General features: G+C 44.0%; 1 protein-coding gene across 1 annotated transcript; it reads left to right on the top strand.

The window, feature by feature from the left end:
- The first annotated feature begins 39689 nt into the window (after positions 1-39689).
- LOC136572951 (alcohol dehydrogenase 1-like) lies at positions 39690-117046 on the top strand. The gene is made up of 9 exons (XM_066573996.1): positions 39690-39832; positions 50604-50705; positions 63035-63176; positions 66937-67024; positions 82228-82447; positions 82888-83148; positions 98282-98417; positions 98527-98665; positions 116764-117046. The coding sequence occupies exons 1-9, from the start codon at positions 39815-39817 to the stop codon at positions 116786-116788; spliced, it is 1131 nt and encodes a 376-aa protein (XP_066430093.1). The 5' UTR covers positions 39690-39814; the 3' UTR covers positions 116789-117046.
- Positions 117047-144179: the final 27133 nt, after the last annotated feature.

Below are 144179 nucleotides of genomic sequence, written 5' to 3'. Positions count from 1 at the left end.
CAACAAAACTGTAATATATGAATCTTCATGTATTACAAGTAAGTTGTTAGAATATGTTAGAAAAACATAAAGTCTATGGGTTGATGAATGTGAGTCAATCTTCTCATAGGTCACTTCACAGAGGCAGAAGGGTCCCAAACACAATTATTGTAGCTTACTGGTAAGGCCTGTGAAGGCTATGAGCATAAAACTAATATATATATTTCATCCTGTCTCCTATGAACATCTGTAATATACGCTTCCGGAGGCTATGGGCCTAAATTATATATATATATATATATATATATATATATATATATATATATATATATATAATTTAGGCCCATAGCCTAAATATATATGTATATATATATATATTTTATTCTGTCTCCTATGAACATCTTTGATGTACGCTTGTACATTCATGTGTTGTCTGCACAGCAAGATTACATTGTTACAGGAATTAGAAATAGAGAATAGTACTTAGCAAACGTATATATAACTTACATTCTTCTTTATCTTCTGTTACACTGTTCAAAGGTCAGTGTGCAATAGTGTCCAGTAAAGACAAAGCCTTAATGTTTAACTGCTATCTATGTAAAAGCATATGATTGACTAAAATGTACACATATTGACAATAGACCATTCTCCTTTAAAATACTATATAAAGAAAGATGTTTTGTAATAAACGTAGATTGCTTTAAGACACGGTCATGATGTCTGTGTCCATTGCTTTCTCACGGCGGCCGCCATAACCACCTCTGATTTGGAGCCTCACAGCATATTGACGGAACATTGAATTTCCCTAACATTAATTGGCGCCCAACGTGGGGCTTGAAGAAACAAGAGGACCAGCTGCACCTCGAACCCCCCGGACACAGATGGGATAAGGAGCCACTCGGAACCATGGATTGACAAAACTGCGCAGTAAGGTAGGGCTTTATCTTGCCACAATCTATCCGTGCTTCTTGGATGCTCCTTTCCTGTCCGAGGGGTAAGAAGTACATGCCTCTTATAAATCTTCAAGCTTTTTAATAATCCGTATGGTGGGCTGAATATGCTGTGCGGGTGTTTAACTGTTATTGTTTTTATTTGTTAATTTGCGTGGTCAGTTTAAGGAATATGAAACCCTCTTGCCGATCTCTGGAAGGCATGGTATAAGTTGTACCAGGGAAGCCTAAAGTTTTCAAGGGATAAAATCCCTGATGGGAACCTCTTATAGGTATAAGAGAAGTAGTAGAGACGGGGGGAAATAAGCAGGGTGGGGAGGTACCAACACTTACAGACAAGTGAGGAAGTACTGACACTTAAAAGTAGTAACTGACATGCAAATGTTTTTGTCTTTATGTGTGCCTGTTTATGCATGAATGAATGATTGAGATGAGCTGACCTGATTGATGGAACCTGACCTCCGGGGTGCAAATATAAATCTCTGTGTCCCGTGTTAACAGGAAACCAATCAGTGATGCTGAAAGGAGTCCCTAACAAGGCCACGATTCTGGACAGGGCCCCCTGCAGTTCCGTTTGTATATTTCAAAGGTCAGGGGATTGTTTTATGTGTGTGAACGAATAAAATAATAAGCCTCTTGGTGTACATAAGCCACCAGCCATGAGCAATACTGCTGGTAGAGAGGATAAGGAATGGAAGACTGCACGGAGAATAGTGAAACAAAGAGAAGGCAGGGATGCAGTAAGTAAAGGATATGAAGGGACAGGAGTATTAGACCACCAGCATTGGGATAGGTTTGCAGAAAGTCATGCTGGATGGGTTAAAGATAATGGATTACGGGAAATGTTAAATAGTTGGAAAAAGGCAAGTAAAGATATAGAAAAAGGTTTAACAGTGATAATAGTTGCTAACTGAAGTATTGAATATAAGTATGTGGGTGGAAATGGGCATAAGTTGTATTGTGTTTGTCATTGGATAACCTATAATGGACAAATCATGTAAAAACCGCGGTACATAAGAGTTTTTCTTATATATGTGCTTTGTTCACTGTTGGCAGTCCTATGTATAGTAAATACAATCCCAGTTTCTTCTTCACATGATAAACTTATCAGTCCGTATATGAATGAATAAAACCCCAGTGAGTGTGAATTTGCAGTTTTGTAAGGTGGGGCACGTACATTACACTCTAGGTTAAGTCCAAATAGACACAGGAGCCCAGGCTATTTGCACATAATAGAAGATGGTTATAGGCAGTGGAACCTGTTATACAGTTCTGCTATTTGTCTGGAGAAGTTTCTGTTTTCTATAGGAGATAAGTTAAATTCCAAAGGGTGGGGTACTGTGCTGTAGAGGGCCCACTTGTCTCTGCAAAGAAATGTGAATTAAGAATTGGTTATATTTGGCTGCACAGGAAGGGCTCGTATGTTGTATAATATATACTGTTCAACGGCTGAAAATGACATAAGAAAAAAATTTACAGCACAGGTATATTATGCTCCCCCATTGCCGGGTCAGTTCCCTCTTCCACCTCCACCCCCTCCTTCATCTCAATTCCAACCGTCTCCTCCTCCCCACCCTATGCCAAGCCATCCCCTCCATGGTCAAACATTGGACTGGAGGGATGGACCTGCTGGCATTGTGGACAACAAAACCCGGATTGGAGAGAGAGCTGCCCTGCTTGCAGAGCTCCTTGGCACAAACCGATTATGCCTATGCTCACTAGATCCAAGGCTAGTGAGGGGAAGCTTGAGGAGGAGGACAAGGAGGTGACGCAGGGAGCAGAGTGTGGTACAGGAGCAGATGTAAAACAGGGAAAGGCAGAAGGAGCCAATATGATGCAACATCACAAAAAGTAAAATATAGATCATGGACGCCACAAGAGCATATGTCGCTCAAACAGCAGTTACCAGACCCCATGACCAGACCTATGCCTTTCTTTAGACATCAGCTGATCTGGGTCCTCTAATTATGTTGAAAACAGGGGAGGCAGTGGGAACGATAATCTTAAATTATGTGAAAGACTATTGTGGCACAGATTGGGATAAAATAAAACATAGAGAATTAAGAAGTGGTAAGATATTTTTTAATTGGTCTAGAACATTGGGCAAAAGAAAAATTGAGAGAATCTTCCTTGTCTTTTTCTAATATCACAGAAAGAGAAAGCAGAAAGTGTAGAACAATTCTATGCCCGCCTTCAACAGCATTGGTCAGATCTGGGGTATAGGCATAGAAAAAAAATGGGCGAACATGTACATAGTATGGCCTTTGTAAAAGGTTTATGGGAACCCCTAAAGTCTAAACTCATAGACAATAAGCCAGAGTGGAGACAGTTTGAATCTCCGACCCTTTTACCGACAGCAAAGGGCATTGAGTTAAACTTAAAGATATGATAAAAAGGATGCTTGGACAGTCCTGCCACAAGGTGCGCAGAATTCTCCAAACATGTACACCCCGGCACTCCAGTCTGTCTTGCAGGCCTGGACTCTGCCTGATGGGACTGTGCTGTTGCAATATGTTGATGACCTTCTGCTTTGTGCTGAGGATCTGAAAACATGTTAATCTGCATCCATTTCTCTTCTAAAATTTTTTAGCAGAAAATGGCTGCAAGGCTTCAAAGGAAAAATTACAGCTTTGTAAACAAAAGGTTGTGTTTCTAGGCCATTGCCTAGCTCAAAGGACCGAATATCCCACAGAAGAATGCAAAACTGTAGTTCAAGCCATTTCTGTACCTTCTTCTGCTGCCAAACTCCACACCTTTTTGGGACTTGTCTCATACTGCCGTCATTGGTCGGTCATGCAACGGCAGTATTGACGCAAAAACATGAAGGACGTCCACGGCCACTTGGGTATTACTCAATGAGAATGGATTGGTGGCCCGAGGAGCCCCCTCCTGTGTCTGTGCGGTGGCAGCAGTACAAGTAATGGTTGACAAGTCTTCTGAGTTGGTCCTGATCTACCCCCTAGTGGTTTTCACACCACATGACATCCAGAGTATATTCACTAGAGATGAGTGAACCTACTTGGCCACGCCCCTTTTTCGCCCGAGCGACGCGATTTTCGAGTACTTCCGTACTCGGGCGAAAAGATTCAGGGGGCGCCGTGGGTGAGTGGGGGGTTGCAGCGGGGAGTGGAGGGGAGAGGGAGAGAGAGAGGGCTCCCCCCTGTTCCCCGCTGCTACCCCCGCTCCGCCACGCCTCCCCTGCCTCCCGGCGCCCCCCGAATCGTTTCACCCGAGTACGGAAGTACTCGAAAATCGCGGTGCTCGATCAAGTAATTACTCAAAATGAGTATATTCGCTCATCTCTAATATTCACTCAAATACAAACTACACATCTGTCTCTAGCTTGTCAAATAAGGTTGCAATGTGCCTTGCTCATGCCCCCCCTAATATTTCTTTTCAATGTGGCACTACCTTGAACCCGGCTACTCTTCTTCCAATCGAGTATCCTGGTTCATATGGGGGAGGGGGAGACATAGGTGATCTAGATATTACAGATCAGCTATTTTAAAAAAATTTTTGCAAATAAGATCGGGATCTATTTGAAATAGAATATCAGCATGATTGTCTAGCATTGATGCAACAAGAAAATTCTGGTTTTAAAAACAGTTACTGGAACCCCTTGTTAACAGTGCATATTCTGAGCTTTTTGCAGATGGTACCAGGGTGAGAATTGGAGACTCCACACCGGATATGCAGTGGTCACACAGCAAGATGTCCTAAAAGCAGAATCTCTGTCTCCACATGTCTCAGCACAAGAAGCGGAACTGAAGGGCGTGGCCTAGCCTGAGGAGAAAGCAGTCGCACATCTAAAGAGCTCCTGCAACCGAGGACGGATACTCGGCTCTAAACCGTTCTCTGAGCCTCTATTGCACTGCTGAACATCAGCATTAGCTGCTCCACAGGCCAGGGAACAAGAAGAAAGGTTTGGGGCCACTTCGGACAACCTTTAAGAGCGGGGCCTACCTGCAGAGGTGAAGCCGGAACCTCGAGTCGGAGGCCGAGACGGACCGGAAGTTCCGTGCCTTCACTTCTCCCATGGGGAATCCGTTCGCACTGCCGCCGGATCGGGCACCGGAGCCCCACCAATTTAAGGTCGGTTGGGAGAAGGAGTGTGGTGCGCCGAACGGAGGAAACAGGACAGCGGAGCAGCGGCCCGGCCCCCCCCGCCCCCCCCCCCCTCTCCTCCCGAGGGTGAGAGAGCGGGAAGAATATACACAGGCAGGCTGCAACAGCAATCCTGAGACTGACACACAGAGTGTAGCCTAACGCCGGGGAGACAAATCAGGACACAGCAGACAGCCTGAGGCGCTCGGGCACACAGCAACCCTTGGTGCAACAAAGAGCGCCCCCTCCCCCCCCCCCCCGCTGTTCATCGAACACATACCAGCTACACAGCAGAGGAATCTGCCTTCTCTCCCCCCGCCACTGATACTTGGACTGAATAAATATCTGCACAGTGAGAGGTTTTAGCCGGGGGAGACAGATCCTGGTGGGAGATCTTGGGCTACGGACTGCATCACTGCAATCTGCAGTTACTTAAAGACATAGTGCAACCTGAAGAAGCCAAAATACCCAGCTAGTAAAGCTCTGGAGGTCTGCACACCTCTTAATTGAGGTATCTTCCCCCTCCCACGACCCTCCATTCTCTCACCACTAACAGAGAGAGGAGAAAGAGTACATAAACTGACCAGAAATTAACAAGCGCAGGCACAGCCTGAATTTTTCCAGGTACTCCGAAGGGAGCACTGATCAACTCCATTCTCAGACACCTTGGACCAATCTCTTCAACCCGCGTCCCCCCTACCTGCCATATAAAGAAAGCCTTCCACCAAATAATCCGCATCTATATCAAACAACACAGGCTCAGCCTGAATTTTTTCGCGCATCAAGCTCCGTGCTAGAACTTTGCCATTTCAGCTGGACCGACCAGAATTGCGCACACCACCCTTCTTCAGCGCCTAGTCCTCCCACTGTCCCCGCTGAGGGAACCGTGCCGTGCTGCCTGCCTTCTTCCCGGTAGAAGATCAAGGTAGAAAAAACCAAATATACAACCTTGACTACCTGCCATACCGGACTAAATAATCTTTCTGTAGGGGCACACGCATAAAATGGCCCCCTGAATGGGCGGACTGAGCATCGGGCCCCGTCACACAAATAATCCTGCAACCTACCCCAGTACGTAATGGGGAAAAACAGTAGAGATAGGAGCAGTGACTCAATCGGCACCCCGAGACCATCTAAAGGACAGTCCGACATGCAAAAGTTCTTCAGAGAAAAAGTCTCAAGATCTCCCCATCCTACGAGCAAAAAGTCACTGAATTTAACCACATCGACCTCAGCCGACTTAGAGAGAGAGGATGTTGCGTCCTCGGAGGGAGAGGAAGGCGAGCAACTCTCGAGAAGTTTTATGAGGGATCTGCTCACTAACTCTCTAAGGCCAATCAGAGCAGATCTTCTGGAGATCAAAGAGGACATTAAATCCATGGGGAAAAGGGTCGAAACCTTAGAATCCTCCTCATCAAACCTTATCAAGCACTCAACAGAATTGGCCCAGCTGGTCCAAGAGCATCATCACCAACTGAACCGCACTTTGATTCTTCAGGAAGACATCGAGAACCGCAACAGGCAGAACAATATTAGAATCAAAGGGCTTCCAGAGTCGTGGGCGATGGAAGCGCTACCTAGAATTGCCTTAGAACTGTTTACTTTACTTTTGGGCCAAGAGAGAGCCTCAAGCATTCTAATAGAACGTATCCACAGATCACTGAGACCTCCACCCTCAGGAACAGACCCTCCCAGGGACGTAATCTGTAAGCTCCTGGCTTACCCGGATACACAAGCAGTGCTAGAAGCCTCCAGAATCAAAAGAGAGCTGCAATACAATGGAACCTCTATTCAATTTTACCAAGACCTTGCACCGACGACCTTGACTAAACGTCGTTTAATGAGACCTCTGCTAGAAGCTCTCCTAGCGAAAAATATTAAATACTCTTGGCTCTTCCCCTTCGGGCTGGGCATTAACATGAAAGGTCGCAGACTAAACATCAGAACACCAGAGGACCTCCAGAATTGTTGGCAATTTTTAGAAATGGAGCCGATTGAAGTCCCATCATGGCTACCTCTACTAGATCTGCCTACACTCCCCTTGGTGCCCTCGGTCACGACTGAGCGGCAGCCAGGATGCACCAAGTCGCCCAGAGAGAAGAGAAAGAAAAGTTGAGAAAGCACCGCAGATGAGGACACTTTAGAAGAAACAAGGCGGATTGCCCAGACGGAATAAACATCAAGAACTCTCAAGTGACATCTGACCAAAATAATTAACCTGTCGCACTGACTAACCTCTCCTTTCTGACTTTTGCTCATGTTTTCTTTCTGCCCTTGGTTTACTCTACTCTTATGTTTGAGTTCAAATATGCAAGTGATGGGGCCCGCTTTCTCGGGCTACCCATAGTTCAAAAAGTCCTATATCAACAAAAACCAGATCCGAGATCTCCCACCTAGGTGGAGGACCCCGGTGATCCCGTCTACAAGGTCTTCCCGTTACCTGGTAGGTGACGGGGTGATATCGCCGGTGATCAGCTGGTGATCCAGTTGAATCCCGCTGGTCCGGTGACTATTACTCTCCTCCTAATACCCATCCCCTCTGTGACCTTTCCTTCCCACCCCTTTCAATATCCGGGCCTTCCCCCCTTCCCCCTCTAATTTCTAGACGCACCTGCCCTGGAGGCGGCCGGTGGTTGGATTCCGGTGACTCCCGGTGCACTAACGTACAACTGTTCCACGGAGCTGAGTAGAAAGTTGCTGTTTCATTCTCTCTCTCATTTGTCCAGATTTACAGGTCCGGCTCCTGACAAGTAATTCCGGGAATAACATGGCCTTGATCTGCCTCACGTCGTTCAACGCCCGGGGCCTCAACTCACCTCGCAAAAGGCACAGTGTTGCACACCTTCTCAAGAAGTGTAAGACCAAAATTTTATTACTTCAAGAAACACACTTCAAAAAGAATAGACAGTTTCCCCTGTCAGGGCTGGGGTTCCAACAATACTACCACAACACACACCCCACTACAGCTGCTAAGGGGGTCACCATAGCGATCCACAAGTCAATCCTCTTTAAACTTGAAACAGAATTTCAGGACGGAAAGGGAAGAGTCCTCTTTCTAAGAGGCTCAATTAATAACATAAAATTGACAATCGCTAACCTTTATACTCCGAACTCGGACCAAGTCCCTTGGCTCATTAAACAGCTCGAAATTTTAAAACAATTCGCAATAGGGCACATTCTATTAGGAGGGGACCTGAATGTCACACTATGTCCCTTGATGGATTCCTCAACGGGGCGCTCCCAGACCTCACAGATAAAAATAAATCGCTTACTACGTTCCATTAAGGAACAGGGGATCCTGGATGCATGGCGCTCCCTCCACCCCTCCACTAAAGACTACTCCCACTTCTCCCAGGTACATCACTCATTTCAAAGACTCGACTATTTCCTCATTTCTGCAAATCTACTCACCCACCTAAGTAGAGCGAGTATTGACCCAATCACCGTCTCGGATCATGCCCCCATTCATATTGATATCAATCTACCGCAATTCGCTCCTGGTGAATGGCGATGGCGGCTAAACGACTCCCTCTTAGACTCCCCAGAGGAGAAAGCTAAAATAAGCGAGCTATTAGAAGAATATTTTAAATTTAACTCTGAGGGGAGTATAGAACTACCAATAGTCTGGGAGGCACACAAGGCCTTTGTCAGAGGCCTCTTAATAGCACTGGGTGCAAGGATGAAAAAACAGCATCAAAAAGAAGTAGACAGCTTGTTAACCCAAATAACGAAGCTGGAGCAGGTAACAAAACACTCTCAGTCCAAAAAGAACCTAGACGAACTTACGGCCCTTAGGCATCGACTGAAGTGCCATCTAGCAGACAAGTTTAATAAAGAACATATGCATCTAAAACAGACCTTCTACTGTATGCCCCTGGCAATCGGGGTAGTAAGCTCATGACCCATCTCCTAAAAAAGACCAAGAAAAGAAATGCGATTCTCACTATAAAAACGCAGTCCGGCTCTCTGGCTTCCGCCACTGTAGACATAGCGAAGGAGTTCCAACTCTTTTACTCAAAACTTTACAACCTAAAGGAGGGGAAATACCCAATCCCCCAGCAAGACGCAACCAGTAGAATAGACGCCTTCCTGAGTTCACTTAAACTGCCGGAGCTGAGCGAAACAGATGCGCTCTCTTTACTGTCTACAATCACAGAAAAAGAAGTGGAAGAGGTACTTAACTCCTTCCCACAGGGCAAAAGTCCAGGTCCGGACGGTGTAACAATTGCCTACTACAAGGCATTCAAATCACAATTAGTCCCTAAGCTCACTCATACGCTAAATGCACTCCTTAAGGGAGCGGATCTTCCCAGGCAAGCCCAAGAAGCCCACATAACCCTCATCCTGAAGGAAGGTAAAGACCCGACGCAGTGTAGTAGCTATAGACCGATTTCACTAATTAATCTGGACACAAAGATTTGGGCCAAGCTATTAGCTAAAACCCACATTGATTAATTCGGAGCAGGCAGGGATTGTTCGTTGTAGAGAGGGAAGAGGTAATTGCCTGCAACTACTTCACGCTATTAAATACACTCATTCCAGCAAAATCCCTGTAGCCTTCGTAAGCACTGATACGGAGAAGGCTTTTGACAGGGTAGACTGGGCGTTTATGGAGAGAACCCTGCTGCGCTTTAACCTCCCACGGCCTTTTATTTCGGCAATATTTACCTTATACTCAAATCCCCATGCCAGACTCAAAATAAATGAAGTGCTGTCATCAACTTTTGAGATTAAGAACGGGACACGCCACGGATGCCTCTTGTCCCCCATACTATTTATTCTCTCACTAGAACCCCTGTTACAATGGGTCAGACAGGACCCGGTCATGGAGGGCCTGAAGATCTTTTCACATACCTTATCGGCCGCAGCATTTGCGGACGACATTATGTTTGTAATCACTAAGCCAGAAAAGAGCCTGCCCAGACTGGTTTCTATCTTAAGCGATTTTGGCAAGTTGTCAAATTTTAAAATCAATTTCACCAAGTCCACAATACTCAATATATCAATCCCAGAAAAGAAATGTGGCCCCTTGAGAGCGAAATCCACTTTCGCCTGGTCCGAGACGGTGACAGACTACTTAGGAATAAAACTCTCAAAAAGAACTGAAGATCTGTACGCACATAACTTCCACCCACTAATAGCCCAAATTAAAGCTATACTACACACGTATGACTTACCAATAGAGATGAGCGAACGCACTTGTCCGAGCTTGATACTCGTTCGAGTATTAGCGTGTTCGAGATGCTCGTTACTCGTGACGAGTACCACGCGATGTTTGAGTTACTTTCACTTTCATCTCTGAGACGTTAGCGCGCTTTTCTGGCCAATAGAAAGACAGGGAAGGCATTACAACTCCCCCCTGCGACGTTCAAGCCCTATACCACCCCCCTGCAGTGAGTGGCTGGCGAGATCAGGTGTCACCCGAGTATAAAAATCGGACCCTCCCGCGGCTCGCCACAGATGCATTCTGACATAGTTCAGGGAAAGTGCTGTTGGTGCCGCAGCTGCTATAGGGAGAGTGTTAGGAGTATTTTTGGCTTCAAGAACCCCAACGGTCCTTCTTAGGGCCACATCTAACCGTGTGCAGTACTGTGGAGGCTGCTTTTTGCAGTGTTGCACATTTTTTTTTTTTATATCGGCCGTGCAGAGCATTGCGCCCTACAGTAATTATTCATACTCCAGGGCCAGAAGTGGTGGGTAGGCAGGGACAGAAGACATATATTGTGAGGCAGGGACAGAAGACATATATTGTGAGGCAGGGACAGAAGACATATTTATTGAATATAGGCAGTGGGCCTTAGCAAAAACATTTGGGGAAAAAAATCTATTTGGGCTGCCTGAGACTGTCCTCAGTGTACTGGGTCTGTGCTGGGTGTAGTTGTCCTCCTAATTCTTACGCAGCCAGCTAAGTGTTACAGCAGGCTTGCGCAAAATTATTTCCTGGCTCTGTGTTGGCTGTTAAATCACCGCTGTATTCCACTCCACAGTGCAACAGTCTGCAGTTATTTGACATACTCCAGGGCCAGAAGTGGTGACGCAGAGAGAGAAGACATATACAGTGTATATAGGCAGTGGGCCTTCCGAAAACATTTGGGGAAATAAATCTATTTGGGCTGCCTGTGACTGTCCTCAGTGTACTGGGTCTGTGCGGGGTGTAGTTGTCCTCCTAATTCATACGCAGCCAGCTAAGTGTTACAGCAGGCTTGCGCAAAATTATTTCCTGACTCTGTGTTGGCTGTTAAATCACCGCTGTATTCCACTCCACAGTGCAACAGTCTGCAGTTATTTGACATACTCCAGGGCCAGTAGTGGTGACGCAGAGAGAGAAGACATATACAGTGTATATAGGCAGTGGGCCTTTCCAAAAACATTTGGGGAAAAAAATCTATTTGGGCTGCCTGTGACTGTCCTCAGTGTACTGGGTCTGTGCTGGGTGTAGTTGTCCTCCTAATTCATACGCAGCCAGCTAAGTGTTACAGCAGGCTTGCGCAAAATTATTTCCTGGCTCTGTGTTGGCTGTTAAATCACCGCTGTATTCCACTCCACAGTGCAACAGTCTGCAGTTATTTGACATACTCCAGGGCCAGTAGTGGTGACGCAGAGAGAGAAGACATATACAGTGTATATAGGCAGTGGGCCTTTCCAAAAACATTTGGGGAAAAAAATCTATTTGGGCTGCCTGTGACTGTCCTCAGTGTACTGGGTCTGCGCTGGGTGTAGTTGTCCTCCTAATTCATACGTAGCCAGCTAAGTGTTACAGCAGGCTTGCGCAAAATCATTTCCTGGCTCTGTGTTGGCTGTTAAATCACCGCTGTATTCCAGTCCACAGTGCAACAGTCTGCAGTTATTTGACATACTCCTAGGCCAGTAGTGGTGACGCAGAGAGAGAAGACATATACAGTGTATATAGGCAGTGGGCCTTTCCAAAAACATTTGGGGAAAAAAATCTATTTGGGCTGCCTGTGACTGTCCTCAGTGTACTGGGTCTGCGCTGGGTGTAGTTGTCCTCCTAATTCATACGTAGCCAGCTAAGTGTTACAGCAGGCTTGCGCAAAATTATTTCCTGGCTCTGTGTTGGCTGTTAAATCACCGCTGTATTCCAGTCCACAGTGCAACAGTCTGCAGTTATTTGACATACTCCAGGGTCAGTATTGGTGACGCAGAGAGAGAAGACATATACAGTGTATATAGGCAGTGGCCCTTCCGAAAACATTTGGGGAAAAAAATCTATTTGGGCTGCCTGTGACTGTCCTCAGTGTACTGCGTCTGCGCTGGGTGTAGTTGTCCTCCTAATTCATACACAGCCAGCTAAGTGTTACAGCAGGCTTGCGCAAAATTATTTCCTGGCTCTGTGTTGGCTGTTAAATCACCGCTGTATTCCAGTCCACAGTGCAACAGTCTGCAGTTATTTGACATACTCCAGGGCCAGAAGTGGTGACGCAGAGAGAGAAGACATATACAGTGTATATAGGCAGTGGGCCTTTCCAAAAATATTTGGGGAAAAAAATCTATTTGGGCTGCCTGTGACTGTCCTCAGTGTACTGGGTCTGTGCTGGGTGTAGTTGTTCTCCTAATTCATACGCAGCCAGCTAAGTGTTACAGCAGGCTTGCGCAAAATTATTTCCTGGCTCTGTGTTGGCTGTTAAATCACCGCTGTATTCCAGTCCACAGTGCAACAGTCTGCAGTTATTTGACATACTCCAGGGCCAGTAGTGGTGACGCAGAGAGAGAAGACATATACAGTGTATATAGGCAGTGGGCCTTTCCAAAAACATTTGGGGAAAAAAATCTATTTGGGCTGCCTGTGACTGTCCTCAGTGTACTGGGTCTGCGCTGGGTGTAGTTGTCCTCCTAATTCATACGTAGCCAGCTAAGTGTTACAGCAGGCTTGCGCAAAATTATTTCCTGGCTCTGTGTTGGCTGTTAAATCACCGCTGTATTCCAGTCCACAGTGCAACAGTCTGCAGTTATTTGACATACTCCTAGGCCAGTAGTGGTGACGCAGAGAGAGAAGACATATACAGTGTATATAGGCAGTGGGCCTTTCCAAAAACATTTGGGGAAAAAAATCTATTTGGGCTGCCTGTGACTGTCCTCAGTGTACTGGGTCTGCGCTGGGTGTAGTTGTCCTCCTAATTCATACGTAGCCAGCTAAGTGTTACAGCAGGCTTGCACAAAATTATTTCCTGGCTCTGTGTTGGCTGTTAAATCACTGCTGTATTCCAGTCCACAGTGCAACAGTCTGCAGTTATTTGACATACTCCAGGGCCAGTAGTGGTGACGCAGAGAGAGAAGACATATACAGTGTATATAGGCAGTGGGCCTTCCGAAAACATTTGGGGAAAAAAATCTATTTGGGCTGCCTGTGACTGTCCTCAGTGTACTGGGTCTGCGCTGGGTGTAGTTGTCCTCCTAATTCATACACAGCCAGCTAAGTGTTACAGCAGGCTTGCGCAAAATTATTTCCTGACTCTGTGTTGGCTGTTAAATCACCGCTGTATTCCACTCCACAGTGCAACAGTCTGCAGTTATTGGACAAACTCCAGGGCCAGTAGTGGTGACGCAGAGAGAGAAGACATATACAGTGTATATAGGCAGTGGGCCTTTCCAAAAACATTTGGGGAAAAAAATCTATTTGGGCTGCCTGTGACTGTCCTCAGTGTACTGGGTCTGTGCTGGGTGTAGTTGTCCTCCTAATTCATACGCAGCCAGCTAAGTGTTACAGCAGGCTTGCGCAAAATTATTTCCTGGCTCTGTGTTGGCTGTTAAATCACCGCTGTATTCCAGTCCACAGTGCAACAGTCTGCAGTTATTTGACATACTCCAGGGCCAGAAGTGGTGACGCAGAGGGAGAAGACATATACAGTGTATATAGGCAGTGGGCCTTTCCAAAAATATTTGGGGAAAAAAATCTATTTGGGCTGCCTGTGACTGTCCTCAGTGTACTGGGTCTGTGCTGGGTGTAGTTGTTCTCCTAATTCATACGCAGCCAGCTAAGTGTTACAGCAGGCTTGCGCAAAATTATTTCCTGGCTCTGTGTTGGCTGTTAAATCACCGCTGTATTCCAGTCCACAGTGCAACAGTCTGCAGTTATTTGACATACTCCAGGGCCAGTAGTGGTGACGCAGAGAGAGAAGACATATACAGTGTATATAGGCAGTGGGCCTTTCCAAAAACATTTGGGGAAAAAAATCTATTTGGGCTGCCTGTGACTGTCCTCAGTGTACTGGGTCTGTGCTGGGTGTAGTTGTCCTCCTAATTCATACGCAGCCAGCTAAGTGTTACAGCAGGCTTGCGCAAAATTATTTCCTGGCTCTGTGTTGGCCGTTAAATCACCGCTGTATTCCAGTCCACAGTGCAACAGTCTGCAGTTATTTGACATACTCCAGGGCCAGTAGTGGTGACGCAGAGAGAGAAGACATATACAGTGTATATAGGCAGTGGGCCTTCCGAAAACATTTGGGGAAATAAATCTATTTGGGCTGCCTGTGACTGTCCTCAGTGTACTGGGTCTGTGCTGGGTGTAGTTGTCCTCCTAATTCATACGCAGCCAGCTAAGTGTTGCAGCAGGCTTGCGCAAAATTATTTCCTGACTCTGTGTTGGCTGTTAAATCACCGCTGTATTCCAGTCCACAGTGCAACAGTCTGCAGTTATTTGACATACTCCAGGGCCAGTAGTGGTGACGCAGAGAGAGAAGACATATACAGTGTATATAGGCAGTGGGCCTTTCCAAAAACATTTGGGGAAAAAAATCTATTTGGGCTGCCTGTGACTGTCCTCAGTGTACTGGGTCTGTGCTGGGTGTAGTTGTCCTCCTAATTCATACGCAGCCAGCTAAGTGTTACAGCAGGCTTGCGCAAAATTATTTCCTGGCTCTGTGTTGGCTGTTAAATCACCGCTGTATTCCACTCCACAGTGCAACAGTCTGCAGTTATTTGACATACTCCAGGGCCAGAAGTGGTGACGCAGAGAGAGAAGACATATACAGTGTATATAGGCAGTGGGCCTTTCCAAAAATATTTGGGGAAAAAAATCTATTTGGGCTGCCTGTGACTGTCCTCAGTGTACTGGGTCTGTGCTGGGTGTAGTTGTTCTCCTAATTCATACGCAGCCAGCTAAGTGTTACAGCAGGCTTGTGCAAAATTATTTCCTGGCTCTGTGTTGGCTGTTAAATCACCGCTGTATTCAAGTCCACAGTGCAACAGTCTGCAGTTATTTGACATACTCCAGGGCCAGTAGTGGTGACGCAGAGAGAGAAGACATATACAGTGTATATAGGCAGTGGGCCTTTCCAAAAACATTTGGGGAAAAAAATCTATTTGGGCTGCCTGTGACTGTCCTCAGTGTACTGGGTCTGTGCTGGGTGTAGTTGTCCTCCTAATTCATACGCAGCCAGCTAAGTGTTACAGCAGGCTTGCGCAAAATTATTTCCTGGCTCTGTGTTGGCCGTTAAATCACCGCTGTATTCCAGTCCACAGTGCAACAGTCTGTAGTTATTTGACATACTCCAGGGCCAGTAGTGGTGACGCAGAGAGAGAAGACATATACAGTGTATATAGGCAGTGGGCCTTCCGAAAACATTTGGGGAAATAAATCTATTTGGGCTGCCTGTGAATGTCCTCAGTGTACTGGGTCTGTGCTGGGTGTAGTTGTCCTCCTAATTCATACGCAGCCAGCTAAGTGTTGCAGCAGGCTTGCGCAAAATTATTTCCTGACTCTGTGTTGGCTGTTAAATCACCGCTGTATTCCAGTCCACAGTGCAACAGTCTGCAGTTATTTGACATACTCCAGGGCCAGTAGTGGTGACGCAGAGAGAGAAGACATATACAGTGTATATAGGCAGTGGGCCATTCCAAAAACGTTTGGGGAAAAAAATCTATTTGGGCTGCCTGTGACTGTCCTCAGTGTACTGGGTCTGTGCTGGGTGTAGTTGTCCTCCTAATTCATACGCAGCCAGCTAAGTGTTACAGCAGGCTTGCGCAAAATTATTTCCTGGCTCTGTGTTGGCTGTTAAATCACCGCTGTATTCCACTCCACAGTGCAACAGTCTGCAGTTATTTGACATACTCCAGGGCCAGAAGTGGTGACGCAGAGAGAGAAGACATATACAGTGTATATAGGCAGTGGGCCTTTCCAAAAATATTTGGGGAAAAAAATCTATTTGGGCTGCCTGTGACTGTCCTCAGTGTACTGGGTCTGTGCTGGGTGTAGTTGTTCTCCTAATTCATACGCAGCCAGCTAAGTGTTACAGCAGGCTTGCGCAAAATTATTTCCTGGCTCTGTGTTGGCTGTTAAATCACCGCTGTATTCCAGTCCACAGTGCAACAGTCTGCAGTTATTTGACATACTCCAGGGCCAGTAGTGGTGACGCAGAGAGAGAAGACATATACAGTGTATATAGGCAGTGGGCCTTTCCAAAAACATTTGGGGAAAAAAATCTATTTGGGCTGCCTGTGACTGTCCTCAGTGTACTGGGTCTGCGCTGGGTGTAGTTGTCCTCCTAATTCATACGTAGCCAGCTAAGTGTTACAGCAGGCTTGCGCAAAATTATTTCCTGGCTCTGTGTTGGCTGTTAAATCACCGCTGTATTCCAGTCCACAGTGCAACAGTCTGCAGTTATTTGACATACTCCTGGGCCAGTAGTGGTGACGCAGAGAGAGAAGACATATACAGTGTATATAGGCAGTGGGCCTTTCCAAAAACATTTGGGGAAAAAAATCTATTTGGGCTGCCTGTGACTGTCCTCAGTGTACTGGGTCTGCGCTGGGTGTAGTTGTCCTCCTAATTCATACGTAGCCAGCTAAGTGTTACAGCAGGCTTGCGCAAAATTATTTCCTGGCTCTGTGTTGGCTGTTAAATCACCGCTGTATTCCAGTCCACAGTGCAACAGTCTGCAGTTATTTGACATACTCCAGGGTCAGTATTGGTGACGCAGAGAGAGAAGACATATACAGTGTATATAGGCAGTGGGCCTTCCGAAAACATTTGGGGAAAAAAATCTATTTGGGCTGCCTGTGACTGTCCTCAGTGTACTGGGTCTGCGCTGGGTGTAGTTGTCCTCCTAATTCATACACAGCCAGCTAAGTGTTACAGCAGGCTTGCGCAAAATTATTTCCTGGCTCTGTGTTGGCTGTTAAATCACCGCTGTATTCCAGTCCACAGTGCAACAGTCTGCAGTTATTTGACATACTCCAGGGCCAGAAGTGGTGACGCAGAGAGAGAAGACATATACAGTGTATATAGGCAGTGGGCCTTTCCAAAAATATTTGGGGAAAAAAATCTATTTGGGCTGCCTGTGACTGTCCTCAGTGTACTGGGTCTGTGCTGGGTGTAGTTGTTCTCCTAATTCATACGCAGCCAGCTAAGTGTTACAGCAGGCTTGCGCAAAATTATTTCCTGGCTCTGTGTTGGCTGTTAAATCACCGCTGTATTCCAGTCCACAGTGCAACAGTCTGCAGTTATTTGACATACTCCAGGGCCAGTAGTGGTGACGCAGAGAGAGAAGACATATACAGTGTATATAGGCAGTGGGCCTTTCCAAAAACATTTGGGGAAAAAAATCTATTTGGGCTGCCTGTGACTGTCCTCAGTGTACTGGGTCTGCGCTGGGTGTAGTTGTCCTCCTAATTCATACGTAGCCAGCTAAGTGTTACAGCAGGCTTGCGCAAAATTATTTCCTGGCTCTGTGTTGGCTGTTAAATCACCGCTGTATTCCAGTCCACAGTGCAACAGTCTGCAGTTATTTGACATACTCCTAGGCCAGTAGTGGTGACGCAGAGAGAGAAGACATATACAGTGTATATAGGCAGTGGGCCTTTCCAAAAACATTTGGGGAAAAAAATCTATTTGGGCTGCCTGTGACTGTCCTCAGTGTACTGGGTCTGCGCTGGGTGTAGTTGTCCTCCTAATTCATACGTAGCCAGCTAAGTGTTACAGCAGGCTTGCGCAAAATTATTTCCTGGCTCTGTGTTGGCTGTTAAATCACCGCTGTATTCCAGTCCACAGTGCAACAGTCTGCAGTTATTTGACATACTCCAGGGCCAGTAGTGGTGACGCAGAGAGAGAAGACATATACAGTGTATATAGGCAGTGGGCCTTCCGAAAACATTTGGGGAAAAAAATCTATTTGGGCTGCCTGTGACTGTCCTCAGTGTACTGGGTCTGCGCTGGGTGTAGTTGTCCTCCTAATTCATACACAGCCAGCTAAGTGTTACAGCAGGCTTGCGCAAAATTATTTCCTGACTCTGTGTTGGCTGTTAAATCACCGCTGTATTCCACTCCACAGTGCAACAGTCTGCAGTTATTGGACAAACTCCAGGGCCAGTAGTGGTGACGCAGAGAGAGAAGACATATACAGTGTATATAGGCAGTGGGCCTTTCCAAAAACATTTGGGGAAAAAAATCTATTTGGGCTGCCTGTGACTGTCCTCAGTGTACTGGGTCTGTGCTGGGTGTAGTTGTCCTCCTAATTCATACGCAGCCAGCTAAGTGTTACAGCAGGCTTGCGCAAAATTATTTCCTGGCTCTGTGTTGGCTGTTAAATCACCGCTGTATTCCAGTCCACAGTGCAACAGTCTGCAGTTATTTGACATACTCCAGGGCCAGAAGTGGTGACGCAGAGGGAGAAGACATATACAGTGTATATAGGCAGTGGGCCTTTCCAAAAATATTTGGGGAAAAAAATCTATTTGGGCTGCCTGTGACTGTCCTCAGTGTACTGGGTCTGTGCTGGGTGTAGTTGTTCTCCTAATTCATACGCAGCCAGCTAAGTGTTACAGCAGGCTTGCGCAAAATTATTTCCTGGCTCTGTGTTGGCTGTTAAATCACCGCTGTATTCCAGTCCACAGTGCAACAGTCTGCAGTTATTTGACATACTCCAGGGCCAGTAGTGGTGACGCAGAGAGAGAAGACATATACAGTGTATATAGGCAGTGGGCCTTTCCAAAAACATTTGGGGAAAAAAATCTATTTGGGCTGCCTGTGACTGTCCTCAGTGTACTGGGTCTGTGCTGGGTGTAGTTGTCCTCCTAATTCATACGCAGCCAGCTAAGTGTTACAGCAGGCTTGCGCAAAATTATTTCCTGGCTCTGTGTTGGCCGTTAAATCACCGCTGTATTCCAGTCCACAGTGCAACAGTCTGCAGTTATTTGACATACTCCAGGGCCAGTAGTGGTGACGCAGAGAGAGAAGACATATACAGTGTATATAGGCAGTGGGCCTTCCGAAAACATTTGGGGAAATAAATCTATTTGGGCTGCCTGTGACTGTCCTCAGTGTACTGGGTCTGTGCTGGGTGTAGTTGTCCTCCTAATTCATACGCAGCCAGCTAAGTGTTGCAGCAGGCTTGCGCAAAATTATTTCCTGACTCTGTGTTGGCTGTTAAATCACCGCTGTATTCCAGTCCACAGTGCAACAGTCTGCAGTTATTTGACATACTCCAGGGCCAGTAGTGGTGACGCAGAGAGAGAAGACATATACAGTGTATATAGGCAGTGGGCCTTTCCAAAAACATTTGGGGAAAAAAATCTATTTGGGCTGCCTGTGACTGTCCTCAGTGTACTGGGTCTGTGCTGGGTGTAGTTGTCCTCCTAATTCATACGCAGCCAGCTAAGTGTTACAGCAGGCTTGCGCAAAATTATTTCCTGGCTCTGTGTTGGCTGTTAAATCACCGCTGTATTCCACTCCACAGTGCAACAGTCTGCAGTTATTTGACATACTCCAGGGCCAGAAGTGGTGACGCAGAGAGAGAAGACATATACAGTGTATATAGGCAGTGGGCCTTTCCAAAAATATTTGGGGAAAAAAATCTATTTGGGCTGCCTGTGACTGTCCTCAGTGTACTGGGTCTGTGCTGGGTGTAGTTGTTCTCCTAATTCATACGCAGCCAGCTAAGTGTTACAGCAGGCTTGTGCAAAATTATTTCCTGGCTCTGTGTTGGCTGTTAAATCACCGCTGTATTCAAGTCCACAGTGCAACAGTCTGCAGTTATTTGACATACTCCAGGGCCAGTAGTGGTGACGCAGAGAGAGAAGACATATACAGTGTATATAGGCAGTGGGCCTTTCCAAAAACATTTGGGGAAAAAAATCTATTTGGGCTGCCTGTGACTGTCCTCAGTGTACTGGGTCTGTGCTGGGTGTAGTTGTCCTCCTAATTCATACGCAGCCAGCTAAGTGTTACAGCAGGCTTGCGCAAAATTATTTCCTGGCTCTGTGTTGGCTGTTAAATCACCGCTGTATTCCAGTCCACAGTGCAACAGTCTGCAGTTATTTGACATACTCCAGGGCCAGTAGTGGTGACGCAGAGAGAGAAGACATATACAGTGTATATAGGCAGTGGGCCTTCCGAAAACATTTGGGGAAATAAATCTATTTGGGCTGCCTGTGAATGTCCTCAGTGTACTGGGTCTGTGCTGGGTGTAGTTGTCCTCCTAATTCATACGCAGCCAGCTAAGTGTTGCAGCAGGCTTGCGCAAAATTATTTCCTGACTCTGTGTTGGCTGTTAAATCACCGCTGTATTCCAGTCCACAGTGCAACAGTCTGCAGTTATTTGACATACTCCAGGGCCAGTAGTGGTGACGCAGAGAGAGAAGACATATACAGTGTATATAGGCAGTGGGCCATTCCAAAAACGTTTGGGGAAAAAAATCTATTTGGGCTGCCTGTGACTGTCCTCAGTGTACTGGGTCTGTGCTGGGTGTAGTTGTCCTCCTAATTCATACGCAGCCAGCTACGTGTTACAGCAGGCTTGCGCAAAATTATTTCCTGGCTCTGTGTTGGCTGTTAAATCACCGCTGTATTCCAGTCCACAGTGCAACAGTCTGCAGTTATTTGACATACTCCAGAGCCAGAAGTGGTGACGCAGAGAGAGAAGACATATACAGTGTATATAGGCAGTGGGCCTTTCCAAAAATATTTGGGGAAAAAAATCTATTTGGGCTGCCTGTGACTGTCCTCAGTGTACTGGGTCTGTGCTGGGTGTAGTTGTTCTCCTAATTCATACGCAGCCAGCTAAGTGTTACAGCAGGCTTGCGCAAAATTATTTCCTGGCTCTGTGTTGGCCGTTAAATCACCGCTGTATTCCAGTCCACAGTGCAACAGTCTGCAGTTATTTGACATACTCCAGGGCCAGTAGTGGTGACGCAGAGAGAGAAGACATATACAGTGTATATAGGCAGTGGGCCTTTCCAAAAACATTTGGGGAAAAAAATCTATTTGGGCTGCCTGTGACTGTCCTCAGTGTACTGGGTCTGTGCTGGGTGTAGTTGTCCTCCTAATTCATACGCAGCCAGCTAAGTGTTACAGCAGGCTTGCGCAAAATTATTTCCTGGCTCTGTGTTGGCTGTTAAATCGCCGCTGTATTCCTGTCCACAGTGCAACAGTCTGCAGTTATTTGACATACTCCAAGGCCAGTAGTGGTAACGCAGAGAGAGAAGACATATACAGTGTATATAGGCAGTGTGCCTTTCCAAAAACATTTGGGGAAAAAAATCTATTTGGGCTGCCTGTGACTGTCCTCAGTGTACTGGGTCTGTGCTGGGTGTAGTAGTCCTCCTAATTCATACACAGCCAGCTAAGTGTTACAGCAGGCTTGCGCAAAATTATTTCCTGGCTCTGTGTTGGCCGTTAAATCACCGCTGTATTCCAGTCCACAGTGCAACAGTCTGCAGTTATTTTACATACTCCAGGGCCAGTAGTGGTGACGCAGAGAGAGAAGACATATACAGTGTATATAGGCAGTGGGCCTTCCGAAAACATTTGGGGAAATAAATCTATTTGGGCTGCCTGTGACTGTCCTCAGTGTACTGGGTCTGTGCTGGGTGTAGTTGTCCTCCTAATTCATACGCAGCCAGCTAAGTGTTACAGTAGGCTTTCACAAAATTATTTCCTGGCTCTGTGTTGGCTGTTAAATCACCGCTGTATTCCAGTCCACAGTGCAACAGTCTGCAGTTATTTGACATACTCCAGGGCCAGTAGTGGTGACGCAGAGAGAGAAGACATATACAGTGTATATAGGCAGTGGGCCTTTCCAAACACATTTGGGGAAAAAAAATCTGTTTGGGCTGCCTGTGACTGTCCTCAGTGTACTGGGTCTGTGCTGGGTGTAGTTGTCCTCCTAATTCATACGCAGCCAGCTAAGTGTTACAGCAGGCTTGCACAAAATTATTTCCTGGCTCTGTGTTGGCTGTTAAATCACCGCTGTATTCCAGTCCACAGTGCAACAGTCTGCAGTTATTTGACATACTCCAGGGCCAGAAGTGGTGACGCAGAGAGAGAAGACATATACAGTGTATATAGGCAGTGGGCCTTTCCAAAAATATTTGGGGAAAAAAATCTATTTGGGCTGCCTATGACTGTCCTCAGTGTACTGGGTCTGTGCTGGGTGTAGTTGTTCTCCTAATTCATACGCAGCCAGCTAAGTGTTACAGCAGGCTTGCGCAAAATTATTTCCTGGCTCTGTGTTGGCTGTTAAATCACCGCTGTATTCCAGTCCACAGTGCAACAGTCTGCAGTTATTTTACATATTCCAGGGCCAGTAGTGGTGACGCAGAGAGAGAAGACATATACAGTGTATATAGGCAGTGGGCCTTTCCAAAAACATTTGGGGAAAAAAATCTATTTGGGCTGCCTGTGACTGTCCTCAGTGTACTGGGTCTGTGCTGGGTGTAGTTGTCCTCCTAATTCATACGCAGCCAGCTAAGTGTTACAGCAGGCTTGCGCAAAATTATTTCCTGGCTCTGTGTTGGCCGTTAAATCACCGCTGTATTCCAGTCCACAGTGCAACAGTCTGCAGTTATTTTACATACTCCAGGGCCAGTAGTGGTGACGCAGAGAGAGAAGACATATACAGTGTATATAGGCAGTGGGCCTTTCCAAAAACATTTGGGGAAAAAAATCTATTTGGGCTGCCTGTGACTGTCCTCAGTGTACTGGGTCTGTGCTGGGTGTAGTTGTCCTCCTAATTCATACGCAGCCAGCTAAGTGTTACAGCAGGCTTGCGCAAAATTATTTCCTGGCTCTGTGTTGGCCGTTAAATCACCGCTGTATTCCAGTCCACAGTGCAACAGTCTGCAGTTATTTGACATACTCCAGGGCCAGTAGTGGTGACGCAGAGAAAGAAGACATATACAGTGTATATAGGCAGTGGGCCTTTCCAAAAACATTTGGGGAAAAAAATCTATTTGGGCTGCCTGTGACTGTCCTCAGTGTACTGGGTCTGTGCTGGGTGTAGTTGTCCTCCTAATTCATACGCAGCCAGCTAAGTGTTACAGCAGGCTTGCACAAAATTATTTCCTGGCGTTCCGTAAGCGAAGTCAGCCTCCAACCACAGGCCAATAAGCGGCACATTTAATTACAGCGTTCTGTTTGTGCACTACTGGTAATACACCATGCTGAGGGGTAGGGGTAGGCCTATAGGACGTGGACGCGTTCGAGGACGCGGAGGCCCAAGTCAGGGTGTGGGCACAGGCCGAGCCAGTGCGGTGGCCAGGGGTAGAGGCAGGGCCAGACCGAATAATCCACCAACTGTTTCCCAAAGTGCCCCCTCGCACCATGCCACCCTGCAGAGGTCAAGGTGCTCAAAGGTCTGGCAGTTTTTCACAGAGACGCCTGACGACCGACGAACAGTGGTGTGCAACCTTTGTCGCGCCAAGATCAGCTGGGGAGCCACCAGCATGCGCAGGCATATGATGGCCAAGCACCCCACAAGGTGGGACGAAGGCCGTTCACCGCCTCCGGTTTGCACCACTGCCTCTCCCCCTGTGCCCCAACCTGCCACTGAGATCCAACCCCCCTCTGAGGACACAGGCACTACCGTCTCCTGGCCTGCACCCACACCCTAACCTCCGCTGTCCTCGGCCCCATCCAGCAATGTCTCTCAGCGCAACACCTGACGGCACCTTGGGTGAATTTAGTGGAGGCTGGGACAGAGTCAGAGCCTGGGACCGCTCACGTCCTACCCACCCCCCGAATTGCGTGCCCCAGCTCGGTGGTGGTATCTGCGGCGGTGTATGCTTCCTCCACTAAACCACCCTCCTCCTACGCAACCTCTGTTTCGCAATCAAGATGTGTCAGCAACAGCAGCACGTTGCCAGCAGTCGGTGTCGCGCGGCGTGGCAGCACAGCAGTGGCCAAGCGTCAGCAGGTCGTGCTGAAACTACTCAGCTTAGGAGAAAAGAGGCACACGGCCCACGAACTGCTGCAGGGTCTGACAGAGCAGACCGACCGCTGGCTTGCGCCGCTGAGCCTCTGACCGGGCATGGTCGTGTGTGACAATGGCCGTAACCTGGTGGCGGCTCTGCAGCTCGGCAGCCTTACGCACGTGCCATGCCTGGCCTTTGTCTTTAATTTGGTGGTTCAGCGCTTTCTGAAAAGCTACCCACACTTGTCATACCTGCTCGGAAAGGTGCGCCGGGTCAGCGCACATTTCCGCAAGTCCAAGTCGGACGCTGCCACCCTGCGCACCCTGCAACATCGGTTTAATCTGCCAGTGCACCGACTGCTGTGCGACGTGCCCACATAGTGGAACTCTACGCTCCACATGTTGGCCAGGCTCTATGAGCAGCGTAGAGCTATTGTGGAATACCAACTCCAACATGGACGGCGTAGTGGGAGTCAGCCTCCTCAATTCTTTACAGAAGAGTGGGCCTGGTTGGCAGACATCTGCCAGGTCCTTGGAAACTTTGAGGAGTCTACCCAGATGCTGAGCGGGGATGCTGCAATCATTAGCTCACCATTCCTCTGCTATGCCTTTTGAGAAGTTCCCTGCAAAGCATAAAGGCAGATGCTTTGCACTCGGAAACGGAGGCGGGGGAAGACAGTATGTCGCTGGATAGTCAGAGCACCCTCATGTCTATATCTCAGCGCGTTGAGGAGGAGGAGGAGGGGGAAGAGACAGCTTGGCCCACTGCTGAGGGTACACATGCTGCTTGCCTGTCATCCTTTCAGCGTGTATGGCCAGAGGAGGAGGAGGAGGAGTAGGAGGATTCTGAAAGTGATCTTCCTAGTGAGGACAGCCATGTGTTGCGTACAGGTACCCTGGCACACATGGCTGACTTCATGTTAGGATGCCTTTCTCGTGACCCTCGCGTTACACGCATTCTGGCCACTACGGATTACTGGGTGTACACACTGCTCGACCCACGGTATAAGGAGAACCTTTCCACTCTCATTCCCGAAGAGGAAAGGGGTTCCAGAATGATGCTATACCACAGGGCGCTGGTGGACAAACTGATGGTAAACTTCCCATCCGACAGCGCTAGTGGCAGAAGGCGCAGTTCCGAGGGCCAGGTAGCAGGGGAGGCGCAGAGATCAGGCAGCATGTACAGCGCAGGCAGGGGACCATTATCCAAGGCCTTTGCCACCTTTCTGGCTCCCCAGCAAGACTGTGTCACCGCTCCCCAGTCAAGGCTGAGTTGGCGGGAGCACTGTAAAAGGATGGTGAGGGAGTACGTAGCCGATCGCACGACCGTCCTCGGTGACGCCTCTGCCCCCTACAACTACTGGGTGTCGAAGCTGGACACATGGCCTGAACTCGCGCTGTATGCCCTGGAGGTGCTTGCTTGTCCTGCGGCTAGCGTCTTGTCAGAGAGGGTGTTTAGTGCGGCTGGGGGAATCATCACGGATAAGCGTACCCACCTGTTAACCGACAGTGCCGACAGGCTTACACTCATGAAGATGAACAAAGCCTGGATTTCCCCAGACTTCTCTTCTTCACCAGCGGACAGCAGCGATACCTAAGCAATACGTAGGCTGCACCCGCAGATGGAAGCATCGTTCTCTATCACCATCAAAAGCGGGGACCTTTTTGCTCCATCAATCTGTGTATAATATTCCTCCTCCTCCTCCTGCTCCTCCTCCTGAAACCTCACATAATCACGCCGAACGGGCAATTTTTCTTAGGCCCACAAGGCTCAGTCATATAATTTTTGTAAACAATTTTTATACGTTTCAATGCTCATTAAAGCGTTGAAACTTGCACCTGAACCAATTTTTATTTTAACTGGGCTGCCTCCAGGCCTAGTTACCAATTAAGCCACATTAACCAAAGCGATTAATGGGTTTCACCTGCCCTCTTGGTTGGGCATGGGCAATTTTTCTGACGTACATTAGTACTGTTGGTACACCAATTTTTTGGGGCCCTCGCCTACAGTGTAATCCAATTAATTTTTAGCCCACCTGCATTACAGCTGACGTTACATCAGCTGTGTTGGGCACTGCAATGGGATATATTTATGTACCGCCGGTGGGTTCCTGGGAGCCACCCATGCCGTGGGTCCACACGGAGTTGTAACTGCATGTGTCCACTTCTAAAGAACCCCAGTCTGACTGGGGCATGCAGTGTGGGCCGAAGCCCACCTGCATTTAATCGGACGTTACCTCAGCTGTAATGGGCACTGCAATGGGATACATTAATGTACAGCTGGTGGGTTCCAGGGAGCCACCCATGCTGTGGGTGCACACGGAATTCCCATTGCGGAGTTGTACCTGCCTGTGACTATTTATAAAAAAACGCGGTCTGACTGGGGCATGCAGACACCTTGACAGAATGAATAGTGTGTGGCACATAGGTTTCCCATTGCTATGCCCACGTGTGCAGCTCCTGATGGCGGTGGCACAGGATTATATTTCTCATTTTGTCTAAGAAATAGGAGGGAAAAAGCAAAAAGCATTTCTTTCCTTGCTCTCATGCAATGTATGTTTGAAAATTATAATGAAAATCCAAATAAAACTTGATTTAAAAAAAAAAAAAAGAAGCGGAACTGAAGGCCCTCACTGAGGCGTGTAGAGTGGCAGAAGGTAAGACGGCTAACATTTACACTGATTCCCAGTATGGCATAGCTCATGATTACGGCCCAATATGGAAGGCCAGACAATTTTTAACTTCTGTAGGACAACCCATTAAGAATGGTGTAGCAGTACAGAACCTCATGAAAGCCCTACTCCTACCAGACAAAGTAGCAATCCTAAAGGTGAAAGCTCATACTAAAGCCGACACTGCAGAAGCAAAAGGCAACTCGCTAGCAGACTTCACAGCAAAGGCAGCGGCCCTCAAGCCGTGGAAGAAAGATAAAAAGAGGATACTGACCGCACAAGTCAGAGACTATAATTTGGACATTGATAAAAATTTGGACATTGATGTACTAAAGACATTACAGTCACAAGCCAGCAAAGAAGAAAGAGATACATGGACTAATATAGGAGCAGCAGAACAGGATGGTGTATGGTGAACAGTCAGCAGAACTTGCCTACCACAGTCCCTGTACCCCATCATGGCCCAGCTGATCCATGGAAAGACTCACCTATCGAAGGCAGCTATGCTACTGACGCTTGAGAGAGAAAGGGTGGCCCCTGGGTTCTCTGTAGCTGCTACATCATTTGTTCAGTCTTGCATAATCTGTGCCATAGGCAACAGGGCAGATGTAAATTGACCACAAAAGCACTTGCCTAGGCCACTCTACCCGTTTAAGAGATTGCAAATTGACGACATTCAGCTCCCACGTGTTGGGAAGTATGAATATGTGCTTGTTGTTGTTGATGTCTCTTCAGGTTGGAGGCCTACCCTGTTATCAAGGTAAATGAGCAGGTAACTGCAAAAAAGCTCAGGAATGATGATCAAGAATGTATGGCTGAATTAGATCATCAATATGATTATTATACAGTAATGAAGTCACTAGAATGTAAAAGGAACATAACAGGTGCCGGTGGCATTAATTTCACCATAGGCTTGAGAGATAAATATACAGTACTATGTATAAATGCTACCAGCATAACAAATCGTACAGTCAGGGGACACTATCTAACCGTGTTAGATATGAGATCGAAAGTACGCGATGAGAATATGGTACGAATACCACATACCTGTATGAATGTGTCTGCAAAGAGCCAGAAAACCATTGCACATTTTAATATTTCTTTTCCGGCAATGAAACCCTGCACCAGAGTAAAACGAGAATGGTATGATACCCTATTAGGGGGAATTGGTACAGGTGTAGGGGTATTGAACTCTATAGATTTAGAGGTGATGAAGAATAAAATGGCTGGGGTAGGAAGAGATGTGTCTAATCTGGTCAACATTCAGGCACAATGGATGCCTTCCTTGTTCCTCCCCAACATCTTGCATTAGGATATGATAAGGATGTATTAACGCTTTTTAATGTGAGTTTTGCGGTTCAAAATGATTTGTTTGTAAATATGAGTAAATTCATAAACTATACACGATGTAGCCTGCAATATGTATATATGATTTACAAGAAGGATAAAGCATAGTCAGATTTGATGACAAATAATGAAATATTGTGGAGAAATATTCTCAAGAATGTAATTCCAGTAGCATCTTGGATATGGCCCAGTGCTGATAGTGTAGAATGCTCTGATGAGTATTGCACTGGAGAAATAACTTTTTATGAGGTAAAGGACACAAGCCATGTTTGCAGTATGACCTGTAGTATTCGGACCGCCTCTATATGCTTTCCAATATTGGTTGACCAAGTTCACAGGTACGATGATTGATAGTGAAAATAAAACCCATGACATAAAAAACTGTAAAAAAACACTGGATGGCCTAGTATGCGGACGGAGTACAGCTGCATATGAGCCATGTTTCCTGCAGCTTTCAGTCAGCATATGTGATTGGACGGTGCTACCTGCTTCTTTCCATATGCTGATAGAGGTTGGCCTCCAATATATATGCTTTGTTACCAACCAAACTAACACCACCAGTATGTATAATCTCACCACTCCATTTTCTGGATGTTTACAAAACATATCGGTGATACATTGGTTTACAGACACTTACACCTTTTTGCCAGATGCTGAAGCTGCATTAAAGTACAACTGGCACCCAGATGCTATCCCTATGTCAAATCTGACTGTATCCTTGGATAGAATTGTAAGACTAATGAAAAATACTGAACACCTTCAAAAGCATTTGGATGTTACTAACCTCTCCCTTATGGAATTAGAAAAACAACTGTATGAGTAGGAGATAAGTTGGTCAGCAGGGGTACTAAGATCCAGGTAGACACAGAGTATCACTAGTATGATATGATATTTATACTGGATAGTCACCAACTGCAGGAAAGATGCTGGATTTTATGTTTCACCCATTACTAATACTGTTTCTTTTGTTCATTCTTTTGAGTGTTTGCAATTTCTGGACATTCGGTGGAATACGAAGACAAGCAAATTATCAGGAATCGCTCCCTCTACGATATAGTTGAAACAGTCATACATAAAAGAGCAACAACAGTGGGGATCCGGCAAAGAAGACAATAAAGAAAGACCGGAAGGGGTGGCTTAGAACCCTTGATAGTATCACTACAAAGGCTCTTTTCAAGATGGACTGTTTCAAATGGGGGATTGTGAAGGCTATGAGCATAAAACTTATATATATATTTTATTCCGTCTCCTATGAACATCTTTGATGTACGCTTGTACATTCATGTGTTGTCTGCACAGCAAGATTACATTGTTACAGGAATTAGAAATAGAGAATAGTACTTAGCAAACCTATATATAACTTACATTCTTCTTTATCTTCTGTTACACTGTTCAAAGGTCAGTGTGCAATAGTGTCCAGTAAAGACAAAGCCTTAATGTTTAACTATCTATATAAAAGCATATGATTGACTAAAATGTACACATATTGACAACAGACCATTCTCCTTTAAAATACTATATAAAGAAAGATGTTTGGTAATAAAGGTAGATTGCTTTAAGACACGGTCATGATGTCTGTGTCCATTGCTTTCTCACGGCGGCCGCCATAACCACCTCTGATTTGGAGCCTCACAGCATATTGACGGAACATTGAATTTCCCTAACAGGCCTATAAATTGAAATTCTAAAAATTAACTTTTATTAAATGTGTATTAAAAGCTATGAACAGACAGACAAACATATATTTTACTAGTAAAATGAATAGACACGTCTACTGTCTGGTAGCAGTGCCGGATCAGTGACGTTTATAATGAAACATTTTGTCTATATTACTTTATGGACAGGATTGCAGCCCACAAAGTAAAGGCTATCCGTGACCAACAGGTCATAGATTATAGTAAATCGTAGTCAACCAGATTTGTGTGGATCTATTGTAAACCGTTCTATAGCAGAATGCACAATGTTGTTGCATAGCATAGAATAAGCCCTCACAATTGCCCAACGTGTTTCGCCCACTGGGTGGGCTCCTCAGGGGCTAGGATTAACTCCAGATGTCTTATATTAGGAGGAGGTTGATGTACTGGCAATCTTCTCATAGGCCCTTCATAAATTACTAAAGTCTGTGAAAATTGAAGGGGTTTTCTGGGCAAAAACCATTGAAGACCATCCTTGGGATAGCTCAACAATAATTATTCACCAAGGACCCAATGCCTGGATCCCTGGCGGAGAGCTTATCGCCTGGTCCACTGTGAGTGCAGCAGACTCGATGTGTACGGCGATGGGAGAGGAAGTGCCCTAGCTGGCTTCCCTCCCATGCAAATCAATTTTAGCTAAAGCTGGCTATCATACTTCGGGAATGTCTGCCTTCGACACCGGGCACTGCAGGGGACGTGTAATAGGCGCTCCTGCTCCCATTGATTTTAATGGGAGTGACGCCAACTAGGGCACTTCCTCTGCCGTCCCCTATGATGCACATCTGTCCTTTCGCACTGACAGCTTGCAGGGTTAGCAGCTCATCACCAGATCCAGAGCGGCGGGTCCCTGGTGATTAACTATTGATGACCTAATGCTCTGCTTATATCATTGCAGAATGTCTCAGTGCTCTATGAATGATGTGTAATGAATCCAAATAAATGCAATTTAATAAGAAAGGGAACATTTTTTTAATGCTAGTTAGCTAAAAAAAAAAAAACTACAATATTCAGAACCACTGGTTAAGATTAAAAGCTCATTCCAATTTAAGTGTACAGACCTATTATGTTACATGTTAGTTAGAGATGAGCGAACGTACTCGTCCGAGCTTGATATTCGTGCGAATATTAGGGTGTTCGGGATGCTCGTTACTCGTAACGAGTACCACGCGGTGTTCCGGTTACTTTCAGTATCCTCTCTGAGACGTTAGCGTGCTTTTCTGGCCAATTGAAAGACAGGGAAGGCATTACAACTTCCCCCTGTGACGTTCAAGCCCTATACCACCCCCCTGCTGTGAGTGGCTGGGGTGATCAGATGTCACCCGAGTATAAAAATCGGCCCCTCCCGCGGCTCGGCTCAGATGCCTTGTGAGTTAGCTGAGGGACAGTGGTATCATGCTGGAGCTGCTGTAGGGAGAGCGTTAGGAGTTAGTGTAGGCTTCAAGAACCCCAACGGTCCTTCTGAGGGCCACATCTAATAGTGTGCAGTACTGTGTTAGCACTGTATTTTTTTTTTTTTTCAAAATTGGATCTGCAGAGCATTGCGCCCTGCAATAGGGACAGAAGTGGTGGTTAGGCAGGGAGAGTGTTAGCAGTGAGTGTAGGCTTCAAGAACCCCAACGGTCCTTTCTAGGGCCACATCTATCCATGTGCAGTACTGTCCAGGCTGCTGTTAGCAGTGTTGCATATTTTTTTTCTCAAAACCGGCTGTGCAGACCATTGCACCCGGCATTAATACTACAGGGATAGAATTGTGTAGGCAGGGCCAGAAGACATACATTATTTATTGAATAGACGCAGTGTGGCTTTTCCTTTGAAAAACAAGGGAAAAAATTCTATTTCGCCTGCCTCTGACAGTCCTCAGGGCTCTGGGTACGTGTGTGCTGCGTGCAGAACGTTAAAAAAAATCAGACGCAGCCAGCTACGTTTTACTGCAGGCTTGCGCCAATTTTTTTCCTGCATGGGAAATCCCTGATCTGCTGTAGCGAATAACTTTGCATCACTGCAGTTCTCTGACACATTTGCAGGGCCACAACACAGTTATTAAACTTAGTAGTATTCATTGAATACACGCAGTGTGGCTTGTCCTTTGAAAAACAAGGGAAAAAATTCTATTTCGCCTGCCTCTGACAGTCCTCAGGGCTCTGGGTACGTGTGTGCTGCGTGCAGAACGTTAAAAAAAATCAGACGCAGCCAGCTACGTTTTACTGCAGGCTTGTGCCAATTTTTTTCCTGCATGGGAAATCCCTGATCTGCTGTAGTGAATAACTTTGCATCACTGCAGTTCTGTGACACATTTGCAGGGCCACAACACAGTTATTAAACTTAGTAGTATTCATTGAATACACGCAGTGTGGCTTGTCCTTTGAAAAACAAGGGAAAAAATTCTATTTTGGCTGCAGGCTTGCGCCAATTTCTTTCCTGCATGGGAAATCCCTGATCTGCTGTAGCGAATAACTTTGCATCACTGCAGTTCTGTGACACATTTGCAGGGCCACAACACAGTTATTAAACTTAGTAGTATTCATTGAATACACGTAGTGTGGCTTGTCCTTTGAAAAACAAGGGAAAAAATTCTATTTCGCCTGCCTCTGACAGTCCTCAGGGCTCTGGGTACGTGTGTGCTGCGTGCAGAACGTTAAAAAAAATCAGACGCAGCCAGCTACGTTTTACTGCAGGCTTACGCCAATTTTTTTCCTGCATGGGAAATCCCTGATCTGCTGTAGCGAATAACTTTGCATCACTGCAGTTCTCTGACACATTTGCAGGGCCACAACACAGTTATTAAACTAAGTAGTATTCATTGTATACACGCAGTGTGGCTTGTCCTTTGAAAAACAAGGGAAAAAATTCTATTTTGGCTGCAGGCTTGCGCCAATTTCTTTCCTGCATGGGAAATCCCTGATCTGCTGTAGCGAATAACTTTGCATCACTGCAGTTCTGTGACACATTTGCAGGGCCACAACACAGTTATTAAACTTAGTAGTATTCATTGAATACACGCAGTGTGGCTTGTCCTTTGAAAAACAAGGGAAAAAATTCTATTTTGGCTGCAGGCTTGCGCCAATTTCTTTCCTGGCTTGGAAATCACTGGTAATACAGCATGCTGAGGGGTAGGGGTAGGCCTAGAGGACGTGGACGCGGCCGAGGACGCGGAGGCCCAAGTGAGGGTGTGGGCACAGGCCGAGCTCCTGATCCAGGTGTGTCGCAGCCGACTGCTGCGCGATTAGGAGAGAGGCACGTTTCTGGCGTCCCCACATTCATCGCCCAATTAATGGGTCCACGCGGGAGACCTTTATTAGAAAATGAGCAGTGTGAGCAGGTCCTGTCGTGGATGGCAGAAAGTGCTTCGAGCAAGTTATCATCCACCCAGAGTTCTGCGCCGTCCAGTGCTGCAAATCCGAATCCTCTGTCTGCTGCTCCTCCTTCCTCCCAGCCTCCTCACTCCACTACAATGACACATGCTCAGGAGCGGGAAGACTCCCAGGAACTGTTCTCGGGCCCCTACTCAGATTGGGCAGCAGTGGTTCCTCTCCCACCAGAGGAGTTTATCGTCACTGATGCACAACCATTGGAAAGTTCCCGGGGTCCGGGGGATGAGGCTGGGGACTTCCGGCAACTGTCTCAAGACCTTTCAGTGGGTGAGGAGGACGATGACGATGAGACACAGTTGTCTTGCAGTGAGGTAGTAGTAAGGGCAGTAAGTCCGAGGGAGGAGCGCACAGAGGATTCGGAGGAAGAGCAGCAGGACGATGAGGTGACTGACCCCACCTGGTGTGCAATGCCTACTCAGGACAGGTCATCAGAGGGGCAGGCAAGGGCAGCAGCAGGGCAGGTTGCAAGAGGCAGTGCGGTGTCCAGGGGTGGAGGCAGGGCCAGACCGAATAATCCACCAACTGTTTCCCAAAGCGCACCCTCGCGCTATGCCACCCTGCAGAGGCCGAGGTGCTCTAAGGTCTGGCAGTTTTTCACAGAGACGCCTGACGACCGACGAACAGTGGTGTGCAACCTTTGTCGCGCCAAGATCAGCCGGGGAGCCACCACCAACAGCCTCACCACCACCAGCATGCGCAGACATATGATGGCCAAGCACCCCACAAGGTGGGACGAAGGCCGTTCACCGCCTCCGGTTTGCACCGCTGCCTCTCCCCCTGTGCCCCAACCTGCCACTGAGATCCAACCCCCCTCTCAGGACACAGGCACTACCGTCTCCTGGCCTGCACCCACACCCTCACCTCCGCTGTCCTCGGCCCCATCCACCAATATCTCGCACCGCACAGTCCAGCCGTCGCTAGCGCAAGTGTTGGAGCGCAAGCGCAAGTACGCCGCCACGCACCCGCACGCTCAATCGTTAACCGTCCACATAGCCAAATTTATCAGCCTTGAGATGCTGCCGTATAGGGTTGTGGAAACGGAGGCTTTCAAAGCTATGATGGCGGCGGCGGCCCCGCGCTACTCAGTTCCCAGTCGCCACTACTTTTCCCGATGTGCCGTCCCAGCCCTGCACGACCACGTCTCCCGCAACATTGTACGCGCCCTCACCAATGCGGTTAGTGGCAAGGTCCACTTAACTACGGACACGTGGACAAGCACAGGCGGGCAGGGCCACTACATCTCCCTGACGGCACATTGGGTGAATTTAGTGGAGGCTGGGACAGAGTCAGAGCCTGGGACCGCTCACGTCCTACCCACCCCCAGAATTGCGGGCCCCAGCTCGGTGGTGGTATGTTCGGCGGTGTATGCTTCCTCCACTAAAGCACCCTCCTCCTCCTCCTCAACATCTGTCTCGCAATCTAGATGTGTCAGCAGCAGCAGGATGTCACCAGCAGTCGGTGTCGCGCGGCGTGGCAGCACAGCGGTGGGCAAGCGTCAGCAGGCCGTGCTGAAACTACTCAGCTTAGGAGATAGGAGGCCCACGAACTGCTGCAGGGTCTGACAGAGCAGACCGACCGTTGGCTTGCGCCGCTGAGCCTCCAACCGGGCATGGTCGTGTGTGACAACGGCCGTAACCTGGTGGCGGCTCTGCCGCTCGGCTGCCTGGCCCACATCTTTAATTTGGTGGTTCAGCGCTTTCTGAAAAGCTACCCACGCTTGTCAGACCTGCTCGGAAAGGTGCGCCGACTCTGCGCACATTTCCGCAAGTCCCACACGGACGCTGCCACCCTGCGCACCCTGCAACATCGGTTTAATCTGCCAGTGCACCGACTGCTGTGCGACGTGCCCACACGGTGGAACTCTACGCTCCACATGTTGGCTAGGCTCTATGAGCAGCGTAGAGCTATAGTGGAATACCAACTCCAACATGGGCGGCGCAGTGGGAGTCAGCCTCCTCAATTCTTTTCAGAAGAGTGGGCCTGGTTGGCAGACATCTGCCAGGTCCTTCGAAACTTTGAGCAGTCTACCCAGGTGGTGAGCGGCGATGCTGCAATCATTAGCGTCACCATTCCTCTGCTATGCATCTTGAGAAGTTCCCTGCAAACCATAAAGGCAGCCGCTTTGCGCTCGGAAACAGAGCCGGGGGAAGACAGTATGTCGCTGGATAGTCAGAGCACCCTCCTGTCTATATCTCAGCGCGTTGAGGAGGAGGAGGAGGAGGAGCATGAGGAGGATGAGGAGGAGGGGGAAGAGACAGCTTGGCCCACTGCTGACGGTACCCATGCTGCTTGCCTGTCATCCTTTCAGCGTGTATGGCCGGAGGAGGAGGAGGATCCTGAAAGTGATCTTCCTAGTGCGGACAGCCATGTGTTGCGTACAGGTACCCTGGCACACATGGCTGACTTCATGTTAGGATGCCTTTCTCGTGACCCTCGTGTTACACGCATTCTGGCCACTACGGATTACTGGGTGTACACACTGCTCGACCCACGCTATAAGGAGAACCTTCCCACTCTCATTCCCGAAGAGGAAAGGGGTTCGAGAGTGTTGCTATACCACAGGACCCTGGCGGACAAGCTGATGGTAAAATTCCCATCCGACAGCGCTAGTGGCAGAAGGCGCAGTTCCGAGGGCCAGGTAGCAGGGGAGGTGCGGAGATCGAGCAGCATGTACAGCCCAGGCAGTGCAACAGTCTTTAAGAGCCTGGACAGCTTTATGGCTTTATGGCTCCCCAGCAAGACTGTGTCACCGTTCCCCAGTCAAGGCTGAGTCGGCGGGAGCACTGTAAAAGGATGGTGAGGGAGTACGTAGCCGATCGCACGACCGTCCTCCGTGACGCCTCTGCCACCTACAATTACTGGGTGTCGAAGCTGGACACGTGGCCTGAACTAGCGCTGTATGCCCTGGAGGTGCTTGCTTGTCCTGCGGCTAGCGTCTTGTCGGAAAGGGTGTTTAGTGCGGCTGGGGGAATCATCACAGATAAGCGTACCCGCCTGTCAACCGACAGTGCCGACAGGCTAACACTCATCAAGATGAACAAAGCCTGGATTTCCCCAGACTTCTCTTCTCCACCAGCGGACAGCAGCAATACGTAAGCAATACGTAGGCTGCACCCGCGGATGGAAGCTACGTTCTCTCTCACCATCCAAAACGGGGACATTTCTGCTTCATCAATCTGTGTCTAATATTCCTCCTCCTCCTCCTGCTCCTCCTCCTGAAACCTCACGTAATCACGCTGAACGGGCAATTTTTCTTAGGGCCACAAGGCTCACTCATCTAATTTTTGTAAACAATTTTTATATGTTTCAATGCTCTTAAAAGCGTTGAAACTTTAACTTGAACCAATTTTTAGTTAAACTGGGCTGCCTCCAGGCCTAGTTACCACTTAAGCCACATTAACCAAAGCGATTAATGGGTTTCACCTGCCATCTTGGTTGGGCATGGCCAATTTTTACTGAGGTACATTAGTACTGTTGGTACACCAATGTTTTGGGGCCCTCACCTACAGTGTAATCATAGCAATTTGTATGTTCTTCGCCTGCACTCATGGTACAGAAGTGTGAGTGGGGTTGGCCTACACTTTAGCTACATAAATGTAACTTGGGCCTTGGCTATACTGCAGCTACTGAAATGGAACTAAGACTGCGCTCCCACTATACTGCTGCTTCGGAATTGTTCCTGGGGCCTGTGTAGGCTGCTACAATGACTTAAATGGAACTAAGACTATGCTCCTCCTATACTGCTGCTTCGGAATTGTTCCTGGGGCCTGTGTAGGCTGCTACTATTACTGAAATGGAACGACGACTGCGCTCCCACTATACTGCTGCTTCGGAATTGTTACTGGGGCCTGTGTAGGCTGCTACTATTACTGAAATGGAACTAAGACTGTGCTCCCCCTATAATGCTGCTAGTGATATGTTAGTGGGGCCTGTCGCTAATGCTACGGCTGAAATGTTACTAATTCTGGGCTCTGCCTATACCACTGCTAATGGTATGTCTCTGGGGTGTGGAAACAGAGGCTTCCCAAAGACATGATGGCGGTGAGGCCATTTCCCACCAACGCTGTTACTGTTAAGGTGCATATAACCACGGACACGTGGAGAGGACACGTAGTGCCTCCAAAACATCCCCCGCCACGGCCCACTTAATCCTGGCCACATTCCGAAAACCAACAAAATAAAACCGCGCTACTAGGTCCGCAGTCACCACCACATTACCACCAACGCGGTTACTGTTAAGGTACATATTACCAGTCTGACTGGGGCATGCAGTGTTGGCCGGAGCCCACCTGCATTAAGCATGACATTACTACCTCAGCTGTGTTGGGCAATGCAATGGGATATTTCTATGTACCGCCGGTGGCTTCCTGGCACCCACCCATGCTGTGGGTCCACAGGGAATTATAAATGCATCTGTTTCCACTTGTAAAGAACCCCAGTGTGACTGGGGCATGCAGTGTGGGCCGAAGCCCACCTGCATTAAGCACGATATTACTACCTCAGCTGTGTTGGGCAATGCAATGGGATATTTTTGTGTATCGCCGGTGGGTTCCAGGGAGCCACCCATGCTGTAGGTGCACACGGAGTTTAACCTACATGTGTCCACTTGTAAAGAACCCCAGTCTGACTGGGGCATGCAGTGTGGGCCGAAGCCCACCTGCATTAAGCACGACATTACTACCTCAGCTGTGTTGGGCAATGCAATGGGATATTTCTATGTACCGCCGGTGGCTTCCTGGCACCCACCCATGCTGTGGGTCCACAGGGAATTATAAATGCATCTGTTTCCACTTGCAAAGAACCCCAGACTGACTGGGGCATGCAGTGTGGGCCGAAGCCCACCTGCATTAAGCACGACATTACTACCTCAGCTGTGTTGGGCAATGCAATGGGATATTTTTGTGTATCGCCGGTGGGTTCCAGGGAGCCACCCATGCTGTAGGTGCACACGGAGTTTAACCTACATGTGTCCACTTGTAAAGAACCCCAGTCTGACTGGGGCATGCAGTGTGGGCCGAAGCCCACCTGCATTAAGCACGACATTACTACCTCAGCTGTGTTGGGCAATGCAATGGGATATTTCTATGTACCGCCGGTGGCTTCCTGGCACCCACCCATGCTGTGGGTCCACAGGGAATTATAAATGCATCTGTTTCCACTTGTAAAGAACCCCAGTCTGACTGGGGCATGCAGTGTGGGCCGAAGCCCACCTGCATTAAGCACGACATTACTACCTCAGCTGTGTTGGGCAATGCAATGGGATATTTTTGTGTATCACCGGTGGGTTCCAGGGAGCCACCCATGCTGTCGGTCGACAGGGACTTCACAATAGGGAGTTGTACCTGTCTGTGTCTATGAATTAAAAAGCCCAGTCTGACTGGGGCATGCAGAGACACCTTGACAGAATGAATAGTGTGTGGCACATAGGTTCCCCATTGCTATGCCCACGTGTGCAGCTCCTGATGGCGGTGGCACAGGATTCTATTTCTCATTGCTTCTGTACAGCATTGTGGGCTATCGCCCTGCCCCTTTTAAAGAGGGTCACTGCCTAGCCGTGCCAACCCTCTGCAGTGTGTGCCTGCGGTTCCTCCTCATGGCAGACGCACTTCTAAATAGACATGAGGGTGGTGTGGCATGAGGGCAGCTGAAGGCTGCGCAGGGACACTTTGGTGTGCGCTGTGGGGGGGAGGGGGAGCGGTTGGGCAGCATGTAACCCAGGAGAAGTGGCAGTGGAGTGTCATGCAGGCAGTGATTGTGCTTTGTTGGAGGTAGTGTGGTGCTTAGCAAAGGTATGCCATGCTAATGAGGGCTTTTCAGAAGTAAAAGTTTTTGGGAGGGGGGGGGCCCACTCTTGCCGCTATTGTGGCTTAATAGTGGGACCTGTGAACTTGAGATGCAGCCCAACATGTAGCCCCTCGCCTGCCCTATCCATTGCTGTGTCGTTCCCATCACTTTCTTGAATTGCCCAGATTTTCACACAAGGAAACCTTAGCGAGCATCGGCGAAATACAAAAATGCTCGGGTCGCCCATTGACTTCAATGGGGTTTGTTACTCGAAACGAACCCTCGAGCATCGCGAAAAGTTCGTCCCGAGTAACGAGCACCCGAGCATTTTGGTGCTCGCTCATCTCTAATGTTAGTCCGTGTGGAATTCATGTTATCACACTGTTTCCATTATGGAACATTCAGTTTTACTGTAGCTATCACACAGACAAGCTAAGTGTGTGGGCAAAGCTTCCACCATTTGCAATCCTCAAATCACACTATGTTGAATAACTTTGCTAAAATTTACAGAACAAAGGAAAATAATAGAGGACTATCAAATATTATGTGGACTTGTACGGCTGGCACACCTGGTGAGAATCATCTTCCGGAACGCTGAGGAGGTTTGTGTATGTCCTGCCAAGAAAGGGCTCTTTAATGGGTGTAGTCAGCTTTTGGTACAATCCTCTATATAAACTGCAGCTGGTTCAATTTCAGAGCAGAAAAATTTTGTCCAGCAGATAACTCCTGAAAACTTCTTTCTGCATCTCAGGACCCTCTATCTCAGCAGAGATGTCGACTGTGGGGAAGGTGAGCTCTCTTGTGTTTGAATGAAAATAGCATAATATGCAGAACATTTAGCTTGGATAGAATATAGCAATGATTGAAAGATCTATGCTGAGTTTATAGCATGGAGAACATGAGGAGCTATTCTTTATATTTACCCATAATTGTATATTTAGTTCCTAAGGATATTGATTAATTATATACATATATTATTACTGTAATATATGTAAAAGCCATTACTTTATGGCTTTTACATATATTACAGTTTTCCACAAACAAATCTGCAAGAAAGCACCCAATGAGCAATACACAATTCACCCACAGAGACCTAAGGAACACACGATTTCCATGTTCATTTCCTTAATTCACAAATATCATTAAAAAGTCGGTTCTTTGAAAATGCAGTCAAAATGTAGGTCAACAGAGGTCATTTTAAAATGATGTAATAGGCAGTTTTAATGAGAATATGTATCAACTGTTCTATCTATAACCATGTTATAAAGTAATAAGTTGCATTATTCCAATAGACTTTACAAATACAACACCTTGGAGCTTAAAGCCAGGCTGAAATCGTCACTTCGCAAATAGAAATGTGTAGAATTGCATGGCTCATATTTGTGAACTGCGGTTGTATTGTTGGCATGTTTATTGAAACTTTGAGAAGACCACTCAACATCAGAGTTTTTGTTTTACACGTTTAATTCCCTTAAAGGGGTTGTCCCGCGGCAGCAAGTGGGTCTATACACTTCTGTATGGCCATATTAATGCACTTTGTAATGTACATTGTGCATTAATTATGAGCCATACAGAAGTTATAAAAAGTTTTTTACTTACCTGCTCCGTTGCTAGCGTCCTCGTCTCCATGGTGCCGACTAATTTTCGCCCTCCGATGGCCAAATTAGCCGCGCTTGCGCAGTCCGGGTCTTCTGCTGTCTTCAATGGAGCCGCTCGTGCAGAATGCAGGCTCCGTGTAGCTCCGCCCCGTCACGTGCCGATTCCAGCCAATCAGGAGGCTGGAATCGGCAATGGACCGCACAGAAGAGCTGCGGTCCACGGAGGAAGAGGATTCCGGTGGCCATCTTCACAGGTAAGTAGAGAAGTCACCGGAGCGCGGGGATTAAGGTAAGCGCTCCGGTAAGCTTTCTGTACGTCCCTGCATCGGGGTTGTCTCGCGCCGAACGGGGGGGGGGGGTTGAAAAAAAAACAAACCCGTTTCGGCGCGGGACAACCCCTTTAAGTCCTTGCATAATAGACGTTTCCTTTGAGAGGACCACCTTTCTAAAAGACCATTTTAACTTTAACTGCAATTTTGGGGGTCATTGTAAAGAAGTTAACATTACCGACTAATTACATACAAGGGAACATAAAAAACAACATGGGGTGGCTTTATTGCATGTAATTACAGATGTGTATTTCTGATTATATTAGCCAGTAATAACTAGAAGGCATTAGTATTGTTTCTATATCTTTTACATGACACCGCATGTGCATTGTGATTTATTACTTTGAATGCTAGAATCCACCCACTTAGCAAGTCGTCGCACTAGTAGAGGATAACCCGTATTTACCTCAGTACAGCCAAATGTCTTTATTCCTGCGTACAGTTTGTCATCTTTATTCCATTAATTGATGTTGACATTAAATAACATATATTTATAGATCGCCCACTGAAGCCAGAATCACAAACATCTACCCTACAAACACTTTTGGCTTCATCCATAATAAATTTGATTCATGTTTTCTTTTTTTGTAGCTACAAGATAATAACATTGTTTGTAAATCTTAGTATTTCTCCATTTTGCATTTTTTTGCAGAATTTTACCATATGGAGTTGCAAAATGCATTTTGATCGTTAGCAACAGGAGTTTTTTTGTGTTTGTTTGCTTAGTTTTTTCTCCGTGGCCAATTTCAGAGCCATTTAATAGAGCATTTCCATCAAAAACCTAATGCTGTGTTTATGCTGAACGATTATTGTTTAGAGCCAAACTGAAGGATAATCGTACAGTTTAAACCTCGCAATAGTGAAGGGGAATCGTGAGGTTCTTGTTCGTCGTTCAGTTACAGTCGGCATAAAAATCAGCGCCAGCTCATGCAGTTTAAGTATGGATCGTTAAGTCTACACAGGCTGTCCAAGCGCAGATGAGCTGGTAATGACATCACCAGCTCGGGATTGACATCACCAGCTCGGGGAAACTAGAGATTCTCAGCCCATGTAAAAGCAGCATAAGCTCTAGAAGGTTTTATAGTAATCATTATGTGTTGGTCAGGAGCAATAATAATCTTTATTTATACAGCGCCAACGTATTTCACAGCACTTTACAAATCGGTAGATATTTTCAGATTAGGACTTTAACATTCGCCAAAGATATATGTTTCAGTATAAAAAATATTAAAAAGTATTACTTGATGTACCCAATCAATAAAATTTGTTTAATGCAGTTCAAAAGTGCATGCCGTTGACTATGTTTGACCACTCTTATGCATGTGAACATTTTTTGTCAGGTACAAAAGTGCACCCTTTTATGTCCCACAAAAAAAGTATGAAAACGTATCTGCATTACAGTCAATGGGGAAAATATGGAAATGTATATCTGTATGTTTCCGTATGTGTAACAAATACATTTTTTGTTATCCAATGACTTAAAAGGAAAAAAATCCTTTAATTACAAAACTTTATTAAGAAAAAAATAGTTTATAGTGAAAACCATATACGTTTTTAAATGTGGATTTGAATGTATAGAATCATATGACTGTTTAACTACATTTCTAAAAATGTATAGTTATGCTAAAAATGTATAACTTGTATATGTTTTTTTCACGTATGTTTAACATAAAGTACATGAAAATCCTAATAAGAACAGCCCCTCCGACATGTAAGACTGGGGGGGGGGAGGAGGGCGTGGTCTAGACACAGAAGAGTGAAGACGCATTAGAAAAAGCTCTCCTGCTGCCGACACAAGCCAGCGTTGTAAAGACATCTGTAGCTAAAGTGAAGAGCTTACCGGACTTCAGGGTACCTCCTGCACTCGCCGGAGAGGAAAAGAGGAACATTGCAGAGCCGTTTGAGATGCTGAGAGGGACATTGTAGCCTGAGACCGGTTAGGTCGCTGAGGCGGGAACGCCATCTTGGTTCTAGCAGCTGTGGCCGAGAGCAGCGTGCAGGGAGACAGCGACACTATAGAAACATACTGCAAACTTCCCCACAGGGCTTCTCAGTGCTCATAACTCAATAGAAGCTGACTCTCCCTGTCAGGAGAGTTCAGCAAAAGAAAACACACTGGCCTGAACGTACGGAGCGCTGATAACAGAGAGAACAGCGCTATATCTCTCGGATCTGACAGCAGCATACTCTGTGTCTGTGATTCTCCCTACATCGGAGCTCACAGCCCTCACCAGGGACATAAGAAACCAGCTCTCTCAGCGTGCTGAGATTTACAACACATCTCAGATTACAAATAACACAGGGACACTATAACCTAGCCTTACAAAAGGCTTTAATAAAAATCAAAGAGAGCTGGGACTTATCTCACATCACTGAACATACCTGGTGTAGTCCCTCTTCTTGGAAAGCGACTGACCCCCCCCCCCCCTCCCCACCAACCAACCTATATCTACTTTCTACTACCTAAAATCATATCCTAAAACAAAAGAAAGGAAAGGAGGGAGGAAGAGCATAAAGAAAAATAGGAGGAGAGAGAAAAAGAGGAGAAAAAAAAAGTAAAAATTTAAAACAAAGAAGCCCAAAATCCCAAACACAAGTTTCTTTTCTGAAGCAACCAGTCCCCGGGAGCTGATATGCCCTGATCCATAACCACATACTGTGCCCTACGCAGCTGCGACTTGATAACAGAAACAGTAAAAATGGTCAAAACTGGTAAAGAAAAAATTGGCCACGCTTCTGGTCAGCAATCTGCTTCCAAAAATTAGATGGATTTGCAGCGATACTTAAAAAAGAGGAGTGCCCAGTCACCTGCAGGAATCTCTAAAAAGACTCTAACATACTCAAATGAAGGTGACAACCCCACAGAATCTGATTTAGAAAGTGACAATGAGATCGACCTGGGCACCTCTCAGAAAGTCAACATATCCAAAGAATTTTTAAAAAATGCCTTGGCACAAGCCATTCAACCAGTCCTCTCAGAACTTAGCGTTATCAAAACTGAAATTTTACACATTGGCAACAGAGTTGAGGAGCTTGAAAACTCGTACTCAGATGACATCACTAAAACAAACGACCTCACAGATCATATTACAAAGCAGAGAGACCAAATAGATAGAGCTCTGGTGTTGATTGAAGATCAGGAAAACAGGAGTCGGGGACGCAATATTAGGATAAAAGGCCTCCCTGAGTCCCACTCACCAGATGAACTCAGAAACATAGCATCCACCATATTCACAGAACTCTTGGGTGAAGAGAGAGTGCACGCAATTACGATTGAAAGAATACATAGAGCAGTGCACCCAAAGCCAAAGTCAAGTGAACCACCGCGCGACATAATCTGCGGCCTCCTGTCCTTCAACAACACTCATGCAGTCTTATCTGCCTCGAGAGAAAAGGAACAAATAACTTACCAAGAATCACCAATCCAGCTTTTCCAAGACTTGGCCCCTTCCACTCTAGCCAAAAGAAGACAAATGCGACCCCTGCTGGAAGCTCTAAGAGCTAAAAATTTACAATATGCGTGGATGTTTCCCTTTGGTCTCCTGATTCACAAAGACAAGCGCATCATCATAAACACTCCTGCTGACCTCCTCATGCCAAAATCAAGGTGAATGACTCACCACCATTTTCTATTACTAATGGAACTCGACAAGGCTGCTCATTATCCCCAACACTCTTTATCCTCTCATTAGAAATATTACTTCAATTAGTACGCCAGAACAGCGAAATTCAGGGAATCCACCTTAACCAACTCTCTCTAAAATCTGTAGCCTTTGCGGATGACATACTGTTCATCTTAACCAACCCAGAACAAGCTCTCCCAAGCCTAAAAAACACCTTGGAAACCTTTGGATATTTTTCCAATTTCAAAGTGAATACAGCAAAATCAACTATATTGAATGTAACGCTACCTTCGGAAATGATTAAAAAACTCCAAAGGACCTCCAATTTCCCTTGGTCAGAGACATGCATAGAATATTTGGGGGTTAAAATAACTAAAAATCTTGGACACCTCTTTGAAAGTAACTTTGTTCCACTCCTTAAAGACATTACTTTAGCATTGAAAACATATGACCTACCAGTGCTCTCTAGGTTCGGTCGCAGAAACCTTATACAAACATATTTGGTGCCCAAGATTTTATATAAAACTAGCTGATATACCCGGCTTCTCCCGAGTTAATTTGGTACTGGTGTTTATCTGGTGTTCACATGGAAAATCTTCTGAAGTCGTGGTTACTTTAGAGATACCGGAAAAACATATGTTCACCATTTTGCATGGTTCTCTGCGTTACCCAGGAAACACCACGGGGAGGTAACCATGCGACGTTTCCATTATAAAAAATGACATCAGGAAGTGAGAGAATTAGATTCCATACGTAAAATTTGGACACTAATTCTTTTGCACTTAGAATTGAATAATCGAGTTGGGACCCATTAAGTTTTCCTATTTATGACATAATCAATGTCCGTGCCAAATTTCAAGTTTCTGTGACATCAGGAAGTGAGAGAATTAGATTTCGTATGTAAAATGTGGACGCTAACTGTTTTGCGCTTAGAATTGAACAATCGAGGTGGGACCCATTAAGTTTTCCTATTTATGACATAATCAATGCCCGTTCCAAATTTCACGTTTCTATGACACCGGAAAGTGAGAAAATTACATTCCGTACGTAAAATTTGGACGCTAATTCTTTTGCGCATAGAATTAAATAATCAAGCTGAGACCCGTTAGCTTCTCCTATTTACGACATAACCAATGCTCCTGCCAAATTTCCCATTTCTATGACACCGGAAAGTGAGAAAATTACATTCCGTACATAAAATTTGGACACTAATTCTTTTGCGCATAGAATTAAATAATCAAGCTGAGACCCATTAGCTTTTCCTATTTATGACATAATCAATGCTCGTGCCAAATTTCACGTTTCTATGACACCGGAAAGTGAGAAAATTACATTTTGTACGTAAAATTTCGACGCTAATTCTTTTGTGCATAGAATTGAATAATCGAGTTGGGACCCATTAGCTTTTCCTATTTATGATATAATCAATGCTCGTGCCAAATTTCGAGTTTCTATGACACCGGGAAGTGAGAGAATTAGATTCCGTACGTAAAATTTGGACGCTAATTCTTTTGCGCATAGAATTGAATAATCGAGTTGGGACCCATTAGCTTTTCCTATTTATGACATATTCAATGCCCGTGCCAAATTTTAAGTTTCTATGTGAGAAAATTAGATTCCATACGTAAAATTTGGACGCTAATTCTTTTGCGCATAGAATTAAATAATCGAGTTGGGACCCATTAGCTTTTCCTATTTATGACATAATCAATGCTCGTGCCAAATTTCACGTTTCTATGACACCGGAAAGTGAGAAAATTACATTCCGTACGTAAAATTTCGACGCTAATTCTTTTGTGCATAGAATTGAATAATCGAGTTGGGACCCATTAGCTTTTCCTATTTATGATATAATCAATGCTCGTGCCAAATTTCGAGTTTCTATGACACCGGGAAGTGAGAGAATTAGATTCCGTACGTAAAATTTGGACGCTAATTCTTTTGCGCATAGAATTGAATAATCGAGTTGGGACCCATTAGCTTTTCCTATTTATGACATATTCAATGCCCGTGCCAAATTTTAAGTTTCTATGTGAGAAAATTAGATTCCATACGTAAAATTTGGACGCTAATTCTTTTGCGCATAGAATTAAATAATCGAGTTGGGACCCATTAACTTTTCCTATTTATGACATAATCAATGCTCCTGCCAAATTTTGAGTTTCTATGACACCGAGAAGTGAGAGAATTAGATTCCGTACGTAAAATTTGGACGCTAATTCTTTTGCGCATAGAATTAAATAATCAAGGTGAGACCCATTAACTTTTCCTATTTATGACATAATCAATGCCCGTGCCAAATTTTAAGTTTCTATGACATTGGGAAGTGAGAGATTTAGGTTATGTACGTTAAATTTCGACGCTAATTCTTTTGCGCTAGAATTGAATAATCGAGTTGGGACCCAATTACTTTTCCTATTTTGGAGATAATCTATGCTTGTGCCAAAATTCATGTTTCTACGACATCGGGAAGTTGGAGAACTTTTGGCGAGTCTGTCAGTGAGTCAGTGAGTCAGTCAGTCAGTGAATGAGTGAGTGAGTGAGTGAGTGAGTGAGTGAGTGAGTCAGTGAGGGCTTTCGTCTTTATATATATAGATGCAAATGTTACCAATATTCCTTCCAGACTCTTTCTTTAAACAGATTAGGATAATGTTCTCAAGATTCATATGGAAGCATAGGAGACCCCGCCTCGCGCACAACCTCCTAGTACAGAGAAGAGAGCATGGAGGGATCAACCTACCTGATATTTCCCATTATTACAAATCAATCCAACTAACCAAATGGCTAGAATTAACTTTCCCATCGAAAAACAAAATAGTGAGGAGTCTGGCACAAGCTTCTTACGGAAAACATTTCCTGAGGGATATGTGGCTACCTCTGCAAAAACTCTTCAGGAAAGCCTCCTTTGACCCCCTCTTGAAAGGAGTGTGCATGACCTGGGACGCCCTCCGTGCTGAGTTAGCTCCCCATCCATCCCCCGCTGCCCCCTTAAATCTAATCCCGAATCTCCTAGGGTTAAAATTTGACACGCACACAGAAAAAATGTGGACATATCTTGAAAATCTATCTATTGCAGACCTTTGGCAGACACGCTTATCTAATAACAAACAATACATGGAGAATCTTATCTCGCAAATCGCAATTCCGCCCCTCAACTCCTTCTCCTATTTACACCTAGACAAAACCCTGGAAAAATTCAATCAAACATACCCATCCTCTCGCCCATACTCAGAGCTTGAGCGCATCATGCTAACATCTAACAGTTCCAGTAGAAAACTATCTCTGATTAAAAAGAAGTTTATCACGTCCCAAACGATAGTAAAACCAGCCTTTATCCTCTCATGGGAGAAGGAACTAAATATAAAACTATCCGAAGAGGAGCTGAGGAGTGTTTTGAGCAGTTCACATGGACACTCAAAATGTGTCAGGCTACAGGAAAACCATTATAAATTGCTGACAAGATGGTATAAGTCTCCAGAGTGGCTTTTTGCCTACAATTTAGCTGACTCAAACCTCTGTTGGCGCTGTGGTAACCAGGTGGGCTCCCTATTGCATATTTGGTGGTCCTGCTCAGCAATAAGACCCTTCTGGGACCAGGTAGAACTAAAGATACAAGAAGTTTCAGATAGCAATTTTAGGCTATCACCAGAACAGGTAATTTTAGCTATGCCTTCCTCTAGTTATAAACCCTCCAAGTCCAACCTAATCACTCACCTCATAATGGCTGCCAAAGCATTGATCCCTACAAAATGGCTACAACTCGATCCTCCGACAGCCAGCCAGTGGCTAGCTAAGGTAAATGAACTCTGTAGATTCGAAGAACTAACAAGCTGGGCCTCCAGATCACATCACAAATTTTCATCAATATGGAAACCGTGGCAGACTAAATCATGCCCTAGAATTTGAGGTGTAATGTGACTCCCAGGCCGACCCCAAGATTTTCATGAAAGAATCAGTACTTGGAAACTTTGCGGTTAGGACAGACACCTTTTTATGTGTGTCGCTCCTTCCTTCCTTCAAGAAAAGAGAATTTCTGCCTAACCCTCCCTACTCCCACCACCCTCACCACCCATCCCTATACCCCAATTTCCTATCCCCCCCCCTCCCACAATCCTTTCCTCTCCCCTATCCCCTACCATAACATTATAAAAGCTTGGTATTATGCTGTTTAACATATTAGTTAAAATAACCAAAAATAAACAACATTGTTACGTGCTTTTTGGGAAATGTACATGCTCTGTAACCAAGTTTTCTGCCTCTCCTAATGCTTTCCTCATGTATGTTATATTTCCTTATAATTTTAATAAAAAAAGTATTAACAAAAAAAAAAAAGACATGTAAGACTGCGGGAAATGTCAACACACTTAGCAGAAATCTTTTCCACATCTAATGGGAGTATATAAATACACAACACGCATACAACAGACCTTCCGCAGTGTGAATTCCAGCCTACTATGACTGGCAGGCATGGGTGAGAGAGACAGGTGGGGCAGGAAAGTTTGTACTTTGTTATGAATATCTTTGGCAGGCACAGTGCTGCTGCTTGAAGTCATTCGTGGATACGCCAACATATCTGGTGGTAATCGTCTTGCATAATGAAAACTAGGTGTGCATAAAGCTGCATATACAGTAGATTGGTCTGCGGGTCTTCGGTTCTACTTTGATAATACTCACCTGATCTCCCTATTACATATGGCAGATTGCTGTGGTGCATAAACAGGCTGCCGTAATGCTATCCGACATCTCAATAATCCCAACCAATCCATACTAAAAGGCTTTTCAAAGGCTTGCCTAATGCCCTGCCCCATTAGTAAAATCCAAGTCTAAGGGCTCCTTATCACAGGATTATGCACAATGCATATTGTAGATCTGCACACGTATTCGTGCATCTTAGTGTGCGTTTTGTGCACGCATGGCATGGTTTTTTTGCACACAGGACACTACCACACCCCGATTTAAAAGACTATTTAGCCCCTACTGAGGTCCAGAGGCGTTCTTCTTTTCACAGAATTGCATAGCGTGTTGCCCATTTGAGTGTACATTTGCACACCTCCCGCCATAGACTTCTATAGGCACCTGTGGTGCGCAAATGCACACAAGAATAGAACATGCTGTGTTTTCTTTCTGCAAAATCCATGCGCAAAAAAGTGAAGTAGGAGCAAACCAATTGATATCAATGGGTGTTATTCTTTGTGCATTGCACACGCAAATATGTCCATGTGTGTGAAGTCACCCTAAAAGGTTTGTAGTTACACAGTTGTATGGTTAAAAAAGGACATATTATAATCCTACAGTTCTTAGTTAAGTATTTGACTGTAAAATGTGTCCCATAATGTACAGCAACGGGCACTACGTGTTAGTACGCAGCTGGTTAGTAGACAGTAGGCTGTGTTATATAGACAAGCTGTAGAAGGTGTTAATCAGGACGGCACACAGTAAATTATTTACAGGCTCGTACCTACAATAAAAAGTCATATAAATGTCACTGACAGATGACTATGCTAACAAATAAAATGTAGATATGAAACTCTTCTCCCTTTAGCAGAGCGCCACCTACATGTTATTTAACATCAAGCTTGATGCAGTAACTCCAATCCTAGAGAGACCATAAAAATAGGGAACTTTTGCCTTTGTTGTAATAAAAAATAGATACATCTGTAACGTTTTAGAAGCTGAATTATCACTAGAAAATATATTGTGATCATATTTATCAACAATTTATAGTGACCTGTATCTTTAATAATAGTTGTTAATGTGTTCCTGCAGCTATTCTTCATTATAGACATCAAGTTTATTACACATTTTCATGTGTTGCCAAACATTCAGTTTTTCCAGAAAAAGACATAAAAATAGGACATCAGCTCTGCCACATAGTTTAATGCTCAGCTATCAATGTACTGCATAATCAATCAATAGCTAGTATTGATATGTTTTTCATTTTTTTAAACTGTATCTTTATTTATAATAATTTAAAGTGATTACAATAATTTGATTCTATGCTTTGTTCTAGGTCATAAAATGCAAGGCTGCGGTGACTTATGGTTTTAAAAAGCCATTTGTTATGGAAGAAATTGAAGTCGCCCCACCCAAGGCTCGGGAAGTTCGGGTCAAGGTAGACTGATTTCTATTTTCCATTTCCATTTGGTTCCAATTCAATGGTTTTATAATAAGACGGAATACTTTTTATTCACTTTTTACTGAAATGGATGTTGTGCTTTTAAAACATTAGAAGGGAACATATTTAGCAGCTGCAAAAGTAAATAATACTTTGATGTTTAGGGCTTATTCCAACGTGCGTATATCAGCCGGGTTTTCACGCCCAGCCGGTATACGCTGTCCCTTTCTGCAGGGCGAGGAGGTGGGATGGGACGGGAGCAGTGCACTGAGCTCCTGCCCCCTCTCCGCCCCTCGTCACTGTTTGCAATGGGAGGGGCGGAACGGGGGCACTGCTCCCAGCCCATCCCCCTGCAGAGAGGGACACCGTATATGGTCAGGTGTGAAAACCCGGCCGATATGTACGCACTTCTGAATAGGCCCTTATAAAAAAGAGATAAAACGTGATCGTAATTAGAGATGAGCGAACGTACTCGTCCGAGCTTGATACTCGTTCGAGTATTAGCGTGTTCGAGATGCTCGTTACTCGTGACGAGTACCACGCGATGTTCGAGTTACTTTCACTTTCATCTCTGAGACGTTAGCGCGCTTTTCTGGCCAATAGAAAGACAGGGAAGGCATTACAACTTCCCCCTGCGACGTTCAAGCCCTATACCACCCCCCTGCAGTGAGTGGCAGGCGAGATCAGGTGTCACCCGAGTATAAAAATCGGCCCCTCCCGCGGCTCGCCACAGATGCATTCTGACATAGTTCAGGGAAAGTGCTGTCTTGCTGGAGTTGCTATAGGGAGAGTGTTAGGAGTTATTTTAGGCTTCAAGAACCCCAACGGTCCTTCTTAGGGCTACATCTAACCGTGTGCAGTAGTGTGGAGGCTGCTTTTTGCAGTGTTGCACATTTTTTTTTTTTGGATATCGGCCGTGCAGAGCATTGCGCCCTGCAGTAATTATACATACTCCAGGGCCAGTAGTGGTGGTGAGGCAGGGACAGAAGACATATATTTATTGAATATAGGCAGTGGGCCTTTCCAAAATCATTTGGGAAAAAAAATCTATTTGGGCTGCCTGTGACTGTCCTCAGTGTACTGGGTCTGTGCTGGGTGTAGTTGTCCTCCTAATTCATACGCAGTCAGCTAAGTGTTACAGCAGGCTTGCGCAAAATTATTTCCTGGCTCTGCTGTGCGTTCCGTAAGCGAAGTCAGCCTCCAACCACAGGCCAATAAGCGGCACATTTAATTACAGCGTTCTGTTTCTGCACTACTGGTAATACACCATGCTGAGGGGTAGGGGTAGGCCTAGAGGACGTGGACGAGGACGCGGAGGCCCAAGTCAGGGTGTGGGCACAGGCCGAGCTCCTGATCCAGGTGTATCGCAGCCGACTGCTGCGGGATTAGGAGAGAGGCACGTTTCTGGCGTCCCCACATTCATCTCACAATTAATGGGTCCACGCGGTAGACCTTTATTAGAAAATGAGCAGTGTGAGCAGGTCCTGTCGTGGATGGCAGAAAGTGCATCCAGCAATCTATCGAACACCCAGAGTTCTGCGCCGTCCACTGCTGCAACTCTGAATCCTCTGGCTGCTGCTCCTCCTTCCTCCCAGCCTCCTCACTCCATTACAATGACACATTCTGAGGAGCAGGCAGACCCCCAGGAACTGTTCTCGGGTCCCTGCCCAGAATGGGCAGCAAGGGTTCCGAATCCTCTCCCACTGGAGGAGTTTGTCGTGACCGATGCCCAACCTTTTGAAAGTTCCCGGGGTCCGGGGGATGAGGCTGGGGACCTCCGGCAACTGTCTCAAGACCTTTCAGTGGGTGAGGAGGACGATGACGATGAGACACAGTTGTCTATCAGTGAGGTAGTAGTAAGGGCAGTAAGTCCGAGGGAGGAGCACACAGAGGATTCGGAGGAAGAGCAGCAGGACGATGAGGTGACTGACCCCACCTGGTTTGCTACGCCTACTGAGGACAGGTCTTCAGAGGGGGAGGCAAGGGCAGCAGCAGGGCAGGTTGCAAGAGGCAGTGCGGTATCCAGGGGTAGAGGCAGGGCCAGACCGAATAATCCACCAACTGGTTCCCAAAGCGCCCCCTCGCGCCATGCCACCCTGCAGAGGCCGAGGTGCTCAAAGGTCTGGCAGTTTTTCACTGAGAGTGCAGACGACCGACGAACAGTGGTGTGCAACCTTTGTCGCGCCAAGATCAGCCGGGGAGCCACCACCACCAGCCTCACCACCACCAGCATGCGCAGACATATGATGGCCAAGCACCCCACAAGGTGGGACGAAGGCCGTTCACCGCCTCCAGATTGCACCACTGCCTCTCCCCCTGTGCCCCAACCTGCCACTGAGATCCAATCCCCCTCTCAGGACACAGGCACTACCGTCTCCTGGCCTTCACCCACACCCTCACCTCCGCTGTCCTCGGCCCCATCCACCAATGTCTGTCAGCGCACCGTCCAGCCGTCGCTAGCGCAAGTGTTGGAGCGCAAGCGCAAGTACGCCGCCACGCACCCGCACGCTCAAGCGTTAACCGTCCACATAGCCAAATTTATCAGCCTGGAGATGCTGCCGTATAGGGTTGTGGAAACGGAGGCTTTCAAAAGTATGATGGTGGCGGCGGCCCCGCGCTACTCAGTTCCTAGTCGCCGCTACTTTTCCCGATGTGCCATCCCAGCCCTGCACGACCACGTCTCCCGCAACATTGTACGCGCCCTCACCAACGCAGTTACTGCCAAGGTCCACTTAACAACAGACACGTGGACAAGCACAGGCGGGCAGGGCCACTATATCTCCCTGACGGCACATTGGGTGAATTTAGTGGAGGCTGGGACAGAGTCAGAGCCTGGGACCGCTCACGTCCTACCCACCCCCAGAATTGCGAGCCCCAGCTCGGTGGTGGTATGTTCGGCGGTGTATGCTTCCTCCACTAAACCACCCTCCTCCTCCTCCTCTGCAACCTCTGTCTCGCAATCAAGATGTGTCAGCAGCAGCACGTCGCCAGCAGTCGGTGTCGCGCGGCGTGGCAGCACAGCGGTGGGCAAGCGTAAGCAGGCCGTGCTGAAACTACTCAGCTTAGGAGATAAGAGGCACACGGCCCACGAACTGCTGCAGGGTCTGACAGAGCAGACCGACCGCTGGCTTGCGCCGCTGAGCCTCCAACCGGGCATGGTCGTGTGTGACAACGGCCGTAACCTGGTGGCGGCTCTGCAGCTCAGCAGCTTCACGCACGTGCCATGCCTGGCCCACGTCTTTAATTTGGTGGTTCAGCGCTTTCTGAAAAGCTACCCATGCTTGTCAGACCTGCTCGGAAAGGTGCGCCGGCTCTGCGCACATTTCTGCAAGTCCCACACGGATGCTGCCACCCTGCGCGCCCTGCAACATCGGTTTCATCTGCCAGTGCACCGACTGCTGTGCGACGTGCCCACACGGTGGAACTCTACGCTCCACATGTTGGCCAGGCTCTATGAGCAGTGTAGAGCTATAGTGGAATACCAACTCCAACATGGGCGGCGCAGTGGGAGTCAGCCTCCTCAATTCTTCACAGAAGAGTGGGCCTGGTTGGCAGACATCTGCCAAGTCCTTGGAAACTTTGAGGAGTCTACCCAGATAGTGAGCGGCGATGCTGCAATCCTTACCGTCACCATTCCTCTGCTATGCCTCTTGAGAAGTTCCCTGCAAAGCATAAAGGCAGACGCTTTGCGCTCGGAAAGAGAGCCGGGGGAAGACAGTATGTCGCTGGATAGTCAGAGCACCCTCCTGTCTATATCTCAGCGCGTTGAGGAGGAGGAGGATGAGCATGAGGAGGATGAGGAGGAGGGGGAAGAGACAGCTTGGCCCACTGCTGGGGGTACCCATGCTGCTTGCCTGTCATCCTTTCAGCGTGTATGGCCTGAGGTAAGGGAGGAGGATCCTGAAAGTGATCTTCCTAGTGAGCACAGCCATGTGTTGCATACAGGTACCCTGGCACACATGGCTGACTTCATGTTAGGATGCCTTTCTCGTGACCCTCGCGTTACACGCATTCTGGCCACTACGGATTACTGGGTGTACACACTGCTCGACCCACGGTATAAGGAGAACCTTTCCACTCTCATTCCCGAAGAGGAAAGGGGTTCGAGAGTGATGCTATACCACAGGACCCTGGAGGACAAACTGATGGTAAAATTCCCATTCGACAGCGCTAGTGGCCAAAGGCGCAGTTCCGAGGGCCAGGTAGCAGGGGAGGCGCAGAGATCAGGCAGCATGTACAGCACAGGCAGGGGAACACTCTCTAAGGCCTTTGACAGCTTTCTGGCTCCCCAGCAAGACAGTGTCACCGCTCCTCAGTCAAGGCTAAGTCGGTGGGAACACTGTAAAAGGATGGTGAGGGAGTACGTAGCCGATCGCACGACCGTCCTCGGTGACGCCTCTGCCCCCTACAACTACTGGGTGTCGAAGCTGGACACGTGGCCTGAACTCGCGCTGTATGCCCTGGAGGTGCTTGCTTGTCCTGCGGCTAGCGTCTTGTCAGAGAGGGTGTTTAGTGCGGCTGGGGGAATCATCACAGATAAGCGTACCCGCCTGTCAACCGACAGTGCCGACAGGCTTACACTCATCAAGATGAACAAAGCCTGCATTTCCCCAGACTTCTCTTCTCCACCAGCGGACAGCAGCGATACCTAAACAATATGTAGGCTGCACCCGCGGATGGAAGCATTGTTCTCTATCACCATCAAAAACGTGGACCTTTTAGCTTCATCAATCTGTGTATAATATTCATCCTCCTCCTCCTGCTCCTCCTCCTGAAACCTGACGTAATCACGCCGAACGGGCAATTTTTCTTAGGCCCACAAGGCTCAGTCATATAATTTTTGTAAACAATTTTTATACGTTTCAATGCTCATTAAAGCGTTGAAACTTTCACCTGAACCAATTTTTATTTTAACTGGGCTGCCTCCAGGCCTAGTTACCAATTAAGCCACATTAACCAAAGTGATTAATGGGTTTCACCTGCCCTCTTGGTTGGGCATGGGCAATTTTTCTGAGGTACATTAGTACTGTTGGTACACCAATTTTTTGGGGCCCTCGCCTACAGTGTAATCCAATTAATTTTTTGCCCACCTGCATAAAAGCTGACGTTACATCACCTGTGTTGGGCACTGCAATGGGATATATTTATGTACCGCCGGTGGGTTCCAGGGAGCCACCCATGCCGTGGGTCCACACGGAGTTGTAACTACATGTGTCCACTTCTAAAGAGCCCCAGTCTGACTGGGGCATGCAGTGTGGGCCGAAGCCCACTTGCATTAAACATGACATTACCTCAGCTGTGATGGGCAATGCAATGGGATATATTTATGTACCGCTGGTGGCTTCCTGGCACCCACCCATGCTGTCGGTCCACACGGAGTTGTAACTACATGTGTCCACTTCTAAAGAACCCCAGTCTGACTGGGGCATGCAGTGTGGGCCGAAGCCCACCTGCATTTAATTGGACGTTACCTCAGCTGTAATGGGCACTGCAATGGGATACATTAATGTACAGCCGGTGGGTTCCAGGGAGCCACCCATGCTGTGGGTGCACACAGAATTCCCATTGCGGAGTTGTACCTGCCTGTGACTATTTATAAAAAAACGCGGTCTGACTGGGGCATGCAGACACCTTGACAGAATGAATAGTGTGTGGCACATAGGTTCCCCATTGCTATGCCCACATGTGCAGCTCCTGATGGTGGTGGCACAGGATTATATTTCTCATTGCTTCTGTACAGCATTGTGGGCTATCGCCCCGCCCCTTTTAAAGAGGGTCGCTACCTAGCCGTGCCAACCCTCTGCAGTGTTTGCCTGCGGTTCCTCCTCATGGCAGAAAATGGAATGTCAGAAAAAAAAATCCGCGCTCAAAACGGAGTAAATGGAGTAAACTAAGGACTGGTTCACACGTGGGTAATGATTAGGTATAACACTTACTTGAAAGTAGGGGGGTATGATGTATAGATGCCCCCTCCTCAGAGTGTCCTCCACAAAGTCTAAAGCTATACTCCAAGGTGCATAGTGTTAATCCAGAAGTTGTAGTCAAACAAAACTTTTAATAAGACAACGCGTTTCGGTGCAAAACAAGGCACCTTTCTCAAGCGATACAAGCCATTCTCAAGAAAGGTGCCTTGTTTTGCACCGAAACGCGTTGCCTTATTAAAAGTTTTGTTTGACTACAACTTCTGGATTAACACTATGCACCTTGGAGCATAGCGTTAGACTTTGTGGAGGACACTCTGAGGAGTGGGCATCTGTACATCATACCCCCCTCCTTTCAAGTAAGTGTTATACCTAATCATTACTCACGTGTGAACCTGTCCTTAGTTTACTCTGCTTTGAGCGCGGATTTTTTTTTCTGACATTCCATTTTCTGTTATATCTGGGGGAGTTCTGGTCTCAGACCCCCCCAGTTTGCATCTGCAGCTCTCCTTTGATTCAGAGGATTGGAGTACTGGGGAGAAGACGCATCGTGTGTGCATCCGCATATTCCAGCAAGTGTGGATTGGATCTACCTGTGGCGCTCTCTACTATTTTTGATCCTCATGGCAGACGCACTTATAAATAGACATGAGTGTGGCGTGGCATGAAGGCAGCTGAAGGCTGCGCAGGGACAATTTGGTGTGCGCTGTGGACACTGGGTCGTGCAGGGGGCGGGGGGGTTGGGCAGCATGTAACCCAGGAGAAGTGGCAGCGGAGTGTCATGCAGGCAGTGATTGTGCTTTGTTGGAGGTAGTGTGGTGCTTAGCTAAGGTATGCATTGCTAATGAGGGCTTTTCAGAAGTAAAAGTTGTTGGGAGGGGGGAGGCCCACTCTTGCCGCTATTGTGGCTTAATAGTGGGACCTGGAAACTTGAGATGCAGCCCAACATGTAGCCCCTCGCCTGCCCTATCCGTTGCTGTGTCGTTCCCATCACTTTCTTGAATTGCCCAGATTTTCACAAATGGAAACCTTAGCGAGCATCGGCGATATACAAAAATGCTCAAGTCGCCCATTGACTTCAATGGGGTTCGTTACTCGAAACGAACCCTCGAGCATCGCGATAATTTCGTCCCGAGTAACGAGCACCCGAGCATTTTGGTGCTCGCTCATCTCTAATCGTAATGTAATATTACCCCTCTATTAATCCCTTCTAAGAGTTCACGATTTAATTTGGAGATGCACTTTTTAAAAGGGAAAACTATGAGGTTGAGAAGATGGCAAATAGAATATTAAATGGGATGGGAGGTTTATTTTATAATGAGAGGCTGAAAAAGACTGACTTGTTCAATTTGGAAAACAGATGCCTTAGAGATGATCTTAATTATACGTGTAACTATACAATGTATATTAGAGAGACCCATCTAGTGGCGCGTTGAACCTCCTTTGTCCTTTCTAAACCAATTCATCATGGCTTTGGTCCATAAATATCAGAGCACCCAGAGAGTACCAAGAAAACATTTCCCACACTAGTAATCTACTTCCACCAGCCTAAACCGTTGACACTTGACAGGATGAGTTTATTAATTCACGCTGGTTGCTCCAAATTCTGACCATCCCATCAGCATGCTGCAACAGGAAACTGGATTCATCTGACAATGCTATTCCACCTCTCAGGGATCCAAATTTTTCACTTTTTTTGTGCCCTGGAGCTTTGCCTTTCTGCTACTCTTAGACCTCAATGACACTGGACTTGCCCATCTGCGCTACGGGAAGACAAGCTGTACATTTGCACACGTTAGCTGGCACACCAGTGTTGTATTTGGCTGCCATCACATGTTTGTCAGAATGGTTCTTGGCATGGTCCTCTGACTGCTTTCATCGATGAGCTGTTTATAGGATCACCTTTCACTGGGTATTTTTCTTGATCAAATTCTCTGTATACTCTTGACTCTGTTGCATGAGAAAACCCAGAAGGTTGGCAGTAGAGATGAGCGAATATACTCGTTTTGAGTAATTACTCGATCGAGCACCGCGATTTTCGAGTACTTCCATACTCGGGTGTAAAGATTCGGGGGGCGCCGGGGGGCGGGGGGAGGCGTGGCGGAGCGGGGAGTAGCAGCGGGAAACAGGGGGGAGCCCTCTCTCTCCCCCCCCCCCACTCCCCGCTGCAACCCCCCACTCACCAACGGCGCCCCCCGAATCTTTTCGCACGAGTACGGAAGTACTCGAAAATCGCGTCGCTCGGGCGAAAAAGGGGCGTGGCTGAGTAGGTTCGCTCATCTCTAGTTGGCAGTTTTTCCAATACGGCCTAGGCTAGTCTAGAAAAACGATGACCTTCCCCTATTCAAAGTCGCCCAGATCACTCAATTTTCACATTCCAATGAATTCGCACTGAAACTGATCCACTAAACCACACTTCATTTTATACTGCACTGTGGGGTCACGGGTCATTTTCCCGTAAACGGAAGCGCTAATCATGAAAGGGCTGGTGTCTCTAATAATGGGACCATTCACTATAGGACTACAAATAACTGCCACATGATTTATTCTTCCCAAGGACTTTACAAAAGACCAGGGAGCATTCATTACATGTGGAGAAAAAACAAGTTTTGCATCTTTAAAACTCTAATATCACAGCATGCTACGTCATTAACGTAGAGCGCCTATGCTGCTTGTGTTACCCAACAGTCATTATCTATTAAGGACTACGTAAATAAACAGATCTAGTATGCTAAACATTAGTATGGAGCATGCTGGTTCTGTATATAGGAAAGGGTTCTTTACAGTTAAGGGTCATTTACATGGGGCAATTTCTTCTCAAAATTTGTTTAAATGAATGAAATTGAGCGATAAATGCCCATATAAATGCAGCATAAAAATCATTGCTGGATTGTGGGATTCTCGCTAAGTGTAAATACTTCCCGTTCAGCACTTCACATAGAGAGGGAAGCGCTGAGCGAGAAGTTTGCGATGCAGCGGTAAAGTCTGCCTGTCTAAACGCTCTGCAGAGTGCTGATGAGCTTATCAGTGACGTCAGCGCTCAGTAAGGGGGGGCGTACAGCACACGTACCACTATTCTGGCCATCCAAACAATGCAAACCTTGCTAGAACCCTGATGAATCCCAGTATAAGTCAATAGTGTTAGTCCGTCATTATTTCCATCTGGCCCACAGCCCGGGCTTCTCTTACAAATAGAAGCCATATGGCAATTGTGAACAAGGTTTCTCTGTAGTGATAATCAGTACCTTTGAATTGTGTCTTTTCTGTGCAGATGTTTCCTTATAAAACAAATGTTTCTTTTTTTTCCGTTTGACGTGCTTTTTGCAGTATCACTGCACAGACAGCCATATTCTGGCAGTGCACAAGCTCAGCAGGAAGTCAGTACACAGAGTTAGAAGGAACTACTGAACATCACTAAAACTTAAAGCGATTGTCTGAGTTGTAATATATCAGTACAATCCCTTCTACCTGCAGTAACATAAGAAATAGTCATATACTCACTGCTCCAGCTCCTGCTGCTTCCGGCGATCAATGGCTGAGCTCTGTTATTGGCGGAAGTCCTGAAAACTGGGTGGGACTACAGCTGTAAACAGACCAGAGCGAGTGATGGAGCACTGACTCAGGACACAACGGGGGGCGGGAGAGGTGAATATATGATTAGTTCTAATGTCTCTGCATGCAGAAGGGATTGCACTGAAATATTGCAACTCAGACAACTCCTCTAAGTAGTTGATACGTTCTCTTTGACATATAGCAAAAGTAGTTAAAGCAACCCTCTGGTTTCAAGACAAAATTCTGTCCTGAAATAGGAGGAGGCGTATAATATTTGCAGTTGTTCTTCTCTGCTGCCCCTCCTATCAGCCAGTTTTGGGATGTGTTTTCGGCTGTTAACGGTGGCTTCAGCAATTTTCTAACTACCTAATGCACACTGTGCACTGCTCTGTGATTGGTCAGCACTGATCACATGCACAGCTCTGGTCAACCAGAGAGTAGGCATAGTCTAACATTACCAATGTACTCTGTGGATTAGGTCATCTGAAGTGTGCGCCAGCCATATTGGATGAACAAAAACAGGACAAGGAACCAGTGAATTAGAGGGATGGAAGAGAAGAACAACTGCAATATATCCTCTAACCTCTTTGGTTTTAGGACAGAATTTTGCCGTAAAAGCGGAGGGTTGAGTTAAATTCACAGTTTTTATATTCTTTGTAAACTTATTCAAAAGTTTACTTAGCTTATGATAAAAATTAAATAGTGTTAAATATAATGGCTGAATTTGATGTTTAGAATTGGTCAAATGTAGCTTCTTTCTCCTAACAACAGCACCACCGCTGTCCGCAGTTGTAGGTTTTATTGCAGATCATCTCCATGCACTTCAGGAAGGTTGAGTTACAATATCAGATCAGACGGGTGTGGCTTTGTATCTTGAAAAAATAGCCATACTGTATTTTTCTAATCCTGTGCAATCCCTTTAAAGATTTTAACAGAAAGACTGGAATTAAAAACATTTTCCTTGCTGAACAGATTTTAAATAGATACTAAAGACATGATATTATGCTGGAATGCAGTCCAGTTTTTAATGTAGTGTTAAGACCATGTGAGACCATGGTCACACATAGTGGATGGTATCAGAAGTTTAGTGTGGACGCTGTTGAATCTGGAAGCATTTCACCTACAATGCCTGTGAGTGGGGTATTTTATGCCCATTCACAGGCTCTACGAAAACTCTGTCTAGAGTAATGAAAGCACCACAGATCCTAAAGTTCACAGTATGTTTATAATTGGCCCAATTTCATGCTTAAGAGCTACAGATTAACCACAATGATGGACTTTGTGTGTATAATTCTCATCAAAGTGCAGCTGTATAGCTCTTAGCCTGGTGCCAACTGCCGGTCATACAGGGGACTTTTCATGCGGACGTAAATACACCACATAATGCAGCCAAATCTGCAACTGCAGATTTTGATGCAGAGCTGCAGACAGGTTTTAAGCCATTTTGAACTCCACATCAAAATCCTCAAGTAGCCTGTAGACTTTGGTGCTGAATTTACTGTGGTTTGCGGCGCATCGCGTGTGAAATGTCTCTGGCATTCAGCTTGGTCATACTTTTCAGCATTATACGAGGTGTATTCAAAAGTATCTTTGTTCTTTATTCATAAAAAATATTTGTATTTACAGAATTCTACACTAATCTCGCTCAAAGTAGTCCCCTTGGGCGGCCACAAATTTCTCCTAATGCTTCGGCCACTGACGGAAGAAGTGCTAAAACGCCTCTTCTGACTTTGACATTGCTGCAAACCTGCCTTGATTTTTTTTGGCCTTGGGGACGTTGGGTCATACCGATAAACCCAGGACTCATCGCCAGTGATCACTGTGTTGAGGAATTTGGGATCACTGTTCACAGTCTGCAGCGTGTCCTGTGCGATCTCCAAACAAAGTTGCTTCTGCTCAATCGTTAGCAGCTTTGGCATGAACTTCGCTGAGATTCTCCTGAAGCCCAAATCCTCAGTCAAAATGGAATAAACTGATCCAATGCTGATGCTCGCCTCATCTGCAAGTTCTCTGATTATGATTCGATGATCCTGCATCATCAGGGTCCTCACTTGGTCAATGACGTTCTCACTTCTGGATGTTGAGGGCCTACCAGAAGAAGCTTCACTCTCCACTGATATGCGCCTATCTTTGAGGCGGTTATACCACTCCTTTAGCCTGAAGAAGAACCCGAGAGGTTCGCAAGCTCACTATTACATCATGTATTTTTGTTAGCCATTAAAAGGTATCATATCTAAAAGATTACATGGTTTCTCTTGCTGGGAACAATCACATTTTACTCCTTTATCTGTGTGGTGCCCATTGCTTCATCCCCGAAGGCCTTTTAAATCTTATGGATCATTTCCACTTGGGAATCACCAAGCTTTACACAAAATGTAATGCGGTAGCGTCATTCAAGTTTTTCTGTCATATAGTCAAAAAAGAAAACCAGACGGCGTTTACTTACACTTCCTCACTCATTGGCTGTCTGCCTGCGACTGGCAGCTTCTGTAGGCAGGAAAAAATCCAAGCATGTGCATTAGGGTCGCCTAAATATGTGCACCAAACCACGCCTTCCAGCTTCATTTGTTTACACACAAAAAATTAAGGTGGGATACTTTTTGAACACACCTCGTATGTATATACATACATACATGCATATAGAAATCTAGAAATCTTTATTTGTAAATACTATTGTGCACAAATAACATTTGAGATGTTTTATATATATATATATATATATTCTCAAATGTTATTTGTGCACAATAGTATTTACAAATAAAGATTTCTAGTAGATCGGGGCGCTTTTCACACTGCCTATGCCACTGGTAGACTAAGAAAAATGTCATGCAACTCAAATTATTTCTTTCACAGGTTTGTGCAAGTGGAATTTGCCACACTGATGACCATGCCCTGTCAGGTGGAATGGCTTCTTTAAATTTTCCCGTTATATTGGGCCACGAAGGAGCTGGAATAGTTGAGAGCGTTGGGGAAGGTGTATTCAAAGTTCAGCCAGGTAATTAAAAACAATTATAGTAAACTCTACATTATAAAGGATTTCTGTAAGGGAGGTTAAACATGAAACAATTTTTGGTAAAACATTACGGCAGTTTTTGAGGTGGTTTTGTGATCTAAAGTCAGAAGTGGATCCAGCAGGAAGGAGAAGTATAAGTCTTTCCTTATATTTCCAATTCTTTATAACCCCCTCCCACCCTGCAGGGTAACAATATGTTGTGGCTCACTAAATCATACTACTACAGTGCCATAATGGTGCCTGTACCATTATTTACAGATGACAGCTGTATTGTACAACTGGCATCCCACATGAAAGGCTGGGATTGCTGACTGGACATCTAAGGGAACTTTCACACACAACGAAATATTCTGCAACAACTTTATGGAATATACCCTCTTGTGGAATATTCAGCATCAAAATCTGCACTGCTGGCCTGTAGATTTTGATGCAAAATTGGAAATAGCAGAATTCTGCATCAAAATCCGCATTCAGACATGCAAGTTTTGGTGTGGAATTCCAGGATGGCGTATTCCACAACGTTGTTGCAGAATGTTCCGTCCCGTGTGAAAATAAAGGAGATAGAATAATACCTCCACAGTGCCACCTATTGGAAGGCAGCATTCCTTCAATCCAATGTTAGACTCTTTACACAAGCCTTGTAACAATGACTGGGAAATAAAAGCAAAGCCAGACTCCATGTAAAGACAACTGTTTCAGCATATTTGTCCTTCATTAGTGTAAAGTAGGAGTCTGACTTTGCTAGTGAGAGGCCTGGAATGGGGGTCGGAAATGCTATCTTTTCTCCTAAGGTCCCATGTGAAAGCACCCTAAAGGGTTAATAGAGGAAGGTAGTTCCTTCTGTTAGCCTACTTGCAGTCTATAATGCGATTATGAAGGGTTGATGCGTTGCCGCAGCAACCCAAGGCCTGACAGTGGCCACTAAGCCTGCCACCACTGCAAATATATAAAAATGCAGCTAATGCAATATAGAGGTATTTCAGTGTATTATCTGAGCTATCTTAGAAGTGTATGTTTAAGTCCCATACAGTAAAAAAAAAAAATTTGCACTGAACGACAAAATGTTTTCATATCATTTATACTGCATTGTGAACACTGTAATAAAGGCAGAATTGTCGTGCTTTTCTAACCTGTCCCCCTAAAAAAGACTACCACAAAAACTGCAGTATTTCTCAAAAAATTTGCTGTGTGTGCAGCATCCCATAGGGTGACCCCGGACACAGGGCATGTGTTGAGGATCGGGGAGGGTAGGATGCTGACTGGTCACAGCAGCACCTACCATGCTCCCTCCCAGAGGGATGCAGGTAGCCTTGGCCAGGGCAGCCTAATAAGTGGTAGAACAGGGATAGTAGTTTTTACGGGTGACACAATCATTCAGATACACACCGGAATGACCTTCAGCAGACAATAAATGAGCCACAGACAGATATAACGTACCTCAGGTCCCTGGGAATGGTCAGGGCCTGGAACAACTTTACTTAAACAGACTTCAGCAGTACAAGTAGGCAATCTTCCAAGTGCAGGCATGTAGACAGACTTGATTAAGAGTACCTCCACACAGTGATCCCAGGCTTCAGGACACCCATGTGTGAACAATTGAAGACATGTACCTCCCCCCAGCGGTCCCAGACTTTCAGAATGCTAAGGCATTAACAATTGAAGAAGAGTACCTCCACCCGGCAGTCCCAGACTTCAGGTCGCTCAAGTGTGAACAATTGATAAAAGTACCTCTGCACTGGGCCTTGGGGAAAACTCTACTTACTTCTCTCTCACGCTCTCTCTCCAATTGGGGCTCACTCATCTCTCATTCTAGATCAGGCAATCCTGGGAACCTCTCCTCCTCTTCCATTTTTTACTACACGAGGGTTAAAGGTACCTCCCTGTAGCTGGCCCTCTTCATTAGGAACGCAGAAGTCATGGACTTTTTTTCCCGCTCTCAGACACTCTTATTTATACACTCACTCATACCACGTGACTGAACATAAACTGATACATTCACAGGCAATCTGCAGGCTTTGCAAACACTTAAAGGGGTTGTCCGGCCATAAACATTAGGTCTCATTACTTCTGTTTGCCCAATACAATGCACTTTGTAATATACATTGTGCATTGTAAATTAGGCAAACAGAAGTTATTCACTTACCTTTTGGAGTGCCCCCCCCCTGTGTTGCTCCTCGGTTGCCATTGGTTCCGACAAGTCTCTTGTCCTCTTCTTGTCGGGCCAGCTCCAGGTGTTCTCTGCACGGGGACGCGCTTCTTCTACTCCGCGCATGCGCAGTAGATCTTCTTCTGCCGGCTGCTTCAGGAAGCTCTGGTCTGCCTGCAGGGGACGCGCGGCCGCGGGATCTTCAGCTGACAGGTAAGGGGAGTGAAGGAGGGGGAGTGGAGTGGAGTGCCGGTCTCTCACGGGGGAGGGGTGCTGCGAGCTGTCAGTAGTCAGGGGTGGGGGTGGGGAGGTGTAGGGGTGACAGACCTGTCAGTCAGTAGTCCCGGGATGGGGGTGAGGGGGAAGGTGGGGGAGCTGCTGGTCGGACCTGTCAGCCAGTGGGGGGGGAGGAGGATGCTGCTGGTCGGAGCTGTCAGCCAGTGGGGGGGGGGAGGAGGATGCTGCTGGTCGGAGCTGTCAGCTGTTGGCTTGCGGGGCGGGGGGGGGGGGGCTCTGCTGGTCGGAGCTGTCAGCTGGTGGCTTGCGGGGGAGGGGTGACACTGGAGGGGAACACTGTGGGGTGCATGTGTAGAGGGGGCTGTGTGTGTGTCAGTCATGTTTGGTGCTACTTTCACTTTCAATAGCTGAGGATCGCGATTCTCTGCTATTGAAAGTGCTGCTACAGATCACGATCCTGCTAGACCTGTGACAGCTGTTAGCAGGAGATTCCTTCGTCTCCTCAGCATGTCCCCTCATTACTGGACACTGTGACAGGGCTGTCCCAGTATCCAGTGATGAGGGGACATGCCAGGGAGATGAAGGAATCTCCTGTTACAGTTGTCACAGCTCTAGCAGGAGATCGCACTGCTCTCCCGGCCCTCTCATTGCTCTGAATGGGACCGGACGGCTGCCGGCTCTATTCAAAGCAGTGAAGCGTGCATTTGCATTATGATGCCGGTCCTCCAGTCATGTGACCGGTGTCATCGGGAGCGCGCACGCTGAGGAGAGAGAGGCAGCAGTGCATCATGGGAACTACCCAGCGGCGCCATCTTTGAAGAATTCTTCAGGCAAACTTTATAAAGGGAAGAAAAGGAATGAAAAGGTAAGCAGAATATCGATTTTTATGGGAAAGGCTGTTGTGTGTGATGCTTCTACTCCACAGGGCATTAATGGGGGGGAAAAAAATCAGTTTGGGCGGCGGACAACCCCTTTAACCCATCACATGCTGCAGCTGTGCAATACACATAACAGAATGACTAGACAGATTTGCACAGTGCACTAACATAAGACATGACATGTATGACATTATGGAGGGGGTCTGAAAAGTATGTACTGGGCCACTACATGTGAAGCTCCCATAATCTGTCTTTCTCAACATACAAACTGTAATAATTTACATTCATATAAACCATTTATAATCTCCCTGTATCCCTGCCATTGTTTTAGTGATCTCTGCAGCATATGAGGGGCTCGTGGTAGCCGACATTCATTTCCATGATAAAGGGAGATTGTCAACTTAGTAGAACTCATGAGTTAGCATCATTGTTGTTATACTACTAATTATCGCCATTGAATCTTTCCCCCTCTTTTTTTTAGGCGATCATGTTGTCCTGCTGTGCAGTCCAATGTGCATGCAGTGTAAAGCCTGCCTGCATCCAGAAAGCAACTTCTGTGAAAAAAATGAGTATGTTATTTGTTTCCCCTCTATAGTGAATGTCACTTATATTTTCTAGTATTTTACAGATAATGAAATTTATTTTATTTTTCTAATCTGTTTTTATTATATTTTTCTAGATTTTTTTTCTTCTATTTTCTACATGATAATGAGGTCGGCCATCTTGCCTAAGCATTAAGAGATGCTTTACAGCAGGACTCATGGTCCATAGACTCAATAGACAGGAACTGGCCCATTGACTTCTATGGGAGACTATTGTAGACATGTTCTATGACTTGTGCAGAGTTCATTGTTCGGAAGGGGAAATAGATTCGCTGTGATCATCACCTATAGTGAATGGCGGATCCTGTGTTACCTATAAACAGGTGTCATGTTTCATTGTAATCCTGCTTATTATGAAAATAAGAAGACTCCTGGAAAGTTCTTTCTACAGAATAGGAAGTGTTATTAAACTATTAATAGGCTTAGTGGCCAGTTTGAAAAATGCACCATTGTACAATTTATTTAAATGTCGGTTGTGACATAGAAAAGAAAAACACCAACAATTCTTTAAAAAAATATTTGATTTATACAATGGGTCATTTTCTAAAGACGCATTCCCTTTAAATTGCACATTATCCAATATGTTACTACAGGGATAATCTTGTGAAATGCTTTTATAGTTTAATCTAGCCCATAATTATAAACACTTTTTTGTATTTTGTTTGGTGAAGTTTTTGACTTTGAAAATATCATAATTGGATTTCTTGTAAATATATACAAACTAGCTGATATACCCGGCTTTGCCCGAGTTAATTTGGTACTGGTGTTTATCTGGTGTTCACACGGAAAATCTTATGAAGTCATGGTTACTTTAGAGATACTGAGGAAAAACATATGTTCACGATTTTGCATAGTTCTCTGCGTTACCCATGAAACCCCACGTGGAGGCAACCATGCGACGTTTCCTTTATATAAAAAGACATCAGGAAGTGAGAGAATTAGATTACGTACATAAAATTTGGACACTAATTCTTTTGCGCTTAGAATTGAATAATCGAGTTGGGACCCATTAACTTTTCATACTTAGGACACAATCAATGCTTGTGCCAAATTTCATGTTTCTATGACATTGTGAAGTGAGAGATTTAGATTATGTACGTAAAATTTGGACGCTAATTCTTTTGCGCATAGAATTGAATAATGGAGTTGGGACCCATTAGCTTTTCCTATTTATGACATATTCAATGCTCGTGCCAAATTTCCCCTTTCTATGACACTGGAAAGTGAGAAAATTAGATTCCGTACGTAAAATTTGGACGCTAATTCTTTTGCGCATAGAATTGAATAATGGAGTTGGGACCCATTAGCTTTTCCTATTTATGACATAATCAATGCTCGTGCCAAATTTCCTGTTTCTATGACACCGGAAAGTGAGAAAATTACATTTCGCACGTAAAATTTGGACGCTAATTCTTTTGCGTATAGAATTGAATAATCGAGTTGGGACCCATAAGCTTTTCCTATTTATGACATAATCAATGCTCGTGCCAAATTTTCTGTTTCTATGACACCGGAAAGTGAGAAAAATACATTCCGTACGTAAAATTTCGACGCCAATTCTTTTGCGCTAGAATTGAATAATCGAGTTAGGACCTAAGAACTTTTCCTCTTTATGACATAATCAATACTCGTGCCAGATTTCACGTTTCTATGATACCGGAAAGTGAGAAAATTAGATTCCGTACGTAAAATTTGGACGCTAATTCTTTTGCGCATAGAATTGAATAATCGAGTTGGGACCCATTAACTTTTCATATTTATGACACAATCAATGCGCGTGCCAAAATTTCATGTTTCTATCACATTGGGTAGTGAGAGATTTAGATTATGTACGTAAAATTTGGACGCTAATTCTTTTGCGCACAGAATTAAAAAATGGAGTTGGGACCCATTAGCTTTTCCTATTTCTGACATAATCAATGCTCGTGCCAAATTTCCTGTTTCTATGGTACCGGAAAGTGAGGAAATTACATTCCGCACGTAAAATTTGGACGCTAATTCTTTTGCGCTAGAATTGAATAATCGAGTTGGGACCCATTAGCTTTTCCTATTTTTGACATAATCAATACTCGTGCCAAATTTCACGTTTCTATGACACCGGAAAGTGAGAAAATTAGATTCCGTACATAAAATTTGGACGCTAATTCTTTTGCGCATAGAATTGAATAATGGAGTTGGGACCCATTAGCTTTTCCTATTTAGGACATAATCAATGCTCGTGCTAAATTTCCTGTTTCTATGACACCGGAAAGTGAAGAAATTACATTCCGTACGTAAAATTTGGACGCTAATTCTTTTGCGCATAAAATTGAATAATCGAGTTGGTACCCATTAGCTATTCCTATTTATGACATAATCAATGCTCGTGCCAAATTTCCTGTTTCTATGACACCGGAAAGTGAGAAAATTACATTTCGCACGTAAAATTTGGACGCTAATTCTTTTGCGTATAGAATTGAATAATCGAGTTGGGACCCATAAGCTTTTCCTATTTATGACATAATCAATGCTCGTGCCAAATTTTCTGTTTCTATGACACCGGAAAGTGAGAAAAATACATTCCGTACGTAAAATTTCGACGCCAATTCTTTTGCGCTAGAATTGAATAATCGAGTTAGGACCTAAGAACTTTTCCTCTTTATGACATAATCAATACTCGTGCCAGATTTCACGTTTCTATGATACCGGAAAGTGAGAAAATTAGATTCCGTACGTAAAATTTGGACGCTAATTCTTTTGCGCATAGAATTGAATAATCGAGTTGGGACCCATTAACTTTTCATATTTATGACACAATCAATGCGCGTGCCAAAATTTCATGTTTCTATCACATTGGGTAGTGAGAGATTTAGATTATGTACGTAAAATTTGGACGCTAATTCTTTTGCGCACAGAATTAAAAAATGGAGTTGGGACCCATTAGCTTTTCCTATTTCTGACATAATCAATGCTCGTGCCAAATTTCCTGTTTCTATGGTACCGGAAAGTGAGGAAATTACATTCCGCACGTAAAATTTGGACGCTAATTCTTTTGCGCTAGAATTGAATAATCGAGTTGGGACCCATTAGCTTTTCCTATTTTTGACATAATCAATACTCGTGCCAAATTTCACGTTTCTATGACACCGGAAAGTGAGAAAATTAGATTCCGTACATAAAATTTGGACGCTAATTCTTTTGCGCATAGAATTGAATAATGGAGTTGGGACCCATTAGCTTTTCCTATTTAGGACATAATCAATGCTCGTGCTAAATTTCCTGTTTCTATGACACCGGAAAGTGAAGAAATTACATTCCGTACGTAAAATTTGGACGCTAATTCTTTTGCGCATAAAATTGAATAATCGAGTTGGTACCCATTAGCTATTCCTATTTATGACATAATCAATGCTCGTGCCAAATTTCATGTTTCTATGACACCGGAAAGTGAAAAAATTACATTCCGCACGTAAAAATTTGGACACCAATTCTTTTGCGCTAGAATTGAATAATCGAGATGGGAATTATAAACTTTTCCTATTTATAACATAATCAATGCTCGTGCGAAATTTCACATTTCTATGACATCGGAAAGTGAAAAAATTACATTCCGTACGTAAAATTTCGACGCTAATTCTTTTGCGCATAGAATTGAATAATCGAGTTAGGACCCATTAGCTTTTCCTATTTATGACATAATCAATGCTCGTGCCAAATTTCGCGTTTCTATGACACCTGAAAGTGAGAAAATTACATTCCGAACGTAAAATTTGGATGCTAATTCTTTTGTGCATAGAATTGAATAATGGAGTTGGGACCCATTAGCTTTTCCTATTTATGACATAATCAATGCTCGTGCCAAATTTCCTGTTTCTATGACACCGGAAAGTAAAGAAATTACATTCCGCATGTAAAATTTGGACGCTAATTCTTTTGCGCATAGAATTGAATAATCGAGTTGGGAACCACTAACTTTTCCTATGTATGACATAATCAATGCTCGTGCCAAATTTCGCGTTTCTATGACACCGAAAAGTGAAAAAAATTACATTCCGCACGTAAAATTTAGACGCTAATTCTTTTGCGCATAAAATTGAATAATCGAGTTGGGACCCATTAGCTTTTGCTATTCTTAACATAATCAATGCTCGTGCCAAATTTCCCGTTTCTATGACACCGGAAAGTGAGAAAATTACATTCCGCACGTAAAATTTGGACGCTAATTCATTTGCGCATAGAATTGAATAATCGAGTTGGGACCCATTAGCTTTTCCTATTTATGACATAATCAATGTTCGTGCCAAATTTCCCGTTTCTATGACACCGGAAAGTGAAGAAATTACATTCCGCACGTAAAATTTGGATGCTAATTCTTTTGCGCATAAAATTGAATAATGGAGTTGGAACCCATTAGCTTTTCCTATTTATGACATAATCAATGCTTGTGCCAAATTTCCTGTTTCTATGACACCGGAAAGTGAAGAAATTACATTCCGCACATAAAATTTGGACGCCAATTCTTTTGCGCATAGAATTGAATAATCGAGTTGGGACTTACAAACTTTTCCTATTTATGACATAATCAATGCTCGTGCCAAATTTCACGTTTCTATGACACCGGAAAGTGAAAAAATTACATTCCGTACGTAAAATGTCGACGCTAATTCTTTTGCGCATAGAATTGAATAATTGAGTTGGGACCCATTAACTTTTCCTATTTATGACATAATCAATGCTCGTGCCAAATTTCACGTTTCTATGACACCAGAAAGTGAGAAAATTACATTCCGCACGTAAAATTTGGACGCTAATTCTTTTGCGCATAGAATTGAATAATGGAGTTGGAACCCATAAGCTTTTCCTATTTATGACATATTCAATGCTCGTGCCAAATTTCCTGTTTCTATGACACCGGAAAGTAAAGAAATTACATTCCGCATGTAAAATTTGGACGCTAATTCTTTTGCGCATAGAATTGAATAATCGAGTTGGGACTTACAAACTTTTCCTATTTATGAAATAATCAATGCTCGTGCCAAATTTCACGTTTCTATGACACCGGAAAGTGAAAAAATTACATTCCGTACGTAAAATGTCGACGCTAATTCTTTTGCGCATAGAATTGAATAATCGAGTTGGGAACCACTAACTTTTCCTATGTATGACATAATCAATGCTCGTGCCAAATTTCGCGTTTCTATGACACCGGAAAGTGAAAAAAATTACATTCCGCACGTAAAATTTAGACGCTAATTCTTTTGTGCATAAAATTGAATAATCGAGTTGGGACCCATTAGCTTTTGCTATTCTTAACATAATCAATGCTCGTGCCAAATTTCCCGTTTCTATGACACCGGAAAGTGAGAAAATTACATTCCGCACGTAAAATTTGGACGCTAATTCATTTGCGCATAGAATTGAATAATCGAGTTGGGACCCATTAGCTTTTCCTATTTATGACATAATCAATGTTCGTGCCAAATTTCCCGTTTCTATGACACCGGAATGTGAAGAAATTACATTCCGCACGTAAAATTTGGACGCTAATTCTTTTGCGCATAAAATTGAATAATGGAGTTGGAACCCATTAGCTTTTCCTATTTATGACATAATCAATGCTTGTGCCAAATTTCCTGTTTCTATGACACCGGAAAGTGAAGAAATTACATTCCGCACGTAAAATTTGGACGCCAATTCTTTTGCGCATAGAATTGAATAATCGAGTTGGGACTTACAAACGTTTCCTATTTATGACATAATCAATGCTCGTGCCAAATTTCACGTTTCTATGACACCGGAAAGTGAAAAAATTACATTCCGTACGTAAAATGTCGACGCTAATTCTTTTGCGCATAGAATTGAATAATTGAGTTGGGACCCATTAACTTTTCCTATTTATGACATAATCAATGCTCGTGCCAAATTTCACGTTTCTATGACACCAGAAAGTGAGAAAATTACATTCCGCACGTAAAATTTGGACGCTAATTCTTTTGCGCATAGAATTGAATAATGGAGTTGGGACCCATTAGCTTTTCCTATTTATGACATATTCAATGCTCGTGCCAAATTTCCTGTTTCTATGACACCGGAAAGTAAAGAAATTACATTCCGCATGTAAAATTTGGACGCTAATTCTTTTGCGCATAGAATTGAATAATCGAGTTGGGACTTACAAACTTTTCCTATTTATGACATAATCAATGCTCGTGCCAAATTTCACGTTTCTATGACACCGGAAAGTGAAAAAATTACATTCCGTACGTAAAATGTCGACGCTAATTCTTTTGCGCATAGAATTGAATAATTGAGTTGGGACCCATTAACTTTTCCTATTTATGACATAATCAATGCTCGTGCCAAATTTCACGTTTCTATGACACCAGAAAGTGAGAAAATTACATTCCGCACGTAAAATTTGGACGCTAATTCTTTTGCGCATAGAATTGAATAATGGAGTTGGAACCCATAAGCTTTTCCTATTTATGACATATTCAATGCTCGTGCCAAATTTCCTGTTTCTATGACACCGGAAAGTAAAGAAATTACATTCCGCATGTAAAATTTGGACGCTAATTCTTTTGCGCATAGAATTGAATAATCGAGTTGGGACTTACAAACTTTTCCTATTTATGAAATAATCAATGCTCGTGCCAAATTTCACGTTTCTATGACACCGGAAAGTGAAAAAATTACATTCCGTACGTAAAATGTCGACGCTAATTCTTTTGCGCATAGAATTGAATAATCGAGTTGGGAACCACTAACTTTTCCTATGTATGACATAATCAATGCTCGTGCCAAATTTCGCGTTTCTATGACACCGGAAAGTGAAAAAAATTACATTCCGCACGTAAAATTTAGACGCTAATTCTTTTGTGCATAAAATTGAATAATCGAGTTGGGACCCATTAGCTTTTGCTATTCTTAACATAATCAATGCTCGTGCCAAATTTCCCGTTTCTATGACACCGGAAAGTGAGAAAATTACATTCCGCACGTAAAATTTGGACGCTAATTCATTTGCGCATAGAATTGAATAATCGAGTTGGGACCCATTAGCTTTTCCTATTTATGACATAATCAATGTTCGTGCCAAATTTCCCGTTTCTATGACACCGGAATGTGAAGAAATTACATTCCGCACGTAAAATTTGGACGCTAATTCTTTTGCGCATAAAATTGAATAATGGAGTTGGAACCCATAAGCTTTTCCTATTTATGACATAATCAATGCTTGTGCCAAATTTCCTGTTTCTATGACACCGGAAAGTGAAGAAATTACATTCCGCACGTAAAATTTGGACGCCAATTCTTTTGCGCATAGAATTGAATAATCGAGTTGGGACTTACAAACTTTTCCTATTTATGACATAATCAATGCTCGTGCCAAATTTCACGTTTCTATGACACCGGAAAGTGAAAAAATTACATTCCGTACGTAAAATGTCGACGCTAATTCTTTTGCGCATAGAATTGAATAATTGAGTTGGGACCCATTAACTTTTCCTATTTATGACATAATCAATGCTCGTGCCAAATTTCACGTTTCTATGACACCAGAAAGTGAGAAAATTACATTCCGCACGTAAAATTTGGACGCTAATTCTTTTGCGCATAGAATTGAATAATGGAGTTGGGACCCATTAGCTTTTCCTATTTATGACATATTCAATGCTCGTGCCAAATTTCCTGTTTCTATGACACCGGAAAGTAAAGAAATTACATTCCGCATGTAAAATTTGGACGCTAATTCTTTTGCGCATAGAATTGAATAATCGAGTTGGGACTTACAAACTTTTCCTATTTATGAAATAATCAATGCTCGTGCCAAATTTCACGTTTCTATGACACCGGAAAGTGAAAAAATTACATTCCGTACGTAAAATGTCGACGCTAATTCTTTTGCGCATAGAATTGAATAATCGAGTTGGGAACCACTAACTTTTCCTATGTATGACATAATCAATGCTCGTGCGAAATTTCCCATTTCTATGACACCGGAAAGTGAAAAAAATTACATTCCGCACGTAAAATTTGGACGCTAATTCATTTGCGCATAGAATTGAATAATCGAGTTGAGACCCATTAGCTTTTCCTATTCTTAACATAATCAATGCTCGTGCCAAATTTCCCGTTTCTATGACACCAGAAAGTGAAAAAATTACATTCCGCACGTAAAATTTAGACGCCAATTCTTTTGCGCTAGAATTGAATAATGGAGTTGGGACCTATGAACTTTTCCTATTTCTGACATAATCCATGCTCGTGCCAAATTTCACTTTCTATGACACCGGAAAGTGAGAAAATTAGATTCCGTACGTAAAATTTGGACGCTAATTCTTTTGTGCATAGAATTGAATAATGGAGTTGGGACCTATTGACTTTTCCTATTTATGACATATTCAATGCTCGTGCCAAATTTGAAGTTTTTATGACATTGTGAACTGAGAGGTTTAGATTATGTACGTTAAATTTCGACGCCAATTCTTTTGCGCTAGAATTGAATAATCGAGTTGGGACCCAATTACTTTTCCTATTTTGGAGATAATCTATGCTTGCGCCAAAATTCATATTTCTACGACATTGGGAAGTTGGAGAACTTTTGTCAGTCAGTCAGTCAGTGAGTCAGTCAGTCAGTGAGTCAGTGAGGGCTTTCGTCTTTATATATATAGATGACATCAGTAATCCAATATATAACACTGATCACAGCACACACTTCACCTTCAAATATGCAGGGAAGACAGTCCTCACCAGCTGGTGCACGCTCATCAGAGATCCTGGATCCTGGATCACAACTTCAGCAGCAAAGTATGTATGAGAGCAGCACTCCAGGGGTTAAAGAAAAGAATAAATCTTTATTGTGCCCACACAACATTTCAACCCTCCATCCAAGGGTCTTTATCAAGTTCTCTAGATGACATCAGGAAGTGAGAGAATTAGATTCCATACGTAAAATGTGGACGCTAATTGTTTTGCGCTTAGAATTGAACAATCGAGGTGGGACCCATTAGCTTTTCCTATTTATGACATAATCAATGCTCGTGCCAAATTTCACATTTCTATGACACCGGAAAGTGAGAAAATTACATTCCATACGTAAAATTTGGACGCTAATTCTTTTGCGCTAGAATTGAATATTCGAGTTAGGACCTATTAGCTTTTCCTATTTATGACATAATCAATGCTCGTGCCAAATTTCACGTTTCTATGACACCGGAAAGTGAGAAAATTACATTCCGTACGTAAAATTTGGACGCTAATTCTTTTGCACATAGAATTGAATAATGGAGTTGGGACCCATTAGCTTTTCCTATTTATGACATAATCAATGCTCGTGCCAAATTTCACGTTTCTATGACACCGGAAAGTGAGAGAATTACATTCCGTACGTAAAATTTGGACGCTAATTCTTTTGTGCATAGAATTGAATAATGGACTTGGGACCCATTAGCTTTTTCTATTTAGGACATAATCAATGCTCGTGCCAAATTTTACGTTTCTATGACACCGGAAAGTGAGAAAAATACATTCCGTACGTAAAATTTGGACACTAATTCTTTTGCGCTTAGAATTGAATAATCAAGTTGGGACCCATTAACTTTTCATACTTAGGACACAATCAATGCTTGTGCCAAATGTCATGTTTCTATGACATTGGGAAGTGAGACATTTAGATTGTGTACGTAAAATTTGGACGCTAATTCTTTTGCGCAAAGAATTGAATAATGGAGTTGGGACCCATTAGCTTTTCCTATTTATGACATATTCAATGCTCGTGGCAAATTTCCTTTTTCTAAGACACCGGAAAGTGAGAAAATTAGCTTCCGTACGTAAAATTTGGACGCTAATTCTTTTCTGCATAGAATTGAATAATGGAGTTGGGACCCATTAGCTTTTCCTATTTATGACATAATCAATGCTCGTGCCAAATTTCCCGTTTCTATGACACCGGAAAGTGAGAAAATTACATTCCGCACGTAAAATTTGGACGCTAATTCTTTTGCGCATAGAATTGAATAATCGAGCTGGGACCCATTAGCTTTTCCTATTTATGACATAATCAATGCTCGTGCCAAATTTTCTGTTTCTATGACACCGGAAAGTGAGAAAAATACATTCCGTACGTAAAATTTCGACGCCAATATTTTTGCGCTAGAATTGAATAATCGAGCTAGGACCTAAGAACTTTTCCTATTTATGACATAATCAATGCTCGTGCCAGATTTCACGTTTCTATGACACCGGAAAGTAAGAAAATTAGATTCCGTACGTAAAATTTGGGCGCTAATTCTTTTGCGCATAGAATTGAATAATCGAGTTGAGACCCATTAACTTTTCATATTTATGACACAATCAATGCGCGTGCCAAAATTTCATGTTTCTATCACATTGGGTAGTGAAAGATTTAGATTATGTACGTAAAATTTGGACGCTAATTCTTTTGCGCTAGAATTAAAAAATCGAGTTGGGACCCATTAGCTTTTCCTATTTATGACATAATCAATGCTCGTGCCAAATTTCCAGTTTCTATGACACCGGAAAGTGAAGAAATTACATTCCGCAAGTAAAATTTGGACGCTAATTCTTTTGCGCATAGAATTGAATATTCGAGTTGGGACCCATTGGCTTTTCCTATTTATGACATGATTAATGCTCGTGCCAAATTTCACGTTTCTATGACACCGGAAAGTGAAAAAATTACATTCCGCATGTAAAATTTCGACGCCAATTATTTTGCGCTAGAATTGAATAATCGAGTTGGGACCCATTAGCTTTTCCTATTTATGACATAATCAATGCTCGTGCTAAATTTTCTATTTCTATGACACCGGAAAGTGAGAAAAATACATTCCGTACATAAAATTTCGACGCCAATACTTTTGCGCTAGAATTGAATAATCAAGCTAGGACCTAAGAACTTTTCATATTTATGACACAATCAATGCGCGTGCCAAAATTTCATGTTTCTATCACATTGGGTAGTGAAAGATTTAGATTATGTACGTAAAATTTGGATGCTAATTCTTTTGCGCTAGAATTAAAAAATCGAGTTGGGACCCATTAGCTTTTCCTATTTTTGACATAATCAATGCTCGTGCCAAATTTCACGTTTCTATGACACCGGAAAGTGAGAAAATTAGATTCCGTACATAAAATTTGGACACTAATTCTTTTGCGCATTGAATTGAATAATGGAGTTGGGACCCATTAGCTTTTCCTATTTATGACATAATCAATGCTCGTGCCAAATTTCCTGTTTCTATGACACCGGAAAGTGAAGAAATTACATTCCGCACGTAAAATTTGGACGCTAATTCTTTTGCGCATAGAATTGAATAATCGAGTTGAGACCTATTAGCTATTCCTATTTATGACATAATCAATGCTCGTGCCAAATTTCCCGTTTCTATGACACCGGAAAGTGAAAAAATAACATTCCGTACGTAAAATTTTGATGCCAATTCTTTTGCGCTAGAATTGAATAATCGAAATGGGACCTATGAACTTATCCTATTTACGACATAATCAATGCTCCTGCCAAATTTCACTTTTCTATGACACCGGAAAGTGAGAAAATTAGATTCCGTTCGTAAAATTTGGACGCTAATTCTTTTGCGCATAGAATTGAATAATCGAGTTGGGACCCATTAGCTTTTCATATTTATGACACAATCAATGCTTGTGCCAAATTTCATGTTTCTATGACATTGGGAAGTGAGAAATTTAGATTATGTACGTAAAATTTGGACGCTAATTCTTTTGCGCATAGAATTGAATAATCGAGTTGGGACCCATTAGCTTTTCCTATTTATGACATAATCAATGCTCGTGCCAAATTTCCTGTTTCTATGACACCGGAAAGTGAAGAAATTACATTCTGCACGTAAAATTTGGACGCCAATTCTTTTGCGCATAGAATTGAATAATCGAGTTGGGACTTACAAACTTTTCCTATTTATGACATAATCAATGCTCGTGCCAAATCTCACGTTTCTATGACACCGGAAAGTGAAAAAATTACATTCCGTACGTAAAATGTCGACGCTAATTCTTTTGCGCATAGAATTGAATAATTGAGTTGGGACGCAATAACTTTTCCTTTTTATGACATAATCAATGCTCGTGCCAAATTTCACGTTTCTATGACACCAGAAAGTGAGAAAATTACATTCCGCACGTAAAATTTGGACGCTAATTCTTTTGCGCATAGAATTGAATAATGGAGTTGGGACCCATTAGCTTTTCCTATTTATGACATAATCAATGCTCGTGCCAAATTTCCTGGTTCTATGACACCGGAAATTGAAGAAATTACATTCCGCACTTAAAATTTGGACGCTAATTCTTTTGCGCATAGAATTGAATAATCGAGTTGGGAACCACTAACTTTTCCTATTTATGACATAATCAATGCTCGTGCCAAATTTCCCGTTTCTATGACACTGGAAAGTGAGAAAAATACATTCCGTACGTAAAATTTTGACGCTAATTCTTTTGCGCATAGAATTGAATAATCGAGTTGGGACCCATTAGCTTTTCCTATTTATGACATAATCAATGCCCGTGCCAAATTTTAAGTTTCTATGTGAGAAAATTACATTCCGTACGTAAAATTTTTACGCTAGTTCTTTTGCGCATAGAATTGAATAATCGAGTTGGGTCCCATTAGCTTTTCCTATTTATGACATAATCAATGTTCGTGCCAAATTTCACGTTTCTATGACAAAGGAAAGTGAGAAAAATACATTCCGTACGTAAAATTTTGACGCTAATTCTTTTGCGCATAGAATTAAATAATGGAGTTGGGACCTATTAACCTTTCCTATTTATGACATATTCAGTGCCCGTGCCAAGTTTTAAGTTTCTATGTGAGAAAATTACATTCTGTACGTAAAATTTGGACGCTAATTCTTTTGCGCATAGAATTGAATAATCGAGTTGGGACCCATTAGTTTTTCCTATTTATGACATATTCAATGCCCATGCCAAATTTTAAGTTTCTATGTGAGAAAATTAGATTCCGTACGTAAAATTTTGACGCTAATTCTTTTGCGCATAGAATTGAATAATCGAGTTGGGACCCATTAGCTTTTCCTATTTATGACATAATCAATGCCCGTGCCAAATTTTAAGTTTCTATGTGAGAAAATTACATTCCGTACGTAAAATTTGGACGCTAATTCTTTTGCGTATATAATTGAATAATGGAGTTGGGACCCATAAGCTTTTCCTATTTACGACATAATCAATGCCCGTGCCAAATTTCGAGTTTCTATGACATCGAGAAGGGAAAGAATTAGATTCCGTACGTAAAGTTTGGACACTAATTCTTTTGCACTTAGAATTGAATAATCGAGTTTGGACCCATTAGCTTTTCCTGTTTATGACATAATCAATGCCCGTGCCAAGTTTTAAGTTTCTGTGACATTGGGAAGTGAGAGATGTAGATTATGTACGTTAAATTTCGATGCCAATTCTTTTGCGCTAGAATTGAATAATCGAGTTGGGACCCAATTACTTTTCCTATTTTGGAGATAATCTATGCTCGTGCCAAAATTCATGTTTCTACGACATCGGGAAGTTGGAGAACTTTTGGCAAGTCAGTCAGTCAGTGAGTCAGTCAGTCAGTGATTCAGTGAGGGCTTTCGGCTTCATATATATAGATATAATTAGAAATGAACGAGCGTACTCGGAAAAGCACTACTCGCTCGAGTAATTTGCTTTATCCGAGTATCGCTGTGCTCGTCCCTGAAGATTCGGGTGCCGGCACGGAGCGGGGAGCTGCAGGGGAGAGCGGGGAGGAACGGAGGGGAGATCTTTCTCTCCCTCTCTCCCGCCCGCTCTCCCCTGCTCCCCGCTGCAACTCACCTGTCAGCCGCAATGGCACCCGAATCTTCAGGGACGAGCACAGCGATACTCGGATAAAGCAAATTACTCGAGCGAGTAGTGCTTTTCCGAGTACACTCGCTCATCTCTAGATAAAATATAATATCAGTATGTAAAAGATCTTTTAAATATTTTTTTTGCAGTCCTTATTTTTATGCCATGTTTATATGTAAAGAAATGTAGGTTTCATGTGAAGACAACAGGCCCTACTAACTCAGATAAAACATGAAAGAAACGATGTAAACAGTGAACCCAGAGTGAGCAGATGAGGGAACAGCACTACAATTTTTTTTTTCTTGAAACAATCGTTTTTTATTGAGTTTTCAACAAATTTTTGTACATAAGACAAATGCAAATTTCAATGTATGCATATGAAATAATAAAGTTACAATTTGCATTATTTATATTGGAACAATTTCTAAGGAGAGTTGATGTCATCACTGGCCATTCATTTTCCAGTCTCTGCTGATTTAAATGGGTATTCTCATCTGAGACTTTTACAGAATATTCACAGGATGTGCTATAAAAGTTTAATAAATGTGGGTCCTACCTCATCTTCCATCTATCTTGAGTTGGGGCTTCCATCACCTCCAGTCTGCATCCTCCATCTACCTTGAGTTGGGGCCTCCATCACCTCTGGTCTGCATCCTCCATCTATCTTCACTTGGGGCCTCCATCACCTCCAGTCTGCATCTATCTAGAGTTGGGGTCTCCATCACCAGCGGTCACCCTGAATGCAGTAGCCAGGGGTGGTCGGGAAGATGGAAAGGGCCAAGATATACTGTTTCTTTTACTCTCATAGAAGCCAACTCAGAAAATGTGGAAATAGCATTTTTTTTACCTTGCCTATTTTCAATGCAAGATGGGCTGCATCATGGTCCTTACATTTCTTGTGAAGAAATGATAGATAGGAGGAGGGAAGTTCCACCGAAACATCCTCCAGAAAATATAAAACATAAATTGATATAAAATGATTGGTTAGCACTGTTGTCCTATAGTACTCTTGACCTGGATATGAATTCAAATCAAGGGCAACTGTTGCAGGGCATTTGCATTTTCTCCCTATGGTTGTGCAGCTTAAATACTACAAAAACACACTGATAGGTTAATTGTCTTCCTTTGAAATCAGACCCATTATGTGTGGGGCTGAGACAATTGATATAGTTTGTGATTCCTATAGGAGAGCAAAATTAATGTCAGTGGTGACAATCTCTCTACAGTGCTATGGATTATGTTAGCGCTATATAAGCAACAGGAAATACATACACTTTTTGTACTAAATGACTATATTTGTTTTTTAGTGTTGGGAAAAATGTGGGACTCATGCTTGACAAAACCACCCGATTTTCCTGTAAGGGGAAAATGATCCACAACTTCATGTCCACAAGCACATTTACCGAATATACTGTTGTGGATGAATTTGCTATTTGTAGAATTGATAAAGCTGCTCCTTTGGATCAAGTCTGCCTGGTTGGCTGTGGCTTTTCCACAGGTTATGGAACAGTTCTCAACACTGCAAAAGTAAGTAATCAATAATACTTGGTTGAACATGCTTAAACCAACAGACAACACAAGACGGAAATAATCTGAATTTCCATATTAGAGAGAAAGTATTGAGATGGAGTTAACTAAGGTTTATACAATTAGTTAAAATGAATTTGTTATTTTTACCTGAAATGCACCACCTGTGTTCTCGGTCAGTGCCTAGTAGTCAAGTAAATTGGGCTGAGCTATGATACACACTCATGTAACCCCTTTATTAAATGTTCAATTTTTTAGTAAAACAATATTGATCTCTTATGTAAGCTTAACATTTACATGATGATTGTCATACATTGGGAAGTTACATAAAATGGAAAATAGTCTTTGCATATCCTCCAAATATTGCATTATTATTACACAACATAATACATCAAAGTTCTCTATCCTATTAACCACCTGCATCTTTGCTTTTATGTCAGGTGAAGCCAGGAAGCTCATGTGTGGTGTTTGGTCTGGGCGGAATAGGCATGTCAGCTGTCATGGCCTGCAAAGTTTCTGGGGCCAAACAGATTATTGGAGTGGACATCAACTCAACAAAGTTCCCCAAAGCTAAAGAACTGGGATGTACTGAGTGTGTGAATCCAAAAGATCATTCCAAACCTATCCATGAAGTTATTACAGAGATGACCGGTGGAGGAGCTGACTATGGGTTTGAATGTATTGGCAATTGTGAAGTGATGGTACGAATTGCTTTATATTACATTACACCTGTAAAAAAAAATCTTTAGCACCCAACCAACATTTAACAATTTTGCATTCATGTATTGAATTTTGTACAATTTTGCCCTTGATAATACTGTTATATCTGCATTTACAATAATGTTCTTAAAGTAGCTGCAATCAATTTGGAATTTCCAGGACTTAACTTAGAAGAATCTTAATCTTGATGCTACAACCATAATCTATATGTCCTTTTAGGATATATAGAGACATTGTAGAAGCGGTCGTAGGGGATACAAACATCATAGAAGTGGTCTCTCTCTCAGGATGCCCTCTATTATCTAGAGTGGATAGCTAACAAGCACTGCCAATCACTCTGTTAGACCTGGGCCATTCATCTATTACATGGACAACCATTTAACTGAGTGCCAGCAAAACAATACCATGTACCATTTTAGTTGTAGGTCTGTTTGTGACCTAAACGTCCTCATCAAGATCAGACTTCCACAGAGGGGGCAGTTAAAGTCAACAAAAGAATATAAAGCCCAATTCACAGACGTGACTAACTCTAAAAACTTATATTTATTAATAACTATATTAAAACACATATACTGGGCACTACAATGACAACACACATATACCAGGTTCCTCCAAACACCTAACAATTGTAGGAGGTAAGTACCACTGGGGGCCAGGAATTATTTTCCACTCAATAAGAGTAAGAAATGATTGTATGTTATAACAAACACGCTCTACCCGAGATAGTTTCAAGAGAACATAGGATAATTCAAAAATCAGAGTTAGGAGTCCTGAGTTATATTGTATACAAGAAGAACAAGGTGTCGATTCGAACTAACACTTGTAATGATCAGGACAATCACATTATTAGTGGTCCGAACTCCAACTCCAAAATTATTTTATATACAAGCAAGACAAGATCACCGTTTTGATTTCTCGCTTGTAACAAATAGTACTTAGACTCACTCGCTAGTAGTGGTCAGTACGTAGACTTGTTTGAGTTCTCACTTGTAATGATCAGTACTTAGACTCGCTCAGTTGTAGTGATCAGTGATGAGACTCTGATCAGTACTTAGACTCGCACACTTATAGTGATCAGTACTTTATCTCTACGCGTTTCACCAATAGTTTAGTGGATCATCAGGAGGTATAGTACTAGAGTTTAAAATTCAAAGGTAGAAGAGATTCAATATATCGAGGAGACCATCAGTCTGAGTTAGAGAAAAAAGCTGAATCTCAGATTTCTAAAGATGCAGCGAGATTTATGTAATGGTCAATGTAGTGACCGGGATGGATGTCCCCATTGACCAGAACATACAATTGCTCTTGCAGTTGGGAGCCTGCGTGAGTGAATTTCTGATTGGAGGTAAATTACATGCTAGTGCTCTATAGGTGGATAATGCATAGAGGTGACAAAACTAAATGTCTTGATTTCCCGCTATGCAAGTCGATACAGATATGGAATTTGAGCAGACAAAGCCCCCAAGGTATCGGGAGAACCTTGTCTTGACCTATCGGTCCGCTTGTGAGTTGGAGTCAGGCACAGAAGAAGTACTCCATTAGATATATCCGGAGTATTGAATAGTTAACATACCAGAGTTAAGGCTTGGGTCAGTGATGCAGAGAGGAGACACAGTATGTGTGTCTCAATCTCCTGACTCAATTCAATGGGCTCTAGACGCCATGCATAGCTTTTCAGCAGTATGGTCTATTGTGCTGAATTCCAACCCTAAGTGCTTAAATTTAGGTCATAAATATAGGGATGAGACATAAATATATGTCTCGATCACTAGACCTAAATGCACTTTTAAACGCGGTGCATGATTTTTAAGAAGCCGGCTAAGCTTTAGTGCTAGTTCCAACCCAAGTTCTGATTCTAGTCAGCAAGTTCCTAGTCAGCAGTTTCTAGCAAGCAACCCCAGCAATTCCCCCAGATGTAGGGCTCAAGGAAGAGCAGAGAAAAAGAGCATGACCCTTCGCCTTGATGGTAGGAGTTTCCCTACTTAAAAATCATGCACCGCGTTTAAAAGTGCATTTAGGTCTAGTGATCGAGACATATATTTATGTCTCATCCCTATATTTATGACCTAAATTTAAGCACTTAGGGTTGGAATTCAGCCCAATAGACCATACTGCTGAAAAGCTATGCATGGCGTCTAGAACCCATTGAATTGAGTCAGGAGATTGAGACACACATACTGTGTCTCCTCTCTGCATCACTGACCCAAGCCTTAACTCTGGTATGTTAACTATTCAATACTCCAGATATATCTAATGGAGTACTTCTTCTGCGCCTGACTCCAACTCACAAGCGGACCGATAGGTCAAGACAAGGTTCTCCCGATACCTTGGGGGCTTTGTCTGCTCAAATTCCATATCTGTATCGACTTGCATAGCGGGAAATCAAGACATTTAGTTTTGTCACCTCTATGCATTATCCACCTATAGAGCACTAGCATGTAATTAACCTCCAATCAGAAATTAACCCACGCAGGCTCCCAACTGCAAGAGCAATTGTATGTTCTGGTCAATGGGGACATCCATCCCGGTCACTACATTGACCATTACATAAATCTCGCTGCATCTTTAGAAATCTGAGATTCAGCTTATTTCTCTAACTCAGACTGATGGTCTCCTCGATGTATTGAATCTCTTCTACCTTTGAATTTTAAACTCTAGTACTATACCTCCTGATGATCCACTAAACTATTGGTGAAACGCGTAGAGTTAAAGTACTGATCACTATAAGTGTGCGAGTCTAAGTACTGATCAGAGTCTCATCACTGATCACTACAACTGAGTGAGTCTAAGTACTGATCATTACAAGTGAGAACTCAAACAAGTCTACGTACTGACCAATACTAGCGAGTGAGTCTAAGTACTATTTGTTACAAGCGAGAAATCAAAACAGTGATCTTGTCTTGCTTGTATATAAAATAATTTTGGAGTTGGAGTTCGGACCACTAATAATGTGATTGTCCTGATCATTACAAGTGTTAGTTCGAATCGACACCTTGTTCTTCTTGTATACAATATAACTCAGGACTCCTAACTCTGATTTTTGAATTATCCTATGTTCTCTTGAAACTATCTCTGGTAGAGCGTGTTTGTTATAACATACAATCACTTCTTACTCTTATTGAGTGGAAAATAATTCCAGGCCCCCAGTGGTACTTACCTCCTACAATTGTTAGGTGTTTGGAGGAACCTGGTATATGTGTGTTGTCATTGTAGTGCCCAGTATATGTGTTTTAATATAGTTATTAATAAATATAAGTTTTTAGAGTTAGTCACGTCTGTGAATTGGTCCTCATCAAGATCAGAGGCAGAAGCGCCATAGAGGGTTTCAATTCTATTAAAATCAATGGTAGCGAAGCCTTCTATTACACTTTCGCCCCCGACCCCAATGTTGCAGCTCGAAATGTAATAGAAGGCTTCAGCTCACATTAATTGCAATGGGAGTGAAGCACTTTATGATGCTTCCCCTTCTGACTCTGATGAGGATGTACAGCCTCACTGCATTGACATAGGCTGCTTTTTGTCAATCTACAATCAGTCTTACATTTTTCTCTCATTTGCCCCACAACTGCAGGCATCATGATTTTAGAGCAAGATGAGCTGTGAAGATTGATATATAATTGTATGGAGAAAGATTCAGAATAACTTGTGTTTTATTCATTTATATATCTGCTCATTCTGAGCTTAACAGTCCAATAGGCAGTCCCTATCAGTGATTGACAGCTACCCCTGTATGCACAGTCATACACAGATAGCTATGAGTCCCTGATAGCTCCGCCCATTAGACGCTCAGAATGCGCAGGAGTTTTAATGAATAAAACACGAGATATACTGAATCTTTCCCCATAAAACTATTTATCAATTTGCTCAGCTCTAACTTAATTTGTATAGCCTGGAGGAGAGAAGGGATGGTGGAGACATGATCGAAACTTATTAATATGTTGAAAGTATAACTAAAGTTCAAGGGTATTTATTAGAAATCTAAATACTAAAACAAGAGGGTGCAATCTGAGATTAGTTGCGGGCAAAATGAGAAGCAACATCAGAGAATGTTTTTTTACTGGAAGAGTAGGAGATGCTTGGAACAAACTTCCATCAGACAAGGTATGAAATCAACAGTAATGAATTTAAGATGACTGGCATAAGCAGATTAGAGATGAGCGAGCACCAAAATGCTCAGGTGCTCGTTGCTCGATTCGAACTTTCCGCGATGCTCGAGGGTTCGTTTCGAGTAACGAACCCCATTGAAGTCAATGGGCGACTCGAGCATTTTTGTATATCACCCATGCTCCGCTAAGGTTTTCATTGGTGAAAATCTGCAAAACCCAAGAAAGTGATGGAAACGACACAGAAACGGATAGGGCAGGCGAGGGGCAACATGCAGGGCTGCATTTCAGGTTCCCAGGTCCCACTATTAAGCCGCAATAGCGGCAAGAGTGGGCCCCCCTCCCTAACAATTTTTACTTTGGACAAAGCCTCATTAGTAAGCCACACCTTAGCTAAGCACCACACTACCTCCAACTAAGCACAAGCACTGCCTGCGGGACACACCGCTAGCTCTTCTCCTGGGTTACATGCTGCCCAACCAAACTCCCCCCCCCCCCCCCCCGCACGACCCAGTGTCCACAGCGCACACCAAAGTGTCCCTGTACAGCCTTCAGCTGCCCTCATGCCACACCACCCTTATGTCTATTTATAAGTGCGTCTGCCATGAGGAGGAACCGGAGGCACACACTGCAGAGGGTTGGCAGGGCCAGGCAGCGACCCTCTTTAAAAGTGGTAGGGCGATAGCCCACAATGCTGTACAGAAGCAATGAGAAATCCAATCCTGTGCCACCTCCGTCAGGAGCTGCAAACGTGGGCATAGCAATGGGGAATCCATGTGCCAAACAGTATTCATTCTGTCAAGGTGTCGCATAGCTCAATCGACACTGCAAGGGGAAAGCCATCTGCGCTCTGCCCCCAAACGCAAGTCAGTCAGTGTCTTTGTGCCAGACAGGTCAAACACAGCGATGGGAACTAAGTTTGCACCAACAGCATAGGTGGGTCCTAGGAAACCCAAGACATGAAAAAATTGATCTGAGCCAAACATGGCAGACTTGCACCACGCCCACGACATAGGCCTTGGCCCACAGCTTCAGAAATCCTAGGCAGGAAGCGGACTTTTACTGCACCCAGGACATAGGCCTCTGCACAAACCCTCAGCAATCGAGGGCCTACAGCGGACTCCTATGCTAGCGTAGCTGTGCACGTCTCATTAGCGCTGTATTGCTCCTGTAGTTTGTCCCAATGCAGTGCCCCGGATAGTAGAGCTAACGTCAGATTAAATACAGGTGGGCTTCGGCCCACACTGCATGCCCCAGTCTGACCGGGGTTTTTTATAAATAGTCACAGGCAGGTACAACTCCGCAATGGGAATTCCGTGTGCACCCACAGCATGGGTGGCTCCCTGGAACCCACCGGCGGTACATAAATCTATCCTATTGCAGTGCCCTGGACAGCAGAGCTAATGTCAGATTAAATGCAGGTGGGCTTTGGCACACACTGCATGCCCCAGTCAGACTGGGGTTCTTTATAAGTAGACACAGGCAGTTACAACTCCGTGTGGACCGACAGCATGGGAGGGTCGCAGGAAGCCACTGGCGGTACATAAATAAATCCCATTGCATTGCCCAGCACAGCTGAGGTAACGTCAGAATAAATGCAGGTGGGCTTCGGCCCACACTGCATGCCCTAGCCTGACCGGGGTTTTTAATACATAGACACAGGCAGGTACAAATCCCCTATGTGAATTCCCTGTGGACCCACAGCATGGGTGGCTCCCTGGAACCCACTGGCGGTACATAAATAGATCCCATTGCAGTGCCCTGGACAGCAGAGCTAACGTCAGATTAAATGCAGGTGGGCTTCAGCCAAGAATGTTTTCATTGTTGAAGGAGGAGGACGGGGAAGTTTTTGAGGCAGTACGTGTCCTGTCCCCGTGTCCGTGGTTATATGCACCTTCCCAGTGACCGCGTCGCTGAAAACTTGTCGCGTCTGTGGATTTAGTAGACCGACCTTGCCACCATCATGTCTTTGGGAAGCCTCCGTTTCCACTACCCTGTAACATTGCAGTAACAGCAGTATAGGCAGAGCCGAGAATTAGTAACATTTCAGCGGTAAGAGTATGCACAAACCCCTGTAACATTTCATTGGCAGCAGTGAGGACAGACCCCACTAACATTTCATTTGCAGCATAATACACAGACCCCAGTAACATTTCAGTAGTATCAGTATAGACAGACCCCAGTAACAGTTCAGTAGTATAAGTCTAGACAGACCCCAGTAACATTTCAGTTCCAGCAGTATTGTCAGACCCCAGTAACATTTCAGTAGTATCAGTTGCGACATGCCCCAGTCACATTTCAGTTCCAGCAGTGCAGACAGACCCCAGTAACAGTAACGTTGAAGCAGTATGGGCAAAGCAGCAGATTCACATTTCCCTTGCAGCAGTGTATGGAGAGCACTGCATTTGTAACATTTCAGTGGCAGCAGTATAGTCAGACCCCAGTAATAGTAACGTAGAAGCAGTGTGGGCAAAGCAGCATATTCACATTTCCCTAGCAGCAGTGTAGGGAGAGCACAGCATTTGTAACATTTCAGTAGTAGCAGTAAGTCAGACCCCAGTAACAGTAAAGTAGAAGCAGTATGGGCAAAGCAGCAGATTCACATTTCCCTGGCAGCAGTGTAGGGAGAGCATAGCATTGATAAGATTTCAGTAGTAGCAGTATAGACAGGCCCCAGTAACATTAACGTAGAAGCAGTATGGGCAAAGCAGCAGATTCACATTTCCCTTGCAGCAGTGTAGGGAGAGCACAGCATTTGTAACATTTCAGTAGTAGCAGTATAGTCAGACCCCAGTAACAGTAACGTAGAAGCAGTATGGGCAAAGCAGCAGATTCACATTTCCCTGGCAGCAGTGTAGGGAGAGCATAGTATTGATAAGATTTCAGTAGTAGCAGTATAGACAGGCCCCAGTAACATTAACGTAGAAGCAGTATGGGCAGAGCCCACTATTAGTTACATTTCTGTTATAGCAGTATAGACCTGCCCCAGTAACATTTCTGTTGAAGCATTATGGGCAGAGCCCAGTATTAGTAAAATTACAGTAGTAACAGTATACACCAACCAAGGTAACATTTCAGGAGCAGAAGTATTGGCAGACCGAAGTAACATTTCTGTTGCTGAAGTATAGTCAGACCTCTGTAGCATTACTGTGGCAGAAGTATTGGTAGGCAGAACAGAGTTACATTTCTGTAGCAAAAGTGTAGGCCAACCCCAGACACAGTGGTGTACCATGAGTGCAGGCGAAGCCCATAAAAATTACTTGGATTACATTGTAGGCGAGGGCCCGAAAAATTGTTGTACCGACAGTACAAATGTACCCCAGAAAAATTGCCCATGCCCAACCCAGAGGGCAGGTGAAACCCATTAATCGCTTAGCGTACTGTGGCTTACTTTTTAACTAGGCCTGGAGGCAGCCCAGTCTAAAAAACAATTAGTTCAGGTGGAAGTTTCAATGCTTTATTGAGAATTGAAACAGATATATATTATTTAGAAAAGTGATATGAGCCTTTTGGCCCACAGAAAAATTGCCCGTTCGCGTGATTACGAGAGGTTTCAGGAGGAGGAGCCGGAGGAGGAGGACGAATATCATACACAGATTGACAAAGTTCTTTAGGCAGCACTGCTGTCCGCTGGTGGAGAAGAGAAGTCTGGGGAAATCCAGGCTTTGTTCATCTTTAAGAGTGTAAGCCGGGTGGGTACGCTTGTCCGTGATGATTCCCCCAGCTGCACTAAACACCCTCTCTGACAAGACCCTAGCCGCAGGGCACGCCAACACCTCCAGGGCATATAGCGCGAGTTCGGGCCACGTGTCCAGCTTTGACACCCAGTAGTTGTACAGAGCAGAGGCGTCACGGAGGACGGTGGTAAGATCTGCTGCGTACTCCCTCACCATCTTCTTACAGTGCTCCCTACGACTCAGCCTGGACTGGGGAGGTGTGAGACAGTCTTTCTGGGAAGCCATAAAGCTGGCAAAGGCCTTGGAGAGTGTTCCCCTGCCTGCGCTGAACATGCTGCCTGATCTCCGCGCCTCCCCTTCTACTTGGCCCTCGGAACTGCGCCTTCTGCCACTAGCGCTGTCAGATGGGAAGTTTACCATCAGTTTGTCCACCAGGGCCCTGTGGTATTGCATCACTCTCAAACCCCTTTCCTCTTCGGGAATGAGAGTGGAAAGGTTCTCCTTATACCGTGGGTCAAGCAGTGTGTGCACCCAGTAATCTGTAGTGGCCAGAATGCATCTAACACGAGGGTCACGAGAAAGGCATGCTAACATAAAGTCAGCCATGTTTGCCAGGGTGCCTGTATGCAACATATGGCTGTCATCACTAGGAAGATCACTTTGAGTATCCTCCTCCTCCTCAGGCCATACACACTGAATGGATGAGAGGCAAGCAACATGGGTACCCTCTGCAGTGGGCCCAGCTGTCTCTTCCTCCTTAGGCTCCTCCCCCTCCTCCTCCTCCAAAACGCGCTGAGATATAGACATGAGGGTGATCTGGCTATCCAGCGACATACTGTCTTCCCCCGCCTCCATTTCCGCCCGCAAAGCATCAGTCTTCATGCTTTGCAGGGAACTTCTCAACAGGCATAGCAGGGGAATGGTGACGCTAATGATTGCAGCATCGCCACTCACCATCAGGGTGGACTCCTCAAAGTTTCCAAGGACCTGGCAGATATCTGCCATCCAGGCCCACTCCTCTGTAAAGAATTGAGGAGGCTGACTCCCACTTCGCCGCCCATGTTGGAGCTGGTATTCCACTATAGCTCTACGCTGCTCATACAGCCTGGACAACATGTGAAGCGTAAAGCTCCACCGTGTGGGCACGTCGCAACGCAGTCAGTGCACTGGCAGATGAAACCGATGTTGCAGGGTGCGCAGGGTGGCAGCGTCCGTGTTGGACTTGCGGAAATGTGCGCTGACCCGGCGCACCTTGCCGAGGAGGTCTGACAAGTGTGGGTAGCCTTTCAGAAACCGCTGAACCACCAAATTAAAAACATGGGCCAGGCATGGCACGTGCGTGAGGCTGCCGAGCTGCAGAGCCGCCACCAGGTTATGGCCGTTGTCACACATGACCATGCCCGGTTGGAGGCTCAGTGGCGAAAGCCAGCGGTCAGTCTGCTCTTTCAGACCGTGCAACAGTTCGTGGGCCGTGTGCCTCTTCTCTCCTACGCTGAGTAGTTTCAGCACGGCCTGCTGACGCTTGCCCACCGCTGTGCTGCCGTGCCGTGCGACACCGACTGCTGGCGACGTGCTGCTGCTGACAAGTCTTGATTGCGAGGTAGAGGTTGCCTTGGAGGAGGAGGGTGGTTTAGTGGAGGTGGCATACACCGCCACAGATACCAGCACCAATCTGGGGCCCGCAGTTCTGGGGGTGGGTAGTACATGAGCGGTCCCAGGCTCTGACTCGGTCCCTGCCTCCACAAATTCACCCAATGTGCCGTCAGGGAGATATAGTGGCCTTGCCCGCCTGTGCTTGTCCACGTGTCCGTTGTTAAGTGGACCTTGCCAGTAACCGAGTTGGTGAGGGCGCGTACGATGTTGCGTGATACGTGGTCGTGCAGGGCTGGGACGGCACACCGTGAAAAATAGTGGCGACTGGGGACAGAGTAGCGCGGGGCTGCCGCCGCCATCATGTTTTTGAAAGCCTCCGTTTCCACTAGCCTATAGGGGAGCATCTCCAGGCTGATCAATTTGGCTATGTGGACATTTAAAGCTTGAGCGTGCGGGTGCGTGGCGGGGTATTTGCGCTTTCGCTCCAACGATTCTCTTAGCGACAGCTGGACGCTGCACTGAGAAACATTGCTGGATGGGGCCGAGGACAGCGGAGTTGAGGGTGTGGGTCCAGGCCAGGAGATGGTCGTGCCTGTGTCGTGAGAGGTGGGTTGGATCTCAGTGGCAGGTTGGGGCCCAGGGGGAGAGGCAGTGGCGCAAGCTGGAGGCGGTGAACGGCCTTCGTCCCACCTTGTGGGGTGCTTGGCCATCATATGCCTGCGCATGCTGGTGGTGGTGAGGCTGCTGGTGGTTGCTCCCCGCCTGATCTTGGCGCGACAAAAGTTGCACACCACTGTTCGTCGGTCGTCCGCCGTCTCAGTGAAAGACTGCCACACCTTAGAGCACCTTGGCCTCTGCACAGTGGCTTGGCACGAGGGGGTGCTTTGGGAAACAGCTGGTGGATTATTCCCTCTTGCCCTGCCTCTACCCCTGGCCACCCCACTGCCTCTTCCAACCTGTCCTGCGGCTGCAATTGCCTCCCCCTCTGAAGACATGTCCTCAGTTGGCTTATCACACCAGGTGGGGTCAGTCACCTCATCGTCCAGCGGCCCTTCCCCTGAATCCTCTGTGCGCTCCTCCCTCGGACTTACTGCCCTCAGTACTACCTCACTGATAGACAACTTGTCTCATCGTCATCGTCCTCCTCACCCACTGAAAGCTCTTGAGACAGTTGCCGGAAGTCCCCAGCCTCATCCCCCGGACCCTGGGAACTTTCCAGAGGTTGGGCATCGGTCACGACAAACTCCTCCGGTGGGAGAGGAACCATTGCTGCCCAATCTGGGCCGGGGCCCGAGAACAGTTCCTGGGAGTCTGCCTGCTCCTCAGAATGTGTCATTTTCATGGAGTGAGGAGGCTGGGAGGAAGGAGGAGCAGCAGCCAGAGGATTCAGAGTTGCAGCAGTGGACGGCGTAGAAGACTGGGTGGTCAATAGATTGCTGGATGCACTTTCTGCCATCCACGACAGGACCTGCTCACACTGCTCATTTTTTAATAAAGGTCTACGACGTGGACCCAAAAATTGCGATATGAAGCTGGGGACCCCAGAAACTGTCCTCTCTCCTACTCCCGCAGCAGCCGGCTGCGATTCACCTGGACCAGGAACTCGTCCTATGCCCACACCCTCACTTGGGACTCCGCGTCCTCGACCGCGTCCACGTCCTCTGCCCCTACCCCTACCCCTCAGCATGCTGGATTAAGAATCGAGCAGAGACAGAGCAGTGTAAAAATGTTTGTGAATTATTGCCGCGCAGTTGGTGGCTGCCAGCGGTAATATAACACAAAATGAAGCCAGAGATAAATTATAAGGAAGGCTGCACTTAGGCCTTGCTGTGAACTATGCAGTTTGGATGGACGTGAAGTCCCACAGGCCACTCAGGCAAATGCACTGGGTCTCCGGTAGCCGTAAAAAGGAATTTTTTAAAAAAATCTCCTTATTTTTCTATGCAATGCAGGCTGAGGCTATGCAGTGTGTATTGCACTTTCAATCTATGGGCGTCGGGCAGACCGTGAACTTCTGAGACAGCACACGTATAACACAGAGCGTTGTAGAAATTGTGTGGTTTCTTGGCATACACTTAGAGGCAGACTGAACTGAGGCAACGCAAAGTGCGGACAGAAAAATATTTAAATGAAGGCTGCACTTAGGCCTAGCTGTGAACTATGCAGTTTGGATGAACGTGAAGTCCCACAGGCCACGCAGGCAAATGCACTGGGTCACCGGTAGCCGTAAAAAAGAATTTAAAAAAAAATCTCCTTATTTTTCTAGGCAATGCAGGCTGAGGTTATGCAGTGTGTATTGCACTTTCAATCTATGGGCGTCGGGCAGACCGTGCACTTGTGAGACAGCACACGTATAACACAGAGCGTTGTAGAAAATGTGTGGTTTCTTGGCGTACACTTATAGGCAGACTGAACTGACGCAACGCAAAGTGAGGACAGAAAAATGTTTAAATGAAGGCTGCACGCAGGCTCTGCTGTGCAATACAGAGGTACTACAACTCCCAGCAAACACGGAGTTAAATGCACATGGTCACAGGTTGCCCTAAGAAGAACCGTTGGGGTTCTTGTAGACAAGATTCTACACTACCACTGTCCCTGCCTGACCAATACTGCCCCTATACTCAAGTACAGACTGCAGCCTTAGAACGCTACAGCCTGCACGCCCGATATACATTAAAAAAAAATAGTGCAAAAGTGCTCAGAGCAGCCACTACAGGTACTACAACTCCCAGCAACCACAGAGTTAAATGCACACGGTCACAGGTTGCCCTAAGAAGAACTGTTGGGGTTCTTGTAGACAGGATTCTACACTACCACTGTCCCTGCCTGACCAATACTGCCCCTATACTCAAGTACAGACTGCAGCCTTAGAACGCTACAGCCTGTACGCCCGATATACATTAAAAAAAAATAGTGCAAAAGTGCTCACAGCAGCCACTACAGGTACTACAACTCCCAGCAACCACGGAGTTAAATGCACACGGTCACAGGTTGCCCTAAGAAGAACCGTTGGGGTTCTTGTAGACAGGATTCTACACTACCACTGTTCCTGCCTGACCAATACTGCCCCTATACTCAAGTACAGACTGCAGTCTGAGAACGCTACAGCCTGCACGCCCGATATACATTAAAAAAAAAAAAGTGCAAAACTGCTCACAGCAGCCACAACAGTAATGCACTAGGTGAGCTGTGGCCCTAAGAAGGACCGTTGTGGTTCTTGAAGCTAACACTGTCCCTATAGCAGCAGCAGCACTTTCCCTGATCTCTCTTAGCGTGTGTCTGTGGCGAGCCGCGGGCGGGGCTGATTTAAATACTCGGGGGTCACTTGATCTCGCCAGCCACTCACTGCAGGGGGGTGGGATAGGGCTGGAACGTCACAGGAGGAAGTTGTAATGCCTTCCCTGTGTTTCTATTGGCCAGAAAAGGGCGCAAATTTCTCAGGGAAGGAAATGTAATGGAGTTGAGTGCCGCGTGGTGCTCGTCTCGAGTAACGAGCATCTCGAACACCCTAATGCTCGAACGAGCATCAAGCTCGGACGAGTGCGCTCGCTCATCTCTAAAGCAAATATCTATCCTATGGAAATAATATAATGGCAGACTAGATGAACCATGTGGGCTTGTTCTGTTGGCAATTTTCTATATTTCTATGTGTTGCCCACAGATGTCCCCCTAACAGTATGTTGGTTGCAGATATTGCCATAATAGCGTGTCAGCCACAGATATCTACTCTATGAAACATTTTTGCACACCATTTGGTTTGAAATATTTTGTTTCTTACTTTTTTCTAACTAAAACTTACGTGCATCTTATAGTCTGAAAAATATGGTAAATACTGTAAATTATACAATTCACTATGAACTTGCTAACTCTTATAAATTAGTTTTGTACAACATAAATTGAATCATGTAAGTGCTAAGCTAGTATTGTCCATATCTTATCATATGCCTAAAATACTAACTCAATAAAACTATACTATCACACAGGACTACACATCTGTGTGTGCATGCCATTTCCCACAAAGCAGAATAAATGATGCCAAATAGTACTGTAGTAGCGCTTATCTTCTTTCAGACACCTGTGGGTATCTTGTGCGTATCCAAAGCTCTTAAAGGGGTTGTTCATCCACACTGTTGATGAGCTATCCTCAGGATACATTGTCAATGGTAGATTAGCGTCAGCAGGGGCGTAGCTAGAGGCTCATGGGCCCAGGTGCAAAAGTTTAGCTTGGGGCCCCCTTCCAGACCCGTCCACCCACCACTCCTTTTCACAGCTACTCCTTGTATATCACTTTTAGCTACATTACTGTTTTTTTTAATGACCCATCAATGGATCATTAGTAATCAGGGGTTTTAGATTTTTAAAACATCCAGAACACAAGCCTCAAGGCACGCTTTGCTTCCCCAAGAAAGAAAAAAATAATGATATATACACATACATAATACAGGCACACATACATTGGAGACAGCATAAGCTAACTTTTATAACATGTTAGGGCTCATGTCCACGACCAGGTTTTCACCACGTATTATGCACACGTGGTAATCCCTACATGCTCTCTTTCTCTGCGTACCACGTAACGTGAGCCCTGTACACTTGTATGATACGCTGCCCATACACATTACATTGTTTCCATATGCATTGTCACTCTAAACAGAGTGGGGAATTAAAAAAAGAATCCCCCTGTGCATGTGCAGTGCCACACAAAGCCATATGTGGTCCCTGCCGGCAGCGTGCACGGCTGGGAAATGTGTGAGATGCTGGTGGTCCCCCTCAGTGTTGTAGGCTTACGGCTGTGGCATTGGCATTGAGCCCTTAGTCACCAATACAGCGGCTCGGTTCTAGAATACCTCTAATAGTGAAGTCAGGTGCCGGCTCGCAGAACCCCCCTCACTCACCCCCACTCCCCATCACACAGAACCCCCCTCACTCACCCCCACTCCCCATCACACAGAACACCCCTCACTCACCCCCACTCCCCATCACACAGAACACCCCTCGTCCCCCCCACTCCCCATCACACAGAACCCCCCTCACTCACCCCCACTCCCCATCACACAGAACACCCCTCACTCACCCCCACTCCCCATCACACAGAACACCCCTCGCCCCCCCCCACTCCCCATCACACAGAACACCCCTCACTCACCCCCCTCCCCCCTCTTAATCATACCGAGGACGTTCCCTCTCACTGACTGCACTTACTTTCACTATGGTCTTTGCGCAGGCAAGCAGCCTCTCCTGCACATCGGTGCTTCCTCCCAGGACCTCCGCTCAGACTCCTCCCCTCTGATGATCTCTGTGCTGGAGAACCAGATGGGGGAGGGGTCTGAGCGGAGGTCCTGGGAGGAAGCACCGATGTGCAGGAGAGGCTGCCTGCCTGCGCAGAGACCATAGTGAAAGTAAGTGCAGTCAGTCAGTGCCACCTGACTGACTGCAAAGTAAGCCCCGTGGGCCCCCAGGGGCTCAGGGGCCGGGTCGCAACCGCACCCCCAGCACCCCCTATATGTACGCCAGTGAGCGTCAGTCTGCCACACATGATGCCTGGTGATCAACTGCTCTCTGGGCCAGTTCTCTATTGCACAGAGCTGCTATGTTGCTGGAACTATGAAGCTCTGATTTCAATGCCATGGTCTGTGTTGGTATTACAAGAAATGTTCTCAATGAATTCAATAAATTCTATCATTGTACAAGAATCCTACCAAAAGCAAAAATAATAAGAAAAATATACTTTTTGTCTTTAGGCGTCCATGATTCAGTCTACGAATTACGCCTATGGATCTGCCAATATTATTGGTGTTCCTCCTTTCAAAGACAGAATAAGCATGGATCCAATGTGGGTACTCACTGGACGCTCAATACAAGGAGCCTTCTTGGGAGGTGAGTTCTGCAAATGTTAAAATCAAACAATCCTGTTAATGCTGCTTAAACATAATATATATTTTTTTATTGGTTCAGAAGAGAAAGCTGATCACATTCTGTTTTGCAGATTACAAGGCACCTCAAGATTTCCCTAAAATAATTGATGATGTCCTGGCTGGGAAAATCAACCTCGATGCTCTGGTGAGTCACAGGCTGCCACTGGACCAGGTCAATGAAGGCTTTGACCTCATAAGACATGGAAAAACGTAAGTAGATTTTTAAAAGTGACATTTTTGGCATTATATGAAATTTGTTTGCATAAATTTGATGTTAGACAAAAAAATGCAATATTCATGTCAAGCCACATCAGAACTAGGTGATGTTCTCCTTCACTAATGAAGGTATTTGATGATCCTGGATCCCTTAGCCTAGATTCTGCTAGGTAGGAATCTGTCCCATTTTTTTTTTCAAATCTTCGTGCCTCCATCTCTATATATAAAGACGAAAGCCCTCACTGATTCACTGACTGACTGACTCGCCAAAAGTTCTCCAACTTCCCGATGTCGTAGAAACATGAATTTTGGCACAAGCATGGATTATCTCCAAAATAGGAAAAGTAATTGGGTCCCAACTCAATTATTCATTTCTAGCGCAAAAGAATTAGCGTTGAAATTAAATGTACGGAATCTAATTCTCTCACTTTCCAATGTCATAGAAACTTGAAATTTGGCAAGAGCATTGATTATGTCATAAATAGGCAAAGTTAATGGGACCCAACTCGATTATTCAATTCTATGCGTAAAAGAATTAGCGTCCAAATTTTACGCACGAAATGTATTTTTCTCACTTTCCGGTGTCATAGAAACGTGAAATTTGGCACGAGCATTGATTATGTCATAAACAGGAAAAGATAATGGGTCGCAACTCGATTATTCAATTCTATGCGCAAAAGAATTAGCGTCCAAATTTTACGTACGGAATGTAATTTTCTCACTTTCCGGTGTCATAGAAACTTGAAATTTGGCACAAGCATTGATTATGTCATAAATAGGAAAAGCTAATGGGTCCTAACTCAATTATTTAATTCTATGCACAAAAGAATTAGTGTCCAAATTTTACGTACGGAATGTAATTTTCTCACTTTCCGGTGTCATAAAAACGTGAAATTTGGCACGAGCATTGATTATGTCATAAATAGGAAAAGCTAATGGGTCCCAACTCGATTTATCAATTCTATGCGCAAAAGAATTAGCGTCCAAATTTTACATACGGAATGTAATTTTCTCCGTTTCCGGCGTCATAGAAACGTGAAATTTGGCACGAGCATTGATTATGTCATAAATAGTAAAAGTTAATAGGTTTCAACTCGATTATTTAATTCTAGTGCAAAAGAATTAGCGTCGAAACTTTACGTACATAATCTAGATCTCTCACTTCCCAATGTCATAGAAACATGAAATTTGCCATTAGCATTGAATATGTCATAAATAGGAAAAGTTAATGGGTCCCAACTCGATTATTCAGTTCTAGCGCAAAAGAATTAGTGTTCAAATTTTATGTACGGAATCTAATTCTCTCACTTCTTGGTGTCATAGAAAGATGAAATTTTGAACGGGCATTGATTATGTCATAAATAGGAAAGGTTAATGGGTCCCACCTCGATTGTTCAATTCTAAGCGCAAAAGAATTAGCGTCCACATTTTACGTACGAAATCTAATTCGCTCACTTCCCGATGTCATAGAAACTTGAAATTTGGCACAGGCATTGATTATGTCATAAATAGGAAAAGTTAATAGGTCCCAACTCGATTATTGAATTCTGAGTGCAAAAAAAATTAGCGTTGAAATTTTACGTATGGAATCTAATTCTCTCACTTCCTGATGTCATTTTATATAAAGGAAACGTTGCATCGTTACCTCCCCGTGGTGTTTCCTGGGTAACGCAGAGAGCTATGCAAAATGGTAAACATATGTTTTTCCGGTATCTCTAAAGCAACCACGACTTCATAAGATTTTCCGTGTGAACACCAGATAAACACCAGTACCAAATTAACTCGGGTATATCAGCTAGTCTATATATATATAAAGACGAAAGCCCTCACTGACTCACTCACTGACTGACTCACTCACTCACTCACTGACTGACTGACTGACTCGCCAAAAGTTCTCCAACTTCCCCATGTCGTAGAAACATTAAATTTGGCACAAGCATAAATTATCTCCAAAATAGGAAAAATAATTGGGTTCCAACTCGATTATTCAATTCTAGCACAAAAGAATTGGCGTCGAAATTTTACATACATAATCTAAATCTCTCACTTACCAATGTCATAGAAACTTAAAATTTGGCACGGGCATTGAATATGTCATAAATAGGAAAAGTTAATAGGTCCCAACTAGAGATACGAGCATACTCGTCCGAGCTTGATGCTCGTTCGAGTATTAGGGTGCTCGAGATGCTCGTTACCCGAGACGAGCACCACGCGGTACCCGTCTCGATTACACAAGCACTGACCATTGAATTCAATGGAGCCGGCAATACAGCCGGCTCCATTGATAGCAATGGGCTGCCGGCGATTGCGGGATGAATTGTCGGGAAGGGCTTAAATATATAAGCCCTTCCCTGCAATTCATCCAGAAATGTGTAAAAATAAAAAAATATATACTCACCTTGTCCCGGCAGAACGATGTTAGCCCATTGAATTCAATGGAGCCGACTCTCAGCTGTCCCTGCGCTGAGCCAATCACAGGCAGCACTCACTCACCCACTCATGAATTCATAAATGGGTGTGAGTGAGAGCTGCCTCTGATTGGTCAGGCTGTGACCAATCAGAGGCAGCTCATTCAGCAGGCGGGGATTTTAAATCCCCGGCAGCTGAATACTACTCACAGCTGTTCAGAGCAGTTCAGGAGAACTGCCAGCTGGCCGCGCTGAACTCCGTCTGCCGGGACCAGGTAAGTATATTTTTTTTTGTAATTTTTACACATTTCTGGATGAATTGCAGGGAAGGGCTTATATATTTAAGCCCTTCCTGACAATTCATCCCGCAATCGCCGGCAGCCCATTGCTCAGTCAGACGGGCGATTTTTCGTGCGATTTGCTCATGCGCATGCGTCTGGCGATTTTGTAAAACCATTGCTTCGCAATGGTATTGGACACATGAGCGCTTTCTATGTGCTCGTCCGATAAATTATAGAACAGAAATCGCAGATCGCACCTATCTGGGATCTGCGATTCCTGTTCTCTTCTCTATATGCGCTCACTGGGGCCGGCGGCAGCAGCGCCGACCCCATTGAGAACATATAGAAGACAAATCATTCTTCTCTGCCACAGCTGTTACAGCTGTGGCAGAGAAGAACGATGTTTGCCCATTGAATTCAATGGAGCCGGCAATACAGCCGGCTCCATTGAAAGCAATGGGCTGCTGGACAGCGCTGGATGAATTGTCGGGAAGGGCTTAAATATATAAGCCCTTCCCTGCAATTCATCCAGAAATGTGTTAAAATAAAAAATATATATATATACTTACCTTGTCCCGGCAGCGGGAATTCAGCGCGGCCGGACTGCAGTGGGTGTGAAGGGGGTGTGACTCAAAGCTGCCCCTTATTGGCTCAGCCTGAGCCAATCAGAGGCAGCTTTGAGTCACACCCACTGCAGGCCAACCTCACTGAACTCCGGCTGCCGAGACAAGGTGAGTATATATATATTTTTTATTTTAACACATTTCTGGATGAATTGCAGGGAAGGGCTTATATATTTAAGCCCTTCCCGACAATTCATCCAGCGCTGTCCAGCAGCCCATTGCTTTCAATGGAGCCGGCTGTATTGCCGGCTCCATTGAATTCAATGGGCGAACATCGTTCTTCTCTGCCACAGCTGTTACAGCTGTGGCAGAGAAGAATGATTTGTCTTCTATATGTTCTCAATGGGGTCGGCGCTGCTGCCGCCGACCCCATTGAGCGCATATAGAGAAGAGAACAGGAATCGCAGATCCCAGATAGGTGCGATCTACGATTTCTGTTCTATAATTTATCAGACGAGCGCATAGAAAGCGCTCATGTGTCCAATACCATTGCAAAGCAATGGTTTACAAAATCGCCAGACGCATGCGCAAATCGCACGAAAATTCGCCCGTCTGACTGAGGCCTGACAGTGCGGGGGGGGGGGGGGGGTTATCACTCTTGCCACTATTTTGGCTTAATAGTGGGACCTGGGAGCTTGAGATGCAGCCCAACATGTAGCTCCTCGCCTGCCCTATCCGATTCTGTGTCGTTTCCATCACTTTCTTGGGTTTTGCAGATTTTCACAAATGAAAACCTTAGCGAGCATCCGTCATATACAAAAATGCTCGAGTCACCCATTGACTTCAATGGGGTTCGTTACTCGAAACGCACTCTCGAGCATCACTGAAAGTTCGACTCGAGTAACGAGCACCCGAGCATTTTGGTGCTCGCTCATCTCTAGTCCCAACTTGATTATTCAATTCTATGCACAAAAGAATTAGCGTCCAAATTTTACGTACGGAATGTAATTTTCTCACTTTCCGGTGTCATCGAAACGGAAAATTTGGCACGAGCATTGATTATGTCATAAACAGGAAAAGCTAATGGGTCCCAACTCGATTATTCGATTCTATGCGCAAAAGAATTAGCGTCCAAATTTGACGTACGGAATGTAATTTTCTCACTTTCCGACGTCATAGAAATGGGAAATTTGGCACGAGCATTGATTATGTCATAAATAGAAAAGCCAATATGTCCCAACTCGATTGTTCATTTCTATGCGCAAAAGAATTAGCGTCCAAATTTAATGTACGGAATGTAAATTACTAACTTTCCGGCGTCATAGAAGCATGAAATTTGGCACAAGCATTGATTATGACATAAATAGGAAAAGTTAATAGGTCCCAACTCGATTATTCAATTCTAGCGCAAAAGAATTAGTGTCGAAACTTCACGTACATCATCTAAATCTCTCACTTCCCAATGTCATAGAAACATGAAATTTGCCATAAGCATTGAATATGTCATAAATAGGAAAAGTTAATAGGTCCCAACTCGAATATTCAATTCTAGCGCAAAAGAACTAGCGTTCAAATATTACGTATGGAATCTAATTCTCTCACTTCTTGGTGTCATAGAAACATGAAATTTGGAAAGGGGATTGATTATGTCATAAATAGGAAAAGTTAATGGGTCCCACCGCGATTGTTCAATTCTAAGCGCAAAAGAATTAGCGTCCACATTTTATGTACGAAATCTAATTCTCTCACTTCCCGATGTCATAGAAACTTAAAATTTGGCACGGGCATTGAATGTCATAAATAGGAAAAGTTGAGAGGTCCCAACTTGATTATTTAATTCTATGCGCCAAAGAATTAGCGTCCAAATTTTACATACGAATGTAATTTTTTTACTTTCCGGTGTCATAGAAATGGGAATTTGGCACGGGCATTAATTATGTCATAAATAGGAAAAGCTAATGGGTCCCAACTCGATTATTCAATTCTATGCGCAAAAGAATTAGCAGCCAAATTTAACATACGGAATGTAATTTTCTCACTTTCCGGTGTCATAGAAACGGGAAATTTGGCACGAGCATTGATTATGTCATAAATAGGAAAAGCTAATGGCTCCCAACTTGATTATTCAATTCTATGCGCAAAAGAATTACCATCCAAATTTTACGTGCGGAATGTATTTTTCTCACTTTCCGGTGTCGTAGAAACGTGAAGTTTGGCACGAGCATTGATTATGTCATAAATAGGAAAAGCTAATGGGTCCCAACTCGATTATTCAATTCTATGGGCAAAAGAATTAGCGTCCAAATATTACGTACGAAATGTAATTCTCTCACTTTCCGGTGTCATAGAAACTTGAAATTTGGCAGGAGCATTGAATATGTCATAAATAGGAAAAGCTAATGGGTCCCAACTTGATTATTCATTTCTATGCGCAAAACAATTAGCGTCCAAATTTTACGAACGGAATGTAATTTTTTTACTTTCCGGTGTCATAGAAATGGGAAATTTGGCACGAGCATTGATTATGTCATAAAAGCCCTTCACAGGTATAGACTAAAAGAATATAGTTTATTAGAAACTCTTAAAAACATATACGGGCTGACTAACAGTACTAACATACATTAACACAAAAAAGAGGAGAAGATATATTTCGGTGCAAGTTTGAATTATGCATCCAATGTCTCCAATGTAGATAATGGTCACAATAGCATGGTCAGTATAAGTGGATAACTTTAGTGCATATACAGAGTTCCTGCACTGAATGACTGGTGACAGTCGTATGTAGAGGTCGCAGAGAACTACGGCTCTGAATAACTGGTGAAGTCACAGAGAAATACGGCTCAACGCGCTTCTCCGCTCGCTTTAGAGCGGTTCATCAGGAGCCACAGATGTATATTTGACCAAAAAATCTTTAGTGGGATTAATAGCGTCAATCATTTAATTGACTAAGCTATCTTCCTCTTTTAGGATATATAATCAGTAGGATTAAATTGGCAAGAAAGTGGGTTGTCTGCGAAGATGTCGCCAACAGGTATATATATATACCAGACACCGTTAGACAAAAAGCCAGCAGAGTACGATGGTATAGTGGCTACGTTGGTAAAGAAGGAAGGAGGACTCGGATAAAGAACTTATGCACTGACAGTAGTCACAAGTCAGATGCGTGTTTAGATATGTCAGCTATAAGGATCCTGTATTTAGCGCTGTATACCTATCCTCCTACAAGTGTTGCAATGTTAGCAGCACTAATGTAGAATTTCTAGTCATATGCACTGACATTAATAGAAAGTCAGGTGCATGTTCAGATAGGTCAGCTAAAGAGGATCCTGTATTTAAAGCTGCATACCTATCCTCCTAAAAGTGTTGCAATGTCAGCAACACTAATGTAGAAATGCTAGACTCCTATCAAAAGTTCAGACAACCAATCTAATATTCAAGCAGGCAGCCAAAGATAGGCTTCAACAAATTTTTCTGCTCAAACAATAGGTCCCCAAGATAAGGCTACCTAGTGTGCCAAACATAGAGTAAAATAACAAACAGATAAAGCCTGTGGCCCTGATGGTGAGCCACACCATCAGGGCCACAGGCTTTATCTGTTTGTTATTTTACTCTATGTTTGGCACACTAGGTAGCCTTATCTTGGGGACCTATTGTTTGAGCAGAAAAATTTGTTGAAGCCTATCTTTGGCTGCCTGCTTGAATATTAGATTGGTTGTCTGAACTTTTGATAGGAGTCTAGCATTTCTACATTAGTGTTGCTGACATTGCAACACTTTTAGGAGGATAGGTATGCAGCTTTAAATACAGGATCCTCTTTAGCTGACCTATCTGAACATGCACCTGACTTTCTATTAATGTCAGTGCATATGACTAGAAATTCTACATTAGTGCTGCTAACATTGCAACACTTGTAGGAGGATAGGTATACAGCGCTAAATACAGGATCCTTATAGCTGACATATCTAAACACGCATCTGACTTGTGACTACTGTCAGTGCATAAGTTCTTTATCCGAGTCCTCCTTCCTTCTTTACCAACATAGCCACTATACCATCGTACTCTGCTGGCTTTTTGTCTAACGGTGTCTGGTATATATATATACCTGTTGGCGACATCTTCGCAGACAACCCACTTTCTTGCCAATTTAATCCTACTGATTATATATCCTAAAAGAGGAAGATAGCTTAGTCAATTAAATGATTGACGCTATTAATCCCACTAAAGATTTTTTGGTCAAATATACATCTGTGGCTCCTGATGAACCGCTCTAAAGCGAGCGGAGAAGCGCGTTGAGCCGTATTTCTCTGTGACTTCACCAGTCATTCAGAGCCGTAGTTCTCTGCGACCTCTACATACGACTGTCACCAGTCATTCAGTGCAGGAACTCTGTATATGCACTAAAGTTATCCACTTATACTGACCATGCTATTGTGACCATTATCTACATTGGAGACATTGGATGCATAATTCAAACTTGCACCGAAATATATCTTCTCCTCTTTTTTGTGTTAATGTATGTTAGTACTGTTAGTCAGCCCGTATATGTTTTTAAGAGTTTCTAATAAACTATATTCTTTTAGTCTATACCTGTGAAGGGCTTTTAAGAAAAATTTACATATAGACTTCCCGTCTCTGTGATAAGTGATTATGTCATAAATAGGAAAAGCTAATGGTTCCCAACTCCATTATTCAATTCTAAGCGCAAAAGAATTAGCGTCCAGATTTTACGTACGGAATCTAATTCTCTTACTTTCCGGTGTCATAGAAACTCGAAATTTGGCAGGAGCATTGATTATGTCATAAATAGGAAAAGCCAATGGGTCCCAACTCGATTATTCAATTCTATGCTCAAAAGAATTAGCGTCAAAATTTTACGTACGGAATGTAATTTTCTCACTTTCCGGTGTCATAGAAGCGTGAAATTTGGCGCGAATGTTGATTATGTCATAAATAGGAAAAGCTAATGGGTCCCAACTCAATTATTCAATTCTGTGCGCAAAAGAATTACCGTCAAAATTTTACGTACGGAATGTAATTTTCTCAGTTTCCGGCGTCATAGAAACGTGAAATTTGGCACGAGCATTGATTATGTCATAAATAGGAAAAGTTAATAGGTCTCAACTCGATTATTTAATTCTAGCGCAAAAGAATTAGCGTTGAAACTTTACGTACATCATCTAAATCTCTCACTTCCCAATGTCATAGAAACATGAAATTTGCCATAAGCATTGAATATGTCATATATAAGAAAAGTTAATGGGTCCCAACTCGAATATTCAATTCTAGCGCAAAAGAACTAGAGTTCAAATTTTACGTACGGTATCTAATTCTCTCACTTCTTGGTGTCATAGAAACATGAAATTTGGAATGGGAATTGATTATGTCATAAATAGGAAAAGTTAATGGGTCCCACCTCGATTGTTCAATTTTAAGCACAAAAAAATTAGCGGCCACATTTTACGTACGAAATCTAATTCTCTCTCCTCCCGATGTCATAGAAACTTAAAATTTGGCACGGGCATTGAATATGTCATAAATAGGAAAAGTTAATAGGTCCCAACTTGATTTGTCAATTCTATGCGCAAAAGAAATAGTGTCCAAATTTTACGTACGGAATCTAATTCTCTCACTTCCCTGTGTCATAGAAACTCGAAATTTGGCAGGAGCATTGAATATGTCATAAGTAGGAAAAGCTAATATGTCCCAACTCGATTGTTCAATTTTATGTGCAAAACAATTTGTGTCCAAATTTTACGTACGAATGTAATTTTTTTACTTTCCGGTGTCATAGAAATGGGAAATTTGGCACGAGCATTGATTATGTCATAAATAGGAAAAGCTAATGGGTCCCAGCTCGATTATTCAATTCTATGCACAAAAGAATTAGCATCCAAATTTTATGTACGGAATGTAATTTTCTCACTTTCCGGTGTCATAGAAGCGTGAAATTTGGCATGAATGTTGATTATGTCATAAATATGAAAAGCTAATAGGTCCCAACTCGATTATTCAATTCTATGCGCAAAAGAATTAGCGTTGAAACTTTACGTACATAATCTAAATCTCTCACTTCCCAATGTCATAGAAACATGAAATTTGTCATAAGCATTGAATATGTCATAAATGGGAAAAGTTAATGGGTCCCAACTCGAATATTCAATTCTAGCACAAAAGAACTAGCGTTCAAATTTTACGTACGGAATCTAATTCTCTCACTTCTTGGTGTCATAGAAACATGAAATTTGGCACGAGTATTGATTATGTCATAAATAGGAAAAGTTAATGGGTCCCACCTCGATTGTTCAATTCTAAGCGCAAAAGATTTAACGTCCACATTTTACGTACAAAATCTAATTCTCTCACTTCCCGATGTCATAGAAACTTAAAATTTGGCACGGGCATTGAATATGTAATAAATAGGAAAAGTTAATGGGTCCCAAATCGATTATTCAATTTTATGCGCATAAGAATTAGCGTCCAAATTTTACGTACGGTATCTAATTCTCTCACTTCCTGGTGTCATGGAAACTCGAAATTTGGCACGAGCATTGAATATGTCATAAATAGGAAAAGCTAATGGGTCCCAACTCGATTATTCAATTCTATGTGCAAAAGAATTAGCATCCAAATTTTACGTACGGAATGTAATTTTCTCACTTTCCGGTGTCATAGAAACTTGAAATTTGGCACGAGCATTGATCATGTCATAAATAGGAAAAGCTAATGGGTCCCAACTTGATTATTCAATTCTATGCGCAAAAGAATTACCGTCCAAATTTTACGCGCGGAATGTATTTTTCTCACTTTCCGGTGTCGTAGAAACGTGAAGTTTGGCACGAGCATTGATTATGTCATAAATAGGAAAAGCTAATGGGTCCCAACTTGATTATTCAATTCTATGCGCAAAAGAATTATCATCCAAATTTTACGTACGGAATGTAATTTTCTCACTTTCCGGTCTCATAGAAACGTGAAATTTGGCACGAACATAGATTATGTTATAAATAGGAAAAGCTAATGGGTCCCAACTCGGTTATTCAACTCTATGTGCAAAAGAATTATCGGCCAAATTTTACGTACGGAATGTAATTTACTCACTTTCCGGCGTCATAGAAACGTGAAATTTGGCACGAGTATTGATTATGTCATAAATAGGAAAAGTTAATAGGTCCCAACTCGATTATTTAATTCTAGTGCAAAAGAATTAGCGTTGAAACTGACGTACATAATCTAAATCTCTCACTTCCCAATGTCATAGGAACATGAAATTTGCCATAAGCATTGAATATGTCATAAATAGGAAAAGTTAATGGGTCCCAACTCAATTATTCAATTCAAGCGCAAAAGAACTAGCGTTCAAATTTTACATACGGAATCTTATTCTCTCACTTCTTGGTGTCATAGAAACATGAAATTTGGAACGGGAATTGATTATGTCATAAATAGGAAAAGTTAATGGTTCCCACCTCGATTGTTCAATTCTAAGTGCAAAAGATTTAACGTCCACATTTTACGTACAAAATCTAATTCTCTCACTTCCCGATGTCATAGAAACTTAAAATTTGGCACGGGCATTGAATATGTAATATATTGGAAAAGTTAATGGGTCCCAAATCGATTATTCAATTTTATGCGCATAAGAATTAGCGTCCAAATTTTACGTATGGAATCTAATTCTCTCACTTCCTGATGTCATTTAATTTAAAGGATACGTTGCATGGTTACCTCCCTGTGGTCTTTCCTGGGTAACGCAGAGAGCTATGCAAAATGGTAAACATATGTTTTTCCAGTATCTCTAAAGCAACCACGACTTCATAAGATTTTCCGTGTGAACACCAGATAAACACCAGTACCAAATTAACTCGGGCGAAGCCGGGTATATCAGTTAGTCTATATATATAAAGACAAAAGCCCTCACTGACTCACTCACTGACTGACTGACTCGCCAAAAGTTCTCCAACTTCCCGATGTCGTAGAAACATGAAATTTGGCACAAGCATAGATTATCTCGAAAATAGGAAAAGTAATTGGGTCCCAACTCGATTATTCAATTCTAGCGCAAAAGAATTGGTGTGGAAATTTTACCTACATAATCTAAATCTCTCCTTTACCAATGTCATAAAAACTTAACATTTGGCACGGGCATCGAATATGTCATAAATAGGAAAAGTTAATAGGTCCCAACTTGATTATTCAATTATATGCGCAAAAGAATTAGCGTTCAAATTTTACATACAGAATCTAATTCTCTCACTTCCCGGTGTCATAGAAACTCGAAATTTGGCACGAGCATTGATTATGTCATAAATAGGAAAAGCTAATGGGTCCCAACATGATTATTCAATTTTATGCGCAAAAGAATTAGCATCCAAATTTTCGTGCGGAATGTAATTTTCTCACTTTCCGGTATCATAGAAACGGGAAATTTGGCACGAGCATTGATTATGTCATAAATAGGAAAAGCTAATGGGTCCCAACTCATTTATTTAATTCTAGCGCAAAAGAATTAGAGTAGAAATTTTAGGCACATAATCTAAATCTCTCACTTCCCAATGTCATAGAAACATGAAATTTGCCATAAGCATTGAATGTCATAAATAGGTAAAGTTAATGGGTCCCAACTCGATTATTCAATTCTAGCGCAAAAGAACTAGCGTTCAAATTTTACATACAGAATCTAATTCTCTCACTTCCCGGTGTCATAGAAACTCGAAATTTGGCACGAGCATTGATTATGTCATAAATAGGAAAAGCTAATGGGTCCCAACATGATTATTCAATTTTATGCGCAAAAGAATTAGCATCCAAATTTTCGTGCGGAATGTAATTTTCTCACTTTCCGGTATCATAGAAACGGGAAATTTGGCACGAGCATTGATTATGTCATAAATAGGAAAAGCTAATGGGTCCCAACTCATTTATTTAATTCTAGCGCAAAAGAATTAGAGTAGAAATTTTAGGCACATAATCTAAATCTCTCACTTCCCAATGTCATAGAAACATGAAATTTGCCATAAGCATTGAATGTCATAAATAGGTAAAGTTAATGGGTCCCAACTCGATTATTCAATTCTAGCGCAAAAGAACTAGCGTCCAAATTTTATATACGGAATCTAATTCTCTTACTTCTTGGTGTCATAGAAACATGAAATTTGGTTCGGGCATTGATTATGTCATAATTAGGAAAAGTTAAGGGGTCCCACCTCGATTGTTCAATTCTAAGCGCATAAGAATTAGCGTCCACATTTTACGTACGAAATCTAATTCTCTCACTTTCCGGTGTCATAGAAACATGAAATTTGGCACGAGCATTGATTATGTCATAAATAGGAAAAGTTAATGGGTCCCAACTCGATTATTCAATTCTATGCGCAAAATAATTAGCATCCAAATTTTACGTACGGAATGTATTTTTCTTACTTTCCGGTGTCATAGAAACGTGAAATTTGGCACGAGTATTGATTATGTCCTAAATAGGAAAAGCTAATGGGTCCCAACTAGAGATGCGCGAACCTACTCGTTTCGAGTAAGTACTCGATCAAGCACCGCGATTTGAAAAGATTCGGGGGGCGCCGGGGGGAGGTGTGGCAGAGCGGGGGTAGCAGCGGGGAACAGTGGGGAGCCCTCTCTCTCTCCCTCTCCCCTTCACTCCCCGCTGCAACCCCCCACTCACCCACGGCGCCCCCCTGAATCTTTTCGCCCAAGTACAGAAGTACTCGAAAATCGCGGCGCTCGGGCAAAAATGGGGCGTGGCCGAGTAGGTTCACTCATCTCTAGTCCCATATTGATTGGTCAATTCTATGCGCAAAAGAACTAGCGTCCAAATTTTACGTACGGAATGTAATTCTCTCACTTCCCGATATTATAGAAACTTGAAATTTGGCACGGGCATTGGTTATGTCATAAATAGTAAAAGCTAATGGGTCCCAATTCGATTATTCAATTCTATGCGCAAAAAAATTAGCGTCCGAATTTTATGTATGGAATTTAATTCTCTCACTTCCTGATGTCATTTTATATAAAGGAAACGTTGCATGGTTACCTCCCTGTGGTGTTTTCTGGGTAATGCAAAGAACCATGCAAAATGGTGAACATATGTTTTACCCGGTATCTCTAAAGTAACCACGACTTCATAATATTTTCCGTGTGAACACCAGATAAACACCAGTACTAAATTAAGCTAGTTGATTCATATCTGGTGAAGAGCACTGTCTAGTGTATACTCAATTTCTGTGATGTATTGATTACTTGAATTGTACTCACCTTGAGTTGCAGTATGTATGATAGTCAATTTCTACCCAGCATTCCTTTAGAATCTACTGGTCAGCATCGAGACAACACTTTTTGGTGCCCTACACAGACATGGAAAACTGTCCCTTCCCCCAACCCTAAAATCATTTCAAAATGTTGAGAGGTGCTTTATTACTTTACACCACTGTAGGCCCATTGAGATGCCTTTTTTCATAACTGGGACAACCCTTTAAAAGTCTCTCAACAAGCGGCAGTGGCAGCTTTGTCTCTTGGACTGTACAGCTGTATCAGCAGAACTTCCCATCATAGCATTTCATTAGGCCTTAGTCAGACGGGCGTTTTTAGCCGCGATTTGCGCATGCACAGCTGTAACAGCTGTGGCAGAGAAGAACAATGTTTGCCCATTGAATTCAATGGAGCGGCAATACAGCCGCTCCATTGAAAGCAATGGGCTGCCAGCGTGCGCGGGGTGAATTGTCGGGAAGGGGTTAAATATATAAACCCTTCCCTGCAATTGATCCTAAAATGTGTTAAAATAAAAAAAAATTGTATACTCTCCTTTCCGCTGCAGCCAGAGTCCAGCCGCGGCCGCTGTCAGTTCTTCTAAACTGCTTCTTGGCACTATTCAGCCGGCGGGGCTTTAAAATCCCCGCCTGCTGAATGATCTGCCTCTGATTGGTCACAGCCCTGACCAATCAGAGGCTGAAAACACTCACACACCCATTCATGAATTCATGAATGGGTGAGTGACTGCTGCCTCTCAGCGCTGAGCCAATCAGGGGCAGGTCTGACTCACATCCATTCATGAATTCATGAATGGGTGTGAGTGAGGCATGCCTCTGATTGGCTCAGCGCTGAGCCAATCAGGGGGCAGGCCTGGCTCACACCCCCTTCACACCCACTGCAGGACGGCCGCTCGGAGCTCCGGCTCCCGGCAGAAGGTGAGTATACAATTTTTTTTTATTTTAACACATTTTAGGATTAATTGCAGGGAAGGGCTTATATATTTAAGCCCTTCCCGACAATTCATCCCGGGCTCGCCCGCAGCGCATTGCTTTCAATGGAGACGGCTGTATTGCCGTCTCCATTGAATGCAATGCGCTGGACAGCTCCGGCCCGTTTCTAATGAAATGCGGCTAGGAGCAGATTTTCGGGCGATTTGCAGGCGACTTGCGCGCACCGGTCACGCGATTTGCGGATGCGCATCCGTCATGCGATCCGCAAATCGCGCGAAAAAACGCCCGTCTGACTAAGGCCTTAACATCTGCATGGCAGAGACAGGACTTCTCACACAGCCTTCCTGCTCAGATGCCCCTGGAGCACTACAAACATTCCCAATCTCCCTTGCTAAAAGACAGACCTCTTCACACAAGATTCGGTTCAGCTCAGCAGACACCTTTACCCCAACCCTATTTATGTTAGACTTAAGAATGTGGTGCATCCATGCCCGATGCATTCTCATATTGGCATGGATCATTTACATTTTGCTTCTGTTTTTTTGACTGGAACAAAGACGCAGCAGACTGAAAGCAAACTGAAACCTTCAGTTTTTTTGAAAATCAGAGCAGAAAAACGGAAACTGAACTGAGCCCCAATGCATGTGTGAAACCAACCTATGTGACTGAACTGCTTACTAGACCCAGCATAGCTCTTCTTGTGGCAGTTGTTACATTATCAGAACTGTTCTTCCCTGCAACAATGGCAGCTACAACAGCTTCAGTTAATGAGAAAAAAGAGTCTATAAAATGGTATTGTTCCCCAAACGTCTGTTTGGACCTTTTGGGGAAGATGTTATATTAAAGAAGTAACAAGAAAAACATAATGCAAGAAAACACACCTTATAATTAACAAAAAAAACACCCAGGCCAACCAAAATAAACGTCAGACAAATATACAGATTGGATTTTATCCATGATTTAAGAAACATTTTACAGTTTTTCTATACTAAACTTATAAGAAATATAAATATTACATGTTATAAGACAGGCAAAAATTAAAAATAAAAAAGTTAAACGAAGGGGGTAAACATTGGTCATTAAATTTCACAATATCTCTGTTTGTTACTCTTTGGCTAAATATCAGATATGAATATTTGCATGCTGATGTGGTGTTTTACCTTACCTTTTACAAACACAAATCATAAGCATTCGTTCACGCAAGAAAAAATTCAACCATACGCTTACACATAGAAATGGGCAATTAAGCTAATTAGTTCAATAGGTGCTATTTTTGTGTGCAAAAGCGTAGGAAACTAAAGCATGCTGCATATTTTTTGGCGTGAACAAACCGTGCACACAAAATACGCTTATGTGAATGGACCCATTCAAATCAATGGGTGCTTCCTATTCACTGCGTATTGTGTATGCAAATTTTGTTTGTGCAAAACACTGCGCAAATAAGTTCATGGGACCCAGGCCTTTAGAGAAGTGGACTGTAGCCACAAAATTTCTTACGATCAGCTCATGATCACAACTTGGCCACAACAATACTGTACTAACTTATATTAGTTTGCGATGTTGCAGGGCTAGACAGGATAACCTGTCTTGCACTCAAAGTTGTCGTGTAGCCCTGGCCTTAAGATACACAGCAAACTAAATAGAAAACAACTAAAAGAACATATATATACACTACCGTTCAGTTTGGGGTCACCCAAACAATTTTGTGTTTTCCATGAAAAGTCACACTTATTCACCACCATGCGTTGTGAAATGAATAGAAAATAGAGTCAAGACATTGACAAGGTTAGAAATAATGATTTGTATTTGAAATAACATTGTTTTTACATCAAACTTTGCTTTCGTCAAAGAATCCTCCTTTTGCAGCAATTACAGCATTTCACACCTTTGACATTCTAGCTGTTAATTTGTTGAGGTAAGCTTGAGAAATTGCACCCCACGCTTCTAGAAGCATCTCCCACAAGTTGGATTGGTTGGATGGGCACTTCTGGCGTACCATACGGTCAAGCTGCTCCCACAACAGCTCAATGGGGTTCAGATCTGGTGACTGCGCTGGCCACTCCATTACCGATAGAATACCAGCTGCCTGCTTCTGCTGTAAATAGTTCTTGCACAATTTGGAGGTGTGTTTAGGGTCATTGTCCTGTTGTAGGATGAAGTTGGTTCCAATCAAGCGCTGTCCACTGGGTATGGCATGGCGTTGCAAAATGGAGTGATAGCCTTCCTTATTCAGAATCCCTTTTACCCTGTACAAATCTCCCACCTTACCAGCACCAAAGCAACCCCAGACCATCACATTACCTCCACCATGCTTAACAGATGGCGTCAGGCATTCTTCCAGCATCTTTTCATTTGTTCTGCGTCTCACAAACGTTCTTCTTTGTGATCCAAACACCTCAAACTTGGATTCATCCGTCCACAACACTTTTTTCCAGTCTTCCTCTGTCCAATGTCTGTGTTCTTTTGCCCATCTTAATCTTTTTCTTTTATTGGCCAGTCTCAGATATGGCTTTTTCTTTGCCACTCTGCCCTGAAGCCCAAAATCCCGCAGCCGCCTCTTCACTGTAGATGTTGACACTGGTGTTTTGCGGGTACTATTTAATGAAGATGCCAGTTGGGTACCTGTGAGGCGTCTCTTTCTCAAACTAGAGACTCTAATGTGCTTATCTTCTTGCTTAGTTGTGCAACGCGGCCTCCCACTTCTTTTTCTACTCTGGTTAGAGCCTGTTTGTGCTGTCCTCTGAAGGGAGTAGTACACACCGTTGTAGGAAATCTTCAATTTCTTAGCAATTTCTCGCATGGAATAGCCTTCATTTCTAAGAACAAGAATAGACTGTCGAGTTTCAGATGAAAGTTCTCTTTTTCTGGCCATTTTGAGCGTTTAATTGACCCCACAAATGTGATGCTCCAGAAACTCAATCTGCTCACAGGAAGGTCAGTTTTGTAGCTTCTGTAACGAGCTAGACTGTTTTCAGATGTGTGAACATCATTGCACAAGGGTTTTCTAATCATCAATTAGCCTTCTGAGCTAATGAGCAAACACATTGTACCATTAGAACACTGGAGTGATAGTTGCTGGAAATGGGCCTCTATACACCTTTGTAGATATTGCACAAAAAAACAGACATTTGCAGCTAGAATAGTCATTTACCACATTAGCAATGTATAGAGTGCATTTGTTTAAAGTTAGGACTAGTTTAAAGTTTTCTTCATTGAAAAGTACAGTGCTTTTCCTTCAAAAATAAGGACATTTCAATGTGACCCCAAACTTTTGAACGGTAGTGTATATATATATATATATATATATATATATATATATACTAATTAGAGGTCTAAGGGCGCCCACCCACTGGCGTTTGCGATTTTCGTGCGTGAAAAACGCCGCGTTTTCGCGGCGTTTTCGCGGCTTTTCCATTAATTTCCATTGACTTTCATGGGTGCATTAGGAGAAAAATAAGGACACATATGCAACTGACAGTTCCTATGTTAAAAAACGCAACGCAAAGAAAAAAAAATCGCCAGTGGGTGGGCGCCCTTAAGGTGCAGTGAAGCTTTTCGAAATAGTATTTCTGATGTTTTTTTTTACATAATATGTTAGTATTAATCTAAATTTGCATTTTCATTATCTTACAGCGTCCGTACAGTCCTTTTAATGTGAAAAATCAGCAAGTTGCAAGTAACTGAGGAGCACAAATATACTTCCAATATTACTTCAATATTATATATATAAGCAGCCAAACTCATTTTGTTTTAACTTTGGCTTACCTGCTTCTATTGAAGGGTTAGTCTATGTTGCTGCTGTACGGTGATTTTTCTACCTAATGCAATCGGAGATATTTGGCTTTTAAAATGTAACATTTTCTTTCAATATCTTTATTACAGCTAACAATAAAATATTTGACTGGTTTCAAAGGTTTATAGTTGTACTGAATTGTTTATACGGCATCTATTATATTTAGAGATGAGCGAGCACCAAAATGCTCGAGTGCTCGTTACTCGAGACGAACTTTTCGCGATGCTCGAGGGTTCGTTTCGAATAACGAACCCCATTGAAGTCAATGGGCGACCCGAGCATTTTTGTATATCGCCGATGCTCGCTAAGGTTTTCTGAAAATCTGGGCAATTCAAGAAAGTGATGGGAACGACACAGCAACAGATAGGGCAGGCGAGGGGCTACATGTTGGGCTGCATCTCAAGTTCCCAGGTCACACTATTAAGCCACAATAGCGGCAAGAGTGCCCCCCCCCCCTCCCAACAATTTTTACTTCTGAAAAGCCCTCATTAGCAATGCATACCTTAGCTAAGCACCACACTACCTCCAACAAAGCACAATCACTGCCTGCATGACACTCCACTGCCACTTCTCCTGGGTTACATGCTGACCAACCCCCCCCCCCCACGACCCAGTGTCCACAGCGCACACCAAACTGTCCCTGCCCAGCCTTCAGCTGCCCTCATGCCACGCCACCCTCATGTCTATTTATAAGTGCGTCTGCCAGAGGAAAAGCAGGTACACACTGCAGAGGGTTGGCACGGCTAGGCAGCGACCCTCTTTAAAAGGGGCGGGGTGATAGCCCACAATGCTGTACAGAAGCAATGAGAAATCCAATCCTGTGCCACCTCCATCTGGAGCTGCACATGTTGGCATAGCAATGGGGAACCTATGTGCCACACACTATTCATTCTGTCAAGGTGTCTGCATGCCCCAGTCAGACCGCGTTTTTTTATAAATAGTCACAGGCAGGTACAACTCCGCAATGGGAATTCCGTGTGCACCCACAGCATGGGTGGCTCCCTGGAACCCACCGGCTGTACATAAATGTATCCCATTGCAGTGCCCTGGACAGCAGAGCTAACGTCAGATTAAATGCAGGTGGGCTTCGGCCCACACTGCATGCCCCAGTCAGACTGGGGTTCATTATAAGTAGACACAGGCAGGTACAATTCCGCGTGGACCGACAGCATGGGTGGGTCCCAGGAAGCCACCGGCGGTACATAAATAAATCCCATTGCATTGCCCAGCACAGCTGAGGTAACGTCAGATTAAATGCAGGTGGGCTTCAGCCCACACTGCATGCCCCAGCCTGACCGGGGTTTTTAATACATAGACACAGGCAGGTAAAAATCCCCTATGTGAAGTCCCTGTGGACCGACAGCATTGGTGGCTCCCTGGAACCCACCGGCGGTAAATAAATAGATCCCATTGCAGTGCCCTGGACAGCAGAGGGGATAACGTCAGTGGGGAGGTGTGAGACAGTCTTGCTGGGGAGCCATAAAGCTGGCAAAGGCCTTGGAGAGTGTTCCCCTGGCTGCGCTGAACATGCTGCCTGATCTCCGCGCCTCCCCTTCTACTTGGCCCTCAGAACTGCGCCACTAGCGCTGTCAGATGGGAAGTTTACCATCAGTTTGTCCATAAGAAGCAAAACAAAAGGTCCCACCTTATCTTCATGTGCTGCAAACCTCAGTCCCGCAGGCAAGTATACTCACAAGCTGTTGCCATCCGGCTACTTCTGGCTTTGATAAAACGAAAAACAATCCAATTGCAGGAATACAGCTTATTGTGGAAAAACTTGCTTTTTATTTTCTTTTTGGTGCTTGAATAATACAGAGAACGCGTTTCAGTTATGAAACCTTGTTCACCTCTGACTAGCAAAGCTGTTATACAAACCTTAAAAAGGCTTAGTGACAATCAGTGAATTAAAAACATATGTGCAATTAACCCATGGCAATCTGTTACTTCAGTTATCAAAGCCCGTCCCTCCTGCAGGAACTTGCCCTGATTATTTTATCATGCACAATATAACAAAAGATATATAGAATAGAATATCAAAACATTATATGCTCCGCTAAATAGGATGAAGTATGAAATCAATACAACATAGTTACAGAGACAAAATAATTCTCCTGATAGCAGCAGTAAATTAAATCATAGATTACTACTATGAAATAGTACAGACAGTAATATGCAATATTTAGCAACGTTACATTATACATTTATGGCACAATGAAATCACATTACAATTAGTATGTGTTTGATAATAGATGTTATTTTTATTATGGCTAATAAATGTATAAGAGGTCTGTTTTATAATTCATTCCTTTTGGGAATCTTGTATCTAAATTTAAGATCCAGAACGCTTCCCTTTTAAACACTTTATGCGGGCTAATTGTTCCTTTCTTTTTATTCACAACCTTTTCAATTCCAAAGAATGAAAAGGTATTCAAATTCCCTTTGTGCTTGTCACAAAAGTGTTTAACCGCACCTGAACTATTCACATTGTCTTTTTTGATGTTACGAATATGTTCATTGATGCGGGTTTTCAACTTCCGTGTGGTGCAGCCTATGTAGTTTAGATTGCACTCTCTACAATGAATCATATATACTACATTGATAGTGTTGCAGTTAATAAAATTATAAATTTTAAACTCCTTATTACCGCCGCTGTCAGAAAAGGTTTTTCTCCTATCTGCTAAATGACACACAGTGCATCTAGAATTACCGCAGCGGAAAAAACCTTGAAATTTCATCCACTGCGGTTTACCTTGATTGGAGGAAAAAGTACTAGGTGCTATCAAATCTCCCAAATTTTTGCTTCTTTTTGCAACACATTTAATACCCTCATTTAATATCTCATCTAAAGTATCATCCTGTTTTAGAACCGGCAAAAATTTGAAAAACATTTTTTTAATTTCATAAAAATTTCTACTATAAGTCGTGGAGAAAACCATTCCCTTATTTATCTTACCTTTTTTACTTATACATTTATCCCTAAGTAACTCCTCCCTACTGACTGTTTCTATTTTGGTGCATGCCTCATCCAATGATGTTTGTTTGTAACCTCTTTGTTGCAGCCTATTTTTGATGTCCATTTTTGCTGCATTAAATGAGACACCATCTGAACAGGATCTTTTTGCCCGTATGAGTTCCCCTACGGGGATAGCTTTAATAGTGTGTATGGGATGGCCGCTATTTGCGTGTAATATGGTATTACCAGCTGTTGTTTTTCTGTATAATTCAGTCTCTATTCCTTTGGTACAATTACCTCTTAAAGTTAAATCCAGAAATGGTACCTCCACGTTGTATGTGTCACAACGAACTGTAAGTTGACAGAATTATTATTGATATATTTTTCAAACTGACTAACTTGCTCATGCACTTCACTATGTCCTGGACCCTTATTCCAAATGATTATTATATCGTCAATATATCTTGCATACCACACCATGCGGCAACATCCCTGCAACCGTTAGTATATAGAACCCCTGGTTTTTTGAAAGACAGCAAGCATGTAATACAAAAATTACAACATATGAAGTGGAATGATGATCTATGCTGGATACTGTGTGATGTCAAGGATCTGTATTCTTGCATACCACATCATGCGGCCATAGAAGCAGTACGTTTTCATTTGCAGAATTTTAGTAATTACAATAATGAATTGAAGGAATTTATTTTGTTATCCACTGAATTTTTACTAACACATAATTTTTTCTCTTTTGATCAACAATTTTTTCTACAAATTTCTGGAGCCCCGATAGGGTCTAAATTTTCTCCGGTTATAGCCAACCTTTTTATGAGTTGGTGGGAAGATTCCTTTATTTTCAGTCATAACAATCCTTTCGCTGGCCGCATGGTGTGGTATGCAAGATATATTGACGATATAATAATCATTTGGAATAAGGGTCCAGGACATAGTGAAGTGCATGAGCAAGTTAGTCAGTTTGAAAAATATATCAATAATAATTCTGTCAACTTACAGTTCGTTGTGACACATAGCAACGTGGAGGTACCATTTCTGGATTTAACTTTAAGAGGTAATTGTACCAAAGGAATAGAGACTGAATTATACAGAAAAACAACAGCTGGTAATACCATATTACACGCAAATAGCGGCCATCCCATACACACTATTAAAGCTATCCCCGTAGGGGAACTCATACGGGCAAAAAGATCCTGTTCAGATGGTGTCTCATTTAACCCCTTGAGTGGCACACCCGGAAATTTTCCGGGACGAGCTCCACTGCTCACAGCGATACTGCCCGGAAGATTTCCGGGCTATGTATCACTATGGGAGCTGCAGAGCACAATGCCACAAGCTGTGACAGTGTGCTCTGCCTGCACAGACCCACAGAGAACAAAGCAAGGACATTGAAAAACCAGCAGAAGATATTGCCGATATGCCGGCAAACTCCTGCACTGGTTTGTTTACAGGTTGCCATAGAGACCATCGGCTTGTCAGAAGCAAGCCGATTGTCTCTGTGGCAGGGAGAGCTGGTTGTTAGCTGTCAGAGGACAGCTAGATACTAACTCTTACAGCAGAGATCAGAGAAAACCTCCGATCTCTGCTGTGTTAACCCTTTACATGCTGCAGTCTATGTGACTACAGCATGTAAAGGGCTGTCACTGCAGCATGTAAAGGGCTTGTCACCATCGGACCCCTGGAATGTGATCAGGGGTCCTAATGGGTCCCTGTGGAAGTCCCCTAAAGGGCCAAAAAAAAAAAAGTTAAAAAATTATTTAAAAAACTATAAAAACACTTGTCTCCCTTTACTTTGTAAAAAATCAAAAATACAATCACACATGTGGTATCCATGTGTCGTAATGACCCAGAGAAGGAAGTTAATACATTATTTAACCCCTTAATGACATGGCCCCTTTTTTTCTTTTTTCCCCATTTCTTTTTTTCCTCCCCCCTGTTTAAAAAATCACAACTTGTCCCACAAAAAACAAGCCCTTATATGGCCATGTCAATGGAAAAATGAAAAAGTTATGGCTCTTGAGACGCAACTGCAAAATTAGTTGAAATTCAATGATTAGACCATTTTAAAAAACCTGCCCTGGTGGGCACGGCAGGGTGGTAGGAAACCTGCCACTCAAGGGGTTAATGCAGCAAAAATGGACATCAAAAATAGGCTGCAACAAAGAGGTTACAAACAAACATCATTGGATGAGGCATGCACCAAAATAGAAACAGTCAGTAGGGAGGAGTTACTTAGGGATAAATGTATAAGTAAAAAAGGTAAGATAAATAAGGGAATGGTTTTCTCAACGACTTATAGTAGAAATTTTTATGAAATTAAAAAAATGTTTTTCAAATTTTTGCCGGTTCTAAAACAGGATGATACTTTAGATGAGATATTAAATGAGGGTATTAAATGTGTTGCAAAAAGAAGCAAAAATTTGGGAGATTTGATAGCACCTAGTACTTTTTCCTCCAATCAAGGTAAACCGCAGTGGATGAAATTTCAAGGTTTTTTCCGCTGCGGTAATTCTAGATGCACTGTGTGTCATTTAGCAGATAGGAGAAAAACCTTTTCTGACAGCGGCGGTAATAAGGAGTTTAAAATTTATAATTTTATTAACTGCAACACTATCAATGTAGTATATATGATTCATTGTAGAGAGTGCAATCTAAACTACATAGGCTGCACCACACGGAAGCTGAAAACCCGCATCAATGAACATATTCGTAACATCAAAAAAGACAATGTGAATAGTTCAGGTGCGGTTAAACACTTTTGTGACAAGCACAAAGGGAATTTGAATACCTTTCCATTCTTTGGAATTGAAAAGGTTGTGAATAAAAAGAAAGGAACAATTAGCCCGCATAAAGTGTTTAAAAGGGAAGCGTTCTGGATCTTAAATTTAGATACAAGATTCCCAAAAGGAATGAATTATAAAACAGACCTCTTATACATTTATTAGCCATAATAAAAATAACATCTATTATCAAACACATACTAATTGTAATGTGATTTCATTGTGCCATAAATGTATAATGTAACGTTGCTAAATATTGCATATTACTGTCTGTACTATTTCATAGTAGTAATCTATGATTTAATTTACTGCTGCTATCAGGAGAATTATTTTGTCTCTGTAACTATGTTGTATTGATTTCATACTTCATCCTATTTAGCGGAGCATATAATGTTTTGATATTCTATTCTATATATCTTTTGTTATATTGTGCATGATAAAATAATCAGGGCAAGTTCCTGCAGGAGGGACGGGCTTTGATAACTGAAGTAACAGATTGCCATGGGTTAATTGCACATATGTTTTTAATTCACTGATTGTCACTAAGCCTTTTTAAGGTTTGTATAACAGCTTTGCTAGTCAGAGGTGAACAAGGTTTCATAACCGAAACGCGTTCTCTGTATTATTCAAGCACCAAAAAGAAAATAAAAAGCAAGTTTTTCCACAATAAGCTGTATTCCTGCAATTGGATTGTTTTTTCGTTTCATCAGTTTGTCCACCAGGGCTCTGTGGTATTGCATCACTCTCAAACCCCTTTCCTCTTCGGGAATGAGAGTGGAAAGGTTCTCCTTATACCTAGGGTCAAGTAGTGTGTACACCCAGTAATCCGTAGTGGCCAGAATGCGTCTAACACGAGGGTCACAAGAAAGGCATGCTAACATAAAGTCAGCCATGTGTGCCAGGGTACCTGTATGCAACATATGACTGTCCTCACTCGGAAGATCACTTTGAGGATCCTCCTCCACCTCCTCAGGCCATACACGCTGAATGGATTAGAGGCAAGTAGAATGGGTACCCTCTGCAGTGGGCCCAGCTGTCTCTTCCTCCTCAGGCTCCTCCCCCTCCTCCTCCTCCTCCACGCACTGAGATATAGACATGAGGGTGCTCTGACTATCCAGCGACACACTGTCTTCCCCCGCCTCCGTTTCCGCCCGCAAAGCATCAGCCTTTATGCTTTGCAGGGAACTTCTCAACAGGTATAGCAGGGGAATGGTGATGCTAATGATTGCAGCATCGCCACTCACCATCAGGGTGGACTCCTCAAAGTTTCCAAGGACCTGGCAGATATCTGCCATCCAGTCCCACTCCTCTGTAAAGAATTGAGGAGGCTTACTCCCACTTCGCCGCCCATGTTAGAGTTGGTATTCCACTATAGCTCTACGCTGCTCATACAGCTGGGACAACATGTGAAGCGTGGAGTTCCACCGTGTGGGCACGTCGCAAAGCAGTCGGTGCACTGGCAGATTAAACCGATGTTGCAGGGTGCGCAGGGTGGCAGCGTCCGTGTTGGACTTGCGGAAATGTGCGCTGACCCGCCACACCTTGCCGAGGAGGTCTGACAAATGTGGGTAGCCTTTCAGAAACCGCTGAACCACCAAATTAAAGATGTGGGCCAGGCATGGCACGTGTGTGAGGCTGCCGAGCTGCAGAGCCGTCACCATGTTACGGCCGTTGTCACACACAACCATGCCCGGTTGGAGGCTCAGTGGCGAAAGCCAGCGGTCGGTCTGCTCTTTCAGACCGTGCAACAGTTCGTGGGCCGTGTGCCTCTTCTCTCCTAAGCTGAGTAGTTTCAGCACGGCCTGCTGACGCTTGCCCACCGCTGTGCTGCCGTGCCGCGCGACACCGACTGCTGGCGACGTGCTGCTGCTGACAAGTCTTGATTGCGAGGTAGAGGTTGCGTTGGAGGAGGAGGAGGAAGGTTTAGTGGAGGTGGCATACACCGCCGCAGATACCAGCACCGATCTGGGGCCCGCAATTCTGGGGGTTGGTAGTACATGAGCGGTCCCAGCCTCCACTAAATTCACCCAATGTGCCGTCAGGGAGATATAGTGGCCCTGCCCGCCTGTGCTTGTCCACGTGTCCATTGTTAAGTGGACCTTGCCAGTAACCGAGTTGGTGAGGGCGCGTACGATGTTGCGTGAGACATGGTCGTGCAGGGCTGGGACGGCACATCGTGAAAAATAGTGGTGACTGGGGACAGAGTAGCGCGGGGCTGCCGCTGCCATAATGTTTTTGTGTGCCTAAGTTTCCACCAGCCTGTAGGGGAGCATCTCCAGACTGATCAATTTGGCTATGTGGACATTTAAAGCTTGAGCGTGTGGGTGCGTGGCGGCGTATTTGCGCTTTCGCTCCAACGATTCTCTTAGCGACAGCTGGATGCTGCGCTGAGAAACATTGGTGGATGGGGCCGAGGACAGCGGAGGTGAGGGTGTGGGTCCAGGCCAGGAGATGGTCGTGCCTGTGTCGTGAGAGGTGGGTTGGATCTCAGTGGCAGGTTGGGGCCCAGGGGGAGAGGCAGTGGCGCAAGCTGGAGGCGGTGAACAGCCTTTGTCCCACCTTGTGGGGTGCTTGGCCATCATATGCCTGAGTATACTGGTGGTGGTGAGGCTGCTGGTGGTTGCTCCCCGGCTGATCTTGGTGTGACAAATGTTGCACACCACTGTTCGTCGGTCATCCGCCGTCTCAGTGAAAAACTGCCACACCTTAGAGCACCTTGGCCTCTGCACGGTGGCTTGGCGCGAGGGGGTGCTTTGGGAAACAGCTGGTGGATTATTCGCTCTTGCCCTGCCTCTACCCCTGGCCACCCCACTGCCTTTTCCAACCTGTCCTGCGGCTGCAATTGCCTCCCCCTCTGAACACCTGTCCTCAATTGGCTTATCACACCAGGTGGGGTCAGTCACTTCATCGTCCAGCGGCCCTTCCTCCAAATCCTCTGTGCGCTCCTCCCTCGGACTTACTGCCCTCACTACTACCTCACTGATAGACAACTTGCCTCATCGTCATCGTCCTCCTCACCCACTGAAAGCTCTTGAGACAGTTTCCGGAAGTCCCCAGCCTCATCACCTGGAACCCGTAACTTTCCAAAGGTTCAGCATCGGTCACGACAAACTCCTCCGGTGGGAGAGGAACCATTGCTGCCCAATCTGGGCAGAGGCCCGAGAACAGTTCCTGGGAGTCTGCCTGCTCCTCAGAATGTGTCATTTTCATGGAGTGAGGAGGCTGGGAGGAAGGAGAAGCAGCAGCCAGAGGATTCAGAGTTGCAGCAGTGGACGGCGTAGAAGACTGGGTGGTTGATAGATTGCTGGATGCACTTTCTGCCATCCACGACAGGACCTGCTAACACTGCTCATTTTTTAATAAAGGTCTACGACGTGGACCCAAAAATTGCGATATGAAGCTGGGGACCGCAGAAACTGTCCTCTCTCCTACTCCCGCAGCAGCCGGCTGCGATTCACCTGGACCAGGAACTCGTCCTATGCCCACACCCTCACTTGTGGTTTCTTGGCGTACACTTAGAGGCAGACTGCAGTGAGGCTACGTGAAGTGCGGACAGAAATATGTTTAAATCAAGGCTGCACGCAGGCTCTGCTGTGCAATACAGAGGTACTACAACTCCCAGCAACCACGGAGTTGAATGCACACGGTCACAGGTTGCCCTAAGAAACACCTTTGGGGTTCTTGTAGACAGGATTCTACACTACCACTGTCCCTGCCTGACCAATACTGCCCCTATACTCAAGTACAGACTGCAGCTTGAGAACGCTACAGCCTGCACGCCCGATATACATAAAAAAAACATTTGTGCAAAATTGCTCACAGCAGCCACAACAGTAATGCACTAGGTGAGCTGTGGCCCTAAGAAGGACCGTTGTGGTTCTTGAAGATGCTAACACTGTCCCTATAGCAGCAGCAGCATCAGGAGCACTGTCCCTGATCTCTCTTAGGGTGTGTCTGTGGCGAGCTGTGGGCGGGGCAAATTTAAATACTCGGGGTGGGATAGGGCTGGAACGTCACAGGGGGAAGTTGTAATGCCTTCCCTGTGTTTCTATTGGCCAGAAAAGGGCGCAAATTTCTCAGGGAAGGAAATGTAATGGAGTCGAGTCCGCGTGGTGCTCGTCTCGAGTAACGAGCATCTCGAACACCCTAATGCTCGAACGAGTATCAAGCTCGGACGAGTGTGCTCGCTCATCTCTAATCTTAACCAGTTGTAACTGGATCAGCAATCAGCCTTCCACATAATATACCTCTAGTGGAGGTTGTATATTATTCATGCGGAGGAATACATCCTATCATCAGAATAAAACAATGATTTGGAGACTTTAATCGACGCGCTTCCTCAGCCAAACATAATAAATTGGCTGATTCATCAGGATCATAGTTTACCTATTATTAGTCAATTGACTGATTTATTAGAGTTAGCCTGTTGTGGAACCACAATGAATTGTTCCACTATAAAGTTAGTAAGTCGCTTTGGGTATAGAAAACTGGTATAGCTTGAGCCCCAGCTGCAGATGGCAATAGCAAATGAGACATGTAGATGATTTTTGCTGTCTGAATTGTCCGGCTGTGATAGTTGCCAGATACAGAACCCTAAGGCTGCATTCACACAGGGTGGATTTGCCACGGAAATTCCGCGCAGAATTTCGCCGCGGCAAATCCGCCTGCAGCCGCTAATCGCGGGATTAGCCAGCCATGTGGACGAGATTTCTCAGAAATCTCGTCCACACGGGACGGCCAATCCGCTGCGGTAAGTCTGGCTGAAGCCTCTATGGGAGCGCCGGCCACAGCAGAAGAGTGAGCGGCCGGGCCGCTTCAAAGCTGCCGCGGGTTTTTCCGCGGAGGTTCTCCCGGCGGAAATCTTGTTGTTTTGGCTGCGGCCAAACCGCTGGATTTCCGGCGGGAATACGCCTAGTGTGACCCCAGCTCAAGACCTACTAGAGCTCTCGGTATAATACCACTGAAAGTCTATCTATATATAGTGGTCTAAATCTCAACTGGAAGTTACGATTGTTTTTAAGTGCAGCTAGTGTAATCACAGTTGCTTAATGATAGCCAGAGTGTTACTCACAGCCTTGGTATGAAGTGCTAACCCCCTCACTTAAGTAGGGGAGGCACCGCCTCCTGATACGCTTGACCCGCCTTCTCATCTACCAATGACCTGTCATTTAAAGCACATTTAAATAAATTTATATAATCTATAGAACCCTGCTACATAAAATCAGAGCTATAAAAGACATGCAAATTGCAAAACTGTAATAGAAAATTATATATACAGAGCTTAAAGGGGTATTCTGGGACTTTTTAGTTTTATTTCAGTTGATGACCAACAAGTCAATGGCTGATCGTCAGTGGCCCACTGCTCAGATCCCTGCCGATCAGCTCATTCCCATAGTTGCTGTTACTGCAGTTAGTACAGGGAGCAGAAATACTGACCGGGAGCTGCGTCTGCAATATCAACTAGGGCTGCTGCACTATGATCAGCACTTTCTGCTTCCTGCACTTACCACAGTGAGAGCAGCTCTGGGAATTAGTTAATCCGTGGGCCTCCATCAATCATCTATTGATAACCTGTCAGTGATTAATAGAAAAAATCCAACATTTCCAGGAAACACCCCTTTAAATATATTTTTGCATACTTGAAATAAACGATATATTAATTTTCTGCAATGATGTATCAGCAACGTCGGCAGTGTGCTTTCCTTTTATTAAAATAAACAACTTTTTAGAGCCATAACCAGAAATAACCTGTCAATCTGCTTACCGCTATAATTGTGCATATAAACTTTTTATGGACAAAATGTTTGAATTCATTACTCAACCGGTTTGTGTAACACTTTCATCCATCATGATTACATCTATTTGTTGAAAGAAATAAAAAATAATAAATTAGCAAGTGGTATCATTGTAAATTCAGCAATATTTATGTCTCTAATTTGATATCTGTTGAATGAGTTGTTTAAACAGTTTTAATATTAAAACTAAGAGTTTTATTACTTGACTTGTATTGTATTCTAGTTTAACAGTAACCCTAGTTTCAGTAATATTTTAACAATCTCAAAGGAAATTAGCTCCAGGATTACCAGCTCCTTGGCTTAGACAGATTCACACACCAATACATTCACTCCAAAGCAGAAGATTCTTGTTCAAATTGGCCCCAACCTGCTTCATTTTTGCTTAGCAGATAAAACATTTCACTTCAACATTTCAAATCAATCCTAGGCGGTCCGGCCACTATATATACATCATAGCCTCCCTATCTGAAAGTCTTACTACACCTCAACACAATACCCTTGTCCATCATAGTCTCATGACTCTTGCAAGCGAGCATCACTTGTTCTCCCTCAGGCTTGGACCCCTGTGAGAGTAAATCCCAACTTCTTAAAGAGCCCTCACAACTGACAACTAATATGACTCATTAGACAGCCCAAATTTTGGACTGTCCTGAAGATGGAGTGGAACTTTCTCTACCCCTTCCACTTTAACAACCCACCCCTTTTCCAGGTTTTCCACACAATAAATGAAGAGAGAGGGCATTTCTCTAGAAAAAATATCCCCAAACACACTATGTGACAAAATCCTGCTTCTTAATTGCTGTACTACTCCAATATGTAAAGAAAATGTAGTATCTAGAAGCAAGGATGATGGCTAATTATTTGCTAAAATTATCTATAACTTTTTTGTGTTAATTCAAAATTAACTTCAGTCTTCATAGTCTGCATATTCCAATATGTGCAATAATAGTGCACAGCTCACAATGCATTTATATGCGACTTGTACCTGTTCTGTACTGCTGTAACATATGCCCTAAGAATAATTCCCTCAGATGGGCCCAGCTGAACTAGATAGACATAGTCTCCTTTCAGACTAACATACTATGTAGACAAATGCTTTAAATGTAGGCATACTGGGGGGCTAGGTTGGACTGGCTTACCTGAGTATCAGGGCATTTTCCAGTGGGCTTAGGTTCTGATAAAATAATTGGCCCCAGAGATAAAAAAGGAGACAACTCTTTTGGAGCTGACTTTGGACTCAATACTTGCACTAGACTTTTATTTCTTATGGGTTGACTCACAAATTACCTCCTTTATATTATTCAAGATATGTCCTAAATGTGTAAGGATAGCAATAAATTTTAATACATAGTAACATAGTATGTTAAGCAAAAAAAAAGACCTATTGCCTCCCCAAATGCTGAGCCAGACGAAGGCAAAAAAACACCAATGAGCTGGAAGCCAATTTTCCTCATTTAACCCCTTGGTGACCAAGCCTGTTTGTGCCTTAATGACCAGGCCAAATTTTGGAAATCTGACATGTGTCACTTTAACATAGAATAGCTTCATAAATGTTTTGCCCATCCGAATGATTCAGATATTATTTTTTCACCACATGTTGTACTTCATTTAGGTTATGAAAATAGTCTGATAGAATTTTTGTATATTTATTAAAGTGCCAATATTGGGAAAATTTTGAAAAAAAAAATCATTTTTTCACATTTTCAATTGTAATATGTCAAATATGTGCAAACACACTGCACAAACTTTTGCTAAGATATATATTTCCATCTGTTTACTTTATTCTGAATGCACATTTGAAAAACTTTTGTTTTTTTAAACCATTTAGGACAGGGGTCCCCAACTCCAGTCCTCAGGGACCACCAGCAGGTCATGCTTTTAGGATATCCAATGGTAACAACACCTGTGACAATGTCTGAGGCCCTGCCAATAATTACATCACCTGTGCAGCAGTGAGGAAATCCTGAAAACATGACCTGTTGGTTATGTCATTTTAAAAACATATGTTTTTCCTACAGTGCACATCAAAATGAGGATTGACACCCCAAAATGGATACCCCTGTTTGTCCTGTGTTTAGAAACATACCCATTGTGGCCCTAATCTTATGTCTGGATGCTTGAAGGCATCTTAGGCCACATAGCACACATGTAGAGAGTGGCCAAAACCATAGAAAATTCCCACAATTGACCCCATTTTGAAAACTATACTCCTTACCGAATTTATTTTGGGTATTTTGATTCCACCATTTTTGAATGAATTCAAGCAAAGCAAAAGGAAAAAATTCAGATTTTCGTTTTTTGGCAATTCTGTCATTTTAAAAACAGCTTTTTTTGTACTGCACACACATGAATGAAGACTTGCACCCTAAAATGGATACCCCGGTTTGTCCTGTTTTCAGAAATATACCTATTGTGGCCTTAACCTTATGTCTGGATGCACAACGGGGTCCAAAATGAAAGGAGTAGTAGGTGGCTTTCAGAACATAGATTTTGCTTGAAGACCTTTTAGGCCCTATAGCACTCTTGTAGAATTCTTGAGCCACCAAAACCATAGAGAACCCCCACAAATGACCCTATTTTGAAAACTAGACCCCATAACAAATTTATCTAGAGGTGTACTGTGTATTTTAACCCTACAATTTAAATAAATCTAAGCAAAGCATTAGGAAACAAATACAATTTTTATTTTTTGGGCAATTATGCAAATTTAAACAGGTTGTCTCTCGAAAGCGGCATTCTGGCTCCGCCCCCTTATACGCATCATCGCGTAGCTCCGACCACGTCACGTGTGCCGATTCCAGCCAATCAGGAGGCTGGAATCGGCACATGTGACGGGGCGGAGCCACGCGATGACGCGTAGAAGGGGCGGAGCCAGAATGCCGCTCGTGCCGGACCGAAGAGATGGGAGAAGACCCTTCTTCACAAGCGCGTCTAATCGGGAGATTAGACGCTGAAATTAGACGGAGCCATGGAGACGGGGACGCCAGCGCAGGGAAGGTAAGTAAATAACTTCTGTATAGCTCATATTTAATGCATGATGTATATTACAAAGTGTATTAATACGGCCATACAGAAGTACTTAACCCCACTTGCTTTCACGAGACAACCCCTTTAACCCCTTAGTGACAAAGCCTGTTTGCGCCTTAGTGACGGAGCCAAATTTTGGAAATCTGACATGCATCGTTCAACATAGCATAACTCCGTAAAGGCTTTACATATCCAAGTGATTCTGACATTGTTTTTTTGCCACATGTTGTACTTCATTTTGGTTGTAAAAAGAGACCGATATAATTTGTGTATATTTATTAAAAGCGCCAAAATTGGGAAAATTTTGAAAAAATTGTCATTTTTTCACATTTTCAACTGTAATATCTCAAATATGTGCAAACACAATGCACAAATTTTTGATAAGATATATATTTCCATCTGTTTACTTTATTCTGAATGCACATTTGAAAAACTTTTGTTTTTTTAACCATTTAGGACAGGGGTCCCCAACTCCAGTCCTCAGGGACCACCAGCAGGTCATGTTTTTAGGATATCCTATGGTAACAACACCTGTGACGATGTCTGAGGCCCTGCCAATAATTACATCACCTGTGCAACACTGAGGAAATCCTGAAAACATGACCTGTTGGTTATGTCATTTTAAAAACATATGTTTTTCCTACAGTGCACATCAAAATGAGGATTGACACCCCAAAATGGATACCCCTGTTTGTCCTGTGTTTAGAAACATACCCATTGTGGCCCTAAACTTATCTCTGGATGCCCAACGGGGCCCAAAATGAAAGGAGTAGTCAATGTCTTTCAGAACGGAAATTTAGCTTGAAGGCATCTTAGGCCACATAGCACACATGTAGAGAGTGGCCAAAACCATAGAAAACTCCCACAATTGACCCCATTTTGAAAACTATACTCCTTACCGAATTTATTTTGGGGTGTACTGCGTATTTTGATTTCACAATTTTTCAATGAATTCAAGCAAAGCAAAAGGAAAAAATTCAGATTTTCGTTTTTTGGCAATTCTGTCATTTTAAAAACAGCTTTTTTTGTACTGCACACATATGAAAGAAGACTTGCACCCCAAAATGGATACCCCGGTTTGTCCTGTTTTCAGAAATATACCCATTGTGGCCTTAATCTTATGTCTGGATGCACAACGGGGCCCAAAATGAAAGGAGTAGTAGTTGGCTTTCAGAACATAGATTTTGCTTGAAGACCTTTCAGGCCCTATACACTCTTGTAGAATTCTTGAGCCGCCAAAACCATAGAGAACCCCTACAAATTACCCTATTTTGAAAATTAGACCCCATAACAAATTCATCTAGGGGTGTACTGTGTATTTAAATAAATCTAAGCAAAGCATTAGGAAACAAATTACAATTTTTATTTTTTGGGCAATTATGCAAATTTAACCCCTTAGTGACGAAGCCTGTTTGCGCCTTAGTGACGGAGCCAAATTTTGGAAATCTGACATGCGTCGTTCAACGTAGCATAAAGGCTTTACATAGTAAAGGCTTTACATATCCAAGTGATTCTGACATTGTTTTTTCGCCACATGTTGTACTTCATTTTGGTTGTAAAAAGAGACCAATATAATTTGTGTATATTTATTAAAAGCGCCAAAATTGGGAAAATTTTGAAAAAATTGTCATTTTTTCACATTTTCAACTGTAATATCTCAAATTTGTCCATACATACTGTACAAATTTTTGATAAGTTATATATTTCCATCTGTTTACTTTATTCTGAATGCACATTTGAAAAACTTTTGTGCTTTTTTAACCATTTAGATGACGTACAAATTTAACATTACTTTTCAGCATTTTGAGGAACACTTTGTTTTCCTGCACCAAGCCAAGTTTGCAAAGGCTCATTAGTGTCAGAATAATAGATACCCCCCAAATGACCCCATTTTAAAAACTAAACCCCTTAATGTATCCACTGAGAGGTGTCATGAGTATTTTGACCCCACCGTTTTTTTTCAGGAATTAATTAAATTTAGAGGAGAAAAAATAAAATTTCATATTTTTGCAAATATGTCATTTTAAAGACATATTTTTTTCCTATAGTGCCCATGAAAATGAGGATTTACACCCCAAAATGGATACCCCCGTTTCTCTGTGTTCAGAAATATACCCATTGTGGCCCTAATCTTATGTCTGGATGCACAACAGGACCCAAAATGAAAGGAGCAGTCGGTGTCTTTCAGAACATAAATTTTGCTTGAAGGTGTTTTAGGCCCCATAGCACTTTTGTAGAGCTCTTGAGCGGCCAAAAACCAAAGAGAACCCCCACAAATGACCCCTATTTTGAAAACTAGACCCCTTAACGAATTTATCTAGGGGTGTACTACCCATTTTGAAACACAGTTTTTGAATGAATTCAAGCAAAGTAAAAGGAAAAAATTGTGATTTTCGTTTTTTTGTCAACTCTGTCATTTTAAAAACAGCTTTTTTTGTACAGCACACACATGAATGAAGCCTTGCACCCTAAAATGGATACCCCTGTTTTTCCCGTGTTCAGAGACATACCCATTGTGGCCCTAATCTTATGTCTGGATGCACAACGGGGCCCAAAATGAAAGGAGTAGTCGGTGTCTTTCAGAACATAAATTTTGCTTGAAGGCGTTTTAGGCCCCATGGCACATTTGTAGAGCTCTTGAGCGGCCAAAACCAAAGAGAACCCCCACAAGTGACCCCATTTTGAAAACTACACCCCTTAATGAATTTATCTAGGGGTGTACTGTCCATTTTGACCCCAAAGTTTTTGAATAAATTCCAGCAAAGCAAAAGGAAAAAAAATGTGATTTTCGTTTTTTTTGCAAATTCTGTCATTTTAAAAACTGCTTTTTTTGTACAGCACACACATGAATGAAGACTAGCACCCCAAAATAGATACCTCTGTTTGTCCTGTGTTCAGAGACATACCCATTGTGGCCCTAATCTTTTGTCTGGATGCACAACGGGCCCAAAATGAAAGGAGTAGTCGGTGGCTTTCAGAACAGAAATTTAGCATGAAGGTGATTTAGGCCCCATTGCCCACTTGTAGAGCCCTTGAGCGGCCAAAACGACAGAGAACCCCAACAAATGACCCCATTTTGAAAACCAGACCCCCTAACGAATTTATCTAGGGGTGTACTGTGTATTTTTACACTACAATTTTTGAATAAATCTAAGCAAAGCAGTAGGAAAAAAATTACAATTTTCATTTTTTTGGCAGTTGTATCAAATTAAAAACTGTTTTTTTTGTACAGCACACATAGGGATGAATATTTTCACCTCAAAATGGATACCCCTGTTTGTCCCGTGTTCAGAACCATACCCCTTGTGGCCCTAATCTATTTAAAAGACACATGTCTAGGCCTATAATAGAAGGAGCACCCGTTGTATTTCAGGGTACAACGGAATAAATTCCAGGCCCCATCGCCCACTTATAGAGCCATTGAGCGTCCAAAACGACAGAGAACCACCACAAATGACCCCAATTTAAAAACTAGACCCCTTAATGAATTCATCTAGGGGTGCACTGCGTATTTTGTCCCCACAGTATTTGAATAAATCTAAGCAAAGCAGAAGGAAAAAATTACGATTTTCATTTTTTTGGCAATTTCGTCAATTTAAAAACTGTTTTTTTTGTACAGTGTACTAGGAATGAAGATATTCACCCCAAAATGGATACCCCCGTTTGTCCTGTGTTCAAAAACATACCCATTGTGGCCCTAATTTACTTACAGGAAATATGGCAAGGCCTATAATGGAGGGAACATCCGTTGGATTGCAGGGTACAACTGAATAAATTCCAGGTCCCATTGCCCACTTGTACGGAATAAAAATTGACACCTTAAAAAAATATCACCTCCCCCTCACACTCCGCACCCTTTTCGGCGTTCCCCAAATCTTAGATAAAAGTAATAATGTGAACTGTGTAGTATTTCCGAAGACAGGGGTAATTACGGAGGCTGGTTGGGATGGGTACATGGGGCAATAAAACCGTGTATCCCCCCCCCTCTCATGCTTTTTGGGGGTATTTTGTGACCTCAGTGGCAGGTATGGGGTGTAAAAAGTGGCGCTCTGTGAGTCTCCGTAAGCTTGATGAGGTGCAGCGGTCTCACACAGAAGGCGCTCAACAAGCTGCTCCTGGAACTCCATGAAGGCAAACGTTCCCGGGGCTTCTTGTAAATTACGGATTACAGGTAGCGGTCTGAATAACGCCGGGCTCACGCAGCCGTAGGCGGAATCTGCTTGCAGAGGCCCGCAGCGGATCCCGGCTGTAAGCCCGGCTGTGACCCTGCGTACGGCTGCGTAATGTACTGCGCATAACTGCCTATTCACATAGGCGGTCATGCGCAGTATATTTTTTGTTGTTGTTTGTATTTCCCGCACTGTCACTTAGCGATGACGCGGGTACCCGCAGCCCGTATACAACGTAGTTGCGTATGGGCAGCGGGTATATCCACGACCACGGAGCACAATGGGCTCTATGTTGCGGATATCCACAGTAAAATATAACATGCTGCGTTCTCCTTTCTGCGAGTGGATTACGCAATTCCGACCCGCTAATGTGATTGATCTGCATATTACCGCGGATCAGATGCATGCGGAATCCGTAATTCCTATCCGGTCATGTGAGACCGGCCTAAGGTAGATCGCTACCTTTTATCACGTGACCGGGGACCGCTCAACGAGGCCACCCGTCACTGCTCCAGGCTCTCGGCGACCATTGGTCGCTGGGAGTAAGGAGATTTTAAGTTTCCTGGGCTCCCCAACTCCTGCGCATGTGTTCGGTGTTTTACCGGCGGTCGCATGCGCAGAATCTGGGAAAGTTCACGGAGGAAGATCGCGTCGGGGTTCAAATACGGAGGCCTCCGGTAAAAAGTTTCATCTCCTCTCACCGATCGCATTGGTGAGGGGAGATGAACTTTCCCCTTTTTTTACTTTTTCGTGATCGCCATTATGCATTGGATAACGGCGAACACGTGATCAGGAACCGCTCACCGCGCCCCCCCCCTCCCCCCGTGAAATCTCCAGGCTCTCGGCTAAGTTTTGTAGCCAGGAGCAGGGAGATTTTAAATTACCACAGCTTTTGCGCATGCACCTGGCATTTTAGCGACAGGCGCGTGCGCAAAAGCTGGGGTAAGGTCCGCGGATAAATCCGCAGGCCTTAGGTACGTCATTTCATCCTCCCTCACAGATATGATCCGTGGGGGGAGATGAAACGCAAGCTTTTTTAACTTTTTTAAACTTTTTTTTCCTTTTTACACTTTTTTTTTCTTACTTTTTACCCCTTTTTTTATTTTTATTTTTTACTTTTTACACTTTTTTTTTACTTAACATGATCACTGTCATCCATTGGATGACAGTGATCATGTCCCTGGTGACATCTCTCTGCTCCTGGCTACACATGGCAGCCAGGAGCAGAGGGATTTTAAATTTCCCGGGGCTCGAGCCCACTTGCTGAGGACGTAGTTTCCCGATGGGGCAGTCATTAAGGGGTTAAAATTTTTTTTTTAGAATTTTGTACAGCACACATATAAATGAAGACTTTCACCCTAAAATGAATACCACTGTTTGTCCCATGTTTAGAAACATACCCATTGTTACCTTAATCTCCTTACAGGACACATCGCAAGGCCTATAATGGAAGGAGCACTCAATGGATTTCAGGGTACAACTGAATAAATTCTAGGCCCCATTGCCGACTTGTAGAGCCATTGAGCGGCTAAAACAATACGGCCTCCTTCCCACGAACGGATTTCCGCCGCGTAGTTCGCGGCGGAAATCCGTTGCGTTGCCCACAGCTATTAGGTTCTATTGAACCTAATAGCTCAGTGCTCACGGTGCGGAATTCCACCGCGGAATTCCGCACTGTGATTTCACCCGTCCTCACCCGCGACATGCTCTATTTGCCGTGGGTGTACACGCGAACGGCTTCCATTGGTGTCAATGGAAGCCGTCCGTTCACGGTAATGTGGGGGGTCAAACTCAGACCGTTGAGCTGATGCTGTCTGCTTCCAAATTCGTCTTTAGGGGTGAGTACTCAGACGACACAAATGGACAGCCACATGCAAGATGGGATTGCCATGAGTGAAGTGAAAGTTTATTCAGAGTTACAGATGATATAGGAAAGGTTTGCTGACGTATTGATTTGATTACTGCGCATGCCCCAGGCATGCCCAAGGCTACATAACATCTGCAGATTTTAATTGACAATACACATCTTTCAAAGAAGTCTCCTACATGAGCAATACATCAATGTCCGGTGACAACTGTATCAAAACAAAATGTTCCTGGACGCTTCTTACTAGAAGGGAGTGAGCTTTCTCAAGGGAAAGAAGGCATGGGAGAGAGAAAGCTGATATGACATATGTGAACATATTCAAGGTCATTATTATAATTGGGATCAAACATCTTTCTAGGTAAAAGGTGAAATTTAATACAGATACATGTATTAAAGCAAAACAAGCAAAGAGATACAAAATGGAGTCACTGTAGTCTATTATTAAAGCGTCGGCCCTTACACGTATAAGCTTAAACCTTTAGCAGAAGAAGACGCAAATTATAAACACATAAGTATTCTGTGAAATACACTTAGCAATTTAAAGGCATAAACGTGAATTAACCCCTCACATTCCCCCGTTTTGGACATTGAGTCAAGACAAGTATGACTCCAAGTCCATAAACACATGATTCATATCGGCGAAGAGAAAGCTTTTTCAGTACATTTAGAAATACATGAAATTATAACCTTAATTGCTCTATAAATGCATAATAAAATCATCACAACTTGTAATATACTTTGTAGAATCCCCATAAACCAACCTCCTAAACCAGAAAACCAATTGGCAGGGTTCAAAGAACTAAATGTGTTACCCCACCAGCTATCTCTGGTTTCTGAGTTTTCATTTGTCCATGCAAACAGTTCTTTTGACGGAACAGGAACAGCCAAGAAAGGAAAACCAGTGGCACCAGGTGTGTGTACAAGTCCAACAGTACTTGGTGGTGTCTAACAAGGTGGTTCTGGGCATTGTCCCTTTGCACCCTCTCACGAGGGCGAAGCATGGAGTGAGGAGTCCAAAAGTCCATCAATAAACAAAATGTCCTTCATTTTTCTTCTCATGGGGGGGCAAAGGTAAGGCATGAAAAGTCCATTAGTCCCAAAACAAACAACAATTCCTTCAACCTTTACCAAAGTAGATGCGATCAGCAGGACTCGATAGGGCCCCTCGAGTCCGGGCTCTAGGGTTTCCGGACACGCCTCTTTACGACCACCCAGTTTCCAGGTAGTAGGGAATGAGATCCCTCTAGGTTGTCTGGGCCTGGAATGGGAGAAAAAGACTAGATTCTGGGTTACCATTAGTTGGTCACACAGGTGCTTTACACATCCGGCTACTATGTCATAGCCCTGCTGTAGGACCTGTGGATGATACAGCCCCAATCTTGGCATAGAGCCAAACAACACTTCTTTTAACTTAAGCGTACCATTTAGTCTTTTAACTTTGTCTAAACTCTGCAGGTGTGAAGTGTGTACCTTTGTTTGAGTCAATCACTTCCGGTGCCCCATCTCTGCAGTGCGATTACCTGCTTATTTACTGTGGTAACAAGGTAGGTCTCCGACCTGAAAAGACATCAACAACAACAAGCACGTATTCATACTTCCCAACAAGTGGGGGCTGAGTGTAGTCAATTTGCAATCCCTGAAATGGGTAGAGTGGTCTAGGCAAGTGTTATGTGGCAAATTTACTTCTGCCCTGTTGCTTACGGCAAAGATCATGCAAAATTGGACAAGTGATGATGCAGCAACTACAGAAAACCCAGGAGCCACCCGTCCTTGTTCAAGCGTCGACATCATTGCTGCTTTGAACGGGGTGCTGGATGAGGCAAGCGTCGCCACCATGCTGAAGGAGGTGCTAGAAGGCCTGGAGTACCTGCATAAGAACGGCCAGATCCTCAGGGATGTTAAGGCTGGAAACATCCTCCTGGGTGAAGACGGTTCCGTGCAGATCGCAGATTTCGGCGTCAGCGCGTTTCTAGCCACAGGAGGCAACATCATCAGGAATAAAGTCAGAAAGACCCTCGTGGGCACGCCATGCCAGACGGCACCGGAGGCGACGGAGCAGACCAGAGGACACGACCTCAAGGCGGACTTCTGGACCCCCGGTAGGTGTGTCTTTCCGTGCATTCGCTGGGCCATCATGGGGCACAGGGACCGTGGTGGGCAAGTTCTGTTGACTGTTCGCCATTCACCGTCCCATTTCTGCTGCTCCCATATTTAGTCCATTTGTCTTTTTCTTCCTTGCTGGCTTGTAACTGTAAAGTCTTTAGCATATCAAAGTCCAAAGTTTGTATCAAAGTCCAAAGTTTATATCAAAGTCCAAAGTTTAGTCAAAGTCCAAAGTTATTGTTAAATTCTTCTTTTCTTCTTTTCTTCCACGGCTTAAGGGCCGCTGCCTTTGCTGTGTGGTCTGTGATGGGGTTGCCTCTTGTTTCTCTGCTGTAGGAATTGGTGTGAGCTTTCCACTTTGTCACCGCTGCACCATTCTTAATTGGCTGTCCTGCTGAGGTAACAAGCTGTCTGGCCTTCCATGTTAGGCCGTAGTCATGAGCTATGCCAAATGCATACCGGGAGTCAGTGTAAATGTTTGCCGTCTTACCTTCTACCACTCCACATGCCTCAGTGAGGGCCTGTAACTCCGCTTCCTGTCCTGGGACATGCGGAGGCATTCTGCTTTTAGGACATCTTGTTGCGTGACCACTGCATATCCAGCGTGGAGTCGTCAATTACCCTGGTACCATCTACAAAAACAACTCAGAATATGCATTATTAACAAGGGCTTTCAGTTAACATAAAGAAGAGACAGTGTCTGCAATTGCATCTTCCTGGACATGTGCCAGGGGGTACTGACGGACCAAGGGGGCTAAGAGCTTGTTCCTCTGCGTACATAAGAGTGAGGACGGGTAGAGGTGTCGCTTGGTCTGCTGCCATCCGACATAAGGTCGGGTGACTTTCAGACCCGGGGTGTATATGAGCCTCACCAGACGGGTGAAGTTTGATACAACCTCCCAAGCGTCCCATCACGTCAGTTCTCAATATGCTTTCAGGACCTTCCAGCATAAGGAAGCACGTGAGGTATCGTGACCCTTTAAACATTACCTCAAGCGGTTCAGTTTCTGCCAGCTGAATTGGCACTTCTGAAACCCCTTGCACCGATTACTGCTAGACAATCAGGCTGGTATTCTATTTCAAATAGATCATAACCTTGTTGTAAGAAGGAAAAGAAAAATTTTTTAAAAATTTAAAAATAGCTGACCTGCAATACCTAGATCACCTTTATCTTCTCTCCCCCCCTTTTGAACTAGGGTACTTAATTGGAAGGGTAACCGAGTTCAAGGTAGTAGCAACAGTGAGAAGAATGACAAGAGCACATTGTAGCTGGATTTGACGGGCCAGAAATAAGTGCTTGGGTTGCACTTGCGTGTATATGCTCCGGGTGTCATGGGGGGGTGAGGACCACTAGGGGGAGTTGGTTCAAGACCAACTCCGAAGATTTGTTAACCATTGCCTGTACTGCTGCCACCGCACAAACACATGAGGGAGCTCCTCGAGCCACTGGATACAGCTTCATGGAGTAGCATCCAGGTGGCCGTGGTTGTCCCCTGTGCTTTTGTGTCAACACTGTCACCTGGCCTGAAAATTCAGTACAGAAAAGAATAAAGGATAAAGTGTAAAAGGGTGAGAAATGAGCTTCAGGGGTGAGAGAGAGAGAAAAAAAGAATGATTGAAAGGCAGTCATAGAGTAGTTGTATAAGAGCGAAAACAAAGTGGACCCATGGGCGGCAGTATGAAAACAAGGCCCAGAAAGGTGCGGAGTTTGGCAGCAGGTGTAAGTACAGGTATGGCCGTCCGTACGTTTCTTCTATAGAGCATTCTCAGAAACAGTATAATTGTGACTTGTTGGCAGGCTTCCAAATTATCAGCACACAGCGCCTACATCACACATTAACTCTCATCCGTTCATGCAGTCAAGTCTCATCCAAATATTAGTAAGAGTTCACACAGGACGTAACCCTTATGATGCAACTGTCCTCATCTTGCAAACAAATACATTCAATCACTCCCACCCCTCCCTGGAATCAGTCAAACTTTAACTGTCTGTAATACCAGAGAAGTATACCAGATTCCACAACAACCACTTTGTAAAACTAATGAAAGGAACACACATTTAGCAATTATGCACACGTCCGACCAGTTACAGAACTGACATTTACACAAAGAACAGTAAAACTAATATTCACTGGATTCATTACGGGTTTTATTCTATTCAAGCAAGCAGGGTTACTCATCCAGTGTTCTCCGCTCTAATCTTTGGCCTCGAGAAGCACACATTCCTTCTCTGTAAATCTCACTATACCCCCCCTTTCGGAGACAAGGGGGGCGACTTGCAGCTGCGGCTTTTCACAAGAAGTACACATTAACCCTCTATCTCTCTTATATTCTTCATTTTCAAAACCATACAATTCACACAATACATTCAACGTCTGTCTTTCTTCTCTGACTTTGAATTTTCATCTCTCTCTGGAACAGAACAATAACTAAGATTTTTGGAAAACAGCCAGAATATCCAGGCTCCAAACCACAGCAATCATTAGCAGCAACAAGAGAAAACTAAGGTTTCAGACTATCAAACCCAGACGGCAGAGGAATAGTTAAACACATAAAAGAAAGGACAAAGAAGAACGTATAGATTACATAACATGAAGACATACAGACAATATTGGTTATTTGACACATAATTATCCAGAGATTCTGCATGAACTTGCTTTATGTCCCAAAGGAACACAAACTATAAAAGAATTCCCTTTTTCTGATAATTACCGTATCTACACGTGCCTTACTCCATCTATCTAACATACGTTACCCAACTTTGGCTTATCTCTGAATCTTTTTGAGACTTGTGGGTCTCAGATTCCCAAAATTCTAACTTGCTTTTCTCAACAACTTGCTAGATCCTCTCCTCACGGCTAACTTGCTTTGTCTGTCCTTTGTTATTTCTCTAACTGTTTCCATATAGGCATACTCCTTGCCTTAAAGGAGATGTCCCGCGCCGAAACGGGTTTTTTTTTTTTTAAACCCCCCCCCCCCCGTTCGGCGCGAGACAACCCCGATGCAGGGGTTAAAAAAACCACCCGCACAGCGCTTACCTGAATCCCGGCGGTCCGGTGACTTCAATACTTACCGCTGAAGATGGCCGCCGGGATCCTCTATCTTCGTGGACCGCAGCTCTTCTGTGCGGTCCACTGCCGATTCCAGCCTCCTGATTGGCTGGAATCGGCACGTGACGGGGCGGAGCTACACGGAGCTACACGGAGCCCCATAGAGAACAGCAGAAGACCCGGACTGCGCAAGCGCGGCTAATTTGGCCATCGGAGGCCAAAAATTAGTCGGCACCATGGAGACGAGGACGCTAGCAACGGAGCAGGTAAGTAAAAAACTTTTTATAACTTCTGTATGGCTCATAATTAATGCACAATGTATATTACAAAGTGCATTATTATGGCCATACAGAAGTGTATAACCCCACTTGCTGCCTCGGGACATCTCCTTTAAACATTTCTACTATTTCACATGAATTTTTTTGACAGGATTTGTAGCCCCAGTGTCTATAAGGAAGGGCACTTCCTCACTTTTAATGGAAGCAGGCTCCAAAGTCTGAGTGCCTCTATCCTCTGTTTCCACGGTAGGGATACTGGGGCGGGATCGCCGGGGCTTATGAAAGCAATCCCTGGCCAGGTGGCCTATCTTGCCGCAATTATAACACTTGCGTGTTCCTCTATGGGGTCTGTCCCGGAACTGGACCTTCCTCTCCTGGTTGCTATAGTATTTAACCGCCACTGCGGGGCGCTCCTCATCCATAGCAAACCCTACTGCCTTTTTATACAAGTCTCTGGGCTTGGCTTGTCGCCAATCAGGGGTGCATGCTTTTATTTTATCTGCCAATGATGGGCCAATGCCTTGCATGAACGCTTCACACATCATTGGGTAGTACACTTCATCTGCACAGAGGGTGAGACCCATGTCTCTAGCCTTCGTTTCTAGTCTGCCAAAATAGCATTCAACGGTTTCATTCTTTTCCCGTTTACACATAGTTAAAGCTGTTTGTTTTTGTAAAGGATTTTGTTGTCCGCACCTGGGACATTGCCAATAAGGTTTTTCTCTTTGGGGCTCTTGTAGCAGAGTTGCAGTGATACAACTCTGATAATCAGGAAGAATTTCAGAGCTGTTTGCGGTTGGTAAGATCAGGTGCATTCTGGCTGGATCAGGCACCGGGGATGCATACACAAGTATGCCCTCATTCCTCGGTTCACAATCCCACCATTCTACGTTTACCTTTCTACTATATTTGATTATGGCCTCTATTCCTTTATCTAGACCGACGTCTTTGATAGCTTTCATGTGTTTTGTTCCGTTCTGCCGCCAGAACTCATAGTTAAAAGTTCCTGCTCTTTTAAGCCCTATCAGCTTGTAAACTTTACGGGCTTGCCCATAAATATCCTCCCCCTCTCTCTCCCTAATTATCTCAATAGGGGTCAAGAAAGTCTTAGACTGTCCGGACCCCATACTAATAATTGGACTTGCCGTTTTTGATTTACCACAATCACGGAGTAGTGAGGATGTACAAAACACCCTCTGGGTAAATCTGGCGGTCGCAA

Source organism: Eleutherodactylus coqui, chromosome 7, assembly GCF_035609145.1.
Source record: "Eleutherodactylus coqui strain aEleCoq1 chromosome 7, aEleCoq1.hap1, whole genome shotgun sequence".
Classification (NCBI taxonomy): domain Eukaryota; kingdom Metazoa; phylum Chordata; class Amphibia; order Anura; family Eleutherodactylidae; genus Eleutherodactylus; species Eleutherodactylus coqui.
The sequence above is the reverse complement of the archived record's forward strand: the minus strand, read 5'-3'. Positions and strand labels throughout refer to the sequence as shown.

What these genes read in the sequence shown, in the direction of transcription:
- LOC136572951 (XM_066573996.1), top strand. An exon ending in TTGGCAATTGTGAAGTGATG is followed by an intron (nt 83,149 to 98,281) that starts GTACGAATTGCT and finishes TTTTGTCTTTAG; the next exon opens with GCGTCCATGATTCAGTCTAC. An exon ending in ACAAGGAGCCTTCTTGGGAG is followed by an intron (nt 98,418 to 98,526) that starts GTGAGTTCTGCA and finishes TCTGTTTTGCAG; the next exon opens with ATTACAAGGCACCTCAAGAT.